We start from the raw sequence: 144,179 nt of genomic DNA, 5'->3' as shown, positions 1-144,179 counted from the left end.
GCCTGGGTGATCTGCGGCAGGCTATGGAGGCATTGCGTGGCCCTGCAGGCGAGCAGGGCAGGGGGTGGGCGGGGGCAGAGCAGGCAGGGTGGGAGGCGGAGCGGAGGCAGGGGGCGATTTTAGGGCACTCGATCTCTAAAAGTTTGCCATCCCTGTTCTATAGTTATTAAATCAATCGCAATTAAAATAACATTAGTTTTTCCTGCATTTTTATCTTAGGTTCCTTTTCTTTCAATATCAATAGGTCACAATATGTCATCCATTTGGACTCAATATCTCTTTCCTGTGTTATGCTTCATGTGGTGATATCCACAATAGTATCTTAGTAGTCAGTCTTCTTTTGTACTTCACCTATATACACCCAATTGACTGCCTAATAAAATGATTCTTAAAACTTTGGTTAATCTTTACCTGATCATACCATAAATATACATGCAGAACTCAACTTTATCTTGGATTAACAAACAATACAAATACAAATATTCTCCCAAGTGTTTGAAAAAATAAATAAATATTGCTCTTTATTTGATATGTGACAGGGAACTGCAGTATTCTCTGGTTTCTAAAGTTCAATTTAGTTTTTATTTCCTCCTCACGCACAGAATAAAAGATCCAAATGTTTTCTTCAGTTAAGGACTTTATACTATAATCAGATACTTGATTTTTTTCTAATTTTGAAGAATTATAAAAATCATTAGCAAAAATAAACAATTGAATTACATAGAGACCTGTACATAGACTGACCCCTGCTGGAATATTTAAGTCCTTAATATTTTAGGAGAAAAAAATATATATTTTACCTATTTTTTTTAAAAAATAGATTAAATCAATGCTTGACAAAATCCTTTTTGAATTAAATGAATTACCATTTTTGAATTGCATTACCGTATATGCCACCGTATTAGGGGACCCGGCGTATAAGACGACCCCCGTCTTTATAGCCGGGCCGCATTCCTAGAACGTCGTCTTATACGCCGGAAACTACCAGTATTTCCGGCGTATAAGACGACTCGGCATATAAGATGACCCCCGTCTTTGGCGCCGATTTCAGCGCTCGCGGAAGTCGTCTTATACGCCGGCATTTACGGTACTCTTATTTTGTAATATTTAAAATTTTATAATTTTGTAAATGTGTGATATTAGCAATTAATTTTAGATTTAAATTGTTTAAATTAGATTTTTTTCTGTCTCCCTGTTCAAGTTTTATCTTTTTGAAATGTTTTTATTTGAACAAATACACTGATTAAGTAGGAATATATAAACAAATTGCCTACCTTTTTTCTTTTGTCCCACCATGAAGGTTCTTAGGGCTTCATGCTCAGTCTTGTGCCGGCTGGATTCTACAAGACTGAGCACGAAGCCCTAAGAACCTCGTGCCGAACAGCTGATAGGTGCGCTGGATTTATGCGCCAAACAGCTGACAAGCGCGACTTTTGAAAATGGTCTTGAGACTGACTGCTTTATGCCTTTAAGAGCTTCTTAAGCACGCTATGTGCACATGCCTCACTGCAACCGTTGTTTAATTGTTATGTAAATTTATGCGCATACTACCCCCTTCTCAAACTTAGCCCTTTGCTCTGATGTTAACAGGTTGTTAACGAAAGCTCAGCAATTAATAAAAAAAGCCTTTACCTTACATCCCAGAGTTCTTTATTTTTATCTGATTGACTTTAAATGTCCATACCTGGGATTCCAATATTCAAAATTATCAAAGACATATATATATGCTTTTGTAGATTTTTCTTAGATTTTGTAGATTTTCACGGGTACAGGTATGTAGGTCTTGGCATATTCGGGTCTTTTCCCGTGTAAGATTGAGAGTATCTTGACGACGTTTCGACCAGGTCCTACTCGTCATCTTCAGGCTGGGGTCTTATCACACTTTGCTCGCACAAGGACGAAGCCGAAGACCCCAGCCTGAAGATGACAAGTGGGACCTCGTCGAAATGTCGCCAAGATACTCTCAATCTTACACAGGAAAAGACCTGAATACACCAAGACCTACATACATACATATCTATATTTTTAAGAATGCTAAAAACAAAAAGATGATTCCTGGGTGGACTCATGTTTAACTAGCAAAAATGCACGAACACCAGGAAATTATAAAACTATAAAAAGTTTTAATAAGATAAAATACCAAGCTTTCGCTGGCAGCTGCCAGCATCATCAGGGTAACTTCCAGTCGATGGGGGTAGCTATTTATGGATGTGGTGTTCTTTGCGCACGGCTCCTAGACCTTGTTACAGGTCCCAGCCAATCCACCTGCGCTTTGATCGTAGTTTCCGTGTTGCTGGCCGTTGTTTCCTTGCTTTCCTTGCTTGTATCTATACCCCCACCCTTTCTCCCCTCATGTGATCGTGTGCTGAGGGAGCCTGCATGTTTTCGCTGTTTGTTCTCCTCATCTTCCTTCCTAGCACTCCTCCTCCCTGTTCTCCTCCCACCTTCCCTCTTTCCATAGTCCTTCTTCACAGCTACAACCTCATTGTTTTCTCCTACGTCATGGAATGAGAGAGAGAGAGAGAGAGAGAGAAGGGAAGCGCAAGTGCCTCCCCTCCCTCCCTCCCTCCCTCTCTCTCTCTCATAGTCACTATTATTGAGCAAGGTATCCCCTATACCTGTACATTTGGGTTTTCTTGCCTAAATGTACAACCTTACTTTTTTTCACCACTGAATTTCATTTTGTTAGATAGATTTTGTTAGATAGTACCCAATGAACAGAACCCTGGGGCCAATAATGTTTTACATTGACATAATGGCATATAACAGTGGTGGTGAACCTATGGCATATGTGCCAGAGGCGGCACTCAGAGCCTTTCTGTGGGCACACGTGCCATGCCCCAGAGATGGCAATCACCCCTCTTTAACCAACTACCCGCTAACTCGCTGAAGTCCCATGTGGCCGGATGCATCCCAGCACAGCTGGTTTCATTCCCCCCCCCCGTCCCATCCCTCCTGGCCTTGCATGCTCTCCTTTTCCAGAGCACGAAGCACTGCATTGCCTCCTCAGCTGTCGGCTGTCCATCCAGCTCAGAGGTGGCTTCTCTCAACTGCTGGCGGTGGGCTGCGGAACCCCAGAGTATGCTGGTTGAGGTGCCAGCAGGCTGTGGCTGCTGACAGACACTGTCACCCCCCATGTATTCACTGGCCTCTGTGTGCGGGGGCCGATGGTGTCAAGCAGCAGCCGCCCTGGCCCCTGCCTCGCCTTGCCCTGTGACAATGGCACCCATGCCCTGCTTTGCCTCACCTCACCCTGCAGGATGAGCCTCCTGCCCACCACCCCACCTGCCAGAGACCCCCTGGATCTCCCCCTGCCTAGCCCTCACAGGCATCCCTCCCCACGAGCAACATCAAGATGACCACACCTATCTTGGCCACACCCACCAAGTCTGCCATGATCACGGCCACAGCCACCCAGTGGGCCATGCCCACCTGGCACCTGGCGATAAATAAGTGGGTTTTGGATTGTAGTTTGGGCACTCAGTCTCTAAAAGGTTCGCCATCACTGGCATATAATCAAAGCTGAATTTTAGATTAGCTAAATGTAATAAAAATAGTAAAATTTTAGTTTTTATTTTAAGAGGATCCAAACTTCAGATGTGGTAACAAGCCATGTACAGAATTTTACTCCATAAACTATTTACAGGTTTAAAATAACATTGGATTTATTTTTCACAAATAAGATTATTTTGAATATTGTGGAATACTCCCAGAGTTTAAGCTGCCATTCTTTTAAATAAATAATTAAATGTGAATAAAAGCATAAAATAACTTGGTAGCATTATCAAATGCAAAGCTAATTCAGTATTCTTGTAGGTAGATAAGATTTAATAATACAGAACAGAAAAATAACTGGTAAAAAGGAATGTCAATATTAGGGACTTGTTTCATCTTACAAGAGCTCATCCTCCAGAATAATTGAACTTTATTACATTGTCACTAGATACAGTAAAACATTCCATCTTGATTTTTACATATCCAACAATTTTCTTAATATGTATTTTCCATTTTAACAATCTCCACTTAAGTAATTCCAGTAGAAAAACAGCTTGTACCAGCTTACTTTTGTTTTCCATTGATAATCCTTTTGTTGCAGATCAGTTACGATCTTCAAATGGTATTCTTTTGTCTTGCTACAGACTTCTAATATTTCTTTGCTTTGAGGCTTACAAAACATTTTGCATCTGATAGTACCTTGCATTTTGCAGTGCCTCAATACAATAATACAGTGCCTTAAATCTATGCTTGTCATTGTTTATATTTAGATAAATCCTCTTAGAAAAGGTTGGGAAAATGAAAAGTTAATCTTTCAGGCAGAAAGCTTTGGGGTGCTTTTCCCCTTAAAACACAGGAACATGCCGTATTTTCTGAGAAAAATCTGCTTAATTTGAAGCTATACCTAACTCTTTTAATGCAAATAAAATCAGGTTCCTAAGCTAACAGATGTGTTCAAAATTAAACCCAACAAATTTAAACAGTGAAATTTCGTAGCAAACCACAAATGAAAAGCTGCCCGCTCTTTATTCCACAGACACAGGAGGAGGAGATTTCCAAAATGCACATTTCGAAGAAGTGACTGATAATCCGTCTGCAATTTTATTTACGTTTCTCTTTACCAGTCTGCTGTTGCCGGGGTCAAATTGGAAAATCTTAACGTCCTTAGGCTAGTAAAGCTCACTCTCCTCCGGGTGTCGCTGCAGAATTAATGCGCGCGGCTGGATTTGCAGATTGATTGAATGGTTAATTGTGCAGGTTAAGTGCGAGGAAGAGCGGATGAATTGATTGGGATTTTCTAAACAACCGGCCGCCTCAATCCCTGGGTGGCCTGGTCGGTGGATTCAGACGTTCAAGTGATCCCGATTTTGGGCCCACTGTGTTCTGTGAAAGATGCGTCCCTTTTACACCTCCAGGCGAGCGGGGGTTGGAGCCGCAGCAACAGCCTCGAGAAGAGTGAGTAGCCTAGGCAGAAGGACAATTTGTCCTTTTCTTTTTCGTTAAACAGCCACTGCGGGAGGGGCTGCTGCCGGGGCCCTTTGGTGTCTTGGCAAGGCCGACGCAGAGGGCTGCGTCGTGCCCGCCCAGGGAGGCAATTGCTCTATGTGCAACCTGAGTGAAACCAGAGAAAAGGAAGTTGGGCGGGAGGGCGCTGCCCCGAAACAAAGCGGTATGACGTTCCTGGGCCACAAGGGGGTGAAGAGCAATCCGTGGCTTGGACGGGGACGGGTCGCGCTTGTTTTTCTGCACAGCTGTCCCCATCACGTTCAAAGTAGCTGGAAAACTGTTTGCTTTGCCGGCGTGGCCCCAGCTCCACCCATAGTCAGCTCTTAATATCTATTCTCCCCCCTCCCCCCATTAAATAGTTGGAAAGGCACAGCCACCTACTCCGGTTAGCTTCTCTGAAGCCAACAAAACTAAGGCGGGGCGGGTAAGTGGGGTTAAACCGACTTGCAACCATCCCTTGCAAAAAGGTGGGCTTGGGAGTCGTCAGCAGGGTGGAGAGTAGGGCTGGATGAGTGGTGTCGCTGTATAGTTGCTAGAAGAGGAACCGCTCAGGCCGGCTGGCGAGTTCCTTCCCTCTCTACCACCCAGGTGTAAAATCCTCGTTCGTAAAAGGCTGTACTGCGCGCCCCTAGTCCCTTAGGCTTGGGTCTTGACGGGATTTAGGCGTGCAACTCGCAGACCTCTGCTCTGGGGCAGTGATGTGATCTTGACAGCTGGGCTTAAACTGGCTCAGAGATATATCGCTGAAGAGTTCCTTGCCCTCCCCCGACTGTAATGTAGTTTATTAATGGATAGAATTTGCAAAATAAAAATCCGTACAGGTGGACACACCAGGAAATGTGGTGTGGTGCAAAGGTTAGCACTTGCTTTACATCCATCTTGGAGGCAACTACACAGTATTGTAAAGGGGGGGGGACCTTGCTTGATTTAACCTGGCTTTTATCTGCCTCAGAGGATTGCCCCCATTTTCCTGTCAGTAATTTAGAAGATAAGGGCTAAATTGCAAGGTAAACATGGCTAAAAAGCAGGCTTGTGGATAGTAAATATAATTTTGCTCCATTGCACAATTTGTGCCATCTAGGTGTTGGCATTGGTTTTACAAGTAACTTTCTCTTATGAGCCCTAGAAATAGTTCAAAGGTAACGAACTATAGCTTCTCTTCCCTTGTTTTTCATAAATAAATGGTAAGAATACGTTCTATTATTATGAAGTTATAATAAATTAGTTATAGTGAAGAGAGCCAGTCCTGCCTTAGGCATAAAAAAAAACTGGTGACCTTAGGCAAGTCATTCTCTCTCAGCCCTAGGAAGAAGGCAGTGGCAAAACAGTTCTGAAAACTTTGCTAAGAAAACTAAGAAATTGTCCATTTCATAGCCAATGAAAACTTGACTTGCACCATGTACTGAAAACCAAATGGTATATGCCTATCTAATGTGCTATGATCATACTTGTTAATCAGTTTATTTCTTAATCTAATTTACATTCATGGAACTACAAGGAATATTTTGCAGTCCGAGAAAAACTTTACCTATTTAAATAATTAAAACAATATTTTAAATATTTGCACAGGGAAAAGAAATCTTGATTTCAATAACTCAATAGTGATAACTGTTCGGAGCTGTAAAAAACAGTGATCACTTGATAACACCAAAGAGTTGGATCTTTTTATATATCCTTGTTAGTGGCTATCTTGATTTTTGCTTATATCAGTCATCAACAAAATGTTGGGGTTCTGAAAATGGTCATTGTGTGGTTGCTAGGAAAAGAGCAGATTATATTTTAGGAATTGTGAGAGTGATGAAAAAGGAAACAGTACTGAAATGCCTCTATGCCACACCTAGGCATTTTATGGTCTGCAGTTCTCATCTGGCCCTTCAGCTGTCCCTGTTGGGCTGTGTGGTGGTGTGTGTATGAGGGGGTGGGGGGTGGCAGGGGGTTGGGGAGGGGGTTGGGCGGTGATGGCAACCCTCCACTACAATCCTAGTTTCTCAATGCCCAGTTTCTCAATGCCTACCAATGCTCTATGCAGATCTGTGATATTGACATATTTGAAATCATTTCTGGTCAACTAGCTGACAAAAAATGTGTTCCCAAATTCAGCCTTCAAAAAAGGCTCTCAAATTGAGCGTTTTCTTTGTGAAGAACATCTGTAGAGTCAAAAGAATACTGACTTACTCAGGAAAGATAGCAGGAAATTTAGGACATAAATGGGTGCTTTGTTATATATTACAACATGTTATAGAATTCATATGACCATAGCTTGAAAGGTAAAATTTCCTTCAACTCCTGCTGACTTCGTGGATACATCAATACAATTGTCTTGTAAGTGGCTCTACAGCAAAAGTGGATTTGATAAATTGGCCTATTAGTGGCTGTTAGTCATTATGTATTTATTTGCATTATCTGTTGCTTCAATCCAAGCACTCTAGGATTTGGTACAGTTACTAAAATTATTACATAATAATAATACAGATCAGTACAGACGGGTTGTATAGATTAGAGATAAGATTGTCTTCAGAAAGAAAAGTTGGTCCAAATTTCAATTCATAAACTGATGCAAGCTTTCTCCTCAAAATGCAAGCAACTGTTATTGATTACTGTATTCATCAGACTTCGTAAAATATAAAAGGATAGGCATATATTCAATTGATTGACAAAATGGAAAATGAAATAACAAAGTTAAAGACATTTTTATATAAAATTGTACACAAAGTTCTTGATACTAGGATCACTCTAAAATGCTAACTTGGGCAACTGGGAAAATGACAGCAATGGAACAGTCAGGAGAAACCATGTCTGCTATCAGTCTTGCATAACAGATGGTTCAAAGCAGATCCCTATGCTTTGTTGGGGAAATGATGAAACATTCTACAAAGCCAATCATCTGATTTCCATCCCAAATATGCTTTTAGGACAGTGGTTCTCAACCTGTGGGTCGGGACCCCATTTGGGGTCGAACGACCATTTCACGGGGGTCGCCAAACCACGCTGTCCGCCATTTTTTTCCCTTTTCCCTAGCTGTCCTACTCCCTCTTATTGGTGGCCACATCCACTTGGGGGTCACCACAACATGGGGAACTGTATTATGGGGTCACGGCATTAGAAAGGTTGAGAACCACTGTTTTAGGAGAAAGGGGACCAAAGATAAACTATATGTGATCTCCTGCGATCCCATTTGGCTCATTTTCACAAAAATTTTATTGGCTTTCCCTGTAAGCAGGTAGAGCCTCTAGTGAATAGGGTAGAGCAGGGGTGTCAAACTCAATTTCATTGAAGGCCGCATTAGCATTGCAGTTGCTCTTGGGGGAGCGGGGTGTGTGTGGCCAGGGTGGGTGTGGCCTACTGGGTGGACGTGGAGTGGGTGTGGCCTGTTGGGTGGGCATGGCCAGCTCTACATTGTTCGCGTCAACGGGGCCTGTGGGGGCCTGGGCAGGAGTGGGACAGATCTGAGGGTCTCTGGCAGAAGGGGGTGGGACTAGGGCAAGTGCCAAGGCATGGTCCACTGGAGGAGCCTCACTGTTCCTCTCAGGCCATGTGGGGGGGTGGATGGTGGTGCGGGCTGCCCAGAGCCCTGGGCAGCAGAGGTCAAACGCCCAGCCTGGCCCACGAGCACCTGCGGCACCAAGCCCAGCCCCACTTCCCCAAGGAGGCTCCCAGGCTGCTGCTGCTTTGCTTGCTCTCCGTAGCCAGGTTGCTCATGATGGGCACGAGGGCAAAGTTAGAGGGAGACCCATTCCCTCTCCATGGGAGGAGACCCGGCTTTGTATCCAAAGCTTTCTTAGCAATAGGATGGGAGACCCCAGGATAGGCCAGGAGGAGGGGGCAAGGGGATGGTGAAAGGGCAGCAGGACTTCCCTCAGACCCTCCCTCTCCTTCTTTCCTTTCTTCCTTCTTAAGTACAGAGTGGTGGGAAAATATTTGAGATGAGGGAGGGAGAAAAACAGGCAAGAAACGCAGCCAGGTCCAGGGCCAGGGCCAAGGCAGCGGAGGCCGTTTCCTCACTGTTTCCAAGATGGCTTCATAGGCCACATGAAACCACTTCGCGGGCCGCATCTGGCCCCCGGGCCTTGTGTTTGACATGTCTGGGATAGAGGGTAGGGTAGGGAAGAGAAGAGAATGCCAACTCTCTACTTAAAGCAGGAGACCTTATACTATCCCCAACAAATGGCTTCCCAATCATTTCTTGAACTCTCCAGAGATGGAGGGCCCACAGTTCCAGAAGGCAAGCTGTTCCATTGATTAATTGTTCTCACTTTCAAGAAATTTCTCCTTAATTCCAGGTTGGATCTTTCTTTGATGACCTTCCACTCATTGCTTCTTGTACTATGGTCAGATGCTTTGGAAAATAAGTCAACCCTCTCTTTTTTGTGACAGCCCCTCAAGTACTGGGACTATCATGTCATCCCTAAACCTTCTCTTTGCTAGGCTAGACATACCTACTGCCCTTAACTGTTCATTGTACAATTTAGCCTCCAGGCCTCTTATCTTTATTGTTTTTCTCTGCATTCTTTCTAGGGTCCCAGCATCTTTTTTGTATTTTGGTGACCAGAATTGGACACAGTTATTCCAAGCGTGACTTCACTAGTGCATTATAAAGCATAACTATCACTTCTCTTGATCTTGATGCTATCCCTCTGTTGATGCAGCCTAGGACTGTATTAGCCTTTTTGGCAGCCCACTAAGATAGAGGCTGTTTTATTACCTGGACATATATGAACGAAGCAGAAGTAACACAGTATCGCTTTGTGACCATATGCTACTTGCCTGGGTAGTCAAGTCTAAAATATATTTTTTTATTCTCCATACTTATACTAACTTGGAAAAGAACCGAAATGTGAGCCTAGCACTGAGTTTGTATTCAACAAAAGTAAATATAAGCTCTGGTAATTGGATGAATTATAGTAGAATTTGAGCAACCAGTGCGATATTGTAAAAACATCTAGCCAGAGGAAAGAAGTAATAAAATCCTGTTGTACCAATAAGGGAACATTTATGCGACACAGCCCAAGGCCACTGTTATTAAACTTTGTCCTGTCAGTGGAAATGTAGGAATGCTATTACACTCTGTGACACAATAACTGTCAGAAGTATACTTTTAATAATATTCAAATTTGCTTTGGCTTTTTGCACGGAATTGCATTTCTTCTGTATTGCATTTAAATAATGACTTTAAGGTCCTTTCCCCACTATTGTTAAAAGTGCTACCTGAACAGGTATGAATATAAATAAAACAATACCCAGCATGAAATACACTTTCCCAACTGCTACTCCTCCTCCTGCCTATTTTGCATCAATCAGTCTTGAATGTTGTCTTATGAGTCAAGTGTGCTGCTCATGACAGGCAAAGTGGCCAATTTCTCTCCTCATTTTGCTGATGTTTCCGATCACTGTGTCACAAACCAGGGGAAAACCTCCATGTAACAGGCATTATAGAAGGAAACAGTAGGCCTGACTTCTGAAATCAATGTGGGCCTTTCAAGAGTAGCTTACTTTCTCTTCCACATACTGTACTATAGTATTTGGGCATCTTCCAAGTAAAAGAAAAGAAAAAAGAAACATTTGGGAGAAAATGCTAGGACAGAAATATCTCCAGAATGGAAAGTGGCAGATCATCATCATCCCATGATTTTGAAGCTCTACAGAACTGGAGCAGTGAATTAAAACTGATCAGCTGCTGGACAACTATTTCTGTTCAGGGTTATGACAGAGAACAATGATTGAAAATAATACATGCTGAGAAGTTTATTAGAAGCTTGGAAGGAAATTGGTGTCAAAAATAGGAAATATGATGGTGGGGCAGAGATGACAGGTATAGAAAACTCCGGGAGAGCATTGCTGATGGAAAGAGCAAAAGCTGGAATGGAAAAGACTGCAATGGCTGCTAACTAGTAACCAGAGTAGAGATGTTCCAGCAACACACAACACTCCAAAACCAAACCTCTGATCAACTTCTGACTTTTGTTGGTCATCTGATTTTTCCTCCAAGATAATAGATGAAATGTTCATTATCAACAATTATATCTACAGTATATGCACACACATATAAATATATTTACATATCTTGATTCTGCCTTTGGACAATATTGAAATAAGGGAAAAATACTTTTATAGTGGTTCAGCTTAATATAACTTAATATTTGTATCTCTCACAGGCTGGTGATGAAGTAAAGACAGTATTATGGGGACACTAAAAATTGATTTTGTCAATAAAATGTGCCCTGTTAGTCTATAAGTTTTATATTTCTCATCTCAATAGAATTCCTTTTTAAGATAACTGATGTATAACTTCTAATACCTTTTGCATCATTGTGTCACATCTACACTGATGTTGGTCCCACTCAGATTAGGAATTAATTCTAAAGATATCTGAAATGTATGCTCATATATGACTTACATAATAATTTACGTCTGAAATGGTATAGGACAGTGGTGGTGAACCTATGGCACACGTGCCAGAGGCGGCACTCAGAGCCCTCTCTGTGGGCACATTTGCCATGCCCCGGAGATGGCAACCATCCCTCTTCAACCAGCCGCCCGCTAACTTGCCAAGGTTCCATGTGGCCGAATGCATCCCAGCACGGCTGGTTTCCTTCGCCTCCATCCCATCCCTCCTGGCCTCACATGCTCTCCTTTTCCTGGGCACAACCCACTGCATTGTCTCCTCAGCTGTCGGCCATCCATCCAGCTTGAAGGAGGCTTCTCTGAACTGCTGGCAGCTGGCTGCAGAGCCCCAGAGTGTGCCAGTCAAGGGGCCGGCAGGCTATGGCTGCTGATGGACACTGTCGGCCCCCATGTGTTCCCTGGCCTCTGTGTGCGGGGGCCGATGGGGTCAGGCAGCAGCTGCCCAAGCTCCTGCCTTGCTTTGGCCTGCGACAATGGCACCCCTGCCCTGCCTCGCCTTGCAGGATGAGCCTCCTGCCCACCGCCCCACCTGCCAGAGACCCCTGGATCTCTCCCAACCCTGCCCAGCCCCCACAGGCATCCCTCCCCATAAGCAACATCGAGGTGACCATGCCCAGCTTGGCCGCGCCCACCCAGTTTGCCATGACCACCACAGCCATGCCCACCCAGTGGGGCACGCCCACCTGGCAATAAATAAGTGGGTTTTGGGTTGCAGTTTGGGCACTTGGTCTCTAAAAGGTTCGCCATCACTGGTATAGGATTATAACTTGAAATGGCTGAGTAAATATAAACATACTTTTCAAACAGACAGTTATTTAAAATGACAATTGCCAAAACATCTTAGGGAAATATTTACATAAGCGAGATTCGAACAGCTTGATACAATCATCAGATACAGGAGTTTCCATTCTATAACATATGATGGACGTGTCTGCATTTGCAGAGCGGTAGAGATAGAAAACTTGGCTCACATACTATTTGATTGTTGTTTGTATAAGAGGATGAGAGACAGGTATCTTGGTTCATATATTAAACGAATGACCCATTGGGAACCCCACATTAAAACAACATATCTTACGTGTGGCCAACACTTAACACAGCACAGTACTCGAGTAAAATGGTTCGGATAAGATTGGCATATGTGGAACTGATTGGGGTAGATTGTAAGGGTGATATTGAAATATAATTTTATATTATTCTACTTGTCTATATATTTAATTGTATTTTATTCCAATTTCATTTTAAATTGTTTTTATAAGATTTTATTAATATGTTTGGAACTCTGTATTTTGATATGGCCTATGGGCTAATCAATAAATTAAACTTTAACTTAATGGTATAGGCAGTGGTGGGATTCAAATATGTGAACAATCGGTTCTATGTGTGAATGCTGCTTCCAGAAATCCATTCTGGGCCTGGGCCTCTGCCAAACTGGTGTGAACCGGCTGAGTCCCACCATTGGGTATAGGGTTTCCTGCCTGAACATGGTTTGGACTAGAAGACCTCCAAGGGTCCCTTCTAATTCTGTCATTCTGTTCTATTCTATAAGCAATTTCTACTTAAATTTTAGAACAATTATTGCATAATGCTTGAAATATAATTTTCAGTGTGCTGGGTAAGTTTGACTATAGGAAACGTTAGTTTTTTTGTTACACTGGGATTGTCTTTAATTCTTAATGTATCTAAAACATCAATAAATACTGTCAGTTATTCTGAAGACATTTGTTCTTTACATTTACAATAACAATACAGAAGTATCTTTTGACCTAAGGTTGCATGGCAAAAGGAATGCCTTTGGAAGGCTGTGCAGTATTTGAATATAAATCTTTAAAGACTTTTTGTCTTCAATTGGACATATTTTAAAAAGCAGTTATCTAGTTGTGTCACTGTAGCTGTTCAGACAAGCAGAATCTAAAGTAATTTGTCACGTGGTACTAAAAGAAAAGCCTTACGCATGCTTCCTCAAGCACATTCATCTTAATACTACATGCTCTAATACTACATGCTCTAAATTTCCCATTTATGTGCTCTTTGGAATTGTTAAAACATTCAGGAGTACTCAGATTCTAACTGTATTTACAAATAAGCAGAGCACTCTTAATAGTGTGGCCTTTGCTTCAACCTCATTGCACACATATTTTTCCTTCGAGAATTCGTGCTAAATTGAGGCTAGTAGTCTCAAACATGCTTTACCAAAATGTAAATTCCATTGAACTTGGTGGGATTTATTTCTGTACAAACTTGCACTGGATTGGATTGTAGGAATCCAGTTGGGGGCAAAGAGGTGAGAGGAATTGTAATCCATTGGAAGCTATTATTATTTAACAAGAACAAATTCTCTCTTGCTACACAGGAATCTAAACCTATTGCGCCTCATATTCTGTGGATCAGTAGGAAAAATATATTCAAAACAAGATACTAATTGGTAAGTGGCCTTCATAAACTCTTACAGAGATAATTGTGGTTACATTTTCAGAGGAGAATCTGGCACATCTAACTTTGTCATTAAGACAGAATATGCTTGAGAATCTGGCACATCTAACTTTGTTATTAAGACAGAATATGCTTATATATGCAAGGTTTTGTTGGTAGCTATAAATCACAATGGAAGAAAAGTTACAGGCCTAGCTAGCCAATTAGGCTTGAGCATGCTTGAGTTAGCCATAAGGAATAGGTAAAATCTGTATTGGAAAAATGCACAACATAGCTTGAGCAGAATGTTTAGGTATTCAACTTTTGTGCGTGTTTTATTGGCGTACTGAATTCTAATCACGTGGTTCCTGTATAGAATGTACAGTGTATGGTGCAACTTCGCTCAAAATGTGGAGGAAATTCAGCCAAATATAAGCCTATATTCCACTATTGTAAGTGGAGATTTAGACATTTTGAGTATGGCTTCTTTTTAATATCAGTTGTCTTCTCTTTTCTGGTTTCTAAATAATAGACAATTAAGTTTTGTGTTTTACACACCTGCTTAATTCATGGATTGTAATGGACAGAGCGTGGGGCTGGGATTCAGGGCAGGTCACACAATGAAAGTCCAAAGTGTGGTTGAATATTGTAAATGTTCATGTGGCTTCATAGGTTTTGTTTAAGACAGTAAAAATTTAATTGTAGTATTATGTGTTTAGAACATAATCTGAAGTTATTATGAATTTCCTACATAATCTCATTTATTATCCATTGGATTTAAGTGGAGTGGTAAAATAGTGGAGTAAAAATTTATACTGAGATTGGTTGTTGCAAGAAGAAAGAAGTCGACATGAAGTTTCTACCCCCAGGTATTCTCAAGAGCCTTAATGTAATCATGATCCAGCTAGGTGGTAACTCATAATTGACCTTAACTGACTTGAAAAGCTAAATAGGATTAGATCTGGTTATTTTTTGGAGGTACCACTGTGAAATTCCAGAACACTAGGCTAGGATTAGAGCAGGGGTGTCAAACTTGCAACGTCATGTGACGTGTCGCGATGTATCGTGACTTTTTCCCCATTGCCAGAGCTGGGGTGGATGCGGTTTCGGCATGACGCATCTGGCCTGTGGGCCAGCAGTTTGACACCCCTGGCTTAGAGAAAAACATTCTGAAAAAGGGCAATAGTAAGTAGCAAATAACTTCTGTCCTGTTGTCAATATAGTTGCGTGGATGTATCCATGATATCATCAAAATTGAGCTTTATTTGAAGGAGACTTTATTTTACATACTACTCTGTTCTGCATGTGAGAAAAGAAAGTTTAAAGATTCAGCTCATGGGTTGTTCTGTAACTCTCCATCTTGTTTCCAGGATACAAAATTAATCTCATTAGTTATTGTAGATTTTAAACCAACCTTAGTTTATACAATCTAGTTATCCAAGTTAACTATGGTCTAAGATTAACTAGAAATGTAAATATTAAGAATATCAATATGTTTTTAAATAGCTTTATATAATAATGCACCTGTAAAAGAAGAAGAATTGCTTTTAATGATTTTACAGTACAGAATTCGTACAAACATTGGTATAAATTAATATTGAAATAAGCTTCTAGTTTTGGAAATTTTTTTAAAAATTATTTATTGCAAAGAGAGAATTCTTTAAAGCTTTTAAAGAAATAGTTCATCCTTTGAGGTATTGGAGGGGGCGAGCCTTGTTTGCTGTGACAAAAAAAAAAAAAAAATCAAGAGTCCGGTAACACCTTTTCTGACTAACCAATTTTTATTTAAAGGCATATGCTTTCATGAATTGCAACTCACTTCATCAGATACATAAAATAACTAGATTGAGGTAGGGATGGTAGGGAGGGGGAAAGGAGTTGGTTATGCATTTGCAAGTTGTAATAGAGCTGGAAAAACTATATAGGCCTTATTACTGACATTAGTTTATGAACACTGAATGTTTAGTTATCTCAACAGGCCAAATAAAATAGTATCCTATATTTTCTCAATACTTCCAAAAATGTATTTCTAATTTTAATTGGCATGTCCAATTTAACACATTCCAGTTGTTTGTTGATATGATATTTGTAACCTGTCTTCCACAGATTATAAATACCGTATCAACAAACGTGTGTGTGTGTGTGTGTGTGTGTGTGTGTGTGTGTGTGTGTGTGTATGTGTTTTCTGAGGTTTTCGCGGGTGTTTGTATGTAGGTCTTTGGTTGTTCGGGTTTTCTCCCGCGTAAAATTGGAAGTGTCTTGGCGACGTTTCAACGAAGTCCCATTTGTCATCTTCAGGCTGGTGTTCTCAGCTTTGTGCTTCGAGGAGCTCCTCGAAGCACGAAGCTGAAAACACCAGCCTGAAGATGACGAATGGGACTTCGTTGAAACGTCGCCAAGACACTTCCAATTTTACGTGGGAGAAAACCCGAACAACCAAAGACATATATATATATATATGTATGTATGTATGTATGTATAAAACATATATACATATACATATATACATACATATTTCTCTGGAGAGAGACCATGACTGCATGACAAAAATTACATAGTGTTAATTAGAGAATTCTGAATATGTGTTTTATTAAGTACAATTTTAGACCGAGACTCCAAATAGTAAAGCTCTTGGAATAGAGTATATTAAGTATAAAGTGGGTAGGTTGCCTATAAAACTGTATAGCAATCTTGAAGAAAAAAATGTTGAAGTGTAGTTGCATTTTTGGATCTATTGCCCTTCTCTCTAAATGAAACCTGCTTTTTTTCTTGTCTTCGATGCGGAACTAGGAAAAGACAAAACATCTTTAAAGGTTTTAAGGTTGTAGTTCCAATCTTCTTGGGAGCTTGATTGTTAATTATGCTGAGTAATGCTAAATGGAAGTTGGAAATCCTGTAACATCTGGAAGGTACAGATATTTCAACTTAATTTATTTACTTAATGTATTTCCTTTCCCTCGTTGGATCCTTCATGGGAATTATCATGAGAATCAATAGCGTATCCTGATTGGCCACAGGAATGCAAGTGTCCTATAGTTTCTCCATGGGAAGATAGAAGTAATTTTTCAGATCGCTTAGGAATATAATATTTTTATACTTTCTTATTTTCATCCTGTACAATCGTCTTATAGATTAAGTTTTCTTTTTAATTGTCAAAGAGATACATTGGAATATATCCAAGTATTATATAGTTGACAGCAGAAAATGCTTGTATTAATACACATATTATGTACTTCAGTACTAATTAATCTCATGTTCTTAAAGCACTCCTCTTCAGCGAACTACAACAACAATTTGAGATTTGATGAAATCCTCCATAATTGATAAAGGATGTACCTGTGAGCCCGACTATAAAAATTATGCCGTGTGTTTTTTTATACAGCCCATCATTTCCTTAGTCATTTCATTCACTGTAACTTCGGAACGATCACTTCTATGATAAGGGTTGCTTGATTAAATTCATTTATGTTTCTTGGCTTACATACTGATTTCCATGTGTCTGAGTAAAACAAGCCGAGATAATGATATATTAAGAAACCAAACAAATGTGCTTAGCCGAATCATTTCTCAGGACCAAAAGATAGTCTTAAAACTCTTCAAACTAAACAATGCTTTGATATGGTCAATTTATACCTGTTTTATTTATAACAACATTAATGAATAGAGTACTCAAAGTAGCAAATGCTCAAATTATTGGAATATACTATAACAGATAAATACAGCAGAAACATAATATAATTAATAAATGCCACCAAAAGCTTACACTTTCAGGTATGAATTATATCCAAAATGTAAACTTTTGTAGCATTTATTGGCATCTGATCCTGATGTATTATATTGTGTAAAAGTGTAAGCTTTTTATGACATTTATTGGCTATCTGTATTATATTCGGCTTCTGATCCTGCTGACCAATCCTTACTTTAAACAGGTTATACCAATACATGCAGTCTCAGCTTATGATCAATTGAGCCCCAAATTTTTGTTTCTAAGTAAGATAGTTGTTAAGTAAGTTTTGCCCCATTTTACAACCTTTCTTGCCACAACTGTTAAGTGTATCTGCAATTTTCAAGTTAGTAATACGGTTATAAAGTGAATCTGGCTTCCCCATTGATTTTGCTTGTCAGAAGATCAATAAAAGTGATCACATGACCCCAGGACATTACAGCTGTCATAAATATGTGTCAGTTACCAAGTGTCCAAATTTTGATCACATGATCATGGGGCTGCTGAAACGGTCATTAAATGTGAAAAATGGTCATAAGTCACTTTTTTTCAGGGCTGTTGTAACTTTGAACGGTCAATAAATGAAAAGTTATAAGTAGTGTTTTCAATTTCAATACGCAGTTTTCTTGATGAAAACCCCTCAAAGGCTATTTAGAGAAATAATCCCTGAATTATTCCTGAATCTGCATGGTTTATAATTAACTGAATTAGATGAAGTGTTGGAAGGCTATGCAGTATTTGAATGGCTTTTTGTTGGTTTGTCCCCTTTGTTTAATTATTGTTGCAACATGCATATCTATTATTGTTGAGCTTTTCTGATTCAAGCACTCTGAATTTTCAAACATCAACTCTTATAATTACAGATAAAAGGTATGTGCCAAGCAACACAGAGAAGAACCCCGTACTTGTACATACACAGGAAAAGTATTTTCTTAGTTCCATAATAGTAGGAAACCCCCCTTCCCCTCCCCCCCCTCTCTCTCACACACACACACACGTTTAGCATAAACATGCAGGAAGACAAAAAATATTGGCCAATTCAAGCATTCATTCATTCAGTTTAATGTTTGAAAGACTGGGAGAAAGAGATACATCCTTACAGATTTTCTAAAAGTAGAAAGGATGGAAATCAAGCTCAGCTCTCAAAGGAGGACAGCCTCCACCATGTAAGTTAGATGAGTCTCAATAGAGGGTGTCCAAAGTCATTTAGGGTTCTATCAGTTATTTCCTTCATCTTACATTATACCTGGTAAACAGTTGGCAACTAGCAAGATTTACAGTATAGGCACTGTATGAGTCTTGTACCTAAATTTGGTTAATACTAGCTGTTGCATTTTATACCAAGTATAATTTCTAGACATTTTTCAAAAGCTCATTACAAAAGTCAAGATGGGATTTTAATAATCTAGTACAGCGGTTCTCAACCTATGGGTCGCGACCCCATTTGGGGTCGATCGACCATTTCTTGGGGGTCGCCAAACAAGGCGATCCGCCATTTTTCCCCCTTGGGGGGCGGCGCTGCGCATGCGCGCCACGCATGGGGGTGGCGCTGCGCATGCTCGCCGCGCATGGGGCGGCACTGCGCATGCCGCTGCACGTGGGGGTGCCGCCGCGCATGCGCGGCACGTTTGTGTGGCGGGGGTCGCCGTCACACAAACGTTGAGAAGCACTGATCTAGTATATAACTATCACCAGATCTGATGGTTTAGGAGCATCATAGTCATAATTGTGCACATTCAGCTGAGCTTTTTGCCAAAGCCACTACTTGCAACTAAACTATTAAAATGTACTTCTAGACCAGGGGTGTCAAACCGCTGGCCCACAGGCTGGATGCATCATAGTGAAACTGTACCCAACCCATTGCCGGCAATGGGAAAAAAGTTATGATACGTTGCAACACGTCACATGATGTTGTGAGTTTGACACTTTTTTTTAAAACACATTTTATTGTTTTTTTTAATTCTTAAAACAAAGTACTCAGGACACACCGTGGTGCTGGGGTAATCAAACAACCTAGAACAAAACATATATACATAATACAATCAATACATCAGGTATTCCCTCTCTTTTTCCCTCAAATAGGTCCTAGACAGCCAGAATTTAATCTAGAAAATTAGTCAATTGTTGAAAGCTCAAATTATTAATACTGTTAGAAGAAGTATATATTCAATACACAAGGGCAAGCTAATTTTGAAATTTTAATTTTGAAAATAACAAGAAAAGGTATGTAGCCCTGCCCAGAAAACTCAGGCTGTTACTTCTTGGTTTAAAATCTATATTATCAGTGGTAGCTGATTGATGGGGGAGGGGCTTTTCACCCCTTCATCTGTGATTGGTCTAAGTGCTACATGGTCATAAGGGTTTTATGAGCTAGAATAATACCACATTTCTATATATAGTATAAAGTAATCTTAATGGATCTGAACAATATTGCAGTGAGTATCGGTATTAATTACTGCTTAGGGCCCAGCTGAGGATGGGTTTATAATATTTGTTTGTATATTAACACTTTGAAATATGCAGAACAGGTTTCCATATGCTCCACACAATATCATAGTGTTTTAAACAACATTGTGTCTTCATGAGCAATTTAACATAAACCATTCTGCTTTCAGTATATTGTCTAGTATTGGATAAACTATTGTTAGATTCAAGGACTACTTCCCTAGTGCAATGAATTGCTGCTGCAAGTCTGCCAGTGTTCAAGGAAATTCACATCTTCTGCTCCATCTCGTAAAAGATCACGTGGGTCAATGTAAGCTTTTTAAATAATTGAGGAGTGGAGGGGTACGGAAAAGCAGTAGACTGAGAGGCAGTTCTCCAGAAGAAGTCACAAATGCTTTCCTGAGATTTTATAACAGAAGGATGTTGTATTCATAAGTTGCTAACATGAGTTGGAATGAGTTTTCATGCACCCATAATTTTTTTTCTTCCTACCTTTGTAGCTGCTGTAATACTTTGTCAACAGCCTATTGACTTTTAAGTAGTTAATAAAGTATAGAAACGAATGGCTATAATGTTAATTTAACACAATACTCAAATGTTCACTGAGATATGAATTTTATTTACTATCTTTAAACAATCTAGAATTCTAGTGATGTTTGGAAGCCCACATTCTTGATTTATGTTCTTTTATCTTACTGTGACTTTGAAAATATAAATCAATTCAAGTTACTGAGTTTACTCCAATGTAATCTTGAATGAGGGATTACTGTGTATCTATCATAGAGGAAGTCATGCATGTTAGTATACTGCAGTTACTTTTTTTTTTTTTGATTATTCAATATCGAATCTCCAAAACCAATTCTAGCTGTAAGGTGAGACTATTGGTAAGGTCATTATTTCAAGCCCAGTTCATTATAAATAGGAGTAAGGTACAATTTTGAGTATTTATGATAGTTAAGAGTCTGAGAACTCAGTTGAGAGTCTAGAACTTGAATTTATGAAACAGCTAGTTCCATTTAGGGCCGAAGCAAAAACAAAAACTTCCAAGATTTCCTTCCTGCTGGAAATTTTTAAAAATAAATATGCTTTTATATGTGACAAACACAAAAATAAATTGAGGAGGTAACATTCTAAACCCTGCAATGTAATGTTTTTACCCACAGATATTGGGAGAAGTGCATACTCTCGTCTCTGCTTGCAAGAAAGTGACATTCTGTACCCTTCTAAAGGACGATACATCAAGGCTGACTGTGCAGCTAAATTGAATAGCAGTCGTACCATGGGATGTATAAAATCCAAAAGCCCCTTCCCGCACACTATTCTAGACGATGGAAGCAGGGAAGTCGGCAAATACGATAGTGGATGTAACATAGAAAAAGCCTCTCTTATTCAGGAAAACTCTGGGATGTCATCTTCAGCAAACGCCGCAGTGCTGGACTTTGCTCACCGTCTTTCCCTTGAGATTCTGGATCAAGCTGTGAAACAATGGGCAATGAATGAAAGCAAATACAGTGACATCCCGTTCATAGAAAGCGATGAGCCCTAATTGCAGGACTTGGCTTCCCAATATGCCTGTGAGGCATCCCATGTTTTGGTGCTAGCACAAATAAAACAACATTCATACGAGAGCAGTTGTGATTTTAAAAGTCATCATACACACAGCTAATCCTGACTGAGGTAAATTCTTGCCTGTAGTTGTAATAGAACCACGATGACATCAAATGGTTCTAGGGCTAGTATGTAATTCAATATTCCGGTAAATCCCATTTCAGTATCTACGGGAATATTAACAACGCAACAGAGCAAAGTATAAGTACCCTTAAAAGCAAAATCGGTCCTCCCCCAACCAAATAGCCATGAGGGGAGGGAATGTTTGGACCAGGATGTCAGAATAGGGTTTTAGCTATATAATTCCTATTGAGCTAAAATATCTTGGGGGGGGGGGAAGTAAAGAGAAATATTGGTGCTTAATTTCCCTGTTTACATAAAGGGGATTTAATTACTTAACATGAGTGTGAACTCTATCAGGGTGTTATGTGACTATCAAAGGTTTTTTTCCAAAGGCATCTCACATCTTGTTGAAGTGAGACTAGTTATTTTACAATTTTACTTGGCTGAGCATACTAAACTCAGTCCAAAGACCTGCACATGTAGGTTTTATCAAAGAACATACCAAAAAAGCATGTTTAATAGTTGGAAGAAAAAATAATTGAAATTACGATGACTTTGCAAGTTATTAGCAAAGTCTTTATGAAAGTGTACTAAAAACACTGGAGGAAGGGATTATTTCTCTTGATTATCAATTATCAAAGGGACAGTAGGGAGAATAGACAGGTTGAAAGCAAAAGTGCAATATAGAACAAGTGTAGCAGCTCGTATATATGGAGAAAGGTAACTACTGAAAATGTGGGAGTAATATATTAATTTAGTATTAAATTCAAAAAAAGCATAGCCTTTGTCCTCTTGGTTATTCAGGCAACATAATTAACTGTTAAAAAGGAAATCATAATACAGTAGTAGCCGAGAACTACTGTTCTTAAACTAAACTGTATATGAATTTCTCTAAATACACCATTCTTAGAATAACAGAGTATATTTTCAGTACAGAATTGAAAGGAGCAAGCCACTTTTATATCAAGGAGAAAGTTATCATTTTGTTTGGGTATAATTCATTTTAACAAAAAACTCACCCCTAATGGTTTGAAATTATGTATTTCAAATACTTTGTGGTGTAGTTGAGCAGAATATTTTGTAGCAATTCTTTTTTCAACAATATTTGATAAGCACATGCCAAATCGATAATTATTCTGGTAAGTAGTAGAAAGTAATTTGACCCTTAGAGACAGAACCCCTTCAGTTCTAATAAATGTACATACATATATATTCTACATAATATTTCATTAGTGGGCAAGGTCCAAACACAATTATACAGTGAATGTCAGACAGATTTCTTATTATATTTTGTAAAATCTATACTATAGTAAGTGTTATATAAATGTATAATCACAAACGATCTGATTATGATTATGCCATAAAGTCACTGTTGACTCTTAGCAATCACATAGATTTTATCCATGATGATCTGTCCTTACCAAATTAACAAGATACTTTAAAAAAAAATACTAACTAGACAAATAATAAAGATGCTAACTGAGCAATTTTACATGAGACAGACTGGTTTGCCATTAATCTCTTTGTTTCCCTCTTTCTGTTCTTGAAGAGATAAGAGCCAGCAGCTTCCACAGGATCTTCAAAATTTGGATCTCTTTACACAGGTTAAGTAGGCTAAATCCATTCTGTCCCTTATTCATTAAACCACAATAGCCATTTTTAAAATCATTATTTGCAGTTTGACTATCATTTAAGTAATGGTTTAAGGAACGAAACCACCACTATTTTTAACATATGCATTTTCCTTCTAATTAGTTAATTGCTTGAAGTTATGTTTGAATAAAGGAAAAAACCTTATGACTTTGTGCGTTTATCTGGAACTCAAATATACATGAGTACTAAAAAGTTTGGGCTCTTATATATTCATATAACAATTACTCAACTATGAAGTAAAATTGGCATGTTTAGACAACCATGTCCAATTGGGAATGAAAATTATAAGGTTTTATTTAGTTTTAGACCTTGGTAAACTTTTCAAAATTTGAGTGCCAATAAAATGCTAAATATACTACTAAAAATTCTCAAGAGTACCATTTAAATAGGTTGTTGGGTGGAATGTAGAAAACAAAATACTATCCATGCTAAGAAATATATGAATGGTCTGAGTAGAATGAAAAATGTCTGTATTTCTGTTTTCATTTTTTTCAAGAGTACAACACAATGTTTGGATTAATGAGTCATTTCCTTGTGCTTAAGCCAAAAAAGGCACTTTTTCTTTGAAGCTGAGAAATTGCTGCAAACAACAAGGCATAGCAAATTAGGCTTACAAAATAATTATCTTTTTACCTAATCGTTTCATTTTTACCCCCTTCCAAATGAAAATTGCTTCAGGAAGAAAGAATAAGAGTTCAGCTTTCTAAACAGTGTGAAGAAATGGATATGGGTGGTGAACATCCCAGCAAACAATAGAAACATTCACAGCAATTTTTGGGCGAGGATTGTACATGTATGACACTTCCCCTCTACTCACAGAGTTTAAGAAGAATTCCCCTCTATTTCTTAAAATCTTGATTTGAAAGGTGGCAGGTATTTATTACGACTGTATGATATTCTGTTGTGTCATTGTACTTTGTTACTTCTTCATTGTTACTGAACACATTTCAAAGATTTCCCAGTTTTTTCTATTTGTTTTTTTTTTTGAGAAAAATCTAAATTCCAATATTGTTACATCATTTATTGCCATGGAAACTTGTGGAAGAATGGTGATATTCATGAAAAGATTTATATGCAGTTGTGATATAATTTATTGACTAATCACCAGTTACCTAAAATACCAATAAAATATAGATTATGGTCTTGTAAAAAATAATCAGAACAGAAGAATATTAAAATTCTAATAAAATGTAATTCTTGAATAGGAGCCTGTAATGAAAGAATACAGACCTGTCTGGTCTATGTGCATCTTCAAGGGATTACATGCACAGTAGCAGGATAGTACTGCTTTTCCTTACAAAATATTTGCAGATCTTCATCTTTCATCAAGTAATGATTGTTGGTTCCCAAAATGTGCACTTTTTAGTCATAAGCATGAGTCCACATCTACCTCTACCATATAGTATTGAGTTAATTTTTGTTTTGCTGTAGCTGTATTTCACATTACAGTTATTTAGAGCAAAATCATTTTCTAGTTGAATACCCACCTTCCTGATTACAATTCTTTATCTTTCTAGGATTTCCTTGATAAAAAACCTAGAAGTAGAATATCTAAACCCATTTATTTGGATTTTGGGCTGAGATTCAGTAGAGATAGCACTGATTACACTTGTAGATGGCCTATATAAATGGCCTGTGGTAGAACCAGGATGGTGGTGTTAAATTCCCAAAAATCTAGTTCTTGCAAGCTGAACCAGCTCAAGCATTTCACTGGGAAGAACTATCTTCAATTCAATTCTACCAAGACCAAGTGCTGTCACAATCTGGATATTTCATCTTTAAGTTTAGATAGGGTAGCATTTTCCAATTGAAGAATAATATGCAATCTGGGAGTGTGGATTCATAGTTTTTGCTCAATGATTAGATAGCAACTTTGGCCAGAAGACCCTTTCTATCGCTTCACCTGGTGTACTGTTGTGTTATTTTCTAGACTGGGAAGCTGTTCACACAGTCACTCTAATCATCTGACAGCTAGATTACTGCAAAAAGTCTTATATGTGGTTGTCCTCAAAGACCTCTTGGAAGCTTAACTGGTCCAGAATCAGTGTGGACAGTGAATTGAACTGACTTTACTTCTGGGTACATTTCAAGGTGCTGTGTATGACCTATAAAAGTCCACCTGGTATAGATACTGGTTGTTTGAGGGATTGCCTGTTTCTTGTGGTGTTGGCCTACCTCTCCTGGTTCCTTCAATTAAGCAATGCTACTAGGATCTTGGAAGCGTGCCTTCTCTGCTACAGTGCCTATCCTTGAGAATGAGGCTCCCCCCGATCTTTGGGGGGCTTTCACTGTAATGGAATTCCAGAGGACTTTAAAGACCTGGTTCTTTTCTCAGGATCCGGCCTAGGATGACTGGACTGTTGCCTGATATATATATTTTATGCTGATCTGATTTGCCCTCTTGTTTAATATGGTATATTTTCTATTTTTTGATTATACTATTTGCTATTTTGTTTTCATGATGTAAATCATAGACAATTTGGAGTTGGAAGAGGTCTAACTCAAATTAAATACATATAAATTAGATGTTTTTCAGCCATATTAGGCCAATAGGTCTATGTAGATAATTCTGTATGTGGAGATTCATTCAGATTTCATTCAGGCCTTGTGAGACCCATAGGCCATTGTCCTCCATGCTGTTTTATAGCCAGAAAGTGGTTTTGCTCTGACTTTATACCCATTTCTTCCATTTTATTCTAGGGGAAAAAAATCTGTGGAAGTCCTGAATAAGACTAGTAGCAGAACGTACTGAAAGTATTTGAGAAGACTATATTTCCTTTAAAAAGGAATCAGTAACAGTTTTGAGTTATTTTAGATCATCTTTACTCTTAGAAGGGCAACTGAAAGCAATGTAGCTTTTGTTTTAGCTACGGTAGCTATACTGTTATCTTTTTTAGGGACAGTTTGTCTTGCCACAGTTAACACATATCCTTTTTACTTCTAGATTAATCTAATACAAATGCATTTTCTCTAATATGTAAAACCTAAGCTGATGAAAAATATAGTATCAAAATGTTGGGAGAGAAGCTTTGATTAAAGAAGCATTACTTGCCCCAGTTACCACATGCACATGGTCACAGATTTCATGTAGCAGGAGAATCCTTTCACATGCTAGTTTTATCTGTGAAGTTGAAGTGGTAGAACAGATATTTTTTATAGCTGTACCTGAACTACAGGGAGCAATTGCAGAAGTTTCTGAGTATCTACAGTCTGCAAGAAAAAAATACCATATCATTTTATATAAAAGAGAACTAAGATATATTGTATCAACACTCATTTTGGACTGCTGCTCAACTTTCCTTTGAATTACTGCAGCTCATTGTTGCCATATTTAACTGTCTAGATAACATAAATTGTTTTAGTTGATCCAGAGCAGACATGTCGTGCAACGTATCGGGAGTTTTGCCATTGCTGGCAATGGGGTGGGCGTGGCTTCCGTGTGATGCATCTGGTCTGCGGGCCGGCAGTTTGACACCTCTGATCCAAAGTGTCATTGTTTACATTCAGTTTTCACAAAAAAAATAAAAATGTATAGGTATCAAACTCTTGGTATCTAGAATTACGTTTTATCTCTGAAAAACCTATGTCCTCTTCAAAACTTCTCAATCAATTCCAATTCTTTTTTTACATGATAATTTTATTGAATTAAATTCATTATACATTTTACTGGGTTATGTAATATAGGATTTGATTTTACATTAGCAAAACTTTATTATAATTTGAGGTCATTACTTCCAAGAGACTTAAAGCACGAGTCCAAAAATTCATCTGTTACTTCTCCAAGAACAGCTGGTTTCCATTTGGGGGATTGGTCTTTGTCAATAAGTACTAGTAGAGAAAAAAATATTTTCAGTTGTAATGCTTTTCTTAATTATATTAGAAAGATCATTTTATATTATTCTTAGTATGTATGAAAGATAAACCACTGTAGAGATCAGTACATTATGTATGATTTATTCATTTTCTATAGAAGATGGAATTGATTTCTTGAATGGAAAAGTACCTTAATTCCCATATCCTGAAAACAGAATGACTGAGAATCCAACATTAAAGCTTTTATTTACTTAATTTTTTTTATGCAATCCCAGTGGAGGCATTTTATTATTTGTATTCCTAATCTAGTGAATTTCTGTCAGAAAGAGCAAGTAACAATAAATGATTTTTTAAGCTAAACACTGACAATATAAAATAAATCTCAGTGGTGGGTTAGTCTTTATATCTCCCCCATACTGCACGTCCTTACCACTAGTGGCTCCATGTTTGGACTGAAGGCTTTCCTTGTCCTCTATTCAGCTATGATGCGCTGAGATGTTTCAATGAACTCAAACTCCTCATACCCTGGAAGGCGCCCTGAGCCTTCTAAAATCCTCTCCATGGCTATGGAAGTTATGCTCACCAGTTATATGACAGTCTAAATCAGGGGTTCTCAAACGTGGCCACTTTAAGACTTGTGGACTTCAACTCCCAGAATTCCCCAGCCAGCCCACAAGTCTTAAAGTGGCCATGTTTGAGGACCCCTGGTCTAAATAATGCTTCTGTTTCATACCTTTTGTTATAGATTTTGCATTGGAAAACCACATGCCTGGAACAAACTTACACACTAGCACAACCACAACACAACATTATTTTTCTTAGAGCAGCTCAATTTTGCATATTGTTACCCATTTGGCTACCCAGCAAAATAGGCAGCAATACACTTGATGTCCTGAATAACCATTTAACTATTTTAGTAATTATTATTTTTACTATTTTATTTTTTATTACATTATTTTATTATCTTTCTACCATCATCGTTGTTATTTAACATTACTAAAACTGTCTCAAATGAAAAGAGCTCGCCAGACAATAACATCTTGCAAAGTATCCTGGAGAAATATTGTGACCAAAGAGCGTGTCTTAAACTGCTCCTGTCGCCACTAACATGTCTGAATGAACTAATCGTTTCTGAAGAATCTCACTAGATTCACATTGTAATTCACTTGAAATGGGCATGGGCTTCAAATTTTACCTGCTCGGACACCTTCGTAGAAGTCATGGCCTCGCTGTAAGATAAAAGAAGTCATTATGGCAAATTTCCTAGCATACTTTGAAATACAATTTTCTTTCTAAATGTTGAACCCAAAGCAGTTTTTCACAAGAAAAATATCTTCCAATAGGAAGGAATATCTGTAGCTCATGGTTGAACTATTGGGAGTCCTTGATGTTCTCTGAGGTTCTTTGTTTGCTTGTAGACCTTTCATTAGATGTTACTTAGTTGAGTAATGAAAGGTCTGCAAGCAAAGAATCAAGCCCAGAGAACATCAAGGATTCCAGACGCAAAAACTTCTTATCTAAAGGCTACTTTTGCATATTGATTTGTGAGACTGGTAACATCTGTAACTCACCTCTTTCGAGATTCTGCCATGAGATCCCTATGGAAGTGTGAGATTTTTGCACAGGATCAGTGGGAGGGTTATTTGACGTAAAGATTACTACTTGAAAATAAGCCATGGATGTTTTACCACTGTGCTTTCTGAGCTTCCATACAGAGTGTAAGTGAATAACAAAGCTCACTGGTGATAAATAGGTGAGTCAGTGGAGAACTGATGGCATGGGAACCTTTCAAATGAAATCATCTCACTTGGAGTGCATTCCAGATGATAGCACCAGAAGTTTATCTGCCAGTATGACAGATAGCAGGAAGTGACTACAATGAACACTGCATCACCCCTGCAGAATGACTCTTCATTGAGTATAGTAGTGGAAGTTGTATTAATATGTAAACTAGATGAGCCAATTTGTGTAGTGGTTAAAGTATCAGGTTAAAAACCAGGAGACTGTTAGTTCTAGTCCTACCTTAGACAGAAAGCCAGCCTTAGATACAAAGCCACAGAGCCTGGTGACCTTGGGCTAGTCACTCCCTCTCTCAGGCCTTAGAAGGAGGCAACAGCAAACCATTTCCAAAAGGCTTGCCAAAAAACTGCAGGGACTAGTCCAGGCAGTCACCAGGAGTCAAAAACTGACTTGATGGCACAACAGCAACAAGAAGGTGAACATTCTCTATCAACCGATGGGAGACAGAGGAAGGGGAAAATAGTTTTTTCTTTACCTGTAACATAGCAACAGCTTTTGAATCTCTTGAAAGAACCAAGTATAGTCAATATAGAATGCTAATGCTCTACAAACTTTCAGAGTTATAATGTAGTCTCAAGTGAGGTTGCTGAAACGGGGGAAAATGGGTAGCAATATTTTGATTGAATCAGAAACTCAAAAATACTTCAGGAAAATGAAACACATGCATTCTTATTTGAACAGCTTTATGAAAGATACATAAAACGGGGTCATCCTGTAGTATATATCTGCTTTGTTATGTTGATGAGATAACCAGAAGCAAGGACACTTTCCAATTTATGGTTGTGAATCCCTCAAAAGGTTTGTTCGTCAACACCTGACAAATCACAAGGACTTCACTGAAGTGGCAATGGCAATATAGGTTGTTTAAAACCTTGAATTAATCTTTATAAGCTCTTTTATACGTTCTTGGGAAGCGGTGAGAAAAGAGATTTCTCCTACACAAAGCCATAGAAAGTTGTAGCTGCAGAAAAAATAAAGCATAAGTGAAAGAATACAAACTCCTGAAAAACATAGGCAAGAGAACTGTATATGGTAAATCCTCCAATTCTCATACAGTAGTAGAGAAAGTACGCCATTCAAGCTTAATGTCACTTTCCCCACAGCCCACAAGAGAGTAGCAACATCCAACACCAATTGGCCAAATGGATCTCAAATGTGGAGATACATGGAGATAGATGTGACTAAAGTGTGATTGGTATGGACCCTTCACATCGTGGCTATCATCCTCATTATTACAGTTACTATGAAACAATGTTGAACAGAGCCAGTGAGGGAACACGAAGCTCTGTAACTTGCGCTCAAAGATAACATGCTAACATTTAAAATCAATGGTGTAAAATGTAATGTACTGAGATCTTGGAGGTCAGGCAGAAAAGGGAAGCTAATTTCCATTTAGGAACAGTAAAACAGAAGAAATAAAATCTGACATTATGGTATAATGAAATAAGAGTAGTTTGTCTACTTTTAGCTAAAGGGTTTGCCCCTTGTCTAATATGTTCACAGACAACAGTGTACAAAAATAGAATGGAATAGATAACAGAAATCCTGCTCGTATCCTTAGTGGACCATAGGAAATACCAGCAGTCCTGTAAGCCATACTTACTGCCATAAAATATACTATACAGTGCTCAGAATGTGCCAATATGCAACACCTCTTACCATGCACGCTTGGCTCAATCTATATTCCATTGTGAATACATCTTGCAGGTTCAAAGAAGCTCCCTCTTTAAGTTGCCGGAAAGCTATCTTGAGAGAGGTTGGGGACATTTTAGCGATTGTCTGTAGAGGGAGGAAAAAAATACAACTGATGTGTGAATATTTGATTCCAAAGAAGACTAACAGCAAGTTACAGTTTCAGGTCAGAAGATAAAAGTAATGAGTAAATTAACTATACAAGATAGAAATAAAGATAAACACCCTAATGAAATTAAAACTCCTTAAAGACATACATTCAAACAAGGTTTCAATCAAGAAATGAATACTCGTCATCTCATCCTCATCTAAAGCTCTTTGGTTTATTATTTTTCTCATAATAGATTTATAATACTGTAATTTTCATAACTTTTGACTCACGTCACATAAGACAAAGCTATAATATGATGGCATAGAGAAGGAACATTACAAAAGCAATGACACATCTGCAGTTGATTCTTAAATAACCTGCTTTAGTTAATGGAGCTCTGGAATCATGTACAGGGACAGAACTAGTCACGTTCCATGTACTTTTTGTTATCCTCACATATAAACATGGATGATTAGATGCAGATTCCTCAATTTCAGTGGCCATAGTGGATCCCTTGAGTAAAAGGATTGGATGATGAAAAGCACATGCACACGTGTATGCACGTGCACACACAGCATCAAGTGAATAAAAGGGGATAAGGAAGATACCAACTAGAACAGAATGGAAATAAAAGAGAATATGGGTGAGTACAGATTGGCAGGTATGGTGGCAGAGGAAAAAGAGGAACCAATCAATTTGGTATTGGTCCCTCTCTTCATCCATATGCCTCAATCTTAGATCCAAGTCAAATAAATGGTAAAGAGGGGAGCAGAGGAAAAACTGGCCTGAGGAATGATCCCTTATGGTATCAAAGTTCAGTTCTGCTTCTTCTATTTGTCAACCTCTAAATGAAATTCCCAGGAGACATCACCAATATGCTGATAACTTAGGTTATTCTTGAATTGAGAGTTACGGGACACAGGTGGGAGGGCTACCTAGAACAGAAGGACATGCCAGTGACAACTCACAACTTCATCACTATATAATTAGACTACTGTGATCGTAAAGTATCTGCAAAGTGCTTTACACTGCGCTGCCTTTGGAGACAATTCAGAAATGGCATTTGGTACAAAACGCAGGAGCCCATTTATTGACAAATAAGAATGACTATAGCCACAAAACACTAGCGCTAAAGGTCATGGATTAATTTTCAAAGTCAAAGTCTTTGAAAGTCTTAGCTTATAAAGTTTTAACTTACATGTCAAAGTTCTAGTTTTAATCTATAAAGCCTCATGGCTTGGCAGCCAGATATCACAAGGACCACTCCTTCCAAAAGGAATGGCATATTCTTCCCAGTATACTTTATTAGTAGTTCCCCATTTCTGAGAGGTGGGAGAGACTGGGCTGAAAACAGTCCATTTCTGTAATGGCCTCAATGCTACAGAATACTCTCCTCGCTTAGATTAGGCTAGTAGACATCCTGATGGCATTCTAGAAAATGGTTAAAACATTTATTCTTCTGAAGAGCTTTTGGAGAACAGCCTGTGATTTCCCTTTTGTGGTACTCTTAGTGACATGCTTTTAGGAAATAATATTACATTGATATATATGGTTTTTTATATAATTTTAATTACTGGGAATATTTGCCAATTATGACAGTGTGTAAAATAAACAGATATCATGTACATATAAAGCTAATGCTCTCTGGGCATCAACGGAATTAAAAGATCTCTGTGTATAGAACTAGGAAAGATAGAATGCAAAATAATCTCCAGTCTCAAGAAAATAATGGAACCTAAGCAGAAAGTACACACTTCTGTAAAGAACTACTTAGTTATGGTGCATCCTGAGACAGGATGCATCTCTGTACAAAGCTTATCAATGTACAACTATTTTAAAAAGCAGTCTTCCATTCAAACAAATGAATGAGAGTTGCAGTAACTGAAGTAAAAAAAGCCCACATGATAATATGGAGAGGACAAAAAAGACTTGTTAGGAGACTACTGGATAATGGTGAATTAAACCATTCCTAAAACATTTAACCAGTGGACTAGAGAGAGGACACGTATCACCAGCAGAACATCAGAATGAGGAAATGGCTGCCTTCCTCACAAAGCTGGATTGCAACTCCCAAAATCCCAATTAGTATGCCTGAAGGCTGGGAATTGACGTACAGGTAGTCCTTGTTTGCTAATTGCTTCACTTAAGAGACTGTTCACAGTTATGATGGTATTGAAAAAGTAACTCTGTGACCAGTCCTCGCATTTGTTTGTAGCTCCGTGGAGCAAAGGAAGGCTGAAATAAGATTGCAAGCAAAATCTCAGTTTCACTTAATGACTGCTTTGCTTAGTGAACAAGTTGCTGGTCCCAACTGCCGTTGCTCACGAGGGGAACTGCAACTGGCAACTCCCAACACTAAGCAATGTGATCATAAAGCACGATCTCATATGACTACACTGACTTACACAGCGACAGCTCTTGCAGCCATTCTGGTTGCCGCCATTAAGCAAATTGACAGGATCACCATTTGTGACCTCCTGCCAGCTTTCCCACCGCCTTTCCTTGTCAGAAGCCGGCAAGGAAGGTTACAAATGGCGACTGCATGATTGCAGGGTCTACAAGCACCATAATTGCAAGCCAGTTATCAAGCACCAGAACTGATGATCACCGCCATGGGGACACTGCAATGGCCGCATCTACAAGCAATGGTCTTAGGTGTCCTTATTCAATGCCATTATAACTTTGAACGGTTGCTGAATTTGTGATAGTTATATAGCACTATATCAGAGCCAAGGTACTCTAGAAGTGGGGAAGATCCAGGTTTTAAACCTGGACCATGGAAAGTCATTCTGCCTCAGCATAACCTGTATCATAGAGTTCTTATGGAAAAAACAGGAGGAGGAAACATAGTGCACACTGCCTTGAGCTCCTGTATGAAAGGCAGACTGTAAATCAAATAAATAATGTGTTACAACAAGCTGGAGTGGGAAAGGCTGTTTAGCAAGACAGTTTGATTTTATCTACCAGTAGGCTTCTGGAGAAAATAGGCAAAGCACTATAATTTGTTATTAGAATGGGCAGTATTTGCTTCAAGAAGTTTGCTTGGTGCTTGTTGATGGCCCTACAGTTACAGAGAAGTAAAAGATGGAATTTTGTTTTGTTCACAGTCTTTGCTTCAGTTGGAGCCACTTCTGAGGCACATTCTCCTTTAATTCTCTTTTAAAAGACAGGAGTGAAATCAAAACTTTTTTTAGCTGATGGGGACTGAAGGAAATCTGTCCTTAGGTGAGATCATATACAACTTCCTTTCTCAAAAGGGTCTTCTTAGGTCTGAAATGGCCATCTGTCTGCTGCCAAATAAAGTCTAGGCATGTTTTTCATAGACTGTAGATACAGAAGCTTCAACAATTATAGAACGTTATTGTAACATTCCGCCTTGAAGCTAGCTAGCTGTGCTCAGTAGCACAGATTTACCGATTGCTATTCTTTTTACAAAAACATTAAAACTACTAACCCATTGGAACAAATGGCAGGTTTCCAGCACTCAACCACTTTTCTGCTCCTGATTACTCACTTCTCCTGCTTTTTCCAGATGTCAGCTGATAAAAGCAGTGACCTATTTTGCTTAGGCCTTTAGATCTGCTAATATGCAGTTGCTGGGCAGATCCTGCAAGTACAAGCGGAATAGTTTTGTACCTCTGATTTTTGAATACATGAGTCACTAGCAGCTGGCTTAATAGGGAAGCAATGAGAGGGCAGATATTCCTCTGCAAAACAAAGTGAGTAACATACATATACAAAAACCCAAACAGACCAGCTTATTAATAGCATCTCCTTTCATCCTTAATGTTCTTTATTTTTCTCCGCAGTCAGGAGCTCACCAAAAAGGCTAATTTGATACTCGACTCCTTCCAATGAGGAACTTCTGCATAGGATACACACCATGTATCAATTGTATCTTAAGAATCCAAGCTCTTGTCACTTGTAATGCATGAATATGTGGCACCTTGCTCCATGTACCAACTGATGAACTAATGGAGATGCAACTTTATTTGAAGCAATGACCAGAATAAGCTTAATTGAGTTCAGCTGAAACCTGAAGCCTACTGATAACATGGAGTGAAGGGAGTGGCAATGGACTGATAATCCTAAAAAAATGCAATGCATACTAAAATACATCGACTTACAACAGTTCGTTTAGTGACCGTTTGAAGTTACGACGTCACTGACAAAAGTGACTAATGATCATTTTTCACACTTATGACTGTGGCAGCATCCCCATGGTCACGTGATGTACATTCGGATGCTTGGCAACTGGTTCATATTTATGACAGTTGCAGTCTGTGTGTGTGTGTGTGTGTGATGTGATTCCCTTTTGTGACCTTTTGATAAGCAAAGTAAATGGGAAAGCCAGATTCACTTAACCACCGTGTTACCAATTTAACAACTGCAGTGATTCACTTAACAAATGTGGCAAGAAGAGTCATAAAATGGGACAAAACTCACTTAACCAAATTTCAACCCTTAGCCACTGGCCTCAGTTGAGGTTATAAGTCGAGGACAACCTGCAATGTTTGGCGAAACTGATTCTAGAAGCAATTCAGTTAAAACTTACATCAAGAGGAACATCAGAGCTCCCCATTTCTTCAAGACATGTAAATTCTCTACTTCGTTCTAAAAGATCTGGCCAGGAGCAAAAGTATTGAAAAGCCTTGGAACAACATAACACACAGCAATGAATGACTATTTCCCCATTTCTCACTCCCTACTGGTTTCTAAGCAGCAGCCTCTTTATTCACTCTTAAGAATTCCCGGCTTGTTTGCTTCCAGCAGCTTTTCAAGCTGTAGCTTTCAAAGTAGCATCTCTGCAAATTTCAGGAGACCTATATTCTCTTTCTGTTTGCAGGGGATATTTTGAAATACTGCGCTCTGGAAAACTAACAGTCAACGTGGATTTCTTCAAAAAGTAGCTTCTTTTCTATTTTTGCGGGATTCAATTTTGAGCCAGTCCTACATGAGTCAGGACAGTTTATCCATTGCCAGCCTTTTGATTCTACGGACTAAAGTGGAAAGTCTATTTCTCTTTCATCCATGCTTCATCCATAGCGTTTTTCAGAATAAGATGTTCCTGACACATTAACAAACTGGATAGCTTTATGCACTGGTGGTTCACGACAGCTCTAATGCAAAAGAAATGATGAAAAGAAAGAGCCGAATATATGAATGGTAGGGAAAGTACTAAGAAATGCATCACTGATTCTATTAACACTTATATATTGTAGATGTGAAGTGACAGTCAAAATTAAGAATTTGAACTGAGGATAGATGAAGAACGATTCAGCTAAGTGAAAGACAGACTATATGCTAATGGGAAGAGTAACTTGTTCTTGATGAAAATGCTGCCTAGAGAGAGATCCTGATTTTTGCCAGGAGGATTTTAATCTGAGTAAGCTGCAGCACCTGGTATTCATCAACTCGTGCAGACCAAGGAGAGGGGGGGGGGGAGAGGTCAGGCAGGCAGAACAGCAGCATCCAACTACAATGTTTAGTTCTTTGAGAAACAGCTTCTTTTCTCATTGTGGAAAGGGTAATAATGGATGAATGAACAGCTGTGCAGTTAAGAGAGGGCTAGAAACGAAGCTGCCCTAGATTAAGGGATCTTGTGGGAAATTGCAGCTTTACCAATCAAGCATTTCTCCTGTGTGCAATGTTTATTAATTGAGTGTAGGAATATCAGCCCACTGAGTTAAGCAAGGTCAAGAAGCCGGTTCCAGAAGCGGTTATTTATTATTGTAGAACAACAGAACCTTGAAAGCTTGCCAGGGTTTTTCTCTGCTCCATCTTATAACTAAATTGATTGTTCCATTCTGGCCTGTCAATAAATGTAACATATTCTGGGTTGCCATAGTGTCAAAAAGTCCAAAGGATAGAAAATTATAATTTTTTCCATTTTCCCCTTAATAAGCACTTATTAGCTTTCTGCACAACAACAAAGACAAAACATAGGAATCTGTTACATCTAATCATACAGTGGATTGAGTTTCATTAATAACTATTTCAGGGTGTGTGATAAGAACTGGTATCATGTGGCTGGACTTGGGGAAGGAACATAGCTATACTCATCCCACTATAGGTTTAAAACTACGTTATAAGCAGTAGTTAAATCCACTCTAAAGTAATGTTTTACAAAAATAAAGAGAAAAGACAAATATGTATATTCACAATTGAATATACAATGGATGTCAGGGGTTTTGCTCCCAGCAAGTGATTGAGAATTGAAGCCTAAATAATTAACAGTGAGAAATATCCTAGTTTTGCCTTATTCTCATATAAAAACCCCTTTAATAGCAATTATAATGCTTGCATTTGTATTTACTTATGCAAACATATGAGCATTGCAAAAATCTAATTAATTTATTAAGAAAGTCTTCTGTGACCACAGGAAAGCATATATACTGGGATAATTGGGTAATATATCAATCAATCAATAAATAAATAAATACCCCTAATTTTGTTCTACCAATAATGTCTCTTATAGCAACTTATTTAATATTATGGCTTTAATTTTATTTGAAATATACATTAACTATACCACCCCAAAAGTTGTATTTCACGAAAAGCACAATGAAACTATAAGTAACTATTTGCTCTCTCTCTCTCTCTCTCTCCATATATATGTGTGTGTGTATACACATAGACACAAAATATACACATAGACACAACGTATGTAATTAGGACATGTAAGAAGTAGAAATAACAAAATTAGTTCTACTACCACAAATTCAACTTGACTAAAAATAGAGTGCATTTGCAATATGAGTAGTAATGCTACCTTTATATGTTGTAAGTTATACAATAAATGTTTTTATGTTTATGTGTGGGTACAACATGTATTTGTTAGCCCAGATCCTTGGTTTCAGCTGTACCAAATTTAATACAAGCTAGTTATATAACCAATATACTGTAACTGTATTGAATTATATCACTTAGACGGAAGGAAGGCTTAGGTGAAGTCGGTATAACTAGGGAGGAATGAAGCCATTCCTTCTTCAGGAACAGAACATTCTAGTGATTTCTGGAACATTCTGTCCCTCTTTGGGCCATGCCAAGTCTCTTCCTGGATTATGCAGTTCCAGGAGTGGTTCTGCATTTTCCAGAAATAGATCCTTTGAACCAGAAGCAGATTAAGAAACTCCAGATAGGATGCTCCAGATAAAATGGGCCCAAATAAATGAGGTTTGCACATCCTTACAAATCATATATTTCAATGAAAAATAATGTTAAGAATTCTTTTTTTAATAAAAAAAGAGATAAGCTAAGGAAAATCTACAGTTCACTGTAATACAAATTAATACATGGCTCAAAAGCTTTGAAGGCTACCCAATCTGGGATTGATTTTTTTAAAAAGGAGATAAGCAGGAAAAGGGGAAGTGTGGCAGTTTATATATATAAAATGACTTAGCTGAACAGCTCTAAAAACTACCAGGCACTTTACATTTTTTTTCTGCATAATTGCATTTGTTTGGTTGTTGTTTCATAGCACTGGTATTTGATGAGTCCCTGCTTCTCTCTTAATTGGAGACAATATTGGAATCCACTAGACTCAGGTACTTTTCTTTACTAACTGATCACTTGACAGGACTCTTTCTAGGAAAATTTTAGCAGCCTAGTCTATTGTCCTGTCCACTGATTTTCCTGCAACTCTCCTGTCCTCTTCTGCCATCTTCTGTTGTTTTTACTTATTTTATTATTTTTATCATTTTAATCGCTAGATTCCATCTGGACTTGTTTTATTCTATTGATGAGTGCATTACTCTAGCTATTATGTATTCCTTGATAAAATAGTTGTAAATGTTTCATTTTATTTAAAAAAAACTGCTTTCAAATATAATGCTTAAGTACACTGAAATCAGGAAAACCTTATGCTTTGCAATGATGCATGTCTCAAATATCCTTCATCACTATTCAACTGACTTAACTGCTGTTGTAAAGCAAAATAAATGTAGGCATTTCATCACCCGCTTATCAGTAATAAAGGACAAGAGAAGTATTGTTATCATTTAAGGATTTTTTTAATGTCCTTTCATTACTTTTGTGCCACTGTGCTTTCAAAAGGCTGCCTATTTTTAATGTTAAGATAACAAGGGGGAAATGTTCCTTTGATACCTGTAGGTCTTGCTTCTATATATCTGCAAAGTGATAAGTGTGTAATTCTCATCTTATTTCCTAATGGCTGCGGGCAAGAAAAAACGAGGCACTGATTTTATTTAATGAAGAACAAGTAAAAATTAGGTTTGCAACTATGTCAAGATGGGAATGTAAAAGAATATATTATACATGATTCTATTTTTATAGAGTCAATCAAAGTATTTTCTATTATCTAGTCCTGCCTTAGGCATGAAAGCCAGCTGGGTGACTTTGGACCAGTCTCCCTCTCTCAGCCCAACTCACTTCACAGGTTGGCTGTTATGGAGAAAAGCCGTATAAGGTATATCATTACCTCTGAGTTATTTATAAAAATAATAAAGGCAGGATAAAATGAATTTACCTCAAACACACAAAGAAACTTAACTTAAAGAAAATTACTTAGAGACAAGATAATTTGTTAAATACATCGATAAAATAGAGACCTAGGCCAGGTATACCACCTTTAAGCCAAAACTTAAAAACCGAAGCTCTCTTTTCAATAGTAAAGAAGTTACATCAATTCCTTCAATGGTATATAATAATGTATATTAGCTGTGGTGGCGCAGTAGTTAGAACGCAGTTTTGCAGGCTAATTCTGCCACCTGCCAGCAGTTCGATCCCAACTGCTCAAGGTTGACTCAGCCTTTCATCTTTCTGTGGTCGGTAAAATGAGGATCCAGACTGTTGGGGACAATATGCTGACTCTGTAAACCGCTTAAAGAGGCTGTAAAGCACTATGAAACAGTATATAAGTCTACGTGCTATTACATGCACAGTTGAACAGATATTCCCTTTTTCCCTGTAAGAAGGCACAGTAACGTAAAATTTATTCCTTCAGCTTTCACATAAAAAACAACTCTCAAACTCCACAGGCCAATTGCCTTACTGACAGGCATAAGGAAATGGAAGGATCTGTTTCCTCATCTGTTTGTTGGAAATTAGAAGATATATAAATGTTTAAGAACATTTGTATCCTTATTGGTTACTGCAATCAGCTGCAAGTTACTTGCATGCGGACTTTCAAGCAACAAAATACACAAAAGCAGTCGAACTCTAAAAAAGACTGGAAATACTCTTACATATGGTTGCAGTAAAACTACTGGAAGCCTATATTCAAGGAGCAAAAGAAGTTACCTGCAGCAATGAGTGAAAAACAACCTCATTCATTTTTAATATTGTGGCACACAGAGAACATTATTGTACTAGGCAGATTAAAGCAAAATGTCCTAGCCACTTCATTGTTAATAATTTCATTTCAAATGAATGTCAGCAACAAGTCTAGATGTTTTTTTTAAAAAAAGCTATGGAAACTACCCTATTTAAAATGTATAAACTATGAAGGCAAAAATATTTTTCATGCCTTTCAATAAGACTTCTTTTGCTGTTTCTAGCTTTTATTTCATATTTTTTCTATTTTTCCATATCTCTTAGAAGTGACCATGGTACAGTGCTATACTTTCACTGAAATTCACCCTAATTATGATTAATGGAGAAAAACCATGCAACTGCTAGTTATATATTTATTAAGTATCAGCATAGCCAATTGGCATTACACATATGGGCTACTAACTCATTAATATAACTGCCACTCACTGTTGGTATTTCTCCAAACATTTAATTTCATAAGCAAATCAATTTTTCAATTTGACTAAATTAAACCACTCAGCCTCTTCAGAGAGCGACTTACATAGCAGTCAAACAAATCCATAGGTTTACATCATGCTCTTGAGGCAGAAAACAAGCCAACCAAGGAGTTAGGGAGTTAGACAGGTAGGCAAGTACACAAACAGACCAAAAGATTTGAGTAGCACTTTTTATATGACTTTTGTCAATAGCAGCTTTATGTCTGTGAGCTACTCCTGGCTGGAAGGGAGAAAGGGAGAGGGAGAGAAAGAGAGAAAGAGAAAGAGAGAGAGAGAAGGTGCTCTAATACCCTCACTAGGGAAAGAAGCAGAAAGATAGAAGAAGAACATGACAAGCTATGTACCCTAGGAAAGGCATTCATTCCCCATCCAGTGGAGAATTTGTGCTAAGAGGCAGGGAATCTGAATGAATTTTGCTGGATTTTAAGGCTGGAGAGAGTTTTAATGGAAAGGCATTAGAAAAGATCCAGAGACAAGATATAGCTGTAACTTTTTTCTGTAGCCACAATTTGGAAGGTGGGCAGTTTCATGACATGCACGCCTCCTCCTTCACCTATAGCATAACGGCAGAATGTAGCAGCCATTGTATGACTACCTGTTCTTGATCTTTTTAAAAGACAAATTGGCAGCATAACTGTATTAGTCACTTTATGTCACAGTTTGGGAGGTGGCTTTCAGGTTAATGCAAAAAGTATCTTAAAGGCCATGTGCAGGCTACAGGTTGTCCTCCCTTGTTAGACAATGTATCAGGCATCAAAATGCCACTTAAAGAGACTGGATATATAGGCATCCTTCAAATAGGGTAAAAATCTAATGCAACATTACCCTTAATTGGTCAAGTGCAAAAGGAGATCCATCTTTTTTCAGGTTTTGGACAATTTCTTCCATGCTGTTTGCTGAAAAAAGACTGAAAAGAGAATAATATTCTTCAATCAAAATGAGTCATATTTGAGAGGGAGGAAAGTGCTGCAACTTACGATGAGCAATAGGTACTTTAGCATGTAAAAAAGCCATACTGTAAATGTAATATATAAATTGCAGGAAATCTGAGCAGGAAAACTATGAATTTCTCCCTAGCCATTATGGTAGAACTTCAGTAAAAATATAAAATTTGAAACGTTTTAAAGGGAATATAGTACCAGACACTTTGTGAGTTTTGTGATTTTTTTTTTATCGTTTGGGCTGATATAATTATTATAAAGAGGTTTTGCAACAGAGTGGAACTGAGGTAGGCAATGTATCTGATTTACTGTTCCAAGCCCTTGCCAGAATTCATAGAACCAGACATATCGAAGTTCCTTTGGGGAGGGAGTGTTTAAGGAGTAAACACAATGCCTTACATTTTGTAGAAGCTAAAAGTACAGCTGAATCCCTTGACTTCCAATCTCTGAAGACACACAGTTTATACATTACCTCACTCTCCCTACAACCTCCCTAGAAACCTCCCCCAAAAGTAAAGCTCAAACTGCTACATCAGATTGAAAAGTGTCGTCCACCCAAGCTTCCAACATTCTGCGTTGAATTAGAACAGTGGTTCTCAACCTTTTTAATGTCACGACCCCCAACCGGTCGTAAGTCGAGGACTACTCAACCGGTCGTAAGTCGAGGACTACTCAACTGGTGCAGCACCGTTTGCAGAATGGGACTTTTGGCGGGCCAATAGAATGAAAGGGAGTAGCACAGCTAAGGAAAAGGGGGGGGGGAAATGGCGGACTGCGTTGTTTGGTGACCCCCATGAAATGGTCGTTCAACCCCAAATGGGGTCCCGACCCACAGGTTGAGAACCACTGAATTAGAAAGTGCTGTTTCTTCCCTTAAATATTTATTCATTCTCATATCAGATTTTGTTTTGTTCTGACTTCCTTTTTAAAATGTCCTACTGGCAGTCAAGCGAAGACACAGTCATTACTTAAGAATCAGATGTTACTTCATGGATTAATCACTTCCTTCTATTCATTAAAAAAAGAAAGTTGGAAGTCTATGATATGTCAGCATATTGCTCATTAGTGCTACTCAATTGATCACTACATATAAGCAGTTTGTACAGTATGTTTTTCTGCAAATTATGTTTGATTCATTGCACTTTGGTGAAAAACAGATAATCAATGAATAGACGACTTTATTACAGATCATAGACCTACCAATTATAAAAAAAATGGTATAACTAGTAATACCATTCAAGGGCTACTCATAAAGGCAATTTCCCCATCTTTAAATATGAGGAATGCCATAAGTGGGGAACATATGTTTCTACATTTATTCAGGAAGGACAACAAGAAACAAATGACAATCTGGCAAACTCTCCATTGAGTCAGCCACAATTGATGAGTATTATCTTTATGTCACAGTATATATAGCTAGCCAGATGAACCAAAGCATCTTCACTACTCACAGGTTTTCTTCTCTAAAGCTTCTCACTGAGCTTTACCACAGACAGCACGGGAGTCTAACTGGGAAAACGTTGAAGGTGGTCTACAGGCAGGGAATAATGTAGGACCAACTCTCTCCATCCATTTCTGTGGCGAAGCATACTATTCTCAGTTCAGCCCTATACAGAGCCACAACTATTTTGTGCCACTTAGTCAAATCAACAAAGTGATGATGGTGATGATGATTCCATGAGGATGATGATTTAAATGTATATGCCATCTGATTCCCAGTGACTGTAGGCAGTTTTCAAATTGTTAAAAATATTTAACAAGGAAACTACACAAAACCAAAGGAAAAATGGCAGTGAATACAAACCCAGATAGGATGCTTTCAGAGTATCTATTAGATGTTCTCAACACAAAAGACTAGGCGTACTTTTGCACTACTAACTGCACTAAGTACCTGTTAATTTTGTCCATGTGTTCACCAAGGATAAATTCTTTTTCTTGATCTAGTTTGCACTACGAGAAACAAGATAACAAAACTTCTTTCAGTACCAAATCATTTAAAATGGTTACAAACCAAAGACTATGCCAGAGATAGGCAACCTTGGCTCTTTTATGACTCGTGGACTTCAACTCCCAGAATTCCTGAGCCAGCATGACTCAGCTTGGAAACCTTCCTTTTCCCTCAGCATGGCTGGCTCAGGAATTCTGGGAGTTGAAGTCCACGAGTCATAAAAGAGCCAAGGTTCCCCTGGACTATGCTATTTCCTTTTAATGAAAGAAAAACTAATCATTATGTCAATAGCCCATCTTTATCTTTGTTATTATAATTAATTAGAAATGGATAAGGGTTTTTTCCCCAAAAAACATCCCCAAGATGTTTATTATTCTTAAATCTCTGATCTGCAAAAGGCATTCCTGTGCAATTCCACTGATATACTAAGGACCATATTTGTGCTAGATCCTTGGGTGTTTTTGTCAAGCACAGATTCTGGATGTTTTAAAAAAATATTGCGGATAAAATTTACATAAGATCTTAGTGCTTTTGGAACCAAAAAAAGCCCTCCTCATATAATAATGGCTACATTCCTTAATTGGTTGAATCTATTCTGATGCAGTGTATTTGCCAACCTATATTGAAAAATAATACAATATTAAATTTCCATCAAACAATTGTGAGAGGTGGTAGTGGAAGCAAATATTAATTGTAAGTTTTAATACAGTAACTATTGATAAAATATGACCCATACAAACAAAAGCTATTTGGAGGTCCTCCAAAAACGAGGAGTCCTGGGAGCAAAACATTTAAAAAACACTACAATTATAATGGGAAGCCCTTTCCTGTAAAAGCAAACAAATCTAATGATGAGCCACCCAGGGGAGAGAAAAAAATGGAAAGAAAAAAACTGCTGTATCTGTTTGTGAGAAGAGATGCACTATCTCAAATTCCTCCTTCTAATTTTCCAAATTTAGCTTCCAGACATCCTATCAAGGGGACGCTCCTATCTATCTACAATAGCTCACTATGGAAAGGAAACTATACTTAGACACATTTTGATAATGAGAAGTGTCAGTGCAACAACTAACACCCTATCTGCAAATGAGAATTGTCTGAGTTGTAGTTCTTCGCAAGCTACGTGCTGTGTTTCTGCAATATGAACATATCTGAAGCACAGTTAATACTAGCTACAAATCATAACAAAAGGCCCAACGCTAATATCCTGGACACTCCACAGACTGCTTCCACTCCATTAACTTTTAATCTTTGCAGATCATCATATCCTTTCCTCTTTGTGGAAAACATACTGCTGTGGACATAAATTCAGTCCATTTTGCTGACGGAGAACTTGAGTGCTGAAATCTGTGGCCAAACTGTAAGATGATTTATAGTTCAGTTTCTGTCAGTGCACAAGGTTTCAAGGAATGCAGAGATGAGAGTCAACCATTATCTTTTTTGCATTTATTTAAAGATGCATTCTGTGTATTTCAAAAGCCTGGGTCACTTTTAAAAAAGCATTTTACCGAGAAGCATCCTCTATGTATCTATTCAGAAGTAAGCAAATGAGTTTGGAATTAGTTACATCCTGGAATATATATATATATAGTGCAACCTTAGAAATTTCTAATAGAAAAACAGTAAACATCCTCTAAGTATTCCATGTAGAATAACCTTGACACAGCAGAAGAGCAAATATTTGAGAACAATATTTTATTTGATATTATTTGATCTTTTATGCTGCTGCCTAAATCAAGAAGGGAACAATCTCAAAATTAAAAACTCAAAGGAATAATTAAAAAGGTTTTGTTTACTTCAAGGCTAGTATGCCAAGCTTGCTATATACCAAGCAACTGCATCATTCAGGTACCAATCTTTGATCATTATTTCAACACTTCTTAGTATTAGAGTATTCATACTTCATTGTTATCTCTCTCATTAATTTTAAATCATGATTGCTTCTAGTTTATCTTATTTTGAAGAAGTTGGTGTCACTTCATTTTCTACACAAATAGCTTATACATAGAACTCTGGGCTATTGTAGCGTATAAGAGACGGTTTGCCCAATTTTGAACCTTCCTCTGCTGCACAAGACCCAGCAAAAATTAAAAATGAAAACAAAGGTGTGCTTTGTATATAAAGATTCTCTATTATGAAATTTACTATATATTTAAATTTTCATTTACCTCCTTATGATAGGAATCCAAAACATCCTCAACATTTGCTTTTGTGGGGGATATTAATTCTATCAAGTCTTTTTCGAGAGCAGCTATCTGCAAATAAAAAGATAGTTATAAAATTATACAAATCTATTGTCATATTCACAGTTTGAAACTTATCGAAAGATCTAACATTTAAACAATGGGGTGTGAAGCCAAAATTTTGTTTAATACAGGCCTTAATATTATCCAATGACATTTTTGTCAAGGAAAGTGAGGTAATTTTTCTTGATAATGTCAAAAGAGAGATTTTAGATACCTACAAAACAACGTTACGTGAAAAACTTGGCTTCTCCTTTTTGCTCCCCGACCCTTAGCTATACAACCAGTATAGAACTCTAACTTCTGAAAAATTATGAGGTAATTAAGTGATTTCAAGATTGATGTTATAAAGAACTGTTTGAAACCTTGGGAAGCTAGTTCATCTTTATTCTCTTTCACAACATTTTATAAAAAGAAAGGGGGAGAAAGCAACTGAAGTGTGGGATACCATCACTTTTTTTTTATAATTTCCATCTGCAGGTGGACATTTAAGGGGAGAGAGCAGAAAGGCCTTTCAATAAGGCCCTTCTGAGGGGGCCAAACCACTTCACTGTAAGATGTTATGGAGTCCACTGTATTGTATCCTACCCTGGTTTCTATCAACAAAAGGACTTGAGATTGGTTACTGAATGGCAGAAATGTCTTTCTTCCTATAGTCCACAGCCCATTTTCTAAAGGACCCCTCCCCTCAACCTAGAGATGAGACCAAACATAGAGCAGGGAGAGGAGAAAAATCCAGCAGAATCTGAATGCAAGTTATTTAAAACAATAGATTTGCGTATACTGAGTTCTGATTTGAGTGGTAGCCTGGAAATTTATTTGTAAATTAAACCAGACAGGGTTAAAAGACAAAGGGAGAATTGATCACCTGCTCAAAAACTGCACGAGGTTATCTAAAAATATTCTTGTCTCACAAAATTAGGAACAAGGATGCAGCATAAGCAGTAACTGTCAGGCCTAAGCCCAAAGATGATACAAGGAAATCCAACTGTCCAATTCTTTATTTGCTTATACCTGAAAGACAGAATCTTGCCAGACTAAAGCTAGAAGCTTCTAATCTACTAGATCAGTGGTTCTCAACCTTTTTAATGCCGCGACCCCCAACCAGTCGTAAGTCAAGGACTAAACCGGTCGTAGGTTGAGAACTACCCAACCGGTCGTAAGTCGAGGACTACCCAACCGGTCTTAAGTCGAGGACTTTCCCTGCCCGGGAGCACCACGCATGCGTGGTGCTGCCCCCTGCGCCGGCTGAGGCGTAGCTGGCAAGCGGCAGAGACAGAGCAAGCCGACCACGGGCTGGGCCACCAGCTGGCCCAGCCCAAGGGAGGTAAGGCACCTGCCGGAAATGGGGGGAAAATGGCGGACAGCCTTGCTTGGCGACCCCTGTGAAATGATCTATCGACCCCAAATGGGGTCGCGACCCATAGGTTGAGAACCACTGTACTAGATATATGCTAAGGAATTCTAGGGTGCGGCTACCCTGAACCTCTTCTTCCCTCTCCCATCCAGCTCTGGACTGGGTTCTCTCTGACATGTACTGCCTCCTCCTTGAGAAACTGTGGTGCTACTGAAATACTCCCTTTTCCAGGTGCACATTCCATAACTTTTACCTATTTTTGGCAGATTTACCTTCTCTGCTTCTACAAAGTGAGTTGCAATTCCTGCTTTGTGGACATCTCTTCCTCTCAGCCTAAATCCCGTAAGACCAAGAAAAAAGCCTAGCCTCTCCGGAAGCCTTGGTAAGAAGTAGCCTCCACCCACATCAGGGAAAAGACCTGCAATTAAGGGGGGGGGAAAGATATGCAAGATGAAAAAAGCTGTATAATTAGATCTTAAGTGCTATTTCTCCCCCCACCCCCCACCCCGCTAATAACTAGGCCTTGTAAGTGGGCTGCTTTGCTTGAAAATTAAGTCGTTTGCTCTTTTGCTCATCTTGTGGAAAAACATGCTGCACCATTTTTGCCCACACAATTTACTTGAGAACTCTGCTAAAGTTGATAGCCACAAAGAGGAACATTTCCCCTTTTTTTTATCTTGAAGAGCTGATGTGAATTGTTGTGGGGCACAAATATTAGTAGCAACATCACAAAGTACAATTTACTGCAGAACATGTGTAGGACTCTTTCTTCAAAGTTTGTATTCATGTGAATAATCTTTTCAAAGCCATCTTCAAACTTTAGGATGATATTATAATGGAAAATGGTGTTGATATACTAGGAGCCCCTAGGCCTTTTTCTTTTGTGATTGGAAATATACTTCTCAGAAGCCAAATCCATAATACTATTTTTTTATACCAGCTATTTTAAAAGCCTTGTGCTTAAACACCTAGCCAGTATGTGAGTAGTCTCAGGGTTAAATAAAATGGGACACTGTGGAATGCATCCAGCCCATATTTCTAAGTTACCCAAATCCTGGGAGACTCTGGGTAGTGTATACATTCACAAACAAAGTATAAAACCAAACTGGGAGAGAATACTGGGAGAGAAGAGACCAGATTTTGGCACTTGAGTTATGAAGACTCTGTTCCCATGCTGCAGTTTCCAAACTGAGCAGTCATATCCACATTGGAAGAAAAGTTTTCTTAATGTATAAATGGTTAAGAATCTTTGATAATGGTTCAAGTCACAATGAAGATCAAAAGTTAATGAAAGTTCTTCATTATTGTCTCTATCCAAATCAGACCTAACCACGATGCCACAATTTGTACTCTCAGAACTGCCACTTGTTAGCCCTTTTCAGTTAAAAAAAAAAGGCTGTCTAAAGCAGTTTTTAATGCCCTGCAAGGGTATTCTTAATCTACCCAACCTCGAATTTGTTTCATTAGATCTTTGAGGCCAAAAATACAAGCTCAACTGGCACCCTGGAATGACAGCTACACAGATGATGCTATGTGATCAAAACATTGCATTTGATTAGTGTAATCACCCCGGAGCCTTTGGTTTTCTCTTGCTTCAGTTCATCACGTTGCTTTCCTTCAAGATATTCTAACGTTGTCCCAATCTTCTCCCCATGAACAAAATGCTTTTATTCACAGTATGAACTCTGAACAAATAGCCTGTGATCCATGGAATAAGTGCTAAATAATGTTTAAAAACAAATGTACTGTATATTTCTGGAGATCATCACATTTTAGAGGATGTTGGTGTTCTTAAACTAAATATAGTGAGTCTTCAGGTGACAGTACTTTTATTTTTTTTTAAATTCACCATTTTTGCCCTAAAATATATCCCCCCCCCAATTTTGGGATCCGCAGACAATATGTGATGTCCCCATGGATTATATTGTTGCCTTCTAGTTAATCCGGTAGCTAATCTCTGATGTTGATGTCCTAATTCTATATAAAGAAAAGGTTAGGTGACTTTTTTTGTCAAATTCCATCTCCTGCTCTTCTCAGATTTCAAAAATAAGCAAAAGGGCTCAGGAACAATTCTCCCTTAGTATGAAAAAGCATATTCGTGAGTGGAAATTAAAATAAAAAAGTAACTCAAGAAATAAAGACCAAATCATTATTGTTATTCAGGGGTTATTTAATGTTTTCTCCTGTAAGTTTTAAGCAGTATACGTGGAGGTGAATGAACTTCTCACAGACCCTCTGTGGGATGTTACAGTTAGAGTCTGTGAGTAGATCAATATTATTAAGTGCGACAGCAGGACAGGAACTTGACTCTTCATGTTCTAGCCAGTATTATATAGTAGTTTCGGCTTCTCTGTGAAAAGTCAATATAAAATGCAATGTGTGATGCTTACCTATTCCTACCTCTGGCATTGCAAAAACAGTCCTCTCTGTAGCAACTCTGAAATGCCCATGGACAGATAAGCCCACACCCTACCAAAGGAAAACAAAAAGGAAGGGAAGGGAAAGGAAAGTTATGACGTGAAATAAATTCTGGAAGGAACTCTAGTAATCAGTTTTCTATTGTAGTCCATACATAGGCCTAGCCACTCCCCCCCCCCTCCATTTTTTGCCACCATTTTTATTGGTGCTACAAGACATAGGCCAGTGATGGCGAACCTTTTAGAGACTGAGTGCCCAAACTGCAACCCAAAACCCACTTATGTATTATCGGCTGCCAGGTGGGCGTGGCCCATTAGGTGGGTTTGGCCCATTGGGTGAATGTGGCCAATTGGGTGGGCATGGCCCATTGGGTGGGTTTGGCTGTGGTGGTAACGGCAGACTGAGTGGGACTAAAAAGTTCAATCAATCAATTCCAACTTTGGGAGATCTTTTTTTTCCCCACAAGAAGTTGAAATTGATTGATTGATTGAAACCTTTTTTTTTTTTTTTTGCACATGGTGGTGGAGGCCTAAAGTGAAAAGGTTTTATAAAACCCAGCTGAAGGCTAGGACTGGGGCAACGGCATGCGTGCCTACAGAGAGGGCTCTGCGTGCCACCTGTGGCACCCGTGCCATAGGTTCACCACCACAGACATAGGCCATGCATTTGTCAATCACTTGGAAAACATTTTAAAGTGACTAAAATATGTGCTTTATTTAATTAATACAGATTTAATACAGGTGCTTAGAAACCCTGCAGATGCTAAGTACCGTAAATGCCGGCGTATAAGACGACTTCCGCGAGCGCTGAAATCGGCGCCAAAGACGGGGGTCGTCTTATACGCCGAGTCGTCTTATACGCCGGAAATACTGGTAGTTTCCAGCGTATAAGACGACGTTCTAGGAATGCGGCCCAGCTATAAAGACGGGGGTCATCTTATACGCCGGGTCGCCTTGTACGCCGGCATTTACGGTACTATTTTAAGAGGCATTCTCCCATGCCCTGTTTAACATAATGCCAACTGTGTATTTACATACTTCTTGCAAGCATATTAATTGTGTCTTTATTACTATTCTACTTATGAAATTTACATCTCATGTCTCCTCAGGATAATCTACTTGGGCAGGGGTCCCCAACCCCCCCCCCGTCCGTGGACCAGTGCCAGGTTGTGACATGCTAGCAACTGGTCCACAAAAACAAGCAAAGACTCATTTGCGAGATGCAAGTAGCACATAAAACCACACCCCCTCTGGTCCGTGAAAAAAATCTTTCTCCACAGAACCGGTCCCTGTGCCCAAAAGGTTGGGGACCTCTGTACTTGGGGATCTCTCTCTGTTTTATCCATACCACAGAAACATTCTCAGGTTACTTTGAGAGAGAGCGATTGGCTCTATGTGATCTAGTAAGTTTCTATGGCCGACAGTGGGCTTGAACCTGGATCTCCCCATTTCTACACCATTGCCTTAACCATTATACCAAGTTGGCTGTCAAACTGCTACTTATTGTAGAAATACAATTTTTATCCATTCAGACATTTAGGCACACTTAAAAGCTTTTACAACTTACAATTAAGCACATTAAAAAGTCCTTTAATTTGGTCATGCCATTGTTTTTATCTCTGGAAACAAACCAGTTTTTCTCCCGTTAGACCCCATATTTCTCATCAGATATTTCCGTGCAAGTTGGGGAAACTGCAGGCACGTACTCCTCCCATACTTTTCAATGTGGATATTCAAAAGTATTCACTATTCACCATACTGGAAAGGTCAGAAGTATTTGGCTCATTTGCTCAGAACAGGAAAACACTCAGCCCAAAAGAACCGGTTAGACAACCTGCTTTTTTCAGAGTCAGGGATTATCACTTCTGGCACCTGAGATAAGGACTTCCCTTTCTGTAATGAACAATTCAATCTGTCATTGTCAATAGTAATTTAAAGGAACAATTCCAAAATTCAAAATATAAAGGAGCATCATCGAATAGATAATTTCTGATACTCCAAGTATTTCTGAATTACATCTCTTCACCATTGCCCATACTCCTTAGAATAGCTGGGAATTGTAGTTCAGCAATATCTGGAGTGCTATAGACTGACTATCCTTGCTTGACACCAAAATGCATCTCCAATGGAGGATCAGCTCTGTTGACTGACCTTCTAAATTACAATAAAATGCTAATTAAGCCATTTCCTAGCAGGCCATCACTGTAGGGAAACCAAATTATTTCAGGAGATGGTCTATGTATTTCAAAGCTGCTAAAATAAATTCTTTAGTAGGCAATCAAAAGATTCCTCCATTTGCATATTGTGCTAGCAGAAAAAGGGTGTCTTGCTATTCAGTAAGGTCAATTCAGGTAAGGATGAGCTAACCTTTAGTAACATTTAAAGATTAGGCACAAAAAAACCCACACGAAATGCAAACACAAACCACATTTTTTAAATCACACTTAAAGTTATGCTTTATTAAAAGAGGGGAAAACTGAGACTCAAGCATCCATAACACTGGAGCTCAAATTTTAAGAGATATGAAAGCACAGCTTTGCCTTGCCAAGCAGCTCCTAATTTATAACTTTATTATTAAATGATTCTTTCTTTTATAAATTACATGAAACTGCAAAAAATAAACATTATAACAAGAAAGGTGTGGTATGGTAATATATATTTTATATATTTGCACGCTTGCATCTGATGACTCAGATGTTTAAATCAATGAATTAGTCAACCCTATTTTGTTTACATTTTATTTATAGATTCAAGCTTCTCAGATTAGAATTACTTCTTTTTTAGTATCCAGTATAAAATATGCATTTTCATTGACTAGCAAGGCTAGCAATGTCCAAGAAAATCTCAGTTTATTCCACTCACATTTACCAGGAATAACTTATGAAGACCTCTGTAAAAGTCAGAGGTAAATCATAGAACAGTGATTCAGACTAAAATGGAGTCATGCCAAAAAATGACAACTTCTGAGTATACAACGGTGGTGCGGGGGAATTTAATTATTTTTTTCCCAGTTTTAAAACGTAAAAAGTCAGTAACATTGTCTATCCGCTGTTTTTCCCCTTCTGATAAATTTCTGTAAGGAAGCCCTACCTATATTCTCACATCTTTGGATGCAGCCTTCATGACCCCTCCCAAACTGGTAGGTTGTAGTGTAACAGAAAATACTTTATATACATACGGAGTGCTCATGTTAATTAATGGCAATTAATTTAGTGCTATTCACTGTAGATGTAAATCAAAATAAATTTAATTAAATTAAATCAGTTCCCCAACATCAGCTACTTTTTTTTACTGTGGAACATTCCACATTTCCAGAATTAGCAAAATAATCCATGGCTGCACTATTATACCACACAGGCCTTTGAACTATGGTGCTGGAGAAGACTCCTGCGAGTCCCTTGGACTGCAAGGCGTTCAAACCGGTCAGTCCTAGAAGAGATCAACCCCGACTGCTCTTTAGAAGGCCAGATCCTGAAGTTGAAACTCAAGTACTTTGGCCACCTAATGAGAAGGAAGGATTCACTGGAGAAGAGCCTAATGTTGGGAAAGATTGAGGGCAATAGAAGAAGGGGACGACAGAGAATGAGATGGCTGGATGGAGTCACTGAAGCAGTAGGTGTGAATTTAAATGGACTCCAGAAGATGGTAGAGGACAGGAAGACCTGGAGGAACATTGTCCATGGGGTCGCGACGGGTCGGACACGACTTCGCAATTAACAACAACAACAACAACATTATACCACACACCCAATCTAACCAAATATACTAAGTTTGAAATATCCAGAATCGTGGACTTCATCTATCTTTGCCTTACTACTACTTTCAATTTGATGGAAAAATATACCCACAAATCAGAGGAACACCCAGGGAATCACCATTTTCAGGACTCATAGCAAATACTGTAATGCAGTGTCTACAAATTATAGTATTCCCACGTATACAACCAAAAGTATGGATCCAGTATGTTCATGACACCTTTGTCATAGTAAAAAAAAGAATAGCTAAAGAAGACACATGAAACAATCAGCAACATCTTCAGAAGAATAAAATTCATAAGGAGGAAACAATAACTTTCTACCCTTCCTCAATATCCTCATCAGCAGAGCTAATGGTGCCAAATTAGCAACACAAGTCTATCATAAAACCATCCACACTAAGCAAGTGTTCCGTTATCAAGGAAACAACCCAACCTCCCACAAGAGACGCTGTGTGAGAACACTAGTACAAGTACATACTACAACCCTGAGCATCAGGAAAAGCAAACAGACTATTTACATGTCTTCCAACAGAATGGGTACCCATGCAACTCTATCAAAAAAATTGATAAGATCATTCTACCCACTACTGCACAACCAACAAAATCTATGAAGAGGATAACACTGCCATCCATCAAAAACATCTCCAGAAGATCCCCATCATTTTTATTTTTAGCTTTTCAATTCAATTTTTTAAATTTTGTTTCCAAGTACTTTTTCACTTTTTATAACACAAGCTGCCCGATGTCACTAAATCACTTATAATACAGCTCCTCCTCCTCCTCCTCCTCCATTGAAGTCAGGAGGACAAAGATTTGAGTCTTTTGATTTGAGAGAGCTGAGATGGGTTTTAAAGGATAAAATGGGCACCTTAACCTTCTGCAGCATTTAAGTCACCCATTTCATTATTTAAAACTTGTCAAGTTCCCAAAAGCTTTGTGCTGGGGAACACAAAAGAAAAAGAGTGCCTTTATTTGCTTTACCATCTGGAGAGTGGTGATAGAAGTGTCTCTGCCCCACCATATGATTGGCTGAAGTATTCTTTAATGATAAGGTTATCCTATCTTCTTTAAATGGCGAAAAGGGCGACTTCATAGATGTGTTCATGTAGCATGCTTGGCAACATTACAAAAGTGGTTTGCTAGCTTCTTGGGAAGCTTTTATCAACTTCCCAATTTAATCTACAGCACTGCAATCCCTTGGGGTCTCCCATCACAGTTCTACCTATTTAAAACCTTACTGAGTTTTTTCAGATCAGCTACACATGGCTAGTTGCTGCCACCTGCTGTTTGACAAATGTCCATAATGCCAGTTGTTTGTCTTTTCACACTGGCTGCAAATGCAAGCATTTTGTTTTTGTTTCTGCAGCCAACAAGGAAATGTAGGCTAGTAGCCTTTCCACACAGGCTTGCTGAAATGCTTCACAGTGTTCCTTTGATCGAGCTTTTCCACTGACCAGTTCTTTAATCATTTTTTCAATTATCAAGATTTATTGTGAGATAACTCAGGATTAGCTACAAAACAATCTGCACCATTTGTCTCTGGGATTATGTCTGCAGCCATCTGACAGCTTCAGAAAGATTAAAAAAAAAATTCAGTCTTAATTCAAGGCTGCTTCCAGTGTTCTCAGCCTTTACAGATAAATGGTGTGCAGAATGATCTCATAGAAATACTACTGTAGCAGAGATATTGAGATTGCCCTCAACCAGGTAAGGTGTTTTGAACCAAACTGAATTCTCAGAGCACAGTCAGAAAAAGAGTTTGAAATTTCTAGACAGGTACATAAGGCATACATACTGGGAAGGAATAACACAGTAGATCAGCCAGTAATTTATCTTAATTTTTTTATGAAAATAACTTCAGTCCAATGAAAGATGTCCAAAACAGATATTATTGTAAACTGGTTAGAAACTACAATTTGGCCTTGAAGAAACAAAAACTGTATACCAGTGATGGCGAACCTTTTAGAGACTGAGTGCCTAAAACCTGCCCCCCCCCCGCTGATCACCCAGGCAGCCCAGCAGCACCATGGCAGCCGTGGCCTCTGCCCACACCCCGTAGCATCATCTGCATGTGATGGGACATGAGGGCAGAGTCTTGTCCCTGCTGCCTGGCTGCCATGTCCTTGGCTGTGCTACGATGTGTGGGCCATGCTCGGTGGTGACCCTCGGGGGCTGCTGGTGAGGGGGCCGCGGGGGTAAGCGGGGCTGGGGCGACGGCATGCATGTCCATAGAGAGGGCTCTGAGTAACACCTCTGGTTCGCCACCACTGCTATATACCATATGGGTATATATGATACGATCATAGTTTTGTTCAGGTTTCAACAGAGTAAATCACATCTATTTCAAAATGGAAGCAAATGTTTTCAATCTTCTAAGAGTTGAATATACAAACCCTGCACTAATGGACATACTGTAACCCTCTGCTACAGTTTGAAGGCAACTAATAGTTTCCAAATTGCATCCCAGGCTGATAAGCATTTGCAACCTCAGTGACTGGAAGCCTGGAAGTAAGCATATATTTTACTTTGGGAAAGACCACTTTAACAGCTTTTCTGATAAATACAAAAGCTTTGCACTGGTAGCACAACTACTAAGACAGAAGAAAAAGATGGTAACAAAGATGGGAGGCTCTGCTAATCTCCAAATGCTCTGGATTGGCAACCTCACTAGCTATATAGTCTAAGAATGATCAACACTGCAGTTTAACATATGTACAGGACATCAGTCTGAAGAGGGCTGAATTATAATAATTCTTTCCATACATATAATCTCCTAATCATTTGCAAGATTCAGTGCAAAAAATGGAACAATCCCCATCTCCCAAACACAAGCATTATTTTAAATGACATCAAATGGTTTTATAGTAAGCAAACTTAATAGAAATTATAAACCAATTTCAATGGAAGGACCCTAGCTCATAGTGGTGTGCATGCAAAGGTCCCTGGTTCAATCCTTTGCAGATCCATACAGAGCTAGAAAAATTCATCAGTTGTGGACACTCATGGCCAGACTGAGCTACTTGGAGCAATAGTCTAAACCAGAGGTCCTCAACCTTTTGGGTACTGTGGAGAGAGGTTTTTCTGCAGGCTTTGCTTGTTTGTGCGGACTGCTTGCTGGCATGCCGCGGCCCAGTACCGGTCCACAGACCAGGGGTTGGGGATCCTTGGTCTAAACAGTTACAAGCAACTTTCTATGATCCTATCTCCCACAATGCTAGGGGCAGGAAGACATTTTGATGCTTGTAAAGACAACTAGTCCTATAGGATATAATGCTAGAAACCTCCAAGAAGAGTCTAAAAATCAAACATATTCCAAACTGTTCAATCTTGAACTCTAAATCCTCATCCCTTGCAATTACTTTATTATATTTTTGGCAGAGCTGAACATTTTATCACATGCACAAAAACCACCCAGAAATAATTGCTAATTATGTGAAAAATGGCATCAGTGGCTATTTATCAAAATGCACAGGAGACAATGCCATAAGAACATTCAACCAAGTGCTTATTAAAAAAAGGTTCAGCTAACCTTTTCTGTGTATCACAATTCCTTACAAATTGGTCGTCAAGCTTTAGATAACTTGAAAACGGGAGATGGATTTACTTAGTACAAAGGCATAGGAGCACATGGCTAATTGGAGGTCACTGAGCTGCGAATATATTAATAGCTACATCACACATTTCAATGTGTGAAATATTTTAAAGCTGTTCTTTAGAGCCATCACAAGAATTCATTTATTATTATTTTTACAATTTTTTTCTCAAGAGTATAGAATTTTGTTTGAGACTTCCATGGGGGAGGGGATACACAAAAGGGAGGAGGGAAAAGCAAAATTAATATTTTAATCCCAAAGCTAAGTGGCCTACAACAGTATGTAGTATCTCGTATTTGTATGAAATTACACAGTGAACAAAAAGTGGCATAACATATGAAAAACGGTTGCAGAAATTGGGTATGGCTAGTCTAGAGAAAAGAAGGACAAGGAGTGACATGATAGCAGTATTCCTGTATATCTCAGGGGCCGCCACAAAGAAGAGAGGGTCAACCAAAAGGCAGGACAAGAAACAATGGAGGGAAACTAATCAAGGAGAGAAGCAATCTAGAACTAAGGAGAAATTTCCTAACAGTGAGAACAATTAACCAATGGAACAGCTTGCCTTCAGAAGTTGTGGATGCTTCATCACTGGAGACTTCTAAGAAGAGATTAGACAGCCACTTGTCTGAAATGATATAGGGTTTCCTGCTTGAGCAGGGGTTGGACTAGAAGACCTCTGAGGTCCCTTCCATAATATTCCATATCTTAGCTACGGAAGAGTTACGTGTCAGTGGCCATAAAAAGCCACTGGTAACAAGACTGGATTGATGAATGCTCTCAATCGTCAACACTCCCACTAATAAATGTTAAATAACAATTTCCCAGAAGAGGTTTGTATCCCAGTGCTTGAATTCCATTTTTACTGATCTTCATTCAGTCAGTTGCCTTATCCAAGAAGTTGTACACCCTCAGATGTCTCATTTAACTCAGAATCCATAAATCGAATCTTCATTTGAATACTGTTGACATCTTTAATCCTTAAATGACTTCATCTGGCATCTTCAGACATATGCTAAGATTTGCATCTAAGAAGAATTCTATACCAGAAATGCAATACTATACCACTATATGGACTTGGCTCTACAGTTAAATTAGACATGCATACATGCATACATACATAATTAGACAATTAAGAAAACTGTCTGTAAAATATTAGACAGCTATGGTCATTCGATAATATCAGATAGTACATACTAATGCTATGTCCTATGGGAGAGCAATGAGGAAGAGGGAAACAAAGAACCTGCCACTCAGCGCCACCACAAGAACATCCTTAATAGAAACCAAGCAAGGCCATGACTCTAAGCCAGGGGTAGGCAACCTTGGCTCTTTTCAGATAGTACATACTAATGCTATGTCCTATGGGAGAGCAATGAGGAAGAGGGAAACAAAGAACCTGCCACTCAGCGCCACCACAAGAACATCCTTAATAGAAACCAAGCAAGGCCATGACTCTAAGCCAGGGGTAGGCAACCTTGGCTCTTTTATGAGACTTCAACTCCCAGAATTCCTGAGCCAGCCATGCTGGGAAAGGGAGAGGTTTCCATGCTGAGCCATGACGGCTCAGGAATTCTGGGAGTTGAAGTCCACGAGTCATAAAAGAGCCAAGGTTGCCTACCCCTGCTCTAAGCTAAAAGACCTTTTGAACCCAGTTGCTGGAGAATTTAATGGGGAACAAACTGTCACACTGCATTTTCCCTTAGGCATTCTATAGACCAGGGGTAGGCAACCTTGGCTCTTTTATCACTCGTGGACTTCAACTCCCAGAATTCCTGAGCCAGCCATGCTCAGGGAATTGAAGTCCATGAGTCATAAAAAAGCTAAGGTTGCCTACTCCTGGTCTACAGACGCATCTGCTTGACCACTGTAGGGAACAGTATAATTAAATGCTGGCTTTGGATTAAACTAGAGAGGTGTTTTTATGTGCTTTTGGTTTGAGCTTTGAATAAAGAAATGTATTTCATAAGTACACCAACATCCACATTCAAGTGTGCACGTCTGTTTATAAGTATTAATTAAAAAATATCTACCTCGTTGCAATCCCAAAAAAGTATCTATGCACACATACAGCTCTTAACTTCCCTCCTACCCATATTAATACAACTTTCAGTTTAATACCACATTGTGCTTTCTCTGAAGCTACACTGGCACATATTTACCTACAGTACATGATACAAAAAACAGGGGAAAGACATCACATCTTGAACAGAAACAACAAAAATAATGCACTACGGTGGCTTTAGCTGGGAGATGAATAGATCATTCCCAATCACTGCAGTACTTTATTTACTTAGAATTCATTTAAGTTGGAATCGAATTGTCATTACTTGTACATTTGGCTAGTGTAATTTAAACTACATTTTAATTCCCATCTGTACAGACCCCTCCCCAACTATGGATAATATACATGTAATGGAAGGTCTAAGAAACTACCATCATACCAGATGGGTTGGTCTTTGAGATGCTTCAAGGCTCTCAGCTGTTTATTTCAGTAACAGCCCATCCCAACTACCCATTTAGAGATTCTAAGCAATTTGTAAACTAGGAAGCAAATTAACGGAAGTTAATAAGGTTTGCTCCTCAGATGCCTTTTGCTCTTGTTCTTTATGAAAAATAACTTCCATAAACTTCTAAAATAAAAACTGCTGGTATCTGAATTTCTCTTGCACATTTTTACCCTGAGAAGTTCCCTCTCCTTCATTATTCCCAACAGAAACATGAAGTCGCTGGTCTTCAATTCATTACATCCATTCCACCAGCGACTAGTCACAAATAAAGAAATCACAATCTGCTTTTATTTTTATATAGCCATTTGCAGCTTTATTTACCGATCCTCCCCATAAGAGCCTTTACTATATAGTGCTAAAAATACTAAGGATACTTTCAACGTATTTACATTTTCACGCATGCTTTGTTAAGGCTCAGCTGCTAACACTGCCTAGTCTTTTGGCCTGGTTCAGGTGCATTCAAAAATTAGTGGAAATCCTGAACAAAGGGTTATGAATATTCACTAAAGATGTTACATGACCAAATAATATATCCTTATTGCTGAATCACCAGTAGAAATGCATCTGGAGGAAAAACGGGATTCTCAAGAGTCCTTCAAATCAGGCGTACTTCCTTACATAGCCTATTTCTTCATTTTTGGGGGTGGGGACTTCAAGTTAGTGTTGTGCCTTGGCAATTGCCTGAACAAGCCCCTTCAGTTTTGTTGGTGAAATTTTTAGGAAATGGTTTGCCTCTGCCTCCTTCCTAGGGCTGAGAGCGAATGCCTCTCCCCAAACACCATTCAGATGGCTTCTGGGCTACACCTTGATTTTTATAAGCAATGACTCTGTGATAGACCAGATTTAATAAATGAATAGAAAATAAACAATACATCTAAAAACCAGCCTTGTGAACATCAGTTTGGTTCCTGCGTTATATGCCTTATTAGACTAATGTAATCCATTTAAAGTTCAATTTATTCCATTTACATGCGTTTCTGGTCAACCGATGGCCTCAAGTGTTCTTAAAAGCTTCAGCTGCCTTGTTCAAATAGAAGTGGTCTGTTTTTTATTCTGTTCCACCTTCAATATTTTATCTGAATTGTTGTTTGCCTCTGTTCTGCCTCAGTTCCATTTGGGCACAAGCCATCTGAAACCATATGACTTCAGCAGGAAATAACTAGGGGACTCTTAAGTCAACTGACAAAAAAGATACAATTATCTATTATTTCAGAATGCATTTTAACCATGCAAGGCCCATCAACATTTTTGCTTTAATTTAGCTATTACTGCAAGCAATTGTGAGACACTTTTACACATTGCTATGCAATACATCGAAGAGTGATTTAAGCATAGTATGAATGAACATTAGCTAAATGTTATTTATTTAGTAAACTATGGTTAAACAAACTCTGTTTAAATGCAGATCCAGTCTGCATTTAAAGATCTTGCCCTTTCAAAGATGTTACTACTACATGAATGTTTAGATATAAAGTAGTCCTCGGCTTGCAACCATAACTGAGATGGGAATTATGGTCATAAATCATGCTGGTGGTTAAGCAAGTCATCACATGACTGGCCCAATTTTATGACTTTTTTTGCAATGGTCATTAAAACAAATGCTTTAAGTCATTTTTGCTGAAACCCATTTTTGCTGCATGCATGCATCTATCTATCTATCTATCTATCTATCTATCTATCTATCTATCTATCTATCTATCTATCTATCTATCTATCTATCTAATCTATCAGATTTGTTGCCCATCTCACAGTTCAGGCAACTTTGAGCAGCTTACATCAAAATAAAAAAAATTCCAACAATTATAAATATAAAAATGGATTAAAATTACAAAAAATTAAAACAAGCTAAAAACAAGGGTTTGGAAGGAAGAGGCAGGCTGCCTTCTGTGTTAGTGTACTATCACCTCTAGCCAGCAGCTTCTCCTAAGGGACCCCCTCCAATCGGTAGAGCTAGGTTTTAAGGCTTTTTCTGAAGGCTAAAGGTTTCTGGAAAAAACACTGTAAATTGTGGTCATGTGGCCATAGGATGCTGTAAATGGGCTGGTTGCCAAATGCAATCACATAACTGTGAGGACAGCAGCCACTGGAACTTCAAATTCTGGTCATAAATGCCTTTTTTTGGTAAGCTGATGCTAAGCACCTAGTCACAAGTCAACTGTAAACTGAAACAGGTAATTTTGCCTGGGTCATTGGGTATCAGTATGTTACTTGATTGATCAAATTTTTATTATCCTTTTAAATTTCAATTGTATCTGTGTTATTTATTTATTTGTATCATAGTGTTTGAGAACCAATTTTGTGGAGCGGTTAAAGGCACCAGGCAAGATACCAGGGAACTGTGAGTGTTAATCCTGCCTTAGGCCCAAAGTCAGCCAGATGACTTTGGGCTAGTTCAGTGGTTCTCAACCTTTCTAATGCCGCAACCCCATAATACAGTTCTCCATGTTGTGGTGACCCCCAACCACTTATACATCACCGGGTGCCAGGGGCATGGCCAAAGAAAAGGGGGAAAAAATGGCAGACAGCCTTGTTTGGCGACCCCCATGAAATGGTCGTTCGACCCCAAATGGGGTCCCGACCCACAGGTTGAGAACCACTGGGCTAGTTGCTTCTTGTGAGCCCTAGGAAGAAGGCAAGGGCAAGTCACTTCTAAAAATATTGACAAGAAAATTGCATGGACTTGTCCTAGTAGTCACTAGGAGTTGAGACTGACCTGAAAGAATGATAGCAACAAAAAAAATACATTGTAAATTGCTAATTTAGATCATATAGTTACTTTTAATTTAATATTTATATTCTTTTATTTATACTATTATTACTACTATTACTACCATTATTATTTTGTTCTTTAATAAGGCAAAATCACACACTTTAAACCTTCCTCAGTACCTCAAAGCTAAACCTGGTATAATTCCACTGACGTCCTTGTATATAAGAAGATAAAGAAGTGCCTTATGCACACCTGATCTCAGTAGCACATTTTGTATTGCAAGTCTCCATTTAAATGCTACAACCACTGGGCAGCCCAAATACCATTCTGGGTATGGCGTAAGGGTTCCGGGCCCAATCCAATTAACAGACTATTCCTCTACCCCAGGCATGTCAAACTCGCAATGTTATGTGATGTCGCCAGCAATGGGGTGGGTGCGGTTTCGGCACGATGCATCCGGCCTGTGGGCGGCAGTTTGACATACCTGGTTTACCCTGGGAAAGATGCAAAATTATGGAATCAAGTTGTATAAGTTGTGGTGGCGCAGTGGTTAAAATGCAGTATTGCAGGCTAATTCTGCTGACTGCTGGCTGTCAGCAGTTCGCCAGTTCAATTCTCACCAGCTCAAGATTGACTCAGTGTTCTATCTTTCCATTAAAATGAGGACCCAGATTGTTGGGGGCAATATGCTGACTCTGTAAACCGCTTAGAGAGGGCTGTAAAGCAATGTGAAGCGGTATATAAGTCTAAGTGCTACTGCTATTGCTATAAAAAGCCAGAAATGGAAAAGAGCAAGCAGATTTTAACACCCTCTTGCCATTGTTACAACTCTGCTCCAATGTGCTGAAGTCCCATGGGATTGGTCAGTACAGCTGGAGGAACTGAGACCAAGTCCCAAATAAACGTTATTTCCTTTGCTCTTTCCCCTCCTTCAATACTAGGTTTTGCTGGCTGGCTCAAAGAAATGTGTGAAAATCAAGAAGCAGTATCAGTGATCTTGTTACACTGGTTTCTCGGCCTTCAGAAATTGTGACAGTTTGGTAAACTAAGTGACCTGCAAGCCAAGACCAATCTTGCTTTGGGTATAATGAGTAACTGTCTCCACTGTCACTCCTCCCAGTGAGGATCATTCCAGAGCCTAGCGTCCAATGGGGAAACTGGCATGCCTTCCTCAAATGCAGCTGTATGAAGTTGAGGTGGGTTTTTTTTTGGGGGGGGGGAATCTCCCTGCTTTAGTTCTTTGTCTGAATACCCTGACTATTGCCTAAGTAAATAAGATACACAAGAAAGGAAGGTCCGGAGCTTGTCTGATTAGCAGTTTCAAAGTACAGAATGTTACACTAAGACTTCATTTTGGATCAGGATAAACTGATATAAGGTGGCAGATTGTCACAACACCTGCCCACAGACAAAAGGCTCAGCTGTACATTTGAAATCCAAAGTTGGCCCTAGGATCAAATGACTTTTTTTTTTTGAAATCTCAAAGAAAAACATTGTCATGTGACAAAACACAAAATGTCAGTGCTATCATTAACAAGGAAGAATTTAGGAGAAAGACAGTTTATACCTACTCAATCCTTTCAAGGTGAGAAAGGGAGGGGGACGTATAATGAAAAGTGTATCTCCAAAAGCTGGTGACTAGACTACACCATTTGCAATGATTACACCCAGCTTTTCAAGGGTTGACTATTCCCAAGGAACAGAAGAAGAGGAAAGATACAACAGGCAACAGGAGAACATACCCAATCCTATATAAAATAAAGCAGGCAACTGCTTTTCTTTGCAAAAACCACGCATAATACAGTGCTTTGTATTTAAGCACTGCTTATGTGACGCCAACCAAATATTAGCAGAAGGAAACTAGATTCTTCAAACAGGATGTTCTTTCCAAGAGCGCAATCCTTTAGCAAAACCAAGGTAAGATAGTCATTGGCATCATAGTGCTACAATTAAGTAATAGGACAAATAGCAACAGATAGAAATTCCTTCAGTGTCTTTCTCAAAAAATATTATATTTAAAACCAGAGTCCCTGATTATCCTGTTTGTTTAGCCTTTATTTGCTATAGAGGTTTCTTAAGATAGTTCCTCCCTACTCTTTTGACTACTGTTTTTTTAAGACACTTTTCATCTTGTAGCTTTAGATATATTCTTCCTCCCGGAATAACTTCTTTCAGAGTATTCTCATTTTCCTTTACCAAAGTTCTTTTTTACTATTAGTTTAACTCAGCAGCACGAGGAACATTCAGTATGAGAAGACAGAATTATTGTGAACCTTCTTCCAATATAAATAAATGTCAATTTTATCCATCAAATAAGATTGCATGAAATTATTGTAGCTAGTTACCCACAATTTTTAAGACTAGTTGTGAAACACAAGGCAAACCAATCTATTATTTTACAAAATGTTTTCACTTACAGCACCCATTGTAATTCCATCGATAAGTGCCACATATGGTTTCTTGCAGGTGCCTGTGAAAAATTACAGAACACATTATCCTACTTAAAATATTAGAATGCTCACTTATCTAAGGAAATGCATCTTTATAATGTGAATAAAATGTTCAGAGGAGTAAGTTAAAACATTTAAATTATTATTTTTTCATTGTTAAGAGCATTTTAAAATATATTTTATATTTAAGATGCTGGTTCTTTTTTTCCATTCTTAATGTTTTGGGAAGAAAAACAGCTGTTCATTTAACCTGATTACAATAGTCATCTTGTAAAACACAGCAGAGAAGTAAAACCAGGCCAGAATGAAAAAAAAAAAGTTGGCAGTACCAGAATTAATAATCAGATTAAGATCTGTAAGTGATGGCGCATAAAGAAATGCTTATTTGTTCATTATCAAAAGAAAAACATATTAAATGTCAAATGGGTCTCAATAAGAAGGGCATTCTGTAATCAGAGCTTTACATTTTAAATATGGAAACACCATTTTTAGAATAACTTAAGAAAAAATTAAAAACAAGTAAACAAGAAGGAAATTGGTTTAAATATTCCACCTTCAATTTTTTTCATTAGCTTTATATATATTATATGTGTGTGTGTGTGTGTGTGTGTGTGTGTGTGTGTGTGTGTGTGTGTAGTATCCAATGTAACTATGAAACGGGGACACTGTAAAAACTGCAAGTAAATATAACTTTGTACTAAGCATATATTCAAATAATAATTTTGATTCAAATTTTGCATGTAAGAGGTTATAGCATTCACTCTTTATCTTTTGGGATGTGATGTTAAAATGATCTAAAAAATAATAATCATCCTAATTTTAAAGCCCTTTGATAAAGTCTCATTCTCCTCTGCTGTGTTTCTTTAAATGAATAGCTTTCACTCCTAAACATTAAAGATACCAGGCAGAACAGGTTTTATTGGCTTACACAATAAATATCTATTATCCTAAAAAAACAATTTTCACTGAGGAGATAACGTCAAAAAAAGTTATTAAATACTATATAAGTTATAAAAGTTATACTATATAAGTTATAAAAGTACTATAAAAAGTACACACACCAATGGCATTGTTCAATGTGTATTCTTCTCTGAAAAAATATTCTGTTAATTTGTCTCCACGTTTTCCTGCTTCAGTGATAACTGAAAAACAAAACAAATGTCAAAATTAATGTTGACAACATTTAATATCCTGAAATATTCCTCATTTTTTCTTTCCTTCCGGCTTCCACAGCTCCTTTCACAAGAGTTAGCAAATTCTGTTAGCGAATGATGGTGCCCTAGGACAGGGGTCCCCAACCTATAGGCTGCAGCCCGATAATGGGCTGCAGGGTCTTGACCAGTAGGCCACAGAAATGGCTGCCCGTGGTGCGCATATGTGTGTCATTTGTGTGTGTGTGTGCGTGCGCAGTAATTTGGAAGTCGCTCTCCCCTCCAAGGTTGGAGAACTCTGAGCTAGGATAGAGAGTGGGTCACCCAAAATTAAATGAGGTCTGAGGAAATGGCTTCTTATGAGGTCCTCTCGTGTTTAAAGATAAGGAGTTCATGTTAATAGGCCATGCTGGCATTAGCACTGAATGGGGAGTAGGATGGCATTTCTTTCTTTAAAAAACAAGGACAAAGCCTTGAATTTTGTAAAAAAATGTTCACATTCTCACCTTTTATATCACCCCCAGCACAGAACACTTTTTCACCAGCTCCCTTTATTAATATTAAGAAAGTCTCAGGATCCTGCTCCCACTTCTGAAAGAAATATTGTGAAAGACCATGTCAGAGCATTAGACATTTTAAATGTGCTGTCTCTTCTTTCAAATTATGCAATACACATAAAAGTCACGTAGATCAATGCTGGATTGTCCAGAATGAATAGAAAGCCAAAGCATTCGAACTGTTTGTAGCAGGCCTGGGGAACATTGTCTATTGTCAGCCTCACTCAAATAGACCAGTCCAGGAAATCAACTCCACAGGAAGGCTAAAACTACTGGCTATAATAACAGAATCTTTTTGCTGTACCTACTCCCTCTTTCTATAATTCAGTAAAGCAGAAAGGTGTTTATCTGACCCTACCAAATTTTACCTCAATTCTCAGTCTTAAAAAAAAGATTCAGTCTCTTTTGCCTAGGTAACTGTTCCTGCATATTTCCATCCGGGACATCCTGACTGTATACACTACCCTGCATTCCCAATCACTGTGTTTTCGGAATAAGAAATTGTAATTCAGCAATATATGGAACTCACAATTTTCTATCTATCGCACAGTCCTAGGAATGTCTTTTTGAAAGTCAGTCAAATCTATTCGTACTCCCAGATAAAAATGTGTATGGTAAAGTTCAGGAATAGAGTGTATAAAACTGAAACCTTGTAAATACTGCAGCTCTACTTATTGAACTATGGCCAAGGACAGGCCTTTTCTATTGGTACCCTTTGGAACATCCTCCCACTTGAGATTAGATTGGGACTGACCCCATACAACTTTTGGAAAGCTCTTATGACCTGGCTATTCTGGGCATGGGTCAGTAGGTGAGGTGTGCCCGAGTTAATTACTGTTGGATGATGTATTCTTGGTTGTAATTTTTTTCTTTTCTTTGATTTTCTTACGTTATGATATATGTTTCTTATTTCTGTTATTTAATTTTGCTGTTTGGAAGTGGCATTTTGCCACAAGTGGCATTTTGCAAGATGAGCAACCATATAAATCAAATCAAATCAAATCATAGCAAGTAACACAGAGGATTGAAAGACATTTTTTCCTTCTTAGAATATCCATGAAAAAGAGGCTAGATTAGCACATTAGACTTCCATCTCTCCTCACCTTTTTCCACCATACAAGCCAGCATGCAAGAGGTACAAACCATCATGATAGTTACGTCCCTTCCTCAAAAAAAGCTGGTAAGAAAGTGAACCCACTATGATGGCCCAAATGGAGCTTTTCTCTGAACAGAGCATCCATACAAGCAAGGAGAAAAGCATACTATTTCCATTTCTCCCTATCTCATAGGCGCCTCATTTTTCTGAAGGGAGCAGAGGATACCAAATGAGGAAGATGAAGATGCTCTTGCAGTCAACATATTTTATCACAAGCCTCATAACATCATTACTATAATCTCAAGCCATGCCATGAATGTCCCACTGAAGACCTGTGTCACAAACAGAACTTTCATCTCTCTTCAACGCACTGCTTCTTCACAGAATGTATTTACACTTTTAGTGGCAAAGTGCATGGAGCAATCAATGTCAGCTTGACTGGAAGTGCCATCATTGTTTAGCTAGTCTCATATGTCTTCTGTCAAACCATTCATCAATCGTTTTACAGGCAGACCTCAATTTACAACAGATTATTTAGTGACCGTTCAAAGTTACAATGGCACTGAAAAAAGTGACTTTTTTTCCACACTTACGACTTTTGTAGCATCCCCATGATCAGGTGATCAAAATTCAGATGCTTGGCAACAGACTCATACTTATGACCATTGCTATGCCCCAAGGTCATGTGATCACCTGTTGTGATCATCTGACAAGCAAAGTCAATAGGGAAGCCAGATTCACTTAACAACCGTGTTACTAGCTTATCAACTGCAGTGATTCACTTAACAACCATGGCAAGAAAGGTTATAAAATGGGACAAAACTCACTTAACAAATGTCTCACTTAATAACAAAAAACTTTGGGCTCAATTGTGGTCATAAGTCGAGGACTACCTATATTTTAAATGTTTTGGTATTGTGGTAACTTTTGTTTTAATATAAAGCCACCAACCTTTAACTGGGGATAGATCTGTCGAATCATGGAAATAGTAAATGCATTCAGAGCCTTTGGTCTGTTCATGGTAATAATGCCAGCACACCCTCTTTTTTCAAGCAGAACCTCAGCTGAAGAATCCTTAGATCCAGTCATACTCTGTATGGAATGACAAAGATTTTAAATAAGCTGATGCTTCAATGCCAATCTGTAATTCTGCAGAAGATCTTAAAGACATAATTAATTAGTACATACTAAAAATTGCTATTTTTAAGACAAAAGAGCAAAAAACTGCAGAAGTACCCAAAACTGACTATAAGAACCTCCACCAATTTTGAACTGAGTACTCCAGAACATAGAACTGTTTTTTACATATCTTACAATACCTTTGGGTTAACTCTTGCTTTTAATTCATGTCATTCTAACATTGTCAAATATACCCAACTGATTACAGAATTGAGTTTTGTCTAAGAGATTCCATAGTTTAGTAAGTTTATAAGCCAAGGTGAAATCACTAGGAACCTGTCAACTATTTTATAATATTCTTCATTCTGCTTCATATATTTGGCTTGAATAAGACTAAATTATTACTTTTACATTTTTAAAAAGTAATGTTGTTTAACTATCTGAGGCTCTTCAGATTTTACCCTTATCTCTTCTTGAAACAAAAAACTACCAGATGATAATTCTGTCAGAAACATTCAATACATTCCAAAAGTATTTTCCTTTTGTTCTTTGGGAGTGAAGAATTAGTCTGTGCATTCTGGCTATTTTGTTTGAAACAAATTTTTATTCACCCAACTTGCAGAAATGTCCATACTCACTAAGTGTCGTAGTGTGATTTGCAACCTGTTGAAAGGTGTAAACCTGAAACAAGAAACTCAAGGTCAGACATATCTCTGCCACAGCAAATGTAAATACATAAAACAAATTATGTATTTTTGTTAGACATGCATTTCATTCCACTGCACATTTCTCAAAATAATACATCCATTTAATGTAGTTACAATGTTTCCAGTATACTATACAAAGATTTTTTCCCTTCTATTGCTCTGATACAAACAGTATATAACTTCAAGAATACTGGCCAGATATATGGGACTTTACATGACTGTGGTATATTTTTGGAACCATATTTTTCTCCTAATGTCCTTTCTCTACTGTTTCCCCCGAAATACTCTAGGATCTGGGATTCCATAAAATGACATAAAACATGTGAAATACATTTGTACTAATTAATAAAATCCATCTTTTTAAGATTTTTTTTATCCTGTCTTAATTATTTTTATACATAAGCCTTTTTATATTTTATATTATAAATCTATTCTTTCTCGCTACCATAATTTTCCACAAGGCATGGATCTTATCCAACTAGCAACATACATATATACATATACATACATACACACACAACGCAAAGCCCGATTCTCTATTCCAATTTCCAAACAAGTTAACACAGATATATATGTTTTTGTTTATTTTATAGCAGGAAATTAATTGTCTCTGCATTTGGATGCAGGGCAAGCTTCAATGGTCTCAGATCAATGCTTAATCCTGCAACGCAAATTCGGTTGATAAATCAAATGTTTGCTTTAAGTCTGGCAGCCAAGAAGGCTCCACCCACATTTGCACTGCTCAGGTGAGGACACAAATAAACCTCCAAATGGCCTCAATGACTCTCTAAAATGAATGCAAATGACCAGCTCTCTGCAAGGAATGTAAATTCTTCCATTCCCCACCATCCAGAAGCTTCCTGGATGAGAAGCGAAACGCCTTCAAAGAAAAACAAATGAGTCAAGTTGCCCCCTGGAAAAAGCTTTTACAGTTCAAGTTTCCTTAGAACTAGGAACATCGATTCAGCCTTTTATTACCATGCGCAAGTGCAAGTGCAATGCGATGCATAAGAAGATTTTTTCACCGTTTTGGTGCTCAGAATCAGGACGACTGAAAGTTATTTTTGCTCGTTTGCAGCGCGTTATGCATTTAGAGAGGGAGCAACTGTAATCTACGCTGGACGCCCAGCTGACACCGTCTCTCTCTCTGCACGCAACATGAGACTTGATCTTATTCAAAACGGCAAGAGTTCAATGATCAGAACTCCGAACTCGGTGGGACGTTTAAGTAAATGCCCGGGGAAAACGCGACCGCTCAGAGCAAGCGTCTACTCCATCCTACTAAGGTCGTCGAAACTGAAAGTAGCCTTTCCCCTCAGTCGTCGGAATCTACCTGGGAAGACACGTCCGCACCACAGGGGTCACCGGTAGCCCCATCACGCCACCGCCTGTTCACACCTCGCCCAAACAAGGAGCTGCCGAGAAGGCGCGCCCTGATGACATCATCTAAGTGCGCTGGAAAGGCTCAGTGCCTGCTGCCGACTAACACGTGTAAAGGAAGCTAGCAGAAGCTAAACTAAGCGAACCGGGGAACCGTCTCGTGCTTTGGAGCAGGAATCTCTGCATTTGGATTAATTCTCCTGGCGCAGAAGCGGAAGTCTCTCGCAGAGGGTAACTTTGTCATGTACTCCACGTTTCACTTTAAGGATGGAGTACAAGAGGCATTCAACAATCACGCATCGCTGGCCATATGGCGGTGGCAGTTCGTGGTCGATTTGAGTTTACAGCTAAATATCCCTCCCCTGTGTCAAAACAGCTATTCATCTGTGCTTTCAGCGGTTCAAAAAATGCATTTCAGGCATGGACATTTCACTCAGCCGTAGGAAAAAGCAGGCAAAGGCAACCCATTTCCGAAAAACTTTTACCAAAAAAACTGCAGGAACTGTTACATCAGCTGCTTCCAAGAATCAACACTGACTCGAAGGGGTAAAAAAAAAAAAAATCTTATTTGGTGGAGGAAAGGGTCAGCTGGTAGGATCAGGTCACCAATACATCCGATAGAAATCTGGATCTTACCCATATTCCCCAGTGTTGTCTTTCCTGATATGGGGGGGACCAATGCTAAAAAATTAATTGCGCACAAAAAGAAGAGTTCCTAAAACCGAGAAGCACAGTATTGCTTTGATTTCGTTTTTTGTGAATGAAATGACTTGGGAACATATTTCAGAGTTCTCCTTCAAAGAGCTCTGGACTGTTGTATAGGACGACCCCTGGTGGTAATTAAAGCAACTGCGGTAACCCGAAGAAAGATGAAGAATAGAATTAGAAGATTTCATAATGAATAGTAGTATGAATCTGCTATCCACTGACATATATAAAGAAAAACAGGAATAGTGCATTAGGGATTTTTTGTGTGTGCTTTATGACATGTTGTCAAAACTGATTAGAAATCAGTTTTTTAATAGTTTAGGAGGCAGCATCAATGGTATTAAAAGAAATCTAAAATGATATTCATAATAATTAAATTAAAAATATTGTATGCATCATCAAAAGCAACCATATATAATTCATAAATATTTTAGTTGGATTAGAAGCTATGCTAAAAACAATTCAAAATTAAAAAATTCAGTTCAAAATTACTGTTCCCATGGCTGATAGACTGGGAAGTCCATTATGACATAAGGCCTTCCACTGTGACATCATATCTACTATGTCAAGTAGGTACTGTAACAGTGTTCACAGGAAAAAGGACACAGTTCTTTATCTATTTTGATGGTTTTTACTCACAGTTCTGTTGAATGTGAATAAGGGCGTGTGTAAGACAAAGAATCAGTAATACAGAAGAAGAAAACAAAACAGTTAAACATGTAAGTGAGATTTCTCATTATCTAAGATGGTCTGGAGAACTTATTAAAATTATTTTTAATTACTATTTACCTTCAACTATATGTACCAGAACTGAGCTCATACAAAGACTCCATGTTCCTTCACACAATAATCTTTTTTTCTATTTTTAAAACATACATGTTTAACACAGATGGGGAAAAACATTGAGTATTCTCTGTATTTGTTTTAATTGCTTTTCTCTGTGGCCATTTAATTGATGTACATCAATCTGTTCTCTTAAAAGTACAGAGGGATCATTTTAAAGCAATTCTTCTGCTACAATAAACTGTCATTGATGCAGTACTTATTGTACATATGAGGATTTCTTACCATTTTTGACTGGTAGGCTTTTAGCAAAACAACACTAGTGTTAGGAGTTACTATGAGAAGTAGCTTTATTTTTCACCATAACATCAAATTATTTTAAATAATCTGAATACTTTAATCTAAAGTTATTTGAAATGTATCTTTGGGCCATGGTATCTTGCAGGACTGGAGTGCAAAGCTAGGTTTACTTGCCCAAAAAATAGCAATTATGTCTTTCACTAGTAACCTAACTTAGGGAATCTAAATCCAATTTAGTTCCAGTAAACAGACAGGTCATGTTGTTAATATCTGTAACATTCCTATTGCCATGTAAAGCTATATGAAGTTCCATTTGATTTCAAACTGACTGGCTCAAGGGCTGTAATATGGGTGAGGGAGAAATAATGGGAAAAGCACATATGGACTCTGATTTTTTTTAATGTTTTTTTTAAATTATTTTAATTTTAAATATTTTTATTATTTGGTTTTATTGTATTTTTTAACTGTATGCCATGCAGAGTCACATTTGTAAGATGGTGGCTATAATTCACTAATAAACATGAAGCTGATATACGTTCATGTAAGATTTTCTTACTGTATTTAATCCCAAAAACAATAAACGGATGAAATAAGGCAATTATTGTCTTAATTCTCTGTCTGAAGGGCACCCTCTCGGTGTTTTATCTGCTTTAAGGCTCAAGGAATAATAAAGACATTGATTATAGCCATGTTAAGAAATTCCCTCACTGGAGAGCATTAATAATGGAGTCCGGCAACACTCATCCTTTTGAAGGCCAAACTGTATTTCTTTGATACCAGAAATTGCAATATCAAACCTTCAAAGCTAGGGATGGAAATGCCATATTTATGTAAGTCAGAGTAACATGTAATCCATGAGGGCAGAGTTGGTAAACTAATGAAAATAGGACTACAGCTTTATTAAGAATATAGAGTATTTATTAGAATAATGATTTTTGAGTGATGTTTCTTTTGTTTCCCTTACTTCCCCATAAATGGCTTCATCTCCAAATATCCCTTCTCCTTGTTACCAACATTCCTTTGCCTTCTAAGCATTTTAGGGCATTTTTATTGCTTCCATAATGGATCTGGGGAGCGGGTGTATAATCCATTTAGCCTACTTGGCATCATTTTTCATTTTCAACTTATCAGTTCCTAAAATCCAAGAAAATCAGACGGACAGAAATATTAGTAACAGGTTTCTCATATGAGGTTTAATATTTGCAAATCAGAATTTTTTTTCCAATGAATTAGGAATTTGAATGTTGTGCAACACTAGACTTTAGCTCTTTCTTCTTTCATTTATGTATTTCATGTAACTGATTCGATTTGGCAAGGGAAAATGAATCACCTCTAGCCTACTTTGGTTGATTTCTAAAGCTAAGAAAGACTGGCCCTGGTTATTATCTGGATAAAGGAATTTCCTAGAGCAGTCGTGGCGAACCTGTGGCACGCGTGCCAGGGCGGCACTCGGAGCCCTCTCTGTGGGCACACGTGCCATGCCCCGGAGATGGCAACCGTCCCTCTTCAACCAGCCGCCCGCTAACTTGCCGAGGTCCCAGTGGCCGGATGCATCCCAGCAGGCTGGTTTCCTTCCCCTCCGTCCCATCCCTCCTGGCCTCGCATGATCTCCTTTTCCCAGGCACGATCCACTGCATTGCCTCCTCAGCTGTTGGCTGGCCGTCCAGCTCAGAGGCAGCTTCTCTGAACTTCTGGTGGCAGGCTGTGGAGCCCCAGGGTGCACCGGCTGAGGGGCCGGCAGGCTGTGGCTGCTGACAGACACTGTTGGCCCCCATGCACTCGCTAGCCTCTGTGTGCGGGGGCCGATGGTGTCAGGCAGGACTGCCCCGGCTCTTGCTTCGCCCTGCGACAATGGCATCCCAGTCCTGCCTTGCCTTGCTTCGCCTCACCCCTCCTGCCCACTGCCTCACCTGCCAGAGACCCCCTGGATCTCCCCGAACCCTGCCTGGCCCCCACAGGCATCCCTCCATGAGCAACATCGAGGTGACCACGCCTACCTTGCCACACCCACCCAGTCTGCCATGACCACCACAACCACGCCCACCCAGTGGGCCATTCCCATCTGGCACCCACTGATAAATAAGTGGGTTTGGGTTGCAGTTTGGGCACGCGGTCTCTAAAAGGTTTGCCATCACTGTCCTAAATACTCCAGATCTATTGTTTAGACTCAAGAATAAAACAATACAATCCATAAAACAAAATCCATAAAAATACAAGCCATAAAACAACTGCAAACTACATTGCCAATGAAACTGCAGGCTTGATTTCAAAGCACCTTTACCTTTCTTATTTGCCCAATAACTACACTATTGTCTCTATTTTCCTTATACCTGTATATCCAGAAACAACTATATTTATGTGGCAGGTGCTATAATGTACGTCAATTTAAAGATGTAGAAATACGCTCATAAAATTCTCCATCTCTCTTCAAGACTCAACTGATTGTGAATTTCTGGCCAATTTCTGCCTATAACCTGTCTTGTAAAATCACAACCTATCTTTCAATATTTCATTAGCAGGGCTAATGTCAATGTGAAAACACTATCCGCCTGTATTTTTCCAGTTGTGCTTGCTCAGACATACCATCTGTTTTTAGTTCTCTTCCAAAGAATATTTTATCTTGTAACAGCTGCTCTGAAAGTCCTACCAGTCACAGAGGACGAAATGTACAATAGCCACCCTTGTATCATAAATTCTACTAGCTCCTTCCCATTAGTTTATGCAGATCCTGTACATGTATAGTTTGAACAAAGATGATCAAAACGCGAGACAGGAATATTTTAAAGTAGGAAAAACTTCTTTTAAAATATTGAAAAAAAAAAGAATTATAAATATAAAGGAAGCTGCAAGAACTTAGTTAGAGTTCAGCTGACCAACACTGATGTATTTCCCACTAGGAACTTAGAATCACACAGGCATTATAAGATATAAGGTTTTTCCTCATTTTTGTTTTTTAAAAAAGAGGGAAAATAATTATAGATAACTCTAGAAGATCCTATAGGTTACTAGGGGAAAATAAGTTTTAAAGCATCTGAAAAATCAAGGAAAATGTTCTCCGGTGTATAAACTATATGCAGGAAATGTGATAAAATTGAGTGATACTAAATGTAAGTTTTGATCTCACTTATGAATTATTTATGAGACTTATATACCGCTTTAAATGCAAGCACTCTCTAAGCAGTGTACACCAGTAAGCAATGTATATCTATCTATCTATCTATCTATCTATCTATCTATCTATCTATCTATCTATCTATCTATCTATCTATCTATCTTTAATGTGTATAATATATATTTACATTGCCCCCAACAATCTGGGTCCTCATTTTACCTTGTTCAGTATTCTTTTATTAAATCTATAATTTGGAGCTGATTGCTGTATTTAGGAGTAAATTTACATGAGTTAAAGTTGTGCATTAAAATAAAATAAAAATTAAAAAGGGTCATTTTTGTGCAGCCACAGAAAAATCTGAGGTTGCTTTATTCCAAACTATTGATGTACAAGAGCCAGTTTGGTATAGTAGTTAAAGCATGAGGCTAGAAACCGGGAAACTGTGAATTCTAGTCCCAACTTGGGCTCAAAACCAGCTGGGTGACCTTAAGCCAATCCCTTTCCCTCAGCTTTGGGAAGCAGGCAAAGGCAAACCACTTCTGAAAAACCATGTGAAGTAAACTGCTGGAAGCTGTCCAGACAGTTTCCAAGAATAGAAAATGATTTTAAAAATGATATAAAGGGACTTTGTCTCCAAATATATCTTCAGAGCCAGGATTTTAATTATGTAAGTATCCACTGGCATCAAATTAAGCAGGTTTTGGATGAATTTTCTCCACTTTGGTCATGCAGTTTCCTTTTTCAAGGGAATTCTGGGGTTATAGCCCTAATGCTCAAGGAGAGTACCAGCTTGATGAAAGGGGATGGAGAGGTGAGAGAAACAGACCAGTTCTAGTTTAGAAAGCTTTACTACAGAATTGCCTGCAGAACAGAGCAACTTAGATAATCACTTACAAACAAAGCAAATGCACCAATTGGCTATTACTTCAGGTTGCCTCAACTGGGGCTGTGGATGAGATGAAAGCAACGTCATGAGAATCCCACACATAATTGTCCCGCGTATCTGGGTTGAACAATGAGTTCTTGAGGGGACTGTACTACTTTTTTTTCAAAAATGGAGGCAACATTCCCCCTTTCAAGGACATCACTGTCCTGATTCCAGAGACAACTTCTCTGGAGGCTTTTGCAAGCCCAAAAGGACAAGGGTCCAGACTACAGATGGTTGTGTTACTAATCCTGCAATAAATGCTGTCCACTTCCTCAGGAGAGAAAATCAAATTCATTCCAGAGAACATAGCAGGATTTTCACTAAAGGACAACATCTTGCTTGTTTTGTGGCTCGGAGTCAGATCTATACCCAGCTATTGTAGTTCTATAAAGCCAGTTTATAATCTAACATGGTGCATGAACTCAGTTACCTATGCAATAAATTTTGTTAAGCAGAACCATGGCTTGGTACAATCTTCAAACCCTTTACCACAAATAACCCCAAAATGTGAATCAAGCTTCAGTGTGTACATGATCAAAAGGTAAAGCATAAATATTATATTAGTAACCAAATTAATTTATACATAAGTGCAACATTAAGAACTTAAAAATGGGCGGTGGTGGTTAAATAAATAGTAAAAGAATTATTAGAATCTTGATTGTAGTAAGATAAAAATTTATTAAAAGTTGAGGGATTTGAAATAATTTGGAATTCTATGTTATCTTATCTGTTATGTTTTAATTATATATCTTTCTAAGGGAAAATGCTGTTATTTAGAAAAACTGATAAGAGGAAACTGAAAAGAACTAAAAATTATAATTAAACTTGGTAATATTGAATAAACTTTAATAAAATTATTGTATTTTAAAAAAGAAACAGAATAATATTCCACTACATATGGAGGGCCAGCTTTCTTCAGTTTGGGGAGTTCAAATATATTGGATTACAACTTCATCATAATTTGCTAGCTTAGCTGCTAATGAGTAACTGGAACAGTAAAAGTTGTCATTATCAGCCTTTGATAGCAGAAAAATTGGTACATCTCTACTTTGGTCAAGTGAGTTTTTAAAACAGTATTCACTAGATAAAATTAAAATAATGGCATATAATCATTTATGAGGCAATAACATTAGACATATTATTTGTAACCGTCATCAATTGTACAATGCTTCTCTGTCCTACTATTCATATCCATCTCACTGGTTATAAGTCACTATGATAATTCTGAAAGTAGATCTTCAGAGTGCCCCCCAAAATAAGCATTTGGTTATGAAAATGTTATGTATCATCTACTTTGAGATTCGGAGTTTCAGTATTAACAGAGTAGATTTACTCAGGTTGTTAAAGTATTATGTGAGTATGTGCATGTAATGTTTTAAATCTTATTAAGTGTATGCTGCCTCTTTCACACAGAATAATTAAGCTTCCAGAATTGGCAAAGAATTCCTTACAGGTTTTACTAATGAGCTATGAAAGAGTTTACAAACCTCTTAAAGTTGCATTGATTTTTATCCTTTATATTCAAAAATAGTTTGAAGCTTTTTAATTATGACAAACCTTGAAAGAGGAGGTAATGGAAAGGTAACCGGTAAATTCTTCTTGCTGTGATTCGCAAATGGAATGATAGTAACGCTTTCTGAATGCTTTTTAGGAGTTTAGTTTGAAAGGCAACAGTACCTAACAACCTTGATTGCGCATCTAATTTATACAGGTTGTCTTGCGTCATGTTGTATAAAAAGCCCTCAGTAAAGAAGTGTATGTTTGCAGATAATCCTGTTCTGCTGAGCATTAAGTCCTGCAGGCTCATATCATAATAGCCACCATCAAAGCAAACAGATAAAGAAATTAGAACCCTGACAATCTTCCAGCAAGATGCTGTCTCAACTGATCTCTACCTTTTAAAAAAAACCTGACTGATGCAATCCCACTTCAGGCTCCACTTCCTTTCCTTTAAGAAAAGAGTTCTGTTTTGATTTTTATGTTTTCGAAGGACACACATTGGCTGGTTTCTCTGAGACCTAAGAGTAAAGAAATTATTGGAGATTACAGTAGTTCAAAGATGTCACTACTGTAGTTTATCTTCTGCCCAGAAGGCATAAGAGAAATTGTAGTCTTCCTTTAAAGATGGAAGCCTTAATTTTGATATTATTTAAATCTTTCTTGGAGTATTTTGTGACTTCAAATAGAATTTACCTTCAAGTAACTGCAATTGTATTGTTTTTATAAATTGGGTATTATACTACAAATAGCTTCTTTGGGACATGGGGGATGAATAGCACTGTTATCAGCTCATGCATTAGTCCCTGGAAAATAGGACAATATAAAATTATGGCAAATGCATAATTTTCATAGATTATGCTGCTAAGCAAATGGACTTATTACTATTATCAGTTCAGGAGTCTTGGGTGTAATGTCTTTTAAAGCAGGGGTCCCCAACTCCTGGTCCGTGGACCAGTACTGGGCCACGGCATGTCAGCAACCGGTCTGCACTAACAAGCAAAGCCCCATCTGCGGGATGCAGGCAGCACACAAAACCATGTGCCCTCTGATTTAAAGAAAAACCTCTCTCCATGGAACCAGTCCCTGGTGCCCAAAAGGTTAGGGACCTCTGTTTTAAAGGATCACAGAAATAAATTCCTTGGTGCTCTGCCTTGGTTTATCTTCAATAATGTTGGCTTGTCTTAGTTTTGACTCCCAATTCATTACCCCCAATTGGTGTTTTTTTCCTTTCTCCCAACACTAGTGTTCTCTCTCCAGTGCTTTGATGACAAATTTGTGAGTGAGTACCTAAGCCACAAGTAATGTGTCTCACACGTCTCCTGTTGTAACAAAGCTCTCGGTATGAGAAAGGACCATTGTGCCAAGGATCCTTTCAGACTTGGAAAGAACAGTCTTACATTGCCTTTAAATATAAGCACATAACAAATAAATATACTAAAAAAACTGATGTTAGTGCAGAGATGTGGCTCTACAAACACACAAGGATAATAGAATAGCAGAGTTGGAAGGGACCTTGGAGGGCTTCTAGTCCAACCTCTTGCTCTGGCAGGAAACCCTATACCATTTCAGACAAATGGCTGTCCAATCACTTCCTAAAAACCTCCAGTGTTGGAGCACCCACAACTTTTGGAGGCAAGCTGTTCCTCTGATTAATTGTTCTAATTGTCAGGAAATTTCTCCTTAGTTCCAGGTTGCTTCTCTCCTTGATTAGTTTCCATCCATTGCTTTGTGTCCTGTTTTCAGCTGCTTTGGAGAATAGGTTGATCCCCTCCTCTTTGTGGCGGCCCCTGGGATATTGGAACACTGCTATCATGTCACCCCCCCGTCATCCTTCTCTTCATTAAACTAGACATACTCAGTTCCAGCAACTGTTCTTTATATTGGACTGGAAGGAGTGTGTTTGTTTGCTGCCTGGAGTAACTGTGAGTTGAGTGACTATATAAATCTGTTTAATAAATAAAAGTATAGACTGCAGTCTCTTTCAAGACTCCATTCAAGCTTTAATCAGAGTTTCTGTGCAAGCAATCATATTTAAGTAAAATGACACGAAGGACAATTACACTAAAGGCTTTTTTAAATTCTTTACATGCTGATTTCTTTTGAGACATATAGAAGCAGACCCTAAGTTAAGTATAGTTGCTGAAAAGTAGTTTGAAGGTTTTTTTTTTCTGCCCAGTTGGCAGATTCCTTCTATATTTCACCAAGTACCGTCTGAAAGTAAAAAGGAGAAGTCTCAGATTAAAAACCACAGGTTTCAGTCACAAAGTTGCATTACTCTTTCTTCCTTTCCCCCTTGCATTTTTATTTTCTGTAGAGTGGGAGCAGGGACAATAATAATTTTAGAAAGATTTGTTTATGAGACTCGCTTCCTTTGAAATCTGGATTTAAATTTGGAAACTATCTAGTTTTCTCGAAGAGCTTCAGAGAAGGTGTGTCTTACATCAGAGGAAGTCTGCTTTTCTTTTCTTTTCCTTTTTAAGCAGCTACTTCAGTTCTGTATTTGAGCTTTGACTTACTCCTGTGGTATTTTCAGATGTCATTCTAGAGACAGAGGTATATTTAGCCACATACAAATTGCATAATATACCAAGCAAGATGCTCTTCTTCCAGCTGCTTAGGAGTGCCTTTTGAAGCAAGCCCTGGTTGCACAGTGCTGAAAGCTCAAGCCTATGCAGACATTCAAAACTAAAAGGGCAATTCTAGGGGTTTTTATTAAAATCTGGTTCCAAACTTTGTAGCTTTGCTTCTATGGTCACAAGCTGCACCTGACCTGATCTGTATAATTCTGGATGACAAATAAAAGTCTGAAAATTTTCACAAGTAAGGCAGTGCTAAGCTAAACAATCAACAGCTGTGTGAAGCTTCCCCTCCCATTCAAGCAAGAGTGAAAAACAAGCAGGTTAAAAGCATAGCTCAGAATGAACGCTAAATATGGAGAAATCCTAAATCCTTGAAATCCAATGATCTTCCACATTGCCACTACAGGAATATGCTTGTATTATTAGAATCAAGCATGTCTCTTACTATGTTATTTTGCCCTTGTTTTCCATCATTCACCTTAACTGTATGTTTAAGCAAACCATATTCTACTTAAAAATGAAGAATGGGCTAATATTTCAGCTGCTTGATTCCATAAATACTGATGGACTAGATGTTGTAATTTATATGAAGAATATTTACGGGGAATATATTAATGTCATAAAGAACTCAGGAAAGTAGTACCATAATTGTAAGAAAATCCTGACAAAATTGTCCACTGAATTACAGAGAGCTGTAGTCCTATAAACAAAGTATTTCTAAAAACTATTTGCAAATAATATTTGGAGCTTTTATAAAATCAGAGAATTCATATAATGCAGAATCTGATCATCTCTTTTTCTTAACATGAGGGACTAACAAATTAGGGCAAAATAGGACTATTAATTAAATATTTAATTGCATTTATATATTTGAGATAATTTATTATAAACATATTTATTATATAATTTAATTTATATAATTAATTTAATATGTTAATTTATTTGAGAACAGTAAAACTTAATGCTAATATTAAAATAAAATGCCTTAATTCCACTCTACTCTGGTACTCCATTACAAGTACTGTATCCAAATTTAGTCATCATACTTTAAAAAGAATTCTAACTGCAGTAAAAACATTTTTTTTAAAAATGGCACAAGAAAGGGTCCATGGTCAATTTCCAGTGATCACTTGGACACAGCTGTCCAGATCAAATTCTGTGGACTTCCTACCAGGCAGGCCAGAGAGATCAAGAATTGCATTGGGCCTGCCTGCAAATAAACCAAAATGAGGAGAGTGGTCTACTTCGATCTGCTTATGTCTTATGCTAAAAGTTTCGCCGGCACCTTTTTTATAATTTTACAGGCTACTTGTTATCATACTGCAGTTTTCTGACGTGCCCCTTTAATATTTCCTGTTATGCCAAGGTGCTTAGATGGCCTTAAGGGGCGATCTGTTAATATTCCTCCTAACATTCATATCAAAAGGCTGCGTACGCTTTCGGGAGGCTCTTCGTTCCTGCGGCAAGCAGCCAGGCTCTCGACCATCAAGCAATCGAGGTTGGAGCGGCAGAGGTAGTCCCGTGCGGCCGAAAAAGGCGACTTTCAGCAAAGGGAAAAAGCGCTGGTCGGGAAGAAAGGGAGGCAGAAGGGAGCAGCCGCACGGCGAAGGCGGAGAAAGGGCGCGGCGCTGGCGGGAGGGCGGGGCTGCTGGCTGCACCTGGCGGCTGCTGGGTCCTGCCTTCCCTGCAAAGCGCCTTGGAGCCGGAGTCCCTCGGGAGGCCGGCTGAGTGTCGCCCTGCACTTTGCAACCCGAGAAGGCGGGCCTTGCAGAGAAAGCCTGAGAAAGAAGCGGCGCCGGGGCAGCAGTCGGGCGATGGTGCGCGAAGCTGGGCAGCCGCCAAGCCGCCCTCGGAGCGCGGCCAGGAGGACCGCCACCTGCCGTAGCTGCGCCTGCCGCCTCGGAGAAGTGGCCTCCGGCGGCGCCCCGAGCTTGATTAAGGTGAGGCTCTCCCGGCTGCAGCCGGGGAAGCGATCGCGAGATGGGAGAGGCAGCGAACAAAAAGGCTCCGGGCAGGCCGGGGTTGGTGGGTCGCCGGCGGGGGCGGGGGATGATGCCTCCGGTCTAGGCATATGCAATAGGTGAGAATGTGGGAGCCATGGCGTCAGCCACCCGAAGCGTTCGCCGTGGACATCCGGTGTGCAAGGAAAGCGAAAGAGTGGCTCTGACTCCGGAGCTCGATCTTGGAATGAAAGGCGGAGAAAAGACCGGCGAACTCTTTTTTAAGACTAGTCCCGGCCCGGGGCTTTGTAGATAGATCGATCCCGACCGCTTTGAAAGTCAACATCGCGAGCGTGGATCAGGGACTGGCAACCGTCTCGTGGGAACGCATTGCAAAACGGGTTTAAAAGCATCTTGAAGGGCTTCACTTGCGAGCAGGACGGAATTGACTCGTGCGGGCAGGCGGGGTGGGGGTGGGGGAGGAAATCGAGGCGATCTTTGCCGTTCTTTTATTTCCACGTTTACCTGGAAATAAACCCCTCGAGTTGGGAGTTACTCTAGATAAGATCGGATGGTGGTCCTGGAGTACTTTTCTCCAAAAATGGGGACCCTGGGACCTTCACCGTGCCGAGGAAAATATCTCTCGGCTTTCCGACTCCTTAGATTGCCTACTACGGTTCTGTAATTCGCGCTTCCTTCCAAAACCTCTTCAAATGGATCCTTGAAAACATGATATCATTGCGCACCGGCTAGGCGTCGACTAGATCCTCCTCTTCTGTCAGCCGAAGTCCGCCTCTCGTTGGTTTTTCGCGACATGCCAAAGAGCCGGTATCGCCCGGGCGGTAACTTCCGCAGAGCCTCCGGGGCCAGGGAAAAGGAAAATAGGGCCAAACTGCGAGCTAGTTTGGAAGCCGAGGAAGGGAACGGGCAGCCAGCGGCGAGCGGGCTCTGAGGGAGCCTCGCATCCTTTTCACGATGCTGGCGCGCCCGTTGTTGTTTTTTTGCTGTAGCTTCGGGTTTCTATTATTATTTTTATTCTGTCTATCTTCATGTCTGTCTGTCTGTCTGTCTGTCTGTCTATCGAAAGGCAGACAGACAGAATAAAAAAAAAACCGAAGCTACAGCAAATCGATCGATTTTGTGTGTGTGTGTGTGTGTGTGTGTATACAGGTAGTCCTCGACTTATGAGCACAGTGGAGCCCAACATTTCTGTTGCTGACTGAGACAGTTGTTAAATGAGATTTGCCCCATTTTACCTTTTTTTTTAAAACCACAGTTGTTAAGTGAATCACTGCAGTTGTTGAGTTAGTAATACAGTTGTAAAGGGAATCTGGCTTCCCCATTGACTTTGCTTGTCAGAAGGTTGCAAAAGTGATCACATGGACCCCAGGACACTGCATCCGTCATAAATTCATGCCAGTTGCCAACCATCTGAATTTTGATCACCTGACCATGTATTGGTCCTAAGCGTGAAAAATAGTCATAAATCACTTTTTTCATTGCTGTTGTAACTTCGAACAGTCACTAAATGAAAGGTTGTAAGTCAAGGACAATCTGTATATAGATTAGTTATATGTATGTATATTTTTATAAATAACACAAGGTGGCGAAGATACCTAATACTTCTTCCTCCTTCTATTTTCTCCACAACAACGATCTTTTAATGTGAGTTGGGCCCATAAAGAGTGACTGGCCCAAAGCCACCCAGCTGGCTTTCCTGGCTATGGTGGGACTAAAATTCACTTTCATCTGTTTCTAGGCCATTAGATAAATTAATGCGCTTCTGGCTGGGCATACAATTCCCACTAGTGTCTCTGCATGCACAGTGTGATTGATGCACCTTGGATCTTGCTTGTTTGATGTTACAGCCAGATGATCAATCCTTAAGGGATGGGATCAACTTGGATTCTATTGTCCACTTAAGCCAAATTGGATGACACCCATTCTACTTCGGGAAGAAAAGCTTTTTCCCCCCCTTACATCAGTTACCAGTCTCTCTCATTCTTTCTCTCCCCTCCCCCTTCATGTCTCTTGGCTGTTTGAGTTGCTTATTGAGTATACACAGTTCTGGGAGAACACTAAGCTTGTGACCAGGAGGAGCCTTCTGTGGTTTGATACAAATTCATTAAGGGCACTTTCAGACATGAGGTTAGCACTACTCCAGAATAGCACTAATCTTTTCTCTAACTCCAATGCTTTGAAGTGCTTTCTGCCTATACTTGACAAACTATACTGATATGAAATTTGCTCATTGTTAATCTTTCAACTGCTTATTTCTGTCTTCTAGTGCCACACAGACATTATTTAGGTAGCAGAAGGCCTCTATTACTGTTGTATCAGTATAATGATGGAGGGATGACCAGAGGTCATAAAGTTCTTTCCCCATTTGCAGCCAATTACAGAAAATCATGGCCTGCCTACAACTCTTTCCACATCCACTTGATGTTGCTTTTATCTTGGCCCCAGCCTAAACAAGAGGCAGGTACAAGCATGTCTTAGTTGCATCCATTGTTAAAATAATATTTCCCCTTTACTCAACACAGGCCAGAGATAGCTTTGAGGTATATAGCTTTTTTTACCTATGATCTTGAAGGTAAGTCAGGTAATTAGTCATGACAGGGAATAGAGGGGGTAGAGTAGGAATTTGCAATGAGGAAAGTAAATAACACACCTGTATAGTGTTCTATCAAGTTAAGCTTGGCTAGAAAGCACTAATTCAGTTACGGCAAGGATGAATTTGATGGCTTTGAATTTCTTAAAATGTAATATTTGTTGCAATGTTGTTAGACTAACCTCTTTTGAGAAGTTGACAACACTGTCCAAATACTGGGTAGCATTTTCATTTTTACTGAATAAAATAGTTGGTTTAAAAGAGAAACTTTTATTGCAGATACCCTTTTTGAGCATAAATGCGGAACAAGAAAGCTTTAAAGCTAATCAATAGTTTGATGTTAGCATCTCAGCGTTATTCATGCTGTGATGGTGATGTGTAAGCTCAAATAATAGAGGATTGGATTGCAGCTTTCATTGTGCCTCATTGATAGTCTGTTGACTAGAAAGATGGAAATGAAGTTAAAATATGGTGGAAGAGGCACTTAAGCTATGGTTTCCAGAATTTTGGACAGGCATCTTTTTCCAGCAGTACCTAGAAATATCAAGAATGGAATCCTAGATTTTTTGTACGCAAAGCATGTACCTTATCAATGAATTACAGTATGGCTCTTCACTTTTATATATCATGAGGGTACTTCTCTCTAGATGAGGGTGTCAAACTTGCAATGTCACGTGACATGTTGCAATGTATCGTGACTTTTTTGCCATTGCCAGCAATGGGGTGAGTGTGGTTTTGCTTTAATGCATCCAGCCCATGGTCAGCAGTTTGACACCCCTGCTCTAGATTAATCCAAAAAACTCCCCACTATTCACTGTTTTAATGCTCCAATGTAATTTCCTTTAGCTTCCAGTCAAGCAGTGTCCCTTCATCTTTATATTTCTTAAAGCCATTTCTCTTTAGACTAATAAAACCCCATTCACTGGTTTAGTGTAATTTCCTTTAGCTTCCGGTCAAGCAGTGGGTATCCATCCTGCATTAAAAATAGTGCTTCCCAAATATTTTTTTCAATACTCAAACCTACTTGTGAGAAAGTCATTTTTACTCAATGTAGTAATAAAACACTTTAAATCAACTTAATGTCCTTATTGTGATTGGCTAATGACACAAGAACTCATTACCCAAAGAAAAAACACTTTTATCCAATTAACGTGAAGCACTGCATTAAAGGGTAACAAACAAGTGCCATCATCATTCCCCTTATGAAAAATAGAAAAGAGGGTCTAGGGATGTTGCATAACCAGAGTGCCTCCTATATCAGCATATGCTCACACTGAAATGGAAATATGCTGTTAGCATGAGATGGCTTTAATTGAGCAAAATTAGCATTTGCTATTGCCACGGCCATAACAATGATTGGTTTTCCCAAAGTTAATCGATAAACTTGAGAGAACCTGATAGTAGACAAATGCAGAATAGTTCTTTTGTCACATTGAACCACAAATTAGCCAACCATGGTCTACCTTTATGTACTGCATAGACCCAGCATTGAATCTTGGTTTTTTCTTACGGAAATATAGAAAATGGGGTTAAGTTAACCATAGCTAAACATACTTATAGAAAGAACCTCTAGTATAAAGCATTCAACTTCCTGATTTTATTGTGGTAAAGAAGAAATAATAGTATGGTTTTCACCCAGCAATATATTGAGTAGTATGTTGTTGAAAGCTATTGACAGGCAACAGAGAAATTACTCACGTTTTATAAATTTGCACAAATGAATTGCAGTCATTCTCTGCCCACAACAGCCCTTTTTCGCTTCTCCTTTACTATGGATACAAATATAGGGTCAGGGATTTAGGTTCTTAATGTTAACCACAGTTTAAATTACACTAGTCCAGTAGTTCATCTTAATCAGGGGTCTGCGTGTCTGGCTGAGGAATTCTGGGAGTTGAAGTCCACAAGTCATAAAAGGGCCAAGTTTGAAGACCCCTGATCTTAATTGCAGCTGTTGAAACAAATTACCTTTCAGAATTATAGTTTTCTTCCCTAAACTATCAGTCAAATTAACAAGAGACTATTAGATTCTGGAGACAAGAGCAAGTGTTCTTAATATCAAAACAGAGTGTCAGCTTCACTGCCTTCTACCGGTATGTGTCTAAGTCTTGATTGCTACATAATAAACAATGCTTGGGTCTGTCCACTGCATTAAGCTGGGATCTGCTTAATTATGCAAGTTGAACAAACTAAGCTCCATTGGGAAGATTCAACCAAGATGCTAAGATGCAGACATATGAGTTAGCACAATGTGTGAATGAGGCCATTGTTTTAATGTCATCGTTAAACACGTTGAGAAAGAGTTCAGCTAACCTATCTATTCCATTCTTTTATTTACTGTTGAGAGCAAGTATATGCAATTAATTGAATTTCTGCTCTAAAGGAAATGATGAGAAACCTGTAATAAACCTGTTTTGGATATTTAACAAACAGAATTTGAAGGTGTTGGTCAAAAATGGCAGTTGAAATATGCATTGTAGTGCATTTAATGTTTGCTCCAGGATGTGTTTTACAGTTAGTGGGGCTGTGTGCACTTTAAGAAGACTTGGAAGGAATGGTTTGTACTAGATCCATGCTCCAGACCTTTCTGCTCTTCCTTGAAAGACAGGTTGCTGTAATGAACAGAATTACTATTCTTCTGAGAGATTTCAAGCATTTCTTCAAGCCACTTGCCAAATATGCTTAGTCCCATTTATAAGTACTCTTTATTATGAATGATAGAAGGAGATTTTCTCCTTCCTAATACTGAAACTCAGGGTTGCACAAGAGCCCAGTTGGTTATTATATGATGGCAGTTTGTGTGCATCCTTACCTGCCCAGTGTCCCTGATGCCTTTTTGTGTAGCTTAATGCTGCCATGCTGTTAAATTGCAAGTTAGATTCTAGGGACAGCTGCATCTAGCTTTGAGATAATATATAATTCCCTTTCCCTTCTTAAAGGTCAACCATGAGAAAGAAACTGATCCATTCCCATTTTTAAACCAATTACAGTGGTCTGATTCATATATTATGTTAAATCAGGATTGTGAACATGATCTTGTAACCAAGCTATAGAGGTCTGATTGATGTGTAACATATAGCCGTTATAGATTCGTCTGCATATTGCGGTTAGAAGAAACCAGGCCATGTGATGATTTAATATTATTGTATGTGTAAACAATGCCATTATAGGTTTGAGTACAAAGTAAAAGAGAAGCTATGAACTTAACCTGTATATCAACAAGTCAATTCAGTACTTTGGATTGGCTTTTATTTCTGGTTTGTTTACTTATGTATTTTATGATATCTTCAGTGGGACTAAACCTTGCACGTTTAAAATCTGCCATCAGGTCAAGCTAAGACCAACACCAGTGTTGCTGTTGTAAGGTCTAGCGGGGTACTAATGTAAAAGTTGAGATTCTTACCTTGTTTTTTCTTAAGGTGCTTCCTTAAAATGAAGATAGATAACATACTCCAGGAGAAAGTCTACAAAAACACCAAAGAATATCATAGCTCAGGTTTGAACTATGGAGTTCTTGGCTTGGTTGTTTGCTTGTAAACATTTCATTTGCATGCTCAGCTAGTGTGACATCATCAGTATGTTTGCATCTAGTTGGGTAATGAAATGATTGCAAGCAAATATCCAGGCTCAGAGAACACCAAGAACTCAGCAACTGTTTTGGAAGAGGTATTGTGTGTTTTGAGGCCAGAGGGAATGGTTCTTCAGAGACCAACCTCTTATACACATCCCCTCTAAAAACAAGGCAGCATGGCTCTTTGCATTTACAACCATTGTTTCAAATACACAAGAGATATACTATTATTTGAAGTTTGTGCAAGTTGCATCAGCTAATAAAACTTAAATTTAACATTTACTGATAAATTATTTTGAACAGGTAACAGTTGTAGCTTCTTGCCTGAATGCACGTATGTGACAATTCCTGTCTTGGGTAATTTAACCCTGTGTTGCGTTGTGGTTGTAATCCTATCTCCATTTTTATGACAATAAACTTTAGGTTACAACATGAGAGTATATCTTCATAATGAGCATAAAGGTGCTCATCATATTTAAGCAGTATATTGGTTACTGAGATTCACGTTGGGTTTTCCACTTTTGTAACACACTGTCAAATGTAGTAATTGTCTTTTTCTACAAAGTTTAACCAAAATACCTTTTCATCATCCAATAAGGATCCCATGGTTAAGGAAGGGTTACATCTCAATAAGAGTGTGTGCAGAAGATTCCAAATCCAATATCCTATCATTTCTAGATATGTCTTTCTGAAAATTTGATGAATCCCTTTTGGTCAGTATCAGAAAATAAAGAGATAAATGGATTAATAATCTAATTCAACACAGTATAAGGCAGCTTCTTATATTACTTTGTTTTGGCAAAATAATTTATTTACCTGGTTTTCTTCCCTGCCCACTATTCTGTCTCTCTCCCATAGCAATTCTCATATTTAAATAGTTGATATTTGATGTTTTTATTTAAATATCTTTTATTCCAGCTTGTAAATCAATGTTTTAAATGGTTAACCTCACTTCCTCCATTATCTAACTCAGCGGCTCCCAACCTTTTCTATATCCTGCACCCCTAGAATGCTTCTAATATATTCTCGCACCCCTTACAAAAGTTTGAAATAATGACAACGAATTATGTATATACACCATAATTTTGAAAACCCAAGTTTTCACACTCCCTGGAATATCGTTTTGTACCCCCAGGGGGTGGGAGCACCGCTGGTTGGGAACCCCTGGTCTAACTTCAGTAATAGCCAACACGTAAAATAACATTTAAAAGCTTAGTGATCTCTATTGTCTTGGTTTTTAATTTTCTATTTAATTCTTTTAATTTTAATTGTTTTACAGTATCTTTTTAGTTTTTATCATATTGTAAGCTGCCCACACTTGCCGCATTAGTGAGATAGGCCGCATAAAAATTTAATAAATAAATAAAGCAGTAAGGAGTAATAACATGTTTGAACAAATGAAAATGGGTAAGTTAAGATCCTAATAAACATGCAATGCACAAGGAAGGAAATTGTTGTGGTGAATTCAGAAGACAGGACAGGTTATGTAGGTTGTTTCAGGTTCTCTTAAAATACAAGGCTCAGTAAATTACCTTTGAGCAGTTATGCTCATTTAAAGCAAGTAAAGTGCACGTTTACTTTCACAGCTGTGCAGCCGTGTGGGATGCGTGTTGAAAATCATTTTTGGAAAAAAGTGGCTGACTGTTGCCACAGTCAAAAGGAAAATAAGCAAGAGGATAACCCTTAGTTTTTGGTGTGCATTTGAAGGTGAGAAAAAATAGGTTTCCACACCAGTTCTCAGGCATAAATAACACTCATCTTGTTGTGTCTGAAGGGGCTGGCTGAAGTATCCAGGTCCCTTCAGACTACTTCAACCAGTGACAACAAAAACAGCCTAAAACAGCTTGAGAAGATGACATATTCAGAGGAAAATTTCTTCAGGATATCAGAATGTAAAATATGTAGTGGTTATATTAGAAGCCAGATATTCACCAATCAAGGGCAAAAATGAAGTGTCAGCAGGCTTATCTGATGGTGCTTCTGATCTTTGGTAAAAGCTTGCAGTGAATAAATTTTTGTCTCCTTTTTAAATCAGAACCTTCTTCATATGGGTATTTTTAGTCCTTAAAAATGTGCTGAGCTACCATGTTTGGTTTTAATCTATCTCTCTATTACTAGTATACTTTAAAGAAAAAAGGAAGGCATGGTTCATATGAGGAAAAGGACTTCAAGGTATAAGTGTAATTAACTTTAAGAAAATTTTAACAGGTAAAATGTTTTTTTTTTTACTATTGTGGGGAAAATAAATTGAAATGAGAAATCTAAAAACAGGATCTGTGACAAGGTGATCTAGATGATTAATTAGAAAAGAAGCTTAATGAGGTAGAGGATATTTGTAGATATTTAATTATCTTCTAAAATTTTCAAGAAATGTACTAATTTAAGGTTGATAAAAGAGAATATTATTGGAAGAAGAGAAAATCAAGCAAAGCTACTATGTGGAATATGGAGCTATAGAAACTAACTGTTATTGATTATTTGTAAATACAAACCCAGACAAAACACTGTTTATCAAATATTGATGGTGATATATATATGTAAAAAAACAATAAAACATTTTTTTTAAAAAGAAAAGAAAAAAGGAAGGCTACTTAAGTACACACGGGTACAATTTATAACTCTGCCATCAACTTGAGGGTCCACCCTGAAATCTCTTACATCATTGACAGAGGCAAATGGGGTGACCTGGTGAATTGTGATATAATAATAGGACCTCAGGGATATCAAGTAGTTGATTGGCAAATCACTAATTTCAGTCAGTGGGGCCTGGAGGAGTAAGTGTTAAGGTAAATTTTCACAAATCACTTAAAATGTGTATTGATGTATGTTATTAGAAAAATCTGCAAAACAGAGATAATTAACAGTAGGGTTTTTATAATGTAAACCATTTTTTTCTAGAGGTTAAAAACAAAAATTATATATATATTTATTTCTAGGCTACAACTGCACTTGGAAAGAAAGCTCAGTGAGTTCAATAAGACTGCCAGTGACTGTTTTGTAAACAATAACTCTTAAATAATATTTGGCAATTTTTAAAATGTTAATTAAAAAATTCCATTTGCAATGAAATCACGCTGCAAATTTAGGCAATCACTGGATCACTGTGCTATATTAGGCAACCTTTTAAATGTTTACAGTTAAATATAATAAATTCTGTTGAGTAACCAGCCAGCATGTGAGCTTCTTTGAACTCTTTTCATTGGAGTAAACAAGGCTGATTTCCTCGCAAGTCCTTGGAGGCACCCTTTGACATCACTTGGCTTTGTAAAGGTGAATAACTGACATTGTGCATAGCAATGGTGCGGATCCCTTTCCTCTTTCAGGAAGAAATTCATCCCTTTCTATTGCTATTGTTTTCTCTTCCAGAAAGCAGCTCCCATTAACTGCTAGCTTTACAGTATGACCTCTGCATGAGTCAATTGATGTGTAGCTTCCTGGGTTCTAACATGGCGGCAGCTCCAAAAAGCATATGGAGCTGAATCACCTGTTGGTACCACATGGAGTGTGTTGTTTATAAGTATGGGGAAAGTTTAGGAGATGTTGGCACCATGTGGTCTGTGTAGTTGCAGGAAAAGCCATTGCCACCATTTTTTTCTGAACTTACAAAACTAGCTAAGCTGCTTGGTAATGAGTACATAGTTAATGTTTTGCTTTATAAATGGGATTGATGGATGTTCAAATCAGTGGGCTTGATGAAGGAAACATTATTTGCCTGAGATGTCAGTGGTGATGGGAAAATTGACTAAGAAAAAGTGTTCTGAACAAGAGTGAGCAAGAAAATGTATGGCTAAGAAACAAGTAGAAATGCTGACAAACAGGCTTCTAATTGTCTTCAGTGGTGCTTTATGCCTGCGTGGGGCCTTAGGCAAAATAAAATTTAAGGTCCCCCCCCATATTAATTTCATCTAATAATGCATCACAAATAATATTTAAACAATTTACAACAAATGATTGTCTAGCTTTCAATTGCAAACTTTGTTAATACCTTTACAAACAATGCTATTTATCATAAAAATATATGCCTTCCATGATTAAAGAAGACGCAAATCACAATAAATCACACAGAAATACAATTATATCATTTTATATGCATAGATATTTAATATTTGATATGTATGTGCACAATATGGTTTTGTGTTTAAGCTCCCCTTTTTTTAATTCACAAAATGGTATGGTCTGATCTCATGTGCAAATGAGTCTTCTATTGGTCATCAGGTCATTAAAAATTCAAATAATAACTGTGGAACAAGGAGGGAGGCAGAGTTGTCACATGTAGCAGAGGCCATGCTAACCCAAGGTTCCAGAGGTTGCTTTTGGAAATCGCCACTGATTTGAGAAAGGATATGTGAAAAAGGGAATTGGTTTTCATAAAATGTAATTTTGGGGCCCCTCTTTTGGTGGGTGGCTTAAGCTAATATTGTATTTGTCTATGGTACAATTTCCCACTGATTGTCTTGCTTCAATGTGTAAATATTCCAGATATTTTGTGAAGCAAGCACAATGTTGTTTTTCTGCTGCTTTTTTAAATAAAAGTAGAATATTTGGGAAACATTTGGCACAGATTTTAAAAGATGACAAAGAACAACAGTTTGCTTTTTGGTAAGTGGATGTTTTATGGCTGGTGGCCTGTCTAAAAAAATGGACATACATCTCAGGCCAGCTGTTTTTTTTTGTTCTGAATGAAAAAAGGGATATTACCCTTTATTCTGTATTTCTTTACTCTTTGTAGTCTGGTCCAATTGCCATGAGGGTAAGAAAAATTCTACCAATCTCAGTAAAGCTCAGTAAGACAGGTGAATCTTCTGTTTCTCATGAAAACAACAGTGGCTCTAAGTAGCAGAAATGTATCTTAGGCTTCCAAGCGGTCTTCAGAATGGGAATCTCAATCCTATGTAGAAAATGTTCTTCAAGGAATGATTGTGCTCAACTAACGAGTTTCAGTGCCTTTTCTGAAACATGCCCCCCTCCCCCCTATGTTTCCTCTTCATTAGCAAAGAAACCATCTTGTGTATTTTTATCAATCTTCCCTCCAAATTTTATCCCTTTCTCCTCCCAAGCTTTCAGTTATCTAATCTTTCGGTTTAATGGTTTATTAGTGTCAACTGAAGATTTTTATATGTAGATGTTTATACTTTTCACTGTACATTTAGTTGTTTATACTTAGCCCCACCAAAACTTTACTGAGGAAAAAAAGGTTTCCTCTTTTTTTTTTTTTTTGGAGAAAACACAGTTCAGTTATTCAATCTTTTCTAATAGAACTGAAAGGACGGATTAAAAGTGCCAGCATTTTAATTATTTCTGTGACTACAATTAATAGGTGAGACAGCCTCTTCTTTAATAGTTGAAATAATTCAGTGTCTCTCTGCAGAATCCTGCGCTTGCATTAAACCAAAGTTTTGATTCATGGACAGATTTATGCAGCCTGTATTAATGCAACTAAGTAGTACAGGTTCTAAAAGGGAAATGTTACTTTCTTCTTCATTATGTAGGAAAATCGGGGAAAACTACAAAAATAATAAAAATCCAAAGGAATCTGAGAGACTTTTTCCAAACCAACCTATTTTATTAAAAGGCATAAGCTTATGAAAGCTACCTTAAACTAATATAGCCTTCTTCCTACAATTTGTTCAATAAGAAATCATAAAGCCTCCTTCAGGGGTTGTCTGAACTTTTGGCAATTTCATGGACACATTTATGCTGATGTAAGAAGATTTCATATTTGCAGAATTTCTCTTGTTTACTTTCTTGTTTCTTTCAATACAAGGTTCTCCTTGACGGACGACCATAATTGAGCCCAAAATTTCTGTTGTTAAGTAAGACATTTCTGAAGTGAATTTTGCCCCATTTTACGATATTTCTTGCCACAGTTGTTAAGTGAATCACAGCAGTTGATAACTTAGTCATGCGGCTGTTAAGTGAATCTGGCTTCCTCATTGACTTTACTTGTCAGAAGGTTGCAAAAGGTGATCACATGACCCTGGGACGGTGCAATGTTCATAAGTATGAACCAGTCGCTAAGCATCTGAATTTTGATCATATGATCGTGGGGATGCTGCAAAGTTTGTAACTGTGGAAAACGGTCATAAGTCGCTTTTTTCAATGATGTTGTAACTTTGAACGGTCACTAAGTGGACTGTTGTAAGTCAAGGACAACCTGTACTGACTTTTTACTTCCATTATGCAAGATCGCTTCCTGCTTTCACTAAAGCTCCCAACCAGTTAATATGGTTTTAGTAGGTAAATGGAAAGGATGCCTTTAGGGAATTTTCCAGTGACTGAAATAGAAGGGGTTTGATAATTGTGATGAAACGCAGTAGCAAAGGCGCATCCTTCAAAGTCAATGGTTGTGTCAGCCACCTGGCTCCTTTTTTTCATTCTCCATGGGGAAATCATGAACTGTACTGCCATGCAGTGACAAACTAGAAAAAATGGGGCACCAAGGGGACAAAATGGATTATTTCTGGTTGAGCCAATTGCATCCCACAATTGGAAATAGAAATAATAGAATTATTTCTAGGAAAGGGAGGGGCTCCTACCTGAACACCCTCCAGAGTTTCAAGCGGCTCTCTGATGCAATCCATCTCTCCCTAATAGGAGCTCTAATGGTGAATGTCTTTCAGCGTAGATTTATTCCCTTCCCTTCAGCTAAGTGATGGGGCTAATGTCAAGCCCATATCACATGGTTTAACAGCAAGGATTCTTCCTCTGAGGTCCATAATGGCACTAAAGTGTAAGCTGGAGGTCTGTTCAAGCACCGAATGCTAAATGCTTTTCTGTTAAATGCCATCATTTTCTTTATCTGAGCAGGATCCGTCCATTAGTTGAAGTCAGTCATATCTCTGTAGACAAGCATCTGGAAATGTGTCTTTCTTTTACACTTTCATATTGCAGTATATGTAGCAAGCTAGCCCCTTATTGATAACAGTTGAGATGGATGAATAGAAAAATAAAAAGAATAATAAAAATATTTTTTAAAAAAAAATCTGAGGTCCTGAAATAATGAATACTCATGAAAAATAAACAGTTGATATGGTAGCTCAGCTTTCTAATGGACTTTTTAGCTTAAATTATTGTTCAACTGATACATTAATTAATTTTCTTCTAGGCCGGCTAATTGACCACCTAGGTTTTTCTGTGGTTAAAAAGCCAAGGAAATTGCTATGTAGATAGCAGCTGATATAAGCTCAGCTCTTTTGCAGATGAATACATTGATTTTACATAACCTTTTGTGGGTCATAATAATAATGGTCATCATACTTTGCATTATTTCTTTGTTTTTTTAGAAGTAGGAGGTAGCAATGTCTTAAAGTATTTTTTCCAATGGATCATGCATATTTATTGCAATATTCCTAACATTTTAAAAATTACACCAATAGTTAATTTACTTTTGTAAGTATTAAAATTGTTCCTGGCTGAAATACGTTGTTGGTTTTTTTGGGTGGTGCTAATAAGGTGTAAATGGTTTAAAAACACTAGCCCAACATTTTAAAACAGATGATTGATCACTGCAGTCTTATGAATTATTTAAAAAGGACTACGGAATTCTTTCATCGATATAACCATGTTATCTAAGAGTTGTACATGCTGTGGTCCAAGATAAATTGCAGAGTGCACCAGAGTAAGAAAGATGTTCTAGTCTAGTGCCTAAAATGTAACCTAAAAGGGAATTTGTGTGTGCGTCACTGACCATAGCATAGAGTATTATATCATATAATTTATCACTCCTAGTAAATTATGAATGATAACCTCAACTGTATTATCTCTCCCAAGCACTAAATGGAGAGTCCTGCATCCTTCTATATAGCTGCAAGGTAAAATGTCTGCTGAAATAATGATTTGTATCCTTCCAAATGGTTATGTGGGAGCTGCTAAAATAGTCTCGGTTATATCAGTTTATAATTTATATTTGATGAATTAGCCAGTGTATGCATATCTATCTTCAGCAGCATCTCCACATATCTGATGTCAGGAATGATAATATTCTAAAATTAGCAGGGGAACATTAAGGAACAACAAAGATCAGTTTCATTGAGAAATAGCTTACATGGTCATTTAAGAATATGAATTAACTTGCTAACAAAGCCTTATGGGCTATACATCTATTTTTAGAATTCAAATTGTTTGAACTGATTTTGTGATAATATAGATGTGTGTGTGTGTGCGTGCGCGTGCGCGCTAAGCCAAGAAAAGGGATGCTCTTTTTGTCTAAAGCAACATCCATCCACAAAGTGGCTAAACGTTTTAAAATAAAATAAATTTATGAAAGGTTCCTTGGCTCTGGGTCAGGGGGCTGGCTTTTCACTTCCTATCAAATGATCAGATGATTTTATTTTCAGTGTTCATCGCCATTTTTAAATAACTTGCTTTGTGGTCATTCCCACTCCATTTTCACTCCCAGTTCTCTGTTCATTTAAAGCTATGCCTGCATGTAATTTTCTCTGTTTTGATTAAGAACGAATAAGGTACTGGTGGTATAGCAGAATTGGTGTTTTGTCAAGCTAAGGTAAATTTTATTAAGAGATTGTATGCTTTTATATATTGCAAGGGTCTCTTATTAGAAGACAATGGTAGCTAATTCCAAGGTGCTGATTACAGTATTTACTGCTACAATTTGGCTTCAAGAAGCAACTGGGTAAATAAGTTCATGTTTAATGCTTAACTTTGCAACTACCACATGATTTCTGTTTTCCATAGTCTCAGAATTGCATTTGCCTCCCCCTCCCCATATCTCCTCATACTGCTGCCTATGTGTAGACTAGTACCCCTTTCAGTTGGCCAATGAGAAATGCAAAAAGTGATGTTCCATCTGGTGCTTTTGTTTCTGCACACTAGCCACTGTATGTGGAAGCGGGGAAGAAAATAGCCAATAGAAACAACAGAAAGGGGAAGGATAGCAAAGGCACATAATAGCTAGACTCAAGGAGACTAGACTCGAGAAATCCCAGGAGTGGAGCAAGGAGAGAATGATCCGATGCTATCTACCCTACATTTTTGAAGGAAACTCAACATTAATATCTTCACAATATTTCCTCTGGGGGATCAGCTAAGTTAGAAGTCAACTGGCTCAGCCAAGATGATTTTCAGATGTCACATAAGATCATGGCAGTGGTGGGATTCAGCCGGTTCACACCAGTTTGGCTGAACCGGTAGCTAATTTTTTGTTGCCCAGGCCCAAAATGGACTTCTGGAAGTGGCATCCACACAGAGAACTGGTTGTTCACGAATGTGAATCCCACCACTGGATCATGGAGATCTAGGAGTGGTACTGATCTCAGATCAATTCAGATCTTATATATGTAGGCCATGAAATGAAATATTTTAATCTTTGAAATGATACCATTCTTCCCCTCAAATCTTTAAGTACTGTCCTATTATAACTGCTGACTTTTTTTGTGTTTACAGGCTCCTTGAACTGAAGTCTGGAGAATCACATGCCTATCTCATGCTTACAGTGAAACCATGGCAACCAATGATAAAGTAGCTATCTTAACTGATGATGAAGAAGAGCAGAAGAGTAAATATGTGCTTGCTGACCCTTTCAGTGAGATTCCTAAGGAGCAAGACCTCCAAACTCAGAGTGATACTCCTTCAACTGAGACCACTACTATTCCAGATGAAGAGCTTGATTGGCTTGAAAGACACTGCGTGAAAGTGAATAATGATCTCTTGATCTCAAAAGTTTTTTATTTTTTCTTTTATGCTGCTTATGGTTCCCTGTACCCATTGCTTCCTGTGTACTACAAACAACTAGGCATGACTCCCAGCCAGAGCGGACTCCTGGTAGGGATTAGATACTTCATTGAATTTTGCAGCGCTCCGTTTTGGGGAGTGGTAGCAGATCGCTTTAAAAAGGGGAAAGTTGTTCTTCTCTTCTCCCTATTATGCTGGGTGCTGTTTAACGTGGGGATTGGATTTGTTAAGCCAGCAACCTTAAGGTGTGTAATAAAGAAACCTATCCCCGTTCTCCCTACCAATGCCAGTCACCTTACAGCAGCATCCCCGCAAAATATCTCCATTTCTTCCGTCATGCCCACTCTGGGAAGTACGATAACAAAAGGTCAAGGGAAAAGAGATTTGCTGACTTACAACTTGCCAACTCTGAGCTCAGCTTTGCCCACGAATTCAAAAACTACCTTTTCTCCAACTATTCAAAATGGAGCTAGGAAGCGTGCTTTAAAAGAAGAAGAGGGTGCAACTGTTGCCAATGCACCAAAAGGTATTGTTACTACAGGTCTGTTGGGAAACACCAACCACACCACCGCATCACCTGCAGTCACTACAAAAACAGCCCCTCCTGCCCATTTTACTCTTGTATATGATCATCAGGAGGTTGAAGCGATCTTCTTGCTCATCCTCCTTGTTGTGATTGTGGGAGAGTTTTTCAGTGCCTCCTCAGTCACTATAGTGGACACCGTGACACTGCAGTATCTTGGCAAACACCGGGACCGTTATGGGCTACAGCGAATGTGGGGGTCTCTGGGCTGGGGACTGGCCATGCTGTCAGTAGGCATTGGCATTGACTCTACCCGTATTGATGTGCTCATTGAAGGCCAAGGCTGTAAGTCTCCAGACTACAAGAACTACAGGATTGTTTTCATAGTCTTTGGAGTCTTGATGACACTCTCTTTGATTGTGGCCACCCAGTTCAGGTTCCGGTACAATCACTACAAGCAAGAGGAAAACCAAAGCACTGAGCCAGAGGATTCCGGCGTGGACAGAAATTCCTCCACAGATTCCTCCCATGACACTCAGAGTGATACAAGCCAGTCCCAGTCTTTCAATTTTTGGCACTTGATTAAGCTGCTCTGCACTATCCAGTATGGCTCAGTGTTGTTTGTGGCATGGTTTATGGGTTTTGGATATGGCTTTGTGTTCACCTTCCTTTATTGGCACCTGGAAGATCTGAACGGCACCACCACACTTTTTGGAGTTTGCTCTGTTTTAAGTCACATCTCTGAACTGACGGCATATTTCTTCAGCCACAAGCTGATTGAGCTGATTGGTCACATCAGGTAAGCCAAAGCTATAAGTATGCTAGAACCACAATAGACAATACTGTGTTGAGAATCCAGATGGTTCTTTTTGCAATTTGCACATTTTTATATATTAAGATACATAAAAATTCTGCTTAGTGACAGATACTGAACAAGTACAGAACAAAGAGCTACCTTTCCATGTCCTGTTCATGTGAGCTAAACAATTATTTCTTACAATAAGTCATGGATCTGCAAAATTAGCTCTTCCAGGAAGTGTAAATCTATAGAGCCATCCTTTATAAATCACTTTCAGTCATTCAAAACAATTTGAAATATTTTTTTCTAGCTGTCAATTTTTAATTCTCAAAATATTTGATTCTTTTGTGTCTCAGATGAGAATGAGATATGGAAAGATTATCTTACTTAACGCTGCTGTACCTAGTAAGTTAATGGAAGAGTACTAGGTGAACTCTTGCTATATAAGAAATAGCCAAATGCTGAAATTTACCACTGGGCCATCTCAACCAATTTCCCCCCATCCATATCTGGAAATGCAGTTGTTAAGTGAGGCATCATGAGACTGTACTGTACATGGTTTTATGTTATTTTTCCAGCGATCATTAAGCGGAACGTCACATGTTTGCTATTTGTGACTTTCCTTGCCTGCTTGCCCCATTGATGTTGCTTTTCAGAAGCCAGTTGGTTGATCACAAATGGGCATCATGTGATTTCGGGAAGCTGCAACTGTTGAAAATATATGCCAGCTGCCAAGCACCTGAATCATCACGTAGAGAACCAACCTAGAACTAAGGAGAAATTTCTGGCAGTGAGAACAATTAATCAGTGGCCCAGTTTGCCTTCAGAAGCTGTGGGTGCTCCATCACTGGAGGTTTTTAAGAAGAGACTGGACAGCCATTTGTCTGGAATGGTATAGGCCAGGGCTGGCTCAGGAATTCTGGGAGTTGAAGTCCACGAGTCGTAAAAGAGCCAAGGTTGCCTACCCTTGGTATAGGCTCAAACAGGAGGTTTGGCTAGAAGACCTCCGAGGTCCCTTCCAGCTCTGTTATTCTGACTTCAGTATCTTACCTGTTAAGGTTCAAGTAAAATATGACTTTTTAAATAAGTGCAGTATCTATCATTTCAGGAATGACTTGTTTTATTAGATGTATATTCTACCTTCATTTTGTGTACATCGAAGGCAGTGTACATAATGTCCTTCCTCCTGTTTTCCTCACTATAACAACAACTGATGATGCTGATCCAGCCATTCAGGCAGTGATTTAGTAGTTTTCCAGAAGTGAACCCCCTGAACTGAACATAGTCAGCAGTGTTCCAGTTGGAATAGGCTTCTTTGAGGAGCTGGATCAGGTCCAATACCACAAACTGCTTCAAATAAAAATTGAACTATTTCTTTTTTTTTTTCATTTCTCTCCTATCTTAATAACATTTAGTCTTGGTAAGTCTTAATGATAACTGTAAATATGTATGTTTGAAAGCACTTTTTAAAAAAATCTGAAAATAAGAGAGGTTGTGAAGGGGACTGTTATTGGATGGCATAATCTGAATGCTACGGGAGAAAGTTTTTCAAAATAGGGTCATTTGAGCCTGGTCATTTGAGAACTCTAGATTGATTTGTTCAATGATCCGTTGGTTTGTTTACTTGTCATTACTTTCATCTTTTTTCATTTAATTTTACTCCCAATTTTTCACTGTGCTCTTTGACTTATAGCACTGATTCTTGCAAATCCTTTCCATCAGAGTAGTGTCATCATCATAGCATACATTTTTGATGTTTTTCTTCCATTTTTAAAACTATCTTCATCTTCTTCCAATCTAGTTTCCTTTAATATATATTCAGCCATATGAATTGAATAAATAAGGGAAGAGCATACAACAGCCAGCCCCAACCTTTCTCTCTTGGAAGACTGGTGGGGGGCAGGAGAGGGGATAGTTCTATGTGAATGGCAAGTGTTGCACATGAGTGTGCACAATTCCATTCATGTAAGCGGTGAGCGTGCACAAATGGATATTTGTGTACCAGTAGTGGGCTGGGATCCAGGAGTTGGGGACCCCTGGTATACAATCTTATTACATGCCTTTGCCAACTTGGACCCAGTCTGTTTCACCATGTTCTATCTGTGCTGTGGTTTCTTGACTTGTATACTTGTTTCTCATGAGGACAATGGGATGTTTTCGGATTCCCATTTTTGTTATCACCTTTCACATCTTGATATGATTGACACAAAGGCCTTTCTGTAATCAGTGAAACACATATTGTATTTTTTTGGCTTTTGTCAATTATCCAGTATGCATCTGCAATAATGTCTTATGTTCCTGAGTCTTTTCTAAAACCTGAACATATGGCATCTCTTTTTCCATGTAGCTTTAGTGTAGCTAATGTGTTGTTGGATTGTCCATTGTTTTGCTAGAATGTGAAATTGTATAGCTGTATAATAGTTTGCAGATTCTATTAAATCTCTCTTTTTTATTGGAATGTAGGGTGACCTCTTCCAATCGGTTGGCCATCATTATTCCCTAGTTCTACTGTCTTAGTTTGGTTAGAACCTTGACTGATTTGTCTTCTGTTACGCCATATTTCAGTAGATATTCCATCAGTTCCTGTAGCCTTTCAACTTAGTAATGACCAGAGTGTTGATCTAACTTCATCTTCTAGTACTAGAGGTTCTTATAAGTAAGGAAATATCTTCTAAGGCAGGGGTCTTCAGACTTGGCCCTTTTATGACTTGTGGACTTGAAATCCACAAGTCATAAAAGGGCCAGGTTTGAAGACCCCTGTTCTAAGGTATCTTGAATGTTGATATTTTTACTATACAGTGTTTCAGTATACCCTTTCATCTTTCTTTGATCTCCTTTGAAGTAGTTAATGACTATCCATTAGTGTCCTTTAGCTCCAATTCAAGACTGGAACCTCCTAAGAAATCTTTTGAAAGAACGTCCTTGTTTTTCCACATCTGCTTCTTCAGTGTCTTTCCAGAGTTGTAAGATTGCTTCTTCTCTCTTCTAACAGCTTTCTGAATCTCTGTGAAGTTCTTTTCTGATTTTTTTTTTTTTTTTTGTCCTTGGCTTTGGCTTCTCTTCTCAGCAATTTCCATGGTTTGTTCTAACATCCATTTTGCTTTCTTCTCCTCGTTTTTGATAGTCACTTTTTACATTCATCCTTCCTCTGAACCAATGAGGTTCAGGACTTCATGGTGATTCATGCTGTTCTTGAAAATGATGGGTATATGTTCAAGATCATATTGTGGAAACCACCTCCTCCTTCTCCTTCTCTACTACCACCATCACCATCACCATGCACAGGAGCAGTTTGTGATCTACGGTCAATACCTGGCCATGTCTTTGATGCTATAATTGAGCTTTTCCAGATCCTTTTAACAATAAAGCACAGTGGCCAGGAGGAGGAGGAGTTTAAAAAAAGTCTTGAAAACAACAATTAAAGATAATGATAAAATATCAAAGTATACGGCAAAGCAAGGTAGGAAAGCCTAGAGTTATACCAAACTGAATGTGGTTGCTAAATTGTGAGTTATATGGAATTAGCCAGAGGAACTTATATGGAAGTGTGAATTGTGAGAAAGGCAGCGAGGAGAAGAAGATGCAGGAGAGAAGAAGGAAACCTTCTGATGCCTTGAATGAGAGAGGCAGGGAGCTGGTGAAAAGAGCCTTCCTTGGCGTGTGAGGAGAGGACACTCCTGCCTCCAGTTTCCCCAAATTGGGAAAGCCCAGGGGGAAATTGGAAGAAGTCAAGTATGGTTTCCACTCCTATAGCCTTCCAGAAGCTAATGTAAAAATCATTGTGAAAAAAGTCCTGATTGGTGGGAATGGTCAGAACCAGACGTTGGATATGTAATTGTTTAATATAAGTTAGTAAGATGATGATGTTCTGTTTTTTTGTATTTATTGCTGCACTTGCTGCTCGCTGTTGCCTTTGTACATTGCCTAGAATCTTTTAAGATTAAGATAGGGTAAAAATAAATAATAGCCAAGTATTCCTACATTGAGAAATCATAAACACTAATATAATCAATATGCATATGCGTGAAAGCCGGTTAGATGACTTTGGGCCAGTTACTCTCTCTCAGCCTAACCTCCTCACAAGGTTGTTGCTGTGGGAAAAATAAGAGGAAGAAGGTGTATTGGATAAGTTCACCGCCTTGAATTATTTGTAAACATAATAAAGGCGGGATACCAATAAATAGATAAATAGGCATGAAATGGAGGGGGGAAAGGGGAGGAAGATAAGATAGTTATGCATATGCCGGTTACTAATGAGACAAATTACAATAAGCAAATAAACAAAAACTCATTATGTTTATTGAGATCTTCTGAGATGGCCTGAAACCTTTTGATGTGTATTTGAGTTCAGCAGTTTCTTGCTTTATTGTGCTGGTAATTTGTGTTTTTGTTTGTTTGTTTGTTCCAGAACAGCTCTTTCAGACCTATAATGGAGTGTCCTGGGAGGTTAAAATGCTTGATATTGCTTTGTCCTTATTTTGGGTCCTAATATCAAATTTGTGTCTATTACCCTGACCTGTTTGTCATCAAATGATGATATATATCATATTGGATGAAAAGCATGTGGAAATAATCTTATGCTTGAAGTTGTTGGGGCCTGATATTGTGTTGTTAATGTAAAGGCAGGGGCAAAGTAAACATCTGGTTTAATTGCCGGGTCTTTCTCACATTAACATCTGTTGTTTGTGAGAATCTGCTTCAGGTTGGGTAGTTATCTGTTTGCAAGTATGAGTTTGCCGCCCAGTGCTTGAGAAAGTGTAGTGGATTGCAGATTATTAATAATGGGTTTGAACAGTTTGCGCTGTGAACCGTAGGTGACAACGTATGCCATTCTATTGTTCTGTCTTTGTGATCTGTCTTTTATTAGGTGCTTCCTAGGAAACGATTTTTGTCTGTTGATTTGACTGTTGATCTCGTTGGGTGGATAGTCTCCTAAATGCATGGTTTAAAGTCGGAATTGCCGGTCTGCTCTTTTCCAAAGTAGCTGCAGTCATATAGACAAGCTTCCCCTCTTCCTCTCAGGCCTTCTTCCTTTCTCTCAGAACTGTAGTTACAGGCATTCAAGTGGGTGGGGAGGCTGGGCCTTCTCCCCATTTCACCACACCCAGGAGGCAAAGGCCTTTTTCCTGGCACTCCGCTTAATGACTGGCGCAGTTGCTTAACAACTGCAACTCAGAGAACCAGGATTGTGATCATTAAGTGAAGCGATCAGGTAGCATCTTGTTTAATGGCCCCCTCGCTCCATGACCAAGATTCCAGACCCGGTTGTGGTTATAAGCGGAAGACTATCTATATCCAGTTTTGGCAAACTAAATACTTATAATTATGAACATATTTCAGAATTCAGATGTTCAAAAAGACATTAAATATATCAGTGAATCCATATGGGCTCTGTTAATATTGAAATGTATTTGTTTCCAATATTATGCATTTAGAAAGATAGCTTATTCTGCTAAAGGCACGACATATTTACAATAAATATCCTCTTTTTGCCAGTTACATATTTTTATTATCATTATTTACATTGTATAGTTTCACATTAAGTATAAGCCAGGAAATATTTTTGGTAATTAGTTGAATATTCTTACCATTGTGTTTATACATGGCACTCGAGACTCAATAAATACAGCATATGATTTATACTTATTCATTTTTTTGAAATAAAGTACCCCACTGGTTTCTCTGCAGTAGTGCTCAGAATGAACAACAGGAAAGCTAACGTTTCAATGCCAATAAATATTTAAAGCAATCCATGTATAGATAAATACCTCTAATATAGGAGTGTCAAACTCAATTTCATTGAGGGCTGCATAAGCATTGCGGTTGCCCTGGGGGGGGCAGGGGTGTGTGGCCAGGATGTGTGTGGCTTACTGGGTGGGCATGGCCAGCTCTACATTGTTTGCATCAAGGGGGCCTGTGGGGGCTTGGGCAGAGGGGGAACAGATCTGAAGGTCTCTGGCAGAAGGGGGTGGGACCAGAGCAAGTGCCAAGGCATGGTCCTCAGAGGAACCTCACTGTTCCTCTCAGGCCATGCGGGGGGGGGGAGGCTGGATGGTGGTGCCACCACAAAATTGTACATTAGCTCCCGGCCGGCCTGGGCCAAGGCAGAGGGGGCCGTTCCCTCACTGTTTCCAGGATGGCTTCGCGGGCCACATGAAACCACTTCACGGGCCGCATCCGGCCCCCGGGACTTGAGTTTGACATGTCTGCTCTAATAACATACTTACATGCCATGAAAGAATACATGATACAATGCTTTAAAAGAAATGTGCAACTGCTGTGCATAACATTTTCACTGAAAACAGAGTGAATGGTAAGTGGGATTCTGCAACAAAATGTTGCAAGGTATCATTTTTTCACTCTCCTTGCTGCACCACCCTACTTGTCCATTCTCCTCATCAACAAACAATGCTCTTCAGTATCTGATTATTGTGTGTGTGTGTGTGTGTGTGTATGTGTGCGTGCATGCACGCACTCGTCTGTGCACACAGAGATCTTTGAGTCAGTTTTTGTCTCCTGGTGACTGACTGAACTACCTTCGTCAGTTTCTTGACAAAATTTTAGAAGAATTGGCTCCTTTCTTGGGCTGAGAGAAAGTGACTGAAAGTCTCCAGGCTGGCTTTGTGCCTTTGCGCAAGACTAGAACTCATAGCCTCCCAGTTTCTAGCCACTACTATCTCTGCATTTTAAGAGTGCTTGTGAACAACTTGGTGTCCAGTCCTGCATATTTTTTAAAAAATCTTCATCTTTTGTGAAGCTGGAGTAGATCAGGTTGAAAACAGTGCAGATAATTTGTTGATAAAAATATTAAAACATGTCAAAAGTAATCAGCGATCTCTCCTCTCATTTACTTGCAGAGTTCTGTACATCGGTCTTGCCTGCAATACAGCTCGTTATATTTATATCTCCTATCTAGAAAATGCTTGGACTGTTCTGCCTATGGAAGTCCTTCAAGGTAAGGAAATTGGGTGCTTCTGTGTCTGAACTCTACGTTCCAGGTTCTTAGTTGTAATGTCTGCTGAGTCATAACTAAGCATAAATCTCTTGGGCTTCAGCTTTTGTCAGGAACTAATCAAAAGGGATTGTTCTCTTTTTCTACAGTTGGTGGACAAAAAGGTGAATGACAGGAAGTGGTTTTTACAGTAGACGGACATAATATTCTGCTATGTGAACTAAGCCAACAACACACCCTTTCACCAAACAAGGGATTCCTGATGAAACTTGCAGCAGATAAGGCTTAGTTGCTTGTAGGGCTATACCGAGAAGGCATTAGTTTCTTAATCTGTTAATATCCTATTGCCTGTAATTGAAAGGAAAAAAACTGTTTTTTAAAACCAACTACACATTCAGGCAGAACCAGTTTTGGTCTGTTTTGGTTAATATTAGTCATTTTCGGTCATGGGGGTGAAAGTTAAAGACCAAATAGCTGGTAATGGACTTGGGGAGAGGGAAGAGGTGGAGATTCTGAGATTTAGGGAAGACTTGTTGAGATCTGGCCTGCGCCCTATGAATGAATGCACCTGATTGGAAGGGAGGCAGTAGAAATAGAAACTTTCAAATCCAAGAGAAAAATGTTGTAAACTGGGGGAAAAAAAAATCAAGTCCACCAAATAAATAAATAAATAAAAATAAATTGACCCATCCAGTAGAAGGTTAGAATAGCTGTGCTCCTAATTTTCATCCATGAAACTTAAACTACCTTTAGTCTTTTCCCTCACTTAGGTTAACATTCTAACTCTGAATAGAATTTTTTTTATTTATTTACTATTAGATTTGTATTCTGACTTCGTTTGTACAACTCAAGGCAGCCTATCTCTTGTTCCCATCTCCCATTTTTCTCCATAGCATTGACCCTATGAGGTGGATTGCTGTGATGGAGCTGCAAAAGGGAAGTGTTGTGGTGGAGTACAGTGAAGTAGTAGTTTCCCAGGAAGGAGGGAGCACATTCCAAAGGGGAGGGGGGAATGGGGAGACAAGGGGCAACACAGCCTAGAGCTGGATCACAGAAGGAAGCAGAGATTTAGAGTAGCCACTCCCTAGAAACTCCCAGGTTATATTTGTTCGTGTTAGAATAGTATAGGTGTAATCTGACAAGATTCTATCTGCTTTGAACAAATAAAGAACTCTGAACTTTTGCTGAATTGTTCTGTGTTGTTCTTGGGCTGGGCCTGACTTTTGGACTGAGAGTGAGAGCGACTAGCCCAAAAATCACACCTTTAATGGCTAAAGGAAGACTAGAACTCAAGTCTCTCAGCTTCCACTCTAGCACCTTAACTCTTACATAAAACTGGTTCTCCAATATTCATCACATTATTTGTAGCACTCTTTAATATTTGTAGTATTAGCAAGTATGGCTGAAAGAATGAAGACTGCAGTAACTCTGGACATTCAGCAATGTTGCTTGGAATTTGAGCTTGTTACTTTTTGAAATTTGTTTTTTGCTATCTTCTAACTTGGGAAATCATTTATTTTGTTTTTACAGAATAAGAAAACTTTCTAGATTCGTTGCAAAGTGTATGTTATTAAAAGTTATATTAAGTACTCTTAACAAAAGTATGGAAGCTTTATTTAATTTAAATGTGAGTCTTTACAGGCAAGTTAACTGACCAGCCAAATTTATTTTCAGGGCTTTTTCTAAAATAAAAATATATCTTGCTGAGTTCGTGCATCTGTAATTTAAAGACGAAAGGCACAGCCCAGATTCTTAAGTCTTCTAGCATATTGATAAAGCATAACACTGGTAGTCCTTGACTAATGACCACCATTGAGCCCAACATTTCTGTTGTTAAGCGAAACAGTTGTTAAGTGAATTTTGCCCTTTCTTGCGACTTTTCTTGCTGTAGTTGTTAAGTGAATCACCACCATTTTAAGTTAGTAACATGGTTTTTAAGTGAATCTGGCTTCCCTATTGACTTTGCTTTGTCAGAAGGTCGCAAAAGCATAAATACGAGTCAGTTGCCAAGCATCTGAACCTTGATCACATGACCACGGGGATGCCGCAATGGGCACGAGTGTGAAAAAAATGGTCATAAGTTACTTTTTCAGTGCCGTTGTAACTTTGAACGGTCACTAAATGAACTGTTATAAGTCGAGGACTATCTGTACACTCTTTTAGATATATTTCATGCCCTCACTGTTCACATGTGGGCAACTCATGGAGAATCTGAGGCTCACTGCTTTGCTTACTTTCTCTGCATTCAGAGGATGCATTATCACTAGCTTTTGGAAGACCTAATTGTTTCTTTGGCTATGAGTGGACGTGTGCTGGGAAATAAAAAAACTGCTTATAGCTTCCCTAGCTATGATGCTGATGAAGGAAGTGACAGGTGCCATATGTATGAATGTGTTCTGGTACTCTTTACCACCAGCCTCATTCAATTTTACAGCTCTTGAACAGTACCCAGGGCTCAAAGTACAGCTGCACCCTAAAATGGCTACGCACTCTTGCCATGGACAGTACTGGTTGTGTAACTCCCAACACTCCTGCAGAGAACAATCATCTTAAGAACACATGGTGTCGTGTTTCTGTTCTTTGTAGGTGTGACCCACGCAGCCATCTGGGCAGCTTGCATTTCCTATCTAAGTGCTGCTGTGCCCCCGGAACTGAGGACGTCAGCCCAGGGGATCTTGCAGGGTCTTCACCTTGGCCTGGGCAGAGGATGCGGAGCAATGATTGGTGGAGTGTTGGTCAATTATTTTGGTAAGGGAAACTTAGGTATTTATATGACTTTCAACTGTTTGGACTATTGCTTTAAGAACCTTTTCCTCAACCACTGTGGAAACTGAAGAACGTGTTAGTAGTCAGAGGTGCTACCAGACTCCTCCTGATTTGGCTTTCCTCAACCAGATGCTGAGTATTTGTCTTGGACTGCAGCTCCCACTGTTGCAGGCAAGCACAGTCAATTTGAATATTTTCCATTGTTTGGCTGTCATATATGCATGTACACAAGCGCGCGCACACACACACACACACACACACACACACACACACACACACAAACAGAGTGTACAGGGAGGAAAAAGTCATATTGGGGAGAATGTGGCCTATATCAATCAGCAAATATCAATTGGTAACTCAACCTTCTCTGCTATGGTTCTAGAGACACATCTACAAGGCCTCTGAACATCATCTCAAAGAGACTTTGCTCCCCATCTTCTGGGAAATATTCCACACAGCACTCTGCTTTCTTCCTCTCGGCCCATAACCAAAGCCAACTAACTGCGGGATTTTCAATTCAATGTGGAAATAGGGATTTTCATTTTCTCTCAGCACAAACCCTGCTGCCGGTATTTGCATGCTAGATGGTGCTCTTGCAGTGACCATGGTGATTCAGTAGCTGGGCAGGCTGGCTGCTTTGGGATGCAGCCTCCTCTCCATTTATTATGGCTATTATTAGATTTGTACACAGCCCAAAGTTGCCCTATGAGAAAGATGGGCAGTTTCTAAATGTGATATGTAAGCAAATAAATAATATTAGATATTTTTATCTCACTTGAGAGAGAGAAAAAGAGAAGTTGCCCTGATAAACACATAGAGAGATTAGCAAACTTTTCTAGGAGGTTTTCAAGCAGATAAATTGCTGGAAAGGTGTCTTCAAGCTGTACCTCTGATCCCATATTGTACTTGGAATTTATCCATGTGGCTAGAAACGCCAAAGCCCAAAGCTCTTTTTGGGTTCTCTTTATCCAGTTTTAGGATTTGGGTGGAGAATAGATGATGTTTTAGGTCATGTTTATGCAGAAATACTGAAAATTCAAAAGGTTTTACAAACTTTTAAACAGTCAGGTACCTTTGCTGATTTACAACAAATCACCCAATTCTACTTCTGAATTATTCATATTTTGGAAAGCTTGCAGATTCAGAAATCATGAAGCGAAACTTTAGTCTCCTTTTTTCTGAGTTTGTAGCATGTAATATGTGGTCTTGTTAGAAAGAAATGGGAAAATATTCCAAGAGTAATACCCAACGAGTACCAAACTTTTAGCATTAAAATGATTTTTTTTAATACGGAGTTCTACTGGGAACTTCTTTTCACACTTTCCAGTTCCAATTATAAGCAGAAATAGACAAGTATGCCCATTTCTAATGTGAAATCTGAGACCCTTAATGAGTCCTTAAAGAACAATAACTATTAAAAAGCCTCTCCTATTGTGGCGTAAATAAAACCTATAACAATTACCTTGTGTAATTATTACCTTTCCTCAACGTATTGTAAGGTCGTAGCTGTTCAGTTGTTAGTGACAGCTTCCTCTGCTTTTTTTTTGTTGTTGTTTAAATGGCAGCCATTTTTGCCTGTTAAACTAAAATGCAATTCCACTTGTCTCTTTGATCTCAGCCATCTTCTCTCTTTTGAGGGAGAATAAACAAAATGGCGCAGAGGTCCTTGAAGCATGAATGCTCTCCTCTCGTACACTTTTGCTGGGAGAAAGTTTCATTTAAATGGGGATAGGGTTTTGTTTGTTTGTTTTTGTGCCTCTGAGTCAGTTCTGACTCCCAACAATTGCTCATTATTCTTGGCAAGCTTTTTCAAAGGTGATTTCCCTTGCCTGCTTCCCTGGGCTGAGGGAGAGTGACCTGGCCAAGGTCAGTTGCTGGCTTTGTGCCTAAAACTCGAACTAATAGTTTCCTGATCTCTAGCCTGCTGTTTTAACCACTACACCAAACTGGCTTATTTACAGGTAGTCCCCGATTTACAACAGTTCATTTAGTGACCGTTCAAAGATACAACGGTGCTGAGAAAAGTGATTTATGACCGTTTTTCTCCGTTACAGTTAGTTTTTTTTCTAGCTTCCCCATGATCATGTGATCAACATTCAGATGCTGGTTCACACTTATTGACCGTTGCTGTATCACAAGGTTATGCGGTCACCTTTTGTGGCCTTTTGACAAACAGAGTCAATGGGGAAGCCAGATTCATTTAACAACCAGGATAACTAACTTATCAACTGCCATGAGTCACTTAACAACTGTGGCTGGAAAGGTCGTAAAATGGGATAAAATTCACCTAACCACAGAAACTTTGGGCTCAATTGTTATAAGTTGAAGACTACCTGTATTTACTAAAGCTTGAGTAGGGCATGCTTTAGTAAATACAGGCCTACCTAGTCAATCACTCCCCCCCAGCAACTGAATCAGACCCTATTTTGTGTGCTTTTTCCTCTACAGGAGCTGCCTCAACTTTCAGAGGGATAGGAATGGCTTTTCTTGTTATCCTCTTGCTTTTTGCTTTGATTCAGTGGATAGCAGTTCAGGATGACAAAGAAGGTAAAGTGCTTATTCCTTAGGTAAACAACCTTACCTAACCGGTTTTTCTCCTTTGGGTTATTTTCCGTTTGCGTTATCCTGAAGTTTTTTTTTTGCTTTTTTAAACATTTGCCATCTCTAATCAATTAGCTTGCGTGATGACTTTTTATGATTTTGGATTGGGTTCATTCTTAATTCATGTGGCATATTGTGTTTACCACATAGCTTTGCCTATTGCAGCTCTACCAGATCTGAAATCCCAACAGACCATATAGCTTCTAATGGCAGTAAGCCTAAGCCAGTGGTTCTCAATCTGTGGGTCGGGATCCCATTTGGGGTCCAACGACCATTTCATGGGGGTCGCCAAACAATGCAGTCCGCCATTTTTTCCCCTTTTCTTTAGCTGTGCTACTCCCTTTTATTCTATTGGCTTTTGAAAGCCAATAGAATAGACTCTCTTGAATAGAGTCTAATTCTATTGGCTTTCAAAAGCCAATAGGAATTGTCCAGGCTGTCTCTGCCCTGCTGAGCCCGCCAAAAGTCCCATTCTGCAAACGGTGCTGCACCAGTTGAGTAGTCCTCGACTTACGACCGGTTGAATAGTCCTCGACTTACGACCGGGTGGGGGTCATGGCATTAAAAAGGTTGAGAACCACTGGCCTAAGCAGAATAGTTTAATATTTGGTGCCATCTTGTGGACATCTGTAGTTTTGCAGTCCTGTTACAGTACGCCTTTACAGAAGATTGGGCGCACTGCTTTTTCTTCTTCTTCACAATGTCAGACTGAAGCAAGAGTAAACCTCATTTGATATAATACAGATTGATTTAAAAGTAATGGAAAGACATGCACATCGACTTATAACATTGATGTCTTTGGGGAAAAAGATCCCAGGAAAAAGCGGTAAAATCCAGTGTCATCTATAGAAAATGGCTTCTGCTATAGTGAAGCAATTTCTTCATGTCCTCATCCCATAAATCTGTAATGTTCATCATGGAGATCCATCTGGAAGTTGTCTCTGGAGTTTTTCTAGCTGTACAGAAGGATGTAGAATGAGGAGAAATGTGGGATGACTCGCATATAAACTAAAAATTTGCTAAAAATAAGCTTGCCTCTGATACTGTACCTCTTTGTATAATAACTCAAGTGTGTTTTAAAAACTGGTTTTGTAGATACTCAGGTGATTGAAATAAAAGAGATGCTTTGATCCATTTCTCTGAACTGCATCTAGAAGAATTAGGCGACCTATGAGATGTTTGAAAACTTGGTCCCATTTTGCCATCCCTGTACTATTTTCTTTGAAAAATAAGATTGGAAGTTAAACATTATTGATAATTATTTTATACAGTGCTTGGTTTACTTCTTGCAAGAGAGAGAGAGAGAGAGAGAGAGAGAGAGAGAGAGAGAGAGAGAGAGAGAGAGAGAGAGAGAGAGAGAGAGAGAGAGCGCTATATTGCAATGGATTGAGAGAAGACTCCTTACCTCTTTTATTTTATATTGGGTGTGAAGTATTTTTCTCCAGTACAGTAGCTAGCAGTCAGTAAGTGCTAACTTCAGAACTGAGGAAATGGAGCTTGCTGTCAAAATCTAGCAAGGGATTCCTACTATAGCCAGAGAGAACCTAGAATCAGAATGCTGGATTCAGAAAAGTGCTTCCACTTAACTCTTAGATGGTGAGTTCTCTTGATATCAACATCCTGTCTCTTGTTTGAAATTTTAGACAAGACCATGCTGGCCGAAAGGATCCCGGTGCCTTCAAGTCCGGTGCCCATTGCCACGATTGATCTGGTACAACAGACTGAAGATATTATGCCTCGCCCATTGCCCAAGCTTCCTGCCAAAAAGACCAAGCACCAAGAAGAGCAGGAAGATGTACACAAGCCTGCTTGGGGTGTCAGTTCTTCACCCTGGGTTACTTTAGCCTATGCTATTTATCAGATAAAAGAGATGGTTCAGCTCTCCAAAACCAATCAGGCACTTGAGAACCAGCCTTTGCAGGTAACAGGGTTTGGGTGCATGAAAGGTATTTCCAGGCAAAAAGTTGTACATACCTGATACTCCAGGCTTTCCAATTCTAAAACAGAAGCTCCCAAACTACAGGATTAGTACATCCCATTCTTCACATATTAAATATTGGTGCTATTAAAACAATAACAGAGGTTTAAAAATGTAACATGGATTTTGCTTGCATAATGCGGTTAGACATGGGCGAGCCTCTGTGCCTTGCATTGGATTGATTCAGTACTGTCATTTCATAGGGAGACAAAAGCTCTAGGAGTTCATTTGTCATTTAACTTGGGATTTGGAAAAGGATTCAGAGCATAGCTGGAGAGAAGCAAACTAGAGGATCTCTGTGCCTGTATGAGAGGCACAATATCTAGTGAGGTAGGATAATTGGAGAGATGGATGACAGTGCTGTGAAGTCAAATCTTCTCAGACCGATGAATCTCTTAGTTTTTTTTTTTTTTTTTTTTTAAAGAAAGTCCTAGAACTCTTAATCAAGAGGCAAAGCTGAACTTTTTCACTGGGTGCCAAGGAAAGTCAGCACCTCTTGAAAACATCATGGGAAAAAAAGGCTGTTGACATTAATATTTTTGCATAGTCAATCCACTATTGTCTCAGACCTACAGAGATACTGTAGTATCTCATCTTGTGCCTTGGCTTGATAGCGCAAGAAAAACCGTTTTACAACAGTTTTGCCAATCTGGCAAAGAAATCTGAACACATGAGCTTGCTTTCTTATATCAGCTGGTTTGTGCACAGGATATAAAATTAAACCTTGTTATTTAGTGTTTTTATTTGCAGAAGAATGTGATTCTTGTCCTACCCCTTTTGTGATTATTAGGAAAGATAATTTACTTCTCTGCTGAAATATTCATACTTCTGTTCCCAAAATAGCACGCTGCTGACATTCAAATAGAAAGTATTGCATAGAAAGCCTATGAGGAAAATATGTGCAACTGCATAAAGGGAAGCATGAAATGTGTTAAGCTCTGAGGAATGTTCTTTCTTATCTACACAGAATTATTATTATTTGTCTTAAAATACACCAAGTCTTTTTTCTACATGCTTCTTGGGGAAAAGCAGTTAGGAAAATATAGGACAGGTAAGTTTATCTGATCTGCTACCTGCGTATGATGGCTTTTGCTGTTGCCTGAATGCTTGTGTGCTGCGCTGTGAATATGATTTTGTGATCCGTGTTAAGAGGATGCTACCTTGGCTTACTAGGAATGACAGTCTATGTCAGGGGTAGGCAACCTTGGCTCTTTTGTGACTCGTGGACTTTAACTCCCAGAATTCCTGAGCCAGCATGGCTCAGCTTGGAAACCTCTCCCTTTCCCCTCAGCATGGCTGGCTCAGGAATTCTGGGAGTTGAAGTCCACGAGTCATAAAAGAGCCAAGGTTGCCTACCCCTGGTCTATGTGTATTTTCTGAACAAATCCACACAGCAGATGTTAACCTTGTGGTTTTCTTTTGCTTTTTCCTAGAATGCCAGCAGTAATCATGATTCCACGCCAGATAGTCCCCTGGATCAAAGACCTGATGGTACAGTGGTAGAACCTTCAGTACCTACAGCTACCCCTGAAAACCACCCCAGTTTGGACTGCCCTGTTTCTTTGGGAAGCCGAGTTCAGTCTCCCGAGAGAAGGCAGGAATAGAAATTTCTTGAATCCATCTCGCAGCACTGAATACTGCTCTTGGCAATCAGAAAAAAAGACTGATGTGGGAGTTTGAGACCTCACCTCTCTTCCTCTTGGCAATAGTAACCTGATGCGGCCAAAGCTTTTAAAATATTTAATGCCTTTTCTGTGACAACACCTGAGGCCTGTTGCAGGAACAGTTTGAAGGCTAAGCAAAAGCGGCCAGGTTAATGACTAGCAAAAAAGCATGCTATTTCATCTGAAGTTTTTTTTCCCCTCCACCTGAATGGAAGTGTTGTAAAACAAACACATCTGATTGTCTTGATAATTTTCTGGATTGTAATTAATTTTCACAGACAAAACCCCCGCCGTTCAATTCTGTTTCCTCTTACTTAATGCACTTGAACATTTTAATTCAATATTAGGGAAAGGGAAGACAAGAGCTCGTGGCAGTTTTTTCTTAGACAGTGATTATTTATTATGAGGTGCAGGCTTCCCTAGAGCAGTTAATCCACCAAAACCTCAGAGAAAATACAGTAGTTAAATATGGAAATGAAGGAAGGAGCCCCATAGAATTCTGTCTTTTGTAAAGACTTTTCAGAGATGTTGTAGAACTTTTGGCTGGTAAAATTCTACATGAAACATCTGTTGAAACCTTTCTAACCAGACAAGCGGCATTTATGTTGCTGTGGCCAAGCCGTAGAGCATTAGTAAGGGCATTTTAGAAAGAAACAGAACAGGAAAATGTGGTTCTCCATAATTCTGCAAGAACGGGATATGGGTTGGAATGTGTGATGTTCTCTTTGAAGACCTGAACTGTGATGATACAGTTTGAAGGTACTGATGGTTTTATATGGGATGGATCTGCCCTAATCACCAAAGAGGGATTGTCCTACAGAAGCAGTCTATGTGGATTCTCTTTTTTTGCCTCTCTGGTGTGTGATGGGGAAACATGATTCCTTCCCCTCAGGCAGATCTGAGAAGTTCCCACTTAACTTGTGTAGCACAATAACAACAAAGGGTCAGAAATGTCTAGCTTTGTTAGATTTTTGGAGTGGTGATGCTGATGCCACATTCCTAATTGAGGCCTGCAGTCTGTTCTGAAAGCCGGTAATGAGAGGCATATATATCAGCTGTTTCTTGAGAAGTTTTTCTTAGCCAGGCTGATATAGTTTATTTTATGATAGAGTATCTTTATTTAAGGGGAAAGGGAATAAAACTTTATAGAATATATTTAAAGTGCCTGTGGATTGGGAAGGGGTGTAAATCCTAATTATTGTAAAGGAAAGGAAGACATAGTTAATATAAAAGCAGTTGGAAAAAGAGAAAAATGGATAGAGCAAATTGATCATGTTGACTTATCACTAATTTGTCAAGACATTGGCAGATTCAGATTTGACATTTACATTTCACTGAACTGAGTGCAGGTCCCATACATTCTTTGTTGTTATAGCTGAGAGAAAATGTTAGAATCAATTTTATAGCGTTTAGGCTTCAAGCATACTGAATATCAAATTTAATCTTCCATTAGAGGAGTCCCATTCATGGGTGATTTTGCCCAGATGGTTTTTGACTTCTGGCAGCCAATGGGATGCCATTTATGTCCCAAGGGCTAGTGCAGCTCATAGAATTAAATTTCAGATACCCTTGATTTTTGAATGCAGAATATAGAATACCTTAAGATAGATGCTAAGGGTGTTTTCCTTACATAAGCCTTAAGGGACTGTTAACAATCTATACCTGGGACCAAATATGGGCAAGTAGTTATTAGCTATTTTTTGCACTTCAACTTAAATGTACTGTAAATTTCTCTTGACTTGTTTAAGTGACCTTTAAAAATAAAATCAGAAATCTATTTATTATATGTTTATATTGCAGAGGAAAGGAAGGAAATGAATTTTTTTAAAAAAAAAGTAGACTAAAATGGTTATTTAAGAGGCAACGAATCCTTTAGATGAACTTATCTGAACTATGTGATAAATGCTGTGGTAATAACTGTTAATGTTGGATACCTGAGTTGTAAGACTTACACATTATGTTTACATATCCAACCTGCCTGTCAAATCAGTTTCTTCCTTGTTTGTGGACAATGGGGCTGTAGAGAGCTCTCGTATTTGTGAAGTTGTTAAAACGTAGTGAGATAAATAAAATTTCATGTATACGTCAAAAATGTCATGTTCTGTTAAAAACATGAACAACTATAGTAGGCGGTGGATTAGCAAGAGTTTGTGTTTACTAAATACTTTGTGCTTTTATTAGACTACTTGTACTTACTATTCTCAAATGCCTCTCTCCTCTGGTTAATGGCTCCAAGTAGTGCCAGGTCTTTAAGAAGTAGAGGATGAAACACAATATTAACAAGACTTTGTGATCTAATCTGACTGCTCTATTTGCAGAAGGGGTGAATGATTCGTCTCATTGGACGAGTGCAGGTATTCAGCCATTGGACGAGTGCAGGTATTCAGCATGTTTGTTACCTGCTTATATGTACTGAGAGCCTCAATAATGAGGGAACATTTTGCTAGTCTCCTGTTGAAAATGAAGAAAAAATATTCACTTTTTTTGCAAGTGGTTGCACAGCAGAGTTCTCCATAAATTACAAACAAGGAAGCCCTCAACTGAACCATGGCCATATTTGAAATCATCATGGCTCTTAAGATGGTTATGAGGGCACTTGCCCTGCAGTTACTTTTGATAACCCCCTATACTAAGCTTGACTCCTGATTACTAGGTGATTTGTCACTGACTTCTTCCAGGTTGCTTTTTCAAATTCCCTACAGCCTGGGATTTTCTTGAGGACTTTCCCCCCCCCAACCCCCTAAGCACAGTTTACGTGTCACTCCTTTATCTTGGAGATTAGCCAAGGTTGGCTTGACATTGCCACTTTTTGCAACAAGGCAGCTTTTCTTTTTTGGCACCTAGACTGCAATCAAATTGTTCCTGCTCTAATCTAACCCTTCCCATATGCTGGTATATGAAGCATTGAAATTCCTTGCAAGTGCACTCCTGTGTTTATTGATGATAGTCTGGCTAGTTCCAAGAGCTGCCCTTCAGAGGATGAATTTAACTGTCCCCTTGGGAGATCATAGACGAGTTCCCCCTTCCCTTTTCTTTCCCTTGCCCAGAGGAAGTGAATTATATCCCTTTTCTTGTTTTTATTCTTGGCATCAAGGGGTTCATAGAAAGAATTTGAACCCAAGAGATGAGAAATATATCGATATTATCAACCACCTTGTTCAGCAAGGATCTCCACTCCTTGCTTGGTGTCCTGAAGGCTGCTCTCTGCAGGAATTAAGATACGTTATTAATATATTTGAATGCACTATTTACAATGGCTCATTTTATTTGAAAGTGAATATTAAAAACAGGTTGGGATTTACAAAATCCAAGCAGTTCTCTTCTTACTCTACAGTGCATTCTGTCAGCAATGCATCAATCGACACTCATACACATTGTTACTGTTTACATTTACTGTTTTTTAAAAAATTAAGGTATATAAAATGATGGTGTCTCCATTTTTTAAATCTTCACAAAAGCCAGTGGTATAGGTTAATCGGAGAGATGATTACATTACAGCAAACTTCATGCAGTCTTCAATGCTAGACTAATATGAAGTGATTAGTAATTAAAGAACAAGATCTCCTTGGTTCCCTTTCCATGTTTCTAAGATCTTGTTATGTGCACAGAAATCTTGGTGAATTGTTTCAATTTGAGGACTAGAGACTTAAGATAGTGCATCCCAAATCATGAGCTGCTATGAAAATCATAGCATGCTTACCTAGCCCAAAGGAGCGATGTAAGGAAAATCAGAGTCCTGGTAACCTATAATTACACAATTCTTTTGGTGGCCTGTTGCCTCAAAAGAAAAATCAAGCTTCTTCTAAATGAAACAAGAACAAAGCTTCAGACCTCCATCCTAAATCAGCTGTTGGAGCCAAAGTAACTGTTAACTGTCTTTCCTTGCAGATTTGTGCTTCTAAGCCTTTCATACGTTCATTTGTGTATTTCAGTTTCAAGGCTGCCTGACTCCATAGGGACACCATGTTACAGAAAAAAACATTAAAACATAACCAAGAAAAAAAAACAGTTGGCCAAAGACCAAAATGTCAAGCAACAAATAACCAACCAAAAGATCTTGCAATCTGCAGAAACACGGGAGCAATGCCAATCCCTCTTGTGGACTTGGAAGGTTTTGGCAGTGATCCCGACTGGGATTTAGGGCTTCATGTACACAGGAGTAAACACTAGTTCTGTCCCACTTGTGCTACTAACCTTTGAGTCACTATGAGTTGGGTGGCATATAATTTAATACATTTTATTTTTGTTGGTCACACACTCTGCCGGACATTTAGACTGGATTTGGCATTTTTATCCACCTATTGAGTCCTTTCCAAAGATTTGGGATAGACAGATGGTGTTTGATGAAATTAAAAGGTACCGTTGCAAGATGTAAACTGTTCCAAGTAAAGCTGCTTTTTGCAACTGACCAATGGTGATTTTGTCAATTCCAATGGTGTTCAAGTGGTGCTCCAGATGTTTTGGAATTCTGCGCCAGGTACCTGTTATTACCTTTGCTTTTATTGCTGCTGCTGCTGCTGCTTCTTCTTCTGCTACTACTACTACTACTACTACTACTACTACTACTACTACTACTACTACGCTCCAACATTTTCCTTGGCTCTTCTAAAGATGAGTGCTCTGTGGCATCTGTAATATCTAGAACGCTCAGTTTATTTGCAAACTATGCTGAAACAACACAGCTTTAGCTTATCCCAATTACTGGAGAGAAATAATTAGCATAAAGTGGTTAATCGCCAGTAACATCAACTTCCCAGCTCATTTTCCCAACTTCAGTTGTCGTCACTGGATTGTCCCAAGCAATGTGATTGTGTGTTGGGTTGGAGCTGTTGTGTTTTACAAACCAAAAATTATGGCTTAAATGTGTTTCCGTGAACTCAGCAAATGAGAGTTAAGCACACCATGGGTTAATGTGCAAACTTAGAAATCAACAGATCAGGCAAATAAGAAAGACTGCTGTAAAGTGAACCTTGTAAATTGGCAGAGCAACTGAGAGGAATTCCTTGCCCTCCACAGGCTGCCTCATCAAACCTTCAGCAAATTGTTCCTCTAAGCAGAGACGTTGGCTAAGTCCGGTATTGTTCAGATGTGCCTGGATTCTCTCCTTACATAACCCTAGGCATGATGGCTTTGCAAACTTAACTGCTTCCTGGAAACCAATGAAGTCATGGTTAAGTCCTTCAAAATGTCTTGACTGCCCTCTACAGGTTAAAAGGTGTGTTATTACATGTTTCCGCTGACCTGGGCATCAGCTCAAAGAAATTCTCTACTGTGGAAGTGCCGGAGGTTTGGTTGTAACAGTCTCAGTCCCTCCTCTTTGTTTCTCTCCTCCACCTCAGGAGAAGCATTATGGGGCTCTAGTTCTGCCTCAGTCTCTGGCTGGAAAAGCTGTTGCTCTAGGAGGGCTCCTCCGATGCCATACTGTGCCTCATGGGCTGTCGTTTCTTCAGCAGACACATGAGGAGAACCTAGAACAAAGTTTGCAAACCTGGAGAAAGGAGAAAGAGGGATCACAAAGCAGAAGAAAGCAATGCACCAAACACTTAAAAGTGATGAAAAAAAAAGGGGGGGGGGATGTCAGGAAGAAAAATACTGGCCCAATCCCACCTTGCTCTAATCTCATCCACAAAGGCACCAAATGTAGCCCGCCAGAGAAGACTCCTGTGGAAGCGCCACCTCAATGGGGAAAAAAAGCTTTTGCTATTTAAAACCCCAAATGAAGCTATAAGGTATGGAAAAGAAAACAAATGCTCCTACTTTTGTGGGGATTGCAGTTTGACCACGGCTACCCAGGACGGGAAAGTGGGATTCCTACAGAATATGCGCAGCTCCTCCAGGGCCTTCACAGTCTCTGTTTCTCTTTGTTCCTGGTATTCGTCTTCTGTCAGATAACGGGTCTCCAATTTTTCTGGGTGGAAATACTGAGCAGCTTTTCTAAACCAAGGAGGGGGAGGAAGGGGAGGGAGGCACTTTAAAGATTATAGTATGGATTTGAAACCCAAAGAGTATGGAATACATTTTTAAAAAGAATTATCTAGAATCCAACAGGCAGACTATTACTCTTGACTACCTTATACTAAATGGAAAATCCATACCAAGTTAAAATAATCAAAGAATTACATTCAAGGTAGTTTGAGTTTATTAGCTATGTTGTTTGCTCCTAAGTAAATTCCAGTGACCCTTCTTTCTGAGCAGACATAGAGAGGACTGTGTTGTAACACTTCGCAATGGGGAAAGGTAAGAAGTGACCTTCTAACCTTGCCACCTTGGAGATCAGATCTCCTTCTTAAGGCTTCTCCAAGGACAGCCAAACTTAAGTTCTTGACAAGGTGCCAATTTTGTACCCAAACAGTTCTGCAGTCCTTTAATGAGATTCCAAGCACAACTGAGTATGAATAGAATTCAAAATGGTAAAAGAAAGTCCCCCCCCCAGATTCCTGAGTTTATTGCTAAAAGCTCTAACAACAGATATCATTGTATAATTTAATAAGTGAACTGCTCTCCCCCTTGAAAGCACCTATATTTAGACACAATTATCTGGCAAATAAAGCAGAACATCCTAGCACAGTGATGGTGAAATTTTTAGAGACGAGTGCCCAAACTGCAACCCAAAACCCACTTATTTATTGCGAAGTGCCAGGTCTGCATCAGCATTGTGGTGGCCTCGGGGGACGTGGGGCGTGGCCCATTGGTGGGTGTGGCTGCAGTGGTCATGGCAGACTGGGTGAACATGGCTGGGGCCAGTCCCTCGCCATCCCTGGGGCATCCCCGGGGGGACCAACATCACTTGCTCGCTTATTTCCTGCCCTGTCACCTCCAAGCACCATGTGCTCGCTACTCTGGCAAACTCTGCTGGGGCAATGGCACGCGTGCCCACAGAGAGGGTTCTGAGTGCCGCCTCTGGCACGCGTGCCACAGGTTCGCCACCAGTGTCCTAGCATATGTTTTCATCCAAAAGAGTGATTAAAAATAAGTCTATTTGCATGCGGTGTCTACAATAGCCCTGATGCTAAAAAGTGCTGAAGAAAGTGTAATTGTAGCTCAGATACTAGGGCACAACTATGTGTCAGAAAAATCCCTAATAATGCTACTACTTCTGAAATGACATACCCACAATATAGAGTAAGAATACTCTATACTGAATGTGGCCCCAGATAACTGTTAGGCTCCCTAGAATGATTGCTTCTAAGGAAGTGCAGCGAATGACAAAACAGAAGCTTGAATTTTGTATAATGCTGAGACAGGGTTTCATGTAACTACAGACTGTATCTCTTAGTGCATCACAACTAATAAGGCAAAGAGAAACTATGGTTATCTATTCTGATTTGTTTTAATCTTTAGAGCTGATCCCAGAATCCTAGTTTTTTCCTTGATTTTTGTGTTGCTCTCTAGACCCTTTGCCAATTTACCAAGGCACTAAGGCAAATGTCTAAACCAGGGGTAGTCAACCTTGGCTCTTTTATGACTCGTGGACTTCAACTCCCAGAATTCCTGAGCCAGCTAAGCTGGCTCAGGAATTCTGGGAATTGAAGTCCACGAGTCATAAAAGAGCCAAGGTTGACTACCCCTGGTCTAAACAGACTCTGTTTCTCAAACCAACCCATGCTTTCTTGAGGGAATGGCAACAACCGAATCAGGAAATTGTTTTGCTTATCCTCAAAGAATGATTCATGCTTCCTTAACTAAGCATCAGTAACATAAATCCTGCTTTGCAGTGGCTACAAACATAGCCAGTTTATGTGTAGATTTGTATAATCCAATTCTCAAATAATATAATTCAGTAGGACAATAACTTTCAGAAAAATTACACCAATGCCAAAAATTACACCCTCAAGGACAAGTTGTTCTCTCTCAGTGTGATGCTACTCAGTTTGAGCTGGAAGGCCCATAGCCTTGCACTGAATGACTTTACAGCTGAGTGGGGACAGAAGCAAACAACTTCCAGGGCATTCTGGCACTGTGCAAGCTCCACTACATATTAGAGAGAAAGCAGAACATAAGGGGCAAACAAATTTAATAAATAAACAACACGGTTTTCATTGACAGAATAAAATTGCCTGAAATGTCTGATTACATCATACAGTTGCTTCAACAAATTTTTGGTAAGAATATCATTTTGATTTAATAAGTGAAAGATTACTGACTTGCCAATATAGCAGGATGCTTGAAGGGGATAATGCAGGAGTTTTGTACAGAGCATAGCAGTTATGACTGCATAGGCAACCCAGGGGATTGCAATGCCAAAATAAATTAAGATCAGGCCTTTCAGCTGCAACATCCACATCAAGAGGTTCATACTTTGCTGGCTGCCGAGTGGCCCGTGCTTCTTGCAAATAGCAAAAGAGATCAATCCAACTGATAAAATATACCCTGAAAAACAAAACACCAAGCCATGAAATAAATAGTAGATAAAAAAGTGATAGATTTAGTTATTTTAGACTTGCAACTAACCGTTCACTTGAGGCTAAATTGTGATAAGTAACATTTGCTTCTGAGAGGGATAGTTAAGTAAACTAGAAGTCAATTCTTTCCACTCCTGATTTTTTTTTTCTGTTAGTGGGATACTTTTCATGGCATAATAACAGCTTAGAGTTATGCCACATACGCCCATCTGAAGTACAGACAGGCTGATTACTCTGGAAATATATCTGTCCAGCATTTTATGGGAAGATTAACTTTTATTAATACTAATAAATGGTAGAATGTGCTCATTTTCCAATTGCATCATTTAAAATAATACTCATGGAAAGATGATTTTTTAAAAAACTTTCTGATCAAGATTCCAGTAAAAAAAGAGCAATATTGTATATACATTCATAAATATGTATGGATATTTACTGAGGTAAATCTCATAATACAGGTAGTCCTCAATTTACAATTGGTTGCTTAATGACCAAAGTTACAATGAACCTCCCCATAGTTGCGTACAACCCATTTTAAAGTTACAACAGTTGCACCCTTTCTCCTTGGTCAGATTTTGTGCACCTGGTAACTAGCTCACCTTCACACCATTTGCAGTGTCCCACACATTCATGTGACCATGATTTGCTACTTTTTTGCTGGTTTTCAGTGTTAACTTCTGGTTTCTGGCAGAAAATGTCAAAAAATCAGATTCGGTCACATGATGCCTCAACTTACGACTGCAACTACTTATAACCATAATCTAGGGCTCAATTACAGTTGTAAGGTGAGGATCATCTGTATTTGCTAATGAGGACGTTAAAGCAGGAGTTTGCATGATTATAGCTATGTAACAAAGGTTGAACAAGCATATCTTTTACTCAGTTATTTAGTTCACACATAAAGTCAGTCTAGCATGTGGATGTGTGAATCTACCCCGATTGTTCAGCATTATGAGCCAGCACTATAAAAAAAAAAAAAAATCCTGATTTAGTGCTAGGAACAAACACAACCAGCAATGACTAAACACTAAGTGATGATTTATCATATACAGGTGAACTCGAAAAATTAGAATATCGTGCAAAAGTTCATTTATTTCAGTAATGCAACTTAAAAGGTGAAACTCTATGAGACAGACTCATTGCATGCAAAGCAAGATAGTTCAAGCCATGATTTGTCATAATTGTGATGATTATGGCTTACAGCTCATGAAAACCCCAAATCCACAATCTCAGAAAATTAGAATATTATATGCAATCAATAAAACAAGGATTGTACACAGAACAATATCGGACCTCTGAAAAGTATAAGCATGCATAGGTATTCAGTACTTGGGCCCCTTTTGCAGCAATTACTGCCTCAATGCGGTGTGGCATGGAAGCTATCAGCCTGTGGCACTGCTGAGATGTTATGGAAGACCAGGATACTTCAATAGCGGCCTTCAGCTCTTCTGCATTGTTCGGTCTCATGTCTCTCATCTTTCTCTTGGCAATGCCCCATAGATTCTCTGTGGGGTTCAGGTCAGGCGAGTTTGCTGGCCAATCAAGCACAGGAACCCTTTGCAGGTATTATGGTTTAATTAGCTGATGAGAGTGGGACACTTTGTGCCTAGAATATTGAACCTTTACACAATATTCTAATTTTCTGAGATTGTGGATTTGGGGTTTTCATGAGCTGTAAGCCATAATCATCTCAATTATGACACATCACGGCTTGAGCTATCTTGCTTTGCATGTAATGAGTCTATCTCATATATTAGTTTCACCTTTTAAGTTGCATTACTCAAATAAATGAACTTTTGCACGATATTCTAATTTTTCGAATTTCACCTGTATATTAAAGGACACTACATAAAGAATGTTTGTATCACTTCACATAATTCCAGATGCTCTTGAAGCCTCTGGACAGCATATTTGGCAGAGAGAGATCTTTATCTCAAGTGTCATCTTTCTCATCAGGGAACAGAAAGCTTTTTTACATCCAAAGTAATAAAAGTCTGCTGTATCCCAGAGCCGGGAGGGAGGAGAACAATAAAATCTCAGTTTTTGAAGGTTTTCAGAATAGTCTTTCTGTCATTCAAATATAACTAAGATTCACCAGGTATGCAACCAAGACTACTTGTAAGTGTACAGGTAGTCCTTGACTTACAACCACAACTTAAAATTTCCATTGCTAAGCAAGGCAGCTGTTAAGTGAATTTTGCCCCATTTTATAACCTTTCTGTCGCAATTGTTAAGTGAATAATTGCAGTTATTAAGTGAATCATGCAGCCAGGCTTCCCCCATTGACTTTGCATGTCAGAAGCCGGCTGGGAAAGTTACAGATGGTGATCACATGACTCCAGGATAGTGCAACTGTCATAAATACATGCCAGTTTTCAAATGCCCAAATTTTGATCACGTGACTATGGGGATGCTGCAACAGTCAGAAGTGTGAAAACTGGTCATCAGTTATTTTTTTCAATGATGTAACTTTGGCCATTAAAGTAACGGTTGTAACTTGAGGATTACCTACAACAGGTATGTCTAATGAGGATATAGTTAGTCTGAGTCTGCAACCTTTGGGAGATAATGCACTTTATTTGACAAGCTTTCCATTTTAGGACTGAAGAGAGTTGTAATTGCCAAAGAAGCTCATTTTCAAAGGGTCTTATATTGTTATTCATTCTCATACCCAGTATATAATATGGAGAATTGTTCCACATCCATTTCAGTTTTTCTCTCGAAACATAGAACATATACAGAGAAGAGAACCAGCAACCACTCATTAAAATCCAGAAGGTACTTAGCTAAAAGAAGGGGGGGGGAAAGAACAATGACGTTTGATTATGGTGCATGTCCATACAGATATACAAAAGTGGAGTTAGTGAAACCACCCAAATCAAGCTGAAACAAGTTTAGAGAAGAGAAGAGCTCACTATTAGACAAACCTAATGATAATCTCATTTTGGAATTTAAAAGTCAAAAGGTTCTTCTAGCAAAAGCCAAACATACCTCTTGTCTCAGGGGTACATAATTTCACCACAATTAGCACAAACATTGAATGTTAAGGTTAGAAAGACTACCTCACCATGGGAACAGCACATGCCTTTCCTCTGAGGAACATCTAATGGCCACTGAGGAATATTTTCTACAATCTAAGAATGGGAAGTTCTTACATTTCTGCCTGATAAAAACTTAGCAGAGCCACAAAAAGCAATTAAAATATGACCCAGGGTCTAAACTTTCAAGGAGCAAAACCAAGCAAAATATTGAACGAGCGTTGTATTTTTAATACAGCATTTTAAGGACTGATATTTCTTGGTATATCGCTAGGAAACTGAAATTTGTGTTTTGCTGACATGGAAAGTAAAGTCAGCTCTTCTGTTTTATGGTCAAAGATGAAAGAGTTATTGGATTAGCTATATCAAGAACTGCTGGGTTATATTTCAGTGTTTCGTTCCTTCTACTGCAGCTCCCTATGTCTTCGGAAAACCCGCTTTGAAGGGTCAAGGGACCTCTAGAATAACGGGAAGAAGTAGCATCAGGGATCTCCTGAGGAAAGGAGGATGCCCGAAGATCAATTATCTTCTTCTACCAATACAACACTTTAAATTGAATTCTACTCCAGGAATACTTCCAGTAGAGAAAAAGAATCTGGATTCAACTCTGTTGTCTTGAATAAATGTGCTTTGTTTATATAAAGAATATCAAAATGCTTTGCCCACCCTGTTACCTATCTTACGATTTTGAGTCTTCCACCCATAGTGAAATCTTGTCCAAAAAGAAATGACAAGTTGACTCTGTCTCTATAGAAAACATTGAATTCAAAACTATTTACCCCAAGTTTCAGTAATGTTAAGGTTTTATTCTGCTTTACCAGTTAGGGATCATGCTACTAGCTGACTGCTGAAATATTTATTCCATGGTTAAACCACTTCAGTAACCTTTGATTCACCCACAAAACTAAAAGCTCAGTTAACATTGGGGAAGCATCAAATACTTGCTGTCTTTCTTTATATTAAAAGTCATAAACCTACCTTGGGAATAAACCTTTTAAGCATGAAAACGAGAAACACTAGAGGTATGAAAATGCCAAATGCTATCCCAGCACAATAATAGAAGATATTACTTCTGTTTGGGAGAAACACATGAATGCTAGTAAATCTTTTGCAAAGGAAAATAAGTACAAGAAAGTAGAAAAGCAAAGATATATAGCTTTATTTAAATTCTACAGATCACTTCACTTACTTACACAGCTCTGCATCTTGCAATTAACATCCCATGAGAATTCCTTGCTTCATATTGCCTGGATTCACAAGCTGCGTTAAGCTATAATGTGGTTGGTTTCAGTTTTAGATTATCTTACTGTGCAAAGTCCTTCTGGTTTGTATATCATGATTCAGAGCTTAATATGATAGGTGAATTCAATCATGGTTTGCTAAATACATTATGGCTAAGCCAACTAAATACATCATGGCTAAGCACCTAGTTATTCAGTGGTTGGATGGGCAACCAATAAACTTTAAATATATAAACAAACAAATAAATAAATAAATTACTGCCAACTTCCATCCAACTATTTTATAAAGCTTTCTACAGATGACCTCATTTATTGTATAGAGGTTGTATATGCAACTCCTATCCATAGAGGGTGTGCTGGAGGCCATGCAATTCCCCCCCCCCCAGGCTAGATTTCTGGGCAGATCGAGAGAATATCCACTCCATCAGCCCTTGTTTGCAACAATTGGTGTCAGAGAGTTAAAGACCATGAGATTCATAGCAGAAGAGAGCATCCAAGATCAGATCTCCTTCTGAAAGCATTTATTTCTCTTCCCATTCAGAGAAGAGTCCAAAAATTCTACTGCTTTGATACTACATTCCAGAGAACACAGCACTGTAATTTTGTAATGCAATCCTATGTATGCTCGCTCAGCCCCAGTAAAGTCACTTGATTTATACCATAACATGTGCCTTATTTATTCCACCAATTTACTGATCACTGATTTAGACAATATTGTACATCTAAATAAGCACACACTTTAAAAATTGGAAGGAAAGAACTGCAGCCCTACCCATGGTAACTTGTCTCAGGTCTTGCTGAAATCAATGCAATTTCTTAGGTTTGCAGACTTGCAGCACATTTTTATTTTCAAAATTAGCAAGTTCGTGTAATTGACAGATTCCAGTAAAGCTAACACGTACCTGCTCAGGTTAAAGGCAAAATGAAAAAGAAGTCCACCAGCAACAAATAACAGAACGAGTTTGCTATCCAACACTGGAACAAAAGAAAAGATGGGAAATCCAAACCTGTTTCACTTATTTATTTATTTATTTATGAGACTTATATACCGCTTTAAGTGCAAGCACTCTCTAAGCGGTGTACACCAGTAAGCAATATATATATATATATATATTTACATTGCCCCCAACAATCTGGGTCCTCATTTTACCTACTTCGGAAGGATGGAAGGCTGAGTCAACCTTGAGCCGGTGAGATTTGAACCGCTGACCTGCTGAACACAGTCAGCTAAAGTGGCCTGCAGTACTGCACTTATGTACTAAAAATGCACACTTCTAACAATACAAAAGTATTTTATAGATGGGTTTCTCTTAATATTACCGTACTCACTCTTTTGTTGTACTCTCACAGTGTAGAGTATTTTATTTGTTGGTTCGATCCTGAAACATGTTTTCCCAACATACTGGTCCACTGTTATGAGCGTTTGATTAGACACACTAGGCTGCCAAATATTGCTAATCAGGCACTTCAAAAAATCGAGCAAATGTTCGGAATTTTGGCAGTCACGTTCATCTGGGATATACACCACTTGAAATAATCCAGTGCTGTTTGTGAACACCTAAAAAAATATAATAATTCTTAATTATATATTCAAAACCTAAAAGGAACTATGAAATAAGGAACAATGGGATTTCTTACTACCATTAAAGTTTAATCTATGTTTACATACTTTCAGTCAGAAATCCTGAGACATCCTAACACAGCCATTCGCGCAAGTAGGTGAACAAGTAGAAATACACAACTGAGTCCAAAATTTCCACTGCTAAGCAAAGCAGTTGTTAAGTGAGTTGCGCCTCATTGTACGACCTTTGTTCCACAGTTGTTAAGCAAATCAATGCCCTTGTTAAGTGAATAATGCAGTGACTAAGCGAATTTGGCTTTCCCCCATTGGCTTTGCTTGTTGGAAGCCAGCTGGGAAGGTTACAAATGGTGATCACGTGACCCCAGGACACTGCAACCGTCATGTCAGTTGTCAAGCACCCTAATTCTGATCATGTGATCATGGAGATGCTGCAACAGTCATGTGAAAACTGGTCATAAGTCACTTTTTTCAGTTACTATCAAATGATCACTCAACGAATGATTGTAAGATGAATACTATCTGCAAATAACTGATTGCATTTGAACTTGGATCTGTTGCTCCAAACCCAAGCACAGCTTGCAAGCCATTAATAATTCCTGGCTTGACAGCTTGCACTGATTGTAAGCGACAAACTAAAAACTCAGGTTCCACAAATGATTTATTCTGGTTTATTTACTCAATCATACAAGTGGAGGAAAAAGCAAGAGGCAAATATTGATGTTTGTCTGAAAAATTCCAAGATTGCTCTCCCCAAAATAACTTTACACATAGTACTGGGGCTCTACACGTAGATGCTATATAGACCACATGATTTATTTAGAGCAGGGTGTTAAACTGCCGGCCCATGGGCTAGATGATTCATGTGGAAGCCGCACCCACCCCCCAGCTCTGGTAAGGGGGAAAAAGTTATGATACATCGCAACACGTCACATGACGCGGCGAGTTTGACATCCCTGATTTAGAACAAAGGTGAATGTAGCTCTCTAGATCAGTGGTTCTCAACCTTTTTAATGCTGCGACCCCCAACCGATTGTAAGTCAAGGACTACTCAACCAGTCGTAAGTCGAGGACTACTCAACTGGTGCAGCACTGTTTGCAGAATGGGACTTTTGGTGGGCTCAGCAGGGCAGAGATAGCCTGGACAATTTCTATTGGCTTTTGAAAGCCAATAGAATTAGACTCTATTCAAGAGAGTCTATTCTATTGGCTTTCAAAAGCCAGTAGAATAAAAGGGAGTAGCACAGCTAAGGAAAAGGGGGGAAAAATGGCGGACTGCATTGTTTGGCGACCCCCGTGAAATGGTCATTCGACCCCAAATGGGGTCCCGACCCACAGGTTAAGAACCACTGCTCTAGATGTTGGTGAACTGCAACATGTAAAATTCTAAGTAGCATCAATATTACCAAGAGCTAATGAAATTGAAAGATCTGGAAGGCTGTACATTACTCATTCTTGATTTAGGAGAAATAGTTTCCATTTTCATTGACAACAGAAAGTAGGCAACCTGATGGCAAAGATTCATGGAATTATAGTCCCAAAACCTGAGTGGCCCCAGACTGCTTACTCCTAAGGACTTTCTTAATCCAAATAGCAGAGGTGAACATAAAACAAAAATCTCCACTTAACAGATATTCTTGCAATTTTCCAATGTTTGTCCAAAAGATTTAATACAGAAAGCCCTCTAATGATTTCCCAATGGGCACAAATAGGCTTTAGGCTGAATTATCAGTCATTCTATTATTTTGACAGAACTGTGGAAACTTGTCCTCTAGGTGGCTCAATTAGGGATCCTTAAGAGAGAAGATCACCACAGATGGGGACTGCAGCCAAGAAATTAAAAGACGCTTGCTCCTGGGGGAGGAAAGCTATGGCAAATCTAGACAGTAAACTAAAAAGCAAAGACATCACCCTGCCAACAAAAGTACATATAGTCAAGGCCATGGTTTTCACAGTTGCAATGTATGGCTGTGAAAGTTGGACCATAAGAAAGGCTGAGCGCCAAAGAATTGAGGCCTTTGAACTATGGTGCTGGAGAAGACTCCTACGAGTCCCCTGGATTGCAAGGCGATTAAACCGGTCAGCCCTAGAGGAGATCAACCCTGACTGCTCTTTAGAAGGCCAGATCCTGAAGTTGAAACTCAAGTACTTTGGCCACCTAATGAGAAGGAAGGACTCACTGGAGAAGAGCCTAATGCTGGGAAAGATTGAGGGCAATAGAAGAAAGGGACGACAGAGAATGAGATAGCTTGATGGAGTCATTGAAGCAGTAGGCGTGAGCCTAAATGGACTCCAGAAGATGGTAGAGGACAGGAAGGCCTAGAGGAAAGTTGTCCATGGGGTCGCGATGGATCGGACACAACTTCGCAACTAACAACAACAAAGAGAGAATTGTTTGGAGAACACCTGGCAACCTAACTGAATACAAAATCGAGGCGTTTATTATAGATACAATGCACTTCTATGCAAATTTACTCTAACACAAATCTCTGTGTTTAAATGAGATTTTAGAGGAGCTTAAATGATACCTAAATTTCCACTGGAAGCTTATAGATTCTATAAGCTTTAACTCTGTTTCTCACAAAATCATGGATTAGAGGTGTTAGAAACATTCTTTATTTTATTTTATTTATTTATCTATATTATTTATTAAATTTTTAATGCCACACATCTCCCCTGTAAGGTGACTCTGGCAGCTTACAAATTATTTTGTTGCTGAGATACTGAGATAATTATTTCAGTATACACAAAGTCTATTCTTTGGGTATTTTATGGGATTTGGGCAGCACAAAAACCTTATTTGTTTGCAAAGGAGGCCACACCAAAGAGGAGTATAAGAAATTCCACAAAAGCTTTGACAGCCAATAGAAATGAAGACAGTATTCCAGCTGAGCTATTCAAAATCTTAAAAGAAGATGCAGTAAAAGTGCTACACTCAATTTGCCAGCAAATTTGGAAAACTCAACAGTGGCCACAGGATTGGAAAAGGTCAGTTTACATTCCAATTCCAAAGAAAGGCAATGCCAAAGAATGTTCAAACTATCGCACCATTGCACTCATTTCACATGCTAGTAAAGTTATGCTTAAAATCCTACAAGCTAGACTCCAGCAGTATGTGGATCGAGAACTACCAGAAGTACAGGCAGGATTTCGAAGAGGCAGAGGAACTAGAGATCAAATTGCCAACATACGCTGGATCATGGAGAAAGCTAGGGAGTTCCAGAAAAACATCTACTTCTGCTTCATTGACTATGCAAAAGCCTTTGATTGTGTGGATCACAACAAATTGTGGCAAGTTCTTAAAGAGATGGGAGTACCAGACCATCTCATTTGTCTCTTGAGAAACCTATATGCGGGTCAAGAAGCAACAGTGAGAACCGAACACGGAACCACTGATTGGTTCAAAATTGGAAAAGGAGTCCGGCAAGGCTGTATACTGTCGCCCTGCCTATTTAACTTATATGCAGAGCACATCATGAGAAAGGCAGGGCTAGATGAATCAAAAGTTGGAATTAAGATTGCCGGGAGAAATATCAACAACCTAAGATATGCAGATGATACCACTCTAATGGCAGAAAGTGAAGAGGAACTAAAGAGCCTCTTGATGCGGGTGAAGAAGGAGAGTGCAAAAGTGGCTTGAAACTCAACATTAAGAAAACCAAAATCATGGCATCCGGCCCTCTCAATTCCTGGCAAATAGATGGGGAAGAAATGGAGGTAGTGACAGATTTTATTTTTCTGGGCTCCAAGATCACCTCAGATGGGGACTGCAGCCAAGAAATTAAAAGACGCTTGCTCCTGGGGAGGAAAGCTATGGCAAATCTAGACAGCATTCTAAAAAGCAGAGACATCACCCTGCCAACAAAAGTGCGTATAGTCCAGACCATGGTTTTCCCAGTTGCAATGTATGGCTGTGAAAGTTGGACCATAAGAAAGGCTGAGCGCAAAAGAATTGAGGCCTTTGAACTATGGTGCTGGAGAAGACTCCTGCGAGTCCCTTGGACTGCAAGGCGTTCAAACCGGTCAGTCCTAGAAGAGATCAACCCCGACTGCTCTTTAGAAGGCCAGATCCTGAAGTTGAAACTCAAGTACTTTGGCCACCTAATGAGAAGGAAGGATTCACTGGAGAAGAGCCTAATGCTGGGAAAGATTGAGGGCAATAGAAGAAGGGGACGACAGAGAATGAGATGGCTGGATGGAGTCACTGAAGCAGTAGGTGTGAATTTAAATGGACTCCAGAAGATGGTAGAGGACAGGAAGACCTGGAGGAATGTTGTCCATGGGGTCGCGATGGGTCGGACACGACTTCGCAATTAACAACAACAACAGAAATGAAGACATGACATCTGGAGAGATGTCTTGTTTCTCCAGAGTTTTCCTTTGCAACATTCCATTTGACATTTTTTTAATATTGCCAAATCTTCAATAGCATTCTTCATTGTGTTTTTTTTCTGCCAAGAAAAAACCCTAGCCACTTAATTTATGAATTCATCAACAGCATGACTTTACCTGAATACTTGACCAAGTATTTTGTAAGTACATTGCTCCATTTGGAATGTAGCAGAAACAAGCTGATTCCGTACTATGCATTATCTTCATTATCTTCAACTGTTTACAGCTAGTACTATCTATACAAAAGGAAAAGGGTCAATCACAGCATCATGAAATACTATATATGCAAGTTATTTAGACATTTTTTCCCAAGAATTATAATTGTCACAAACCAAATCAAGCTGCCACATTGAAGTATGCCCACCTTCTATAATTTGCTGGATTTGGTTTATCAGTCCTGCAATCCATCACTGCAGTCCTAAATTCTTCCTATGAAATGCACATCCACGTATATTTGGGGCCACTGTTGTCCCATCTGCAACATAACTTGGCTGCATAACCTTCTTTTTTTTTAAACAAAATTTTATTAAGTTTATATAAATGAGGAAAAATAGGAATAATACAGGTATGGTAAAGGGAAGGGTGGAAGGAACAGGAGAGGGGAAGGAAATAAGGAATTAGGATAAAATAAGGATAGGTACAATCACATATTTCAACAAACAAGCAACTGTCCGGATCATAATAATGAGTAAATATCATATTGAACCATTTTTAGCAAAGCTTTGACTGTAACATATTAAAAACAATTAGTAAACAAATACGTTGATCTATTAAGTAAACACTACTAATAAAATCTCAAAAAAAAAAATCCTAAGAGTCAAAAGTAACAAATGAGAATCAGTAAATCAGGAAAAGTAATCATATCATCAAAATGTTAGTTAGAACTCGATTAAAAATCAGTCATCTATTCTAAAATATTGAATCCTTCAAGTTCTGACGTGTCTCTAACCATTGATAAAAAATTTTCCAAGTTCTAAAATAAATTGAATCATCTTTTTCTTTCATCGTGCAGTCCTCCTAGCTCAGTGTTTCCCAAACTTGACAATTTTAAGGCATGTGGATTTCAACTCCTAGAATTCCACAGCCAGCGTTGCTGGCTGTGGAATTCTGGGAGTTGAAGTCCACATGCCTTAAAATTGTCAAGTTTGGGAAACACTGTCCTAGCTAGCTAGACCTAGCACATCTTTTGCCTTCCAAACAGCCAAAAGAGACGGGCTACGCTGCTAGGCGCTGCCATCTGAAGCACCAAAGAACCGAAAGGCGAGCGGGCGGGCGGGTGGGTGGGTAAGCTGACGCCGTCCAAAGATTTCGGGGAAAGAGCGGCAAAGGTCTTATTAGGGGCAGAAATCCAAATGAACAGACGACTGATCGCTTGCCTTTTCAGTAGGGATCCCCATCCACCACCCCCTTCGGCCGTGTATCGGCACCGGTCCGTGTCATGCCAGCAACAGGGCAATGGGATGAAGGCAGCACACAAATGCACACCTTTCTCCGCAGTGCCCAAAAGGTTGGGGGCCGCTGCTTTGTCGTTGTTTGCAAAGGCAACTGTTGGCTAGCAAGCTGATTTCAGATGGCAGCTTCCAGCCAAGTTACCTGCTAATGAAGGCGGGGCTTCGTCAGCCCTCACGGCCTGGATTAGCCCCGTGGCGAGCAGCTGTCCCAAGAGCAAGGCAAGAGGCTGTCTCCGGACTTGCAAAAACAGCCGACAGCCCGAGGAACCGCCGCACTGAGACATTTTGTTTTCCCCGGCTCGCCGCCCGCAACTGTTTGAACAAAGCTGGTGCCTCCGAGGAGGAAGGCGCGGGAATCGAGCTTCGATACACGCTGACGAAGAAGCCTGGGCGGCCAAAACCGGCAAACGGGATCGACTAGTTGAGGCTGGAGGAGGAGGAGAAAATGCCAAATGAGTCTGCCTTCAGTTCTGAATTTAAAAAAAAATCATAAGCTTAAGTATTTAAAGAAGTCTTTGGAATGAAAAAAAAAACAACCCTGAACAGAGGTAAAATCCTATGAGATACCTACATGAATAAAGATCAAGATGGCTAGGAACAAAAGGAAGGAGTACAAAGTTGATTTTTTTGACCAAGGTTAAACTAAGACATGTTTTTTTAAAAAAATACTAGGAACCATTTATGGACTTCTTGCTGGCATCCAGATTGAAATGTTTATGGAGTTGCATATGACTTAAGGGAAGAAGAGATGCTTAAGTAAGGAAGAAAGACTTTACAAAGTTTGTTTGTATTTTTTGTGACAAAGATTGGAAGTCACTTCTTTTTTTCTTCTTACTTTTTTCTTGCACTTTCTATTCTCTATTATTCTTTCCTTTTCTGAGTTTAGTTTATATATTTTTTAAAAAAATATTAATGATTTTAAAAAATGACATGATGGAACACAATACCTAACATTATCATGCTGTCATTCCCAGAAATAAGCTTGTATGTGCTTGATTGGCTAAGTCCCACTTGCTTTTTTATTTTCTTGGGCGGGGCAGCAGTTTTTGTCAAATTGCTATAAACCTTGTTATAAACCCTAGTCCAATCCCCTGCTGCATCAACTGCTTTAACTTTGGGGAGACTGAATTCTCATCACTGGGGCTTAATGAGCTCAGGTAGTTTGAAAGGGAGCTACAAAACTCAGGCTTAGTCCCACATTTGACCATGGAACTCATTGACTGTCTGAGACAGATACTGAGTACACATATTGTAAAATCTAAACTGTGGCTTGCTTTGTTTTTGTGCCTTCAAGTTAGCCTTGACTCCTAATAACTACATGGACAAGTCTGCACAATTTTCTTGACAATGTTTTCAGAAGTGTTTGCCCTTGCCTTCTTCCTAGTGGCTGACCAAGCTGGCTTCTGTACTTAAGGTAGGATTAGAACACACTGTCTCTTGATTTATTAGATAAATTATAATTGCTAGATTTGCACATCACCGGAAAGCATAAATCATGGGCTGTAAGCTACAGCAGAGTTCCCTAACCTTTCCAGCTTCGTGTAGATCAACCGGGGGGGGGGAAGGTGAGATGGTTCTGTGCAAGCGGTGGGCAAGAGTGTCCATGCAGCTCCATTTGAACGAGCACATGTCCCAGTGCTTGCCCACTGCTCATGCAAGTGAGGATACACTTATACTCGCCTGCCACTTCCATGGCCCTGTTCTGTCCAAGCCTACGTGAGTCCTTGTTAAGGAGAAACCCCTCTTCCAACAAGCAGACTGGAACCGCAGGAAAAAAACAATCCCCTTTTATTATTCACAGACCTGAGTCAATGTCCAAGGCAAACAAACACAGTTCATAGAAACTCGATCCTCAACATGAACAGTTGCCTTTGACAACCAGCACCTCCCACACCTTCCCTTTTATTATGTAGCCAAGGTGTGGCTTCCTAATGCCTTCTCCTTTGCCTTTGGAGCCACCCCATTGCATTCCTCTGTCCTATTCTCTTTTCTTGCCGGTGTTTTCATGCATCCTGAATATCTCCCAGTTGTGATTCATCACTGTCCAACTCATACTCCCAGCACAACTGTGTCTCAGTTGACCGTGAGTAGAGGGGCCAGGCTCCTCATCAGACTGTAAGTCTGGGAGCTCCTGAGAGCCTTCCTCTGACTCTGATGTCACTCCAGGCCCCTCCTCCTCCTCTGATTCCTCAGACTCAGCTGCCGGGTCCACTGGCTGGCGAGGAATCACAACAGGCTCAGTTCTGAAGGGCTCAAGGCCCGGTAGTGGGCTGCAGCCTGGGGATTGGGGACCCCTGAGCTACAGCATATGCAAAGCCATAAGTTAGGTTTCTGGTAGCTTATTGTGCATTCATTTTACCTTTGTCATGCATGGTGGCTATGAATTTTCACACAACACACTGCAAGGCTCTATGAATATGTATTTGTATCATTTTACCCCCTCTGTGCATATGTGCCAAGCTCAATTTTTCAACTGAGGTTATAGGGTTATTGTCTCACGCAGACCCTACCTGCATCTGAGCTCATTGTAAACTCGGTGATATATCAGACCTTGTGGTAAGACATAGTACCCAGTTTCTGATAAGCCAGGATGGTGGCCATTTCGGGTCTTCACTTAAATCTGAAAAATCACATAAAGAGCCAAATGCAGGAGGAAGGCAATTAAAATGATGGCATGGTGCTGAAGTTGAGGTTTGTAAATGAACATTTGATGATGTCATGGACTGGGTTCACACAACATGCAGAACTGGGGTTTGTTTCACAGGAGTTTGTTTAATGAGCCACTATTGATCAGTTTCACATAACATAGCTAGGTTGATACACCTGCTGAGTCAGAAATCATTATGGCTTAACTTGAGGCTTTAGACTATCCATTATCTCTACCTTCACCCTGAAGTAGATTTACTAATGTTGATTGTTCTTATTTGTGGAAAAAGTTTCTTTTCTACCCTAAATTCTTCCATACGTCTTATTTGTAAAGCCTAAGGCAAAATGGTGCATATTATGTGAGTCAGGCAATAACTTATTTCCCAAATGTCCAAGTTGTTTTTCTTTCTTCTGGCACTTGCAAAGTTGGTTGGCGAAATTGTTTCTTTGCCTCTCTATCTGTAATGCTTTCAGCTAATGTTCTCTTCTTCTCACTTGCTCTCAAAACAGCCCTGCAAAACAGCCAATAATGTCACTATCTTCCAAATATGCACACTCTTGGGAAATAGTTCCTACAAAAGAATGGATGGCATTGCATGGAGGCATGAACTCAAGTGCAGAAAGTTCTGTAAGGATGTAGAAGACCTGGATTGTGCTTATGCAAGTAGTCCTCGACTTACAACAATTCATTTAGTGACTGTTCAGAATTACAATGGCACTGAAAAAAGTGACTTATGACTATTTTTCACACTTACGAATGTTGCAGCATCTCCATGGTCACATGCTTGGCAAGTTCAGATGCTTGGCAATTGGTTTGTATTTATGATGGTTACAGTATCCCCAGATCATGTTGTCAGAAGGAAAGCTGGGGGGACGCTGTAGAAATGAGCGGAAGGCAGGCCGCATTTTGGAAAGGAGGTCTCTTTATTTAGTTGCCAGAAACTTCAGTGACAGCAGCATGTTTTTGAGGTGGCTGACAAAATGGAATTGAGAGTGGGTGGGTTTTTATACCTTCTTTGGGGCTTTGTGTTTGAGGTGCCTGTTTCTGTGCAATGTGCTTTGACCTATGCTTGAGTGTGCCCTTTTGGTATTCTGATTATTGTTGCCTGACTCCTATTGTGTCTTTGAGGTCATGTCCTGTCCTTGGAGCTGGATGGGGGATGAGAATTTTAGGAATCTTTGTTTTTCTAATCTCATCCAGCCCCAGTCTTCCTGAATGGATTATCAAATCTTCATTTCTCAAAGGTGGCCTGCTCAGTTTCTGCCTGGCGCAGGGAGATTGGGGGCTGTTTCTGCCTAAGATTTTTCTCCTTTAGGGGAAATATAATATTCTGCCTCTTTAAAATTCCCCAAAATATTTCATTCTCTGGAGGGGCTGCTGATATCCTTACAATGTGCTCACATTTTGTGACCTTCTGGCGTGCAAAGTTAATGGGGGAAGTCAGATTCACTTAACAATCGTGGTAAGAAAGGTCGTAAAATGGGGTAAAATTCAATTAATAAACCTCTCACTTAGCAACAAAAAAATTGGGCTTAATTGTAGTCGTAAGTCGAGGACTACCTGTAGTCTGAAATGTACAGATCTCCACTCTTTCATCTGAGGCAGAAGAGCATATTAGACAAATTCCATTTTAACAATACAACAAATCATTATTTAATCAGTGTCATTTTAGTGTACTTCAGATGCAAGAACAAAACTTTCCATAGATGACATACTATTAAGCATGCATAAAATCCTGTTTGGTCTTTTACACATACGTAAAATTCCATTGGATGATATTCCTCTTTAATGGACACCCTTCTCTCCATTAATCTGTTAAATTAAGGGGTTGCTGTAGTCTGAATTATCTTTGGGAAATCTTCCCTTATAAATGCAGTAGCTCTACTATTCTTCTTTGCAAATGTTCTTTAAAATAAGGAGAAATATACACTTAATTTTGTGCTGCTCTTTTTAATGTCTGTGTTTTTCAGTTTTCTTTTCCCCTTCCCTGTGAATTAAGAGTACTGATTGTCCAACAGATTGTCAGGGTCAGTTCTTTCACTCTATAAGTTCTAGCTAGTAGCAAAACCATTAAAGAAGCATCACTTCTATCTTCTCTGTGGCTACTGTGCACTGTTTGTTTCCTACTGCTTTCCTCTCCCCCCCCCTTTTAATTAGCTGAAGTTGGAAGGTCATTCAAGGGGTAGACAAACAAGGCTAGACAAACTCAAGCAGAGCCCTGAAGCCAGATCCACCCTGTTATGCTTCCTTGTTCCATTATTAGGTATTTCCCCAACTGGCTGATCACCTTTTCAAAGAAGATGTTGAAGCAAAGCCAGAGAAGCTAGCTAATCATCATGCCAATACTGTTTACCACTTTCACAAAGCAGAATGGTATCCTTCTGCAATGTCTTGGAACAGTTTTCACAGAGGCAGAATAGAATTTTGCAACGGGGACAATGATTTTTATGCCAACATGGTTTTGTCCTGACTCAGTGTGAATTGGATGGCACTTTAGTTTAATAGAGGAGAAAAAACCCAAGAATGCAAAAATCCAGAGCCATGACAAGTGTGCTTTGGATAAATGCAAATAAGCATAAGAGCCTTATAAGCACAATGCACTCAGCAAGGCAGAATTTATTCACTCTATAGTGAGTGAATAAGCCTTGGTAGAACTCCTCTAAAATGGAGAAGTAGAATATCTAAATATTAAATGTTTGAAAGTTTATATGACAAAGGATTCCAGCAAATTGACCCAGGAAGGTGAATCAGTATGATATAAACTATACCTGCGTAGATATTATAATCTTGCCAGTTGTGGCATTTTATAATTTGGAATAATTTCACAACTGATGAGGGCAAATTGTGGATCTATGAATGAGTTAGCTGAAGGGTATCTGTACAGGGAGAGTCACATGAAATGATGATAAATATGTGGAACCAACCTGTATTTTTGCCTTTGTCTGTCTTTCTGCAGGGTGCAATGTGGGAGCCTCAGAATCATTCCTCATCGTGACCAGCTGATGGTGATCAAGAGCTTTTTGCTAAATGTGCAATAATAAAATGACAAATACATGATCCCCCTGAGCTTTTATATTCAGAGCTGATATAAGCTGTATTTATTTATTTATTTTAGAAAAAAAAACATCATTCAAATGAGTAAACGGCTGGATATATTTAGATGTTATACCACCACACAAAAAATAATTATTTTAGGACGTGTTGAATGAAGATTGGCTTTATGGACAATAAAAATGTCTCTCTGACAAAGCAAGATCAGGCCCACAGAGAAGATGCAAGCTTTGCTTCTTAATATTTTTTTTAAATTGTGCAGTTATTCATTTTTGACCTTTAGTTTCTCTTGCACTATTTATTGACCAATTCTTCTAGCTGGATTTAAGAGCGCCAGTCATCTTGAAGCTTTAGGAAGCTGGATTCTTATAGCTGACACTGTGCATGGTTGGAACATCAGCTTGGGACCTTTCTTCCACCTTGCTAGATTGTCTTCCAAGCTTACTCACCTTGTGACAATACCTGTATTCTTGCAGCCATGAAGAGAAGCAATGATGTTGGAACACGTTCGTTCTGGGCCTCTCAGTGGTTTCAGTTTGATCCTCCAGTTTCTTCAGTTGATTGGAACTTTATATTGGGGTGGGACTTTAAGGGATCCTGAGAAGTTTGCCTTATCTTTCAGCATCTACCCGCTAAGTAGCTTCTCCTTACTGTTATGTTTACTACTGGGCTTTGGTGGTGGTAACAACAGTATAACGGAGTAGTGCTAGGCCTATGAGAACTGAGCTGCAAAAATCTATTTGACCATCAGATGGCAGTAAAGCAATACCCAAAAAACAGAAACTACAGGAACCGCTTTACAGAGAAATATGATTCACTGTTGCCATCTAATTTTCATCCTGATCATTTGCAGCCCAAATCTCGTAGTTCTATCAACACCCAGGGAGCTACCCTATTTTATCAACCCTCTAGTTGCAGTCAAACAATTGTTTGCAAATGACCCATTACAGCCACCATGTAATTCCGTGTTGTGAATGTGCGGTTGGTGGGTACAGCACATGCACAATATGTGTGGGAGTGTGTGTGTGTGGGGGGGAGCGTTGAAGGGAAAGGAGGCTTGCTTTGCCCTCTGCCAAGATTCACATATTCAGACAAAGCCAATAGGAGAAGCACTTAAACCACTTTCATTAGCAAAAAAAAATTGCTTCCAGACTCTATCTGGGAAGCAATGCCAGCTGCCAAAACAGCTTTTAAAAGGAAATGAGAGACATTCACAGAGGAAAGGGTCTCGGTAGCTGTTAATCTTAAGGGTGATATATTGCCTCCAGTTTCTCAGGCAGGGTGCCTCTCAATTCCAAATGCTCCAGCATATGAGCTGGCAGATACTTTTGACCGATGGCATTCCCCTCCTGCATTTCTGACAAAAAAAAACAAAAACAAAAACAAATGGCAGTACAGTAGCTCCCAGTAATCAAACTGGATTCTGATTAAAGCACAGTTGTGCAACACAAGGTTACTTCACTGGCCTCTGCTTGGCCACTCTGAGATCCAGTTCATGTATGCATCCCCATCAAATATAATGGCCTTTGCAGTTATCTCTCACCAAAAATGTGACATGCTTGAACAGATCTCCTCCTCCTCCCCCCCCTCCTTTCTTCCCTGTGAATTCACCTACTCAAGCGTAGGAGTGATACTGGAAATTCTCCTGCTGATCCACTAACATGGGAAGACTCCGATTTTTTTTCTGCTTATGATCAGGAATGCAGGGAGGTATTCCTTATTCCTGCAATGATCACTGTAACCTGCAATTTGTTTCTCTGTATTACAAGGTAGAGTAACCAGAAAAAGGTCTTTGAAGGGGGATTTCAAGCTGGTTGCAATATCTGTTCTATGCTGCTTAGCCTCTGTTAAGCCTGCCTTGATAAATTGGCATCTAGGACTAAAGAGAGCTCTGAAACCGGCTGGTCTATAAAAATAGTTCCATGTCATCCGATTCCTGGGTAAATGTCTCCACTTGGAAACACACCAGGTAATTGTTTAATCAAGTCGCACACTACTTAATCATATTTTAAAAATAACAAACCCGCATTATACAAATAAGCTCCTTCTAAATGGAAGCAGCACAAACATATTTGCAATTACAAGGATGTTTTCTGGAGGTCAATGATTCCCACGATGAATGCCAAGGTACATCAGTGGGCCTCAGCTGGAAAGATTTGGGAAGAACTGAACTGTGTTTTGAGATAATCTCTTCTCTGCCTTTCCCCTTCTTTTACCCCTTTCCTAAGTCAGTACCCAATGCTTTTTGCAAGTTTTGGGGCATCTGCAGCTGTTCTTTTTTTCTAGGCTAGCAGTAGAATTATTTGTCTCTGATGCCTAAATCAATGCTAAAGTCAAAGGAAGTTACTTGACTTTCTGTGAAACATTGCAATCCAGGTACTTTGTCTTTAATTTCTTGAAAAAGGAAAAATAATGGGCAGCTGCAGAAGTCCTGTTTTTAGCTTGGTACCAGCATGCCCTTAATCAAGCATTGTTGTTTCGAAATTTCTTTTAATCATTTTCTCTAAAAAGCAACTCTGTCTCAACAATCTTCTATTTTGGGTTTTTCTCATTTGAACAATGTACTTCCCAAAATGTAAGTGTCCCTGTATGTATATTTCTTTAGTCGTTCACACTGATAGAAAAGGATACAAATATGTTGCAAATACACTGTTGAACATGTACAAACACATGGACACGCGTATTTTTATAATGTTTCACAAGGCAGAGAAGATGTTCATTTCTTGCCAATCTTACTGAGAAATATTTTGCTAATAAAATGATGTGGAACTTATTGTTGAGTTTTTAATGGGGAAAAAAGACAAGAAAATCAGCATCGCTGCTTATTATTTTAATACTTGTACGTATAAAGGTTACGCTTTGCTTGATACTGATAGACAACACACCCTTCTGTATTGACAGGAATCCTTATTCTAACTAAACCTATGCTGACTTGTAGGGCCCTTTTGTGGTGAATGCCTCAAGCA

At 38.9% G+C, this 144,179-nt stretch overlaps 4 protein-coding genes and 1 long non-coding RNA gene across 22 annotated transcripts; 3 read left to right on the top strand and 2 right to left on the bottom strand.

Annotated features, from left to right (window-relative positions):
- Nucleotides 1-4,025: 4,025 nt before the first annotated feature.
- On the top strand, nucleotides 4,026-23,452 carry CUNH2orf88 (chromosome unknown C2orf88 homolog). 5 transcript variants are annotated; one of them, XR_005554058.1, is made up of 4 exons: nucleotides 4,026-4,950; nucleotides 13,757-13,828; nucleotides 16,606-16,724; nucleotides 21,148-21,178. XR_005554058.1 is itself a non-coding variant. In XM_039322096.1 (2 exons), exon 2 carries the CDS (start codon nucleotides 21,264-21,266, stop codon nucleotides 21,528-21,530), a length of 267 nt encoding a protein of 88 aa, XP_039178030.1. In that variant the 5' UTR covers nucleotides 19,954-19,974; nucleotides 21,148-21,263; the 3' UTR covers nucleotides 21,531-23,452. The 5 variants fall into 5 exon arrangements, 2 of the variants coding, with proteins under 2 accessions (XP_039178030.1, XP_039178029.1); XR_005554060.1 differs by lacking the exon at nucleotides 4,026-4,950 and adding an exon at nucleotides 4,979-5,425; XR_005554059.1 differs by lacking the exon at nucleotides 16,606-16,724 and having other exon boundaries at nucleotides 21,148-21,225.
- Nucleotides 23,453-26,924: 3,472 nt separating this feature from the next.
- Nucleotides 26,925-81,893, bottom strand: HIBCH (3-hydroxyisobutyryl-CoA hydrolase). 4 transcript variants are annotated; one of them, XM_039322091.1, is made up of 14 exons: nucleotides 81,756-81,893; nucleotides 68,962-69,004; nucleotides 68,156-68,296; nucleotides 66,058-66,142; nucleotides 65,462-65,542; nucleotides 64,368-64,420; nucleotides 49,354-49,432; nucleotides 47,236-47,381; nucleotides 45,532-45,618; nucleotides 43,307-43,365; nucleotides 41,300-41,381; nucleotides 30,581-30,700; nucleotides 28,317-28,350; nucleotides 26,925-27,136 (listed from the first exon to the last, which is right to left on the bottom strand). In XM_039322091.1, exons 3-14 carry the CDS (start codon nucleotides 68,291-68,293, stop codon nucleotides 27,021-27,023), a joined length of 1,080 nt encoding a protein of 359 aa, XP_039178025.1. In that variant the 5' UTR covers nucleotides 68,294-68,296; nucleotides 68,962-69,004; nucleotides 81,756-81,893; the 3' UTR covers nucleotides 26,925-27,020. The 4 variants fall into 4 exon arrangements, with proteins under 4 accessions (XP_039178025.1, XP_039178024.1, XP_039178027.1 ...); XM_039322090.1 differs by lacking the exon at nucleotides 81,756-81,893 and adding an exon at nucleotides 70,364-70,493; XM_039322093.1 differs by lacking the exon at nucleotides 81,756-81,893 and adding an exon at nucleotides 70,056-70,288.
- Nucleotides 70,628-117,504, top strand: MFSD6 (major facilitator superfamily domain containing 6). Of its 6 annotated transcripts, none has more exons than XM_039322081.1 (8): nucleotides 82,025-82,260; nucleotides 97,842-99,451; nucleotides 106,309-106,406; nucleotides 108,990-109,151; nucleotides 111,618-111,716; nucleotides 113,414-113,691; nucleotides 114,778-114,799; nucleotides 115,182-115,330. In XM_039322081.1, exons 2-8 carry the CDS (start codon nucleotides 97,899-97,901, stop codon nucleotides 115,193-115,195), a joined length of 2,226 nt encoding a protein of 741 aa, XP_039178015.1. In that variant the 5' UTR covers nucleotides 82,025-82,260; nucleotides 97,842-97,898; the 3' UTR covers nucleotides 115,196-115,330. The 6 variants fall into 6 exon arrangements, 5 of the variants coding, with proteins under 5 accessions (XP_039178014.1, XP_039178015.1, XP_039178016.1 ...); XR_005554057.1 differs by having other exon boundaries at nucleotides 82,026-82,260; nucleotides 114,716-114,799; nucleotides 115,182-115,239; XM_039322082.1 differs by having other exon boundaries at nucleotides 82,026-82,260; nucleotides 114,781-114,799.
- Nucleotides 117,505-118,659: 1,155 nt separating this feature from the next.
- On the bottom strand, nucleotides 118,660-135,930 carry NEMP2 (nuclear envelope integral membrane protein 2). 5 transcript variants are annotated; one of them, XM_039322087.1, is made up of 10 exons: nucleotides 135,550-135,797; nucleotides 134,429-134,567; nucleotides 134,182-134,300; nucleotides 129,423-129,651; nucleotides 128,996-129,068; nucleotides 127,831-127,924; nucleotides 126,486-126,600; nucleotides 123,557-123,782; nucleotides 121,170-121,346; nucleotides 118,660-120,900 (listed from the first exon to the last, which is right to left on the bottom strand). In XM_039322087.1, the coding sequence occupies exons 3-10, from the start codon at nucleotides 134,269-134,271 to the stop codon at nucleotides 120,666-120,668; spliced, it is 1,239 nt and encodes a 412-aa protein (XP_039178021.1). In that variant the 5' UTR covers nucleotides 134,272-134,300; nucleotides 134,429-134,567; nucleotides 135,550-135,797; the 3' UTR covers nucleotides 118,660-120,665. The 5 variants fall into 5 exon arrangements, with proteins under 5 accessions (XP_039178021.1, XP_039178020.1, XP_039178022.1 ...); XM_039322086.1 differs by having other exon boundaries at nucleotides 135,658-135,797; XM_039322088.1 differs by having other exon boundaries at nucleotides 134,429-134,539; nucleotides 135,658-135,797.
- Nucleotides 135,931-136,066: 136 nt separating this feature from the next.
- On the top strand, nucleotides 136,067-141,316 carry LOC120298373. 2 transcript variants are annotated; one of them, XR_005554062.1, is made up of 3 exons: nucleotides 136,067-136,271; nucleotides 136,810-136,929; nucleotides 141,119-141,316. It is a non-coding gene; the product is annotated as an uncharacterized LOC120298373 (long non-coding RNA). The 2 variants fall into 2 exon arrangements; XR_005554061.1 differs by lacking the exon at nucleotides 141,119-141,316 and adding an exon at nucleotides 138,672-138,866.
- The last annotated feature ends 2,863 nt before the right edge of the window (nucleotides 141,317-144,179 follow it).

The sequence above is a fragment of the Crotalus tigris genome, unplaced genomic scaffold (assembly GCF_016545835.1).
Source record: "Crotalus tigris isolate CLP2741 ecotype Arizona unplaced genomic scaffold, ASM1654583v1 scf7180000023830.6690815, whole genome shotgun sequence".
NCBI lineage: Eukaryota > Metazoa > Chordata > Lepidosauria > Squamata > Viperidae > Crotalus > Crotalus tigris.
Note: the sequence above shows the minus strand (reverse complement) of the source record. Positions and strands in the feature narration are given on the sequence as shown.

Excerpts from the sequence above, each read along its gene's own strand:
- HIBCH (XM_039322090.1), bottom strand. The coding sequence starts at position 70,407 with ATGGGGCTACCGGTGACCCCTGTGGTGCGGACGTGTCTTCCCAG. Across the intron at positions 49,433-64,367 it reads ATGGAATTACAATGGGTGCT|GGTGTGGGCTTATCTGTCCA; the intron begins GTAAGTGAAAAC and ends TTCCTTTGGTAG. Across the intron at positions 41,382-43,306 it reads CACATGGACAAAATTAACAG|TCTTTTTTCAGCAAACAGCA; the intron begins GTACTTAGTGCA and ends TTCTCTTTTCAG.
- MFSD6 (XM_039322080.1), top strand. The coding sequence starts at position 97,899 with ATGGCAACCAATGATAAAGTAGCTATCTTAACTGATGATGAAGAAGAG. Across the intron at positions 99,452-106,308 it reads GAGCTGATTGGTCACATCAG|AGTTCTGTACATCGGTCTTG; the intron begins GTAAGCCAAAGC and ends ATTTACTTGCAG. Across the intron at positions 109,152-111,617 it reads AGTGTTGGTCAATTATTTTG|GAGCTGCCTCAACTTTCAGA; the intron begins GTAAGGGAAACT and ends TTTCCTCTACAG.
- CUNH2orf88 (XM_039322095.1), top strand. The coding sequence starts at position 20,213 with ATGAATTGCTGCTGCAAGTCTGCCAGTGTTCAAGGAAATTCACATCTT. Across the intron at positions 20,295-21,147 it reads AAAAGATCACGTGGGTCAAT|ATATTGGGAGAAGTGCATAC; the intron begins GTAAGCTTTTTA and ends TTTTACCCACAG.
- NEMP2 (XM_039322085.1), bottom strand. The coding sequence starts at position 135,799 with ATGTCTCAGTGCGGCGGTTCCTCGGGCTGTCGGCTGTTTTTGCAAGTC. Across the intron at positions 134,301-135,657 it reads AGCCCCGCCTTCATTAGCAG|ATAGTACTAGCTGTAAACAG; the intron begins GTAACTTGGCTG and ends CCTTTTGTATAG. Across the intron at positions 129,652-134,181 it reads ATACTTGGTCAAGTATTCAG|GTGTTCACAAACAGCACTGG; the intron begins GTAAAGTCATGC and ends ATATTTTTTTAG.